The 144,179-nt window shown below is 32.7% G+C and overlaps 7 protein-coding genes and 2 long non-coding RNA genes across 12 annotated transcripts; 5 read left to right on the forward strand and 4 right to left on the reverse strand.

The window, feature by feature from the left end:
* Positions 1–11,121: 11,121 nt before the first annotated feature.
* LOC139504246 (serine-rich adhesin for platelets-like) lies at positions 11,122–33,347 on the forward strand. The gene is made up of 15 exons (XM_071294313.1): positions 11,122–12,813; positions 12,871–14,130; positions 14,236–17,097; positions 17,311–17,634; positions 17,778–18,566; positions 18,633–19,199; positions 19,335–19,742; positions 19,848–20,249; positions 20,472–21,467; positions 21,720–24,245; positions 24,459–25,142; positions 25,395–28,707; positions 29,387–29,502; positions 31,746–31,883; positions 32,136–33,347. The coding sequence occupies exons 1-15, from the start codon at positions 11,122–11,124 to the stop codon at positions 33,345–33,347; spliced, it is 17,289 nt and encodes a 5,762-aa protein (XP_071150414.1).
* Positions 33,348–33,640: 293 nt separating this feature from the next.
* Positions 33,641–41,827, forward strand: LOC139504247 (uncharacterized). Its single transcript, XM_071294314.1, has 7 exons — positions 33,641–33,687; positions 34,670–34,764; positions 36,058–36,223; positions 37,745–37,942; positions 39,773–39,914; positions 40,561–40,650; positions 41,418–41,827. The coding sequence occupies exons 1-7, from the start codon at positions 33,641–33,643 to the stop codon at positions 41,472–41,474; spliced, it is 795 nt and encodes a 264-aa protein (XP_071150415.1). The 3' UTR covers positions 41,475–41,827.
* A 1,347-nt stretch (positions 41,828–43,174) lies between these two features.
* Positions 43,175–103,972, reverse strand: LOC139502893 (uncharacterized). 4 transcript variants are annotated; one of them, XM_071292560.1, is made up of 8 exons: positions 103,869–103,939; positions 103,139–103,214; positions 89,878–89,984; positions 89,355–89,623; positions 87,001–87,172; positions 86,015–86,164; positions 84,347–84,475; positions 43,175–44,108 (listed from the first exon to the last, which is right to left on the reverse strand). In XM_071292560.1, exons 3-8 carry the CDS (start codon positions 89,960–89,962, stop codon positions 44,044–44,046), a joined length of 870 nt encoding a protein of 289 aa, XP_071148661.1. In that variant the 5' UTR covers positions 89,963–89,984; positions 103,139–103,214; positions 103,869–103,939; the 3' UTR covers positions 43,175–44,043. The 4 variants fall into 4 exon arrangements, with proteins under 4 accessions (XP_071148661.1, XP_071148658.1, XP_071148659.1 ...); XM_071292557.1 differs by lacking the exon at positions 43,175–44,108 and adding an exon at positions 83,249–83,600 and having other exon boundaries at positions 103,869–103,972; XM_071292558.1 differs by lacking the exons at positions 43,175–44,108; positions 103,869–103,939 and adding exons at positions 83,249–83,600; positions 103,650–103,811.
* Positions 52,091–56,812, forward strand: LOC139503272 (uncharacterized). The gene is made up of 3 exons (XM_071293033.1): positions 52,091–52,362; positions 53,779–53,966; positions 56,076–56,812. Exons 1-3 carry the CDS (start codon positions 52,091–52,093, stop codon positions 56,555–56,557), a joined length of 942 nt encoding a protein of 313 aa, XP_071149134.1. The 3' UTR covers positions 56,558–56,812.
* Positions 61,300–64,226, reverse strand: LOC139503273 (uncharacterized). The gene is made up of 2 exons (XM_071293034.1): positions 63,582–64,226; positions 61,300–61,348 (listed from the first exon to the last, which is right to left on the reverse strand). The coding sequence occupies exons 1-2, from the start codon at positions 64,193–64,195 to the stop codon at positions 61,300–61,302; spliced, it is 663 nt and encodes a 220-aa protein (XP_071149135.1). The 5' UTR covers positions 64,196–64,226.
* On the forward strand, positions 80,263–81,504 carry LOC139502899 (uncharacterized). Its single transcript, XR_011658967.1, has 2 exons — positions 80,263–80,442; positions 81,142–81,504. It is a non-coding gene; the product is annotated as an uncharacterized lncRNA (long non-coding RNA).
* LOC139502898 (uncharacterized) lies at positions 90,478–97,776 on the reverse strand. The gene is made up of 2 exons (XM_071292567.1): positions 97,597–97,776; positions 90,478–93,736 (listed from the first exon to the last, which is right to left on the reverse strand). The coding sequence occupies exons 1-2, from the start codon at positions 97,723–97,725 to the stop codon at positions 93,314–93,316; spliced, it is 552 nt and encodes a 183-aa protein (XP_071148668.1). The 5' UTR covers positions 97,726–97,776; the 3' UTR covers positions 90,478–93,313.
* Positions 103,973–111,722: 7,750 nt separating the features above from the next.
* Positions 111,723–115,550, reverse strand: LOC139502900 (uncharacterized). Its single transcript, XR_011658968.1, has 3 exons — positions 115,249–115,550; positions 113,834–113,968; positions 111,723–111,879 (listed from the first exon to the last, which is right to left on the reverse strand). It is a non-coding gene; the product is annotated as an uncharacterized lncRNA (long non-coding RNA).
* Positions 115,551–119,077: 3,527 nt separating this feature from the next.
* LOC139502897 (ficolin-1-like) lies at positions 119,078–131,589 on the forward strand. Its single transcript, XM_071292566.1, has 5 exons — positions 119,078–119,455; positions 123,747–123,871; positions 128,295–128,391; positions 128,675–128,839; positions 131,305–131,589. The coding sequence occupies exons 1-5, from the start codon at positions 119,218–119,220 to the stop codon at positions 131,550–131,552; spliced, it is 873 nt and encodes a 290-aa protein (XP_071148667.1). The 5' UTR covers positions 119,078–119,217; the 3' UTR covers positions 131,553–131,589.
* Positions 131,590–144,179: the final 12,590 nt, after the last annotated feature.

The raw sequence follows: 144,179 nt of genomic DNA on the forward strand, positions 1-144,179 counted from the left end.
AGTTTTTTAGTTTTTCTTAATTATTACAAAGAGACAATTTATAACATGAAATAATTTATGCAACACTACGAGATTGAAATAATGCTATTTGTAAATTAAAAAAGTTAAATAAAAATAAAAGTATTGTGTTGTTACACTATTGTTTCAGATATAAGTGAGAAGATTTGGTACCATTACAACTTTAAACCCGCTGCAATTATTTCCACCGGTCCTCAAATAGGAATCTGTGTTTTACATTTATATAGTTTTTGGGAACTTTTTATAGCCTGCTGTTCAATGTAAGCCAAGGCTCCGTGTCGAAGACTGTACTTTGACCTATACATGCTATACTGGTTTACTTTTATAAATTATGACTTGAGTGAAGAGTCTCATTGGCACTCATACCACATATGTTTATATCTATTAATTTATCGGACAACACAATATTCAAATCTCAAACGTTATGTTGCACTTGCTATTACATGTATAAGTTACCATCAAAATGTTCTATGAATAAAGGTTAAATGCATGCTGAAACATGGTGTGTATTCATTTAGATCTGGAGGATGTGGTTGCTGACTTTGAAACAAAAGCAATGAACGAATGTTTTAAATCACTTGATGACAAGCATGGATCAAACGTACCAAGGTATTATGAGCAACTATTAAAATTGCGACAAAACAGTGAATGTCATAAAATTGTGGGATATATTGAATGTATGGATATTGGATTTATTCCAGATGGTCCATGCAGGAACTAGAACGATGTAGAATCTTACAGGTTACATGTACCACTGGTTATAGTCTCCCTTTTAGTCGACTTTTAGGTAGACCTGGGTTAAGGGAAATAACTCTTAAAATCATCAGTACGTTTGTGTTAACCATTTTCAAAAGCATATTCTAAGCTTCTAGGTTACATAGATTTGTTTCAATCTGTTTCAGGTAAATGCTTAAAAAAATCGATGAACTTGACTTTAACTGATTTTAAGAGTTGTCTCCCTGAACCAAGGTCTGTCTACCCCCTTAAGCTACTTGAATATTCTCGTTTATTTATTGATTTTGTGTGTGTTTGCTTTGTTTCGTCGTCTTCCATTGTTTCATTATTGATACCTTGCAGTAATTTGTTAACATCGTGATATGAAGGTAAAGTTGTTTTAAAGGATTCCAACTGACAGGTACATGTATGTTTAGGTTCCTCATTTACACAATTGAAAATATTTACCGGTATGTTTTTTCAGGACAAGAAGTTATTATCATATGAAAAACGATGACATAGAAAGGGATGACAAACTGAATGAAATTGCTGAGTTATGCAATCAAGTGAACCAGAAGTTGGCAGACCTAGTAGAGTCTTCAGCATGAAGTTTATTACTCCTTTCGATATATAGATATTTATCATATACTTGTAGAAAATAATGCTAAAATTGTACTGATTAATTTATACACATATTTATTCATTTTGTTTGAAAAATTGCTTTAGCCGTGTGATATGACTTTTGCTATCAATTGTTTCCGGTTTATGTCAACTGCTTTCGTTTTAGATCGACTTCTTCCGGTTATTATCACATGCTGTAACATTATTGCATGACATCTCGACGTCATTCGGCAATTTTCATAGTAAAGGACCATATCTCTCCTTTAATTTTTCAGGCGACAGAACATGAACAATCTTACATAATTGATAGAAAAAAAACTTTACAATTTAGCATCTTACCAATCGTTATGTGTGTAATGCACATGATACGGAATATGCTGTTGTTGAATACGCATTTAACCAATGAATATTGGAAAATTCCAAGAAAAACCACAACAAAGATCTTCTCAAAACTCCTAGAAATATCTTAATTTATGTCATTTGATTAATTGATATATCAAATAAATCGGGGATCTAGCAATTGCTTTTTTTTCTTTTGGGTTACCGTTGTTGAAGCCCGTATTATCAAAGTAAATGTTTTGTAAAATTTTCATAAGAAATTTGAAAACAAATAGATCCAGGTCAACATACGGTGCTTTTTAATAACAACACAGACATGCTGACTACTGGTCTGTCATTCTCAATTAGTATTTTCTACACGATTCTTTGATCTCATATGCATGCTATAAGTTCAGACATAAATCATATTAAAGAGAACAGACATGAAATATTTCTGTGAATATGATATTGTGCCAAATGATGACGAAGTTCTTTTTTTTTACCAGCTAGAGTCAAAACGAACATTTAAAAGTTAATATGCATATCTAATCAGAAAAAACAAATTCGGATTATAATGATGCATTGCACTTGTAAACAGGCGTATTTGAATATGTGGTTTGATCTGAGTTAAGATAGTATAAAGAATAAACTATAAAAATTACCGATCTCCAAGGACAGTTTAAATCGTGAAGTCCATTATCAGATGGCAAAATCAACAATTCTGAGATTACAACTAAAGCGTTGTTGAGTTAAAATTTAAAGGTGTAATACTTTTTAAATCTCAACAATAAAAACGTATATTTACATCGAGTAACTGTTGTGTCACAACTGTTGAACAGCTGGACATAGAAAAAGCGAAATTTTCATTTGATATTCGGAATCTATTATTATTTAGATACTTAAGAAGGTAATTTATATATTTAACTTTATATCATTAGTGAATGTTCATTATATTTAATTAAGTTTTTACATTCTTTACACATTATTGCACATTATTAACAAAGCTTGTGTGATGACTGTTTCATTTCAGTTTAAACTCAGGGTTGATTTCGGAATGACATGAGATTGCTGTATGACAATCAAGATATAATGAAACATACATGTAATTATTGTTCATTTAAGGTGGTACCCAACACCTTCACTACAATTAATTTGGCTCGTTTAATTTTCATAAAATTTTGACAAAGTATTCACATTGACTCTTTGACAAAAATATAAAATTTTTTAAAAATTTGAACCAACCGTTTTATCAGAAAAATTACATTGGTTATATAGCAGTTTGACAAACAGTTATTTTGATCATTGAGAAGCTTTATATTCCCTTCAAAATACAACGTGATTAAAACGTTTAGCTGATTTTACAGAGTTATCTCCCTGTAATGTTAGGTGCCACCTTAATCGTTGCTAATTGTAAACTCGATGCTAACATTGATTGTAGTCGTATCTATTAGTTATATTGTGCAGTATTTTATTTGATGAATTTTATAGATGTTCGATTCAAAATAATACAACCTTGTCAATCATAATTTCGTTTTATTTGCATGTTTTTATTAGCAAAACAGAACAAATTGTTGGTATATTATATGACAATTTTTCCATTGGCCCAAGTAGTGAGAACTTCGGTGTTGACATGAATATCAATTATATGGTCATTTATATACATTAGTTCTTATAAAATTACCCTTAGCCGTATTTGGCACAATGTTTTCGAATTTAGGGTCCTCAATGCTCTTCAACTTTGTACTTGTTTGGCTTTATAACTTTTTTGATATAAGCGTAAATGATGAGTCTTGTGTAGACGAAACGCGCGTCTGGCATAATAAATTATAATTCTGGTAACTTTGATAACTATTTATTGTATTCATAAGTCAATCAAATATATTGGTTTAATTTAGAAAAAAATGTATGATTGAGCAAACATTACCAAAATGCTAATGAACTAAATAAGAGCATAGACCATAAAAATAAACACGAAATTTAACAGGTTTCAGAATTCTGTAGTCCATAAAATAATGCATTAACGGTCAAATTGTTCAGTGTTCGTTTGTGTCTTTATCTTGAAATCATAGGTATATTTAAATTAAATAAAGGCCACAGTAGTCGACCGATGTTCAAAACTCATAAAACGATAGAAAAAAAAAATCCGGTTCACAAACCAAAACCAAGAGAAACCCATTAAATATAAGAGGAGAATTACGACACAACATTAAAATGTAACACAGACAGAAACAAACAAAGCATTAGACAAAATTCGATGAGAATAACAAATATAAAATCAAAACTTAATGCATGAAGTTGGAATAGAAAAGTACCGTGACACGTCTTATAATAATGGGAATTCACACTCAGTTACAAGAGGAAACAAACGACACAAAAAAAAAACTCAATGTTAAATGTAACACACACAGAAACGAACTATAATAATGTATAATATAACAATGACCATATTCCTGACTTGATACAGAACATTTTTTAAAAGAAAAAATGATGGGTGAGCCTTGTTTTGTGGCATGTCAAACCTCCCACTTTGATTGCAATGTAAAATATAACATTAGAATGACAGCACAACATTACAGGACTACAATACAAATAAATAGGAGTACATATTTGACACAGAAACACAAGAATATTAGCTAACAAACGGCACCAGGTTTAACACATGTCTTGAACACTGAACAATAATTGTGTTAAGTGATTTTCAGATAGTCAGTCATGTTTCAGACTGTTTACTTATGTAATTTGTTCAACAGTTATAGTATCATTTCATTGATAGTCAATTGGAAACTATTAAAGGGGCACTAGCTGTCAAATTCATTGTCTCCGATTTGACCCAAATTCTCATGTTTGATTGATAACAATGTAAAACATTTATCCAAACTATCAAAAGTCTAAAACAAACAGTTTAAAGAACATGGGGTAGATAATATATAGGTTCGTTTCGTGTGTATTTTAGTCTGAACGCAATCTAATTAACTATCGATTTGACCTCAGATGACCATATAAGCGATGTAAACATAATTAAAGATATGAATAGATTAACCAACACTTGCAATTGGATTTTTATAGGTCTGTTTGATTTGATTTTATAGAATAAAAATAGATGTTTCTCATTGCTTTAAACCATATACGAATGATTTTATATGCATCGAATTAGTAATCAAATGATTGACCGTAGTTTCACTTTCATTGTTGACATTCTTTTTCTTTAAATAATCAGTACACGTACAATGCATGCGTTGTCAATATCTAGCTAGGAGTTAAATTGAAGTCCACCTGAATATGGATTTAAAGAGGTCGACTCATTCACTTGCAAGTGAATAACTAATTATCAATGTTTCTTAGCGTAATTTGACAAAATTGAACCTTTTTGGCTGCAAAAAGCGAATTGTTATTTCACGATTTCACTTTCATTATTGATTGAACAGACAAAAATCTAACTTTAGATTTGTTTATATATCTCGTAGCTAGTGCCCCTTTAAGGGTTCGTTTCGATTTGTTATTGTTGTATTTCGTTTTGAATAACACTGGTGTGTATACCATTCAGACATTATTCCTTCAAATCGTTATCGAATTCTACAAAGTACTAATTCAGTTGTTTTTAAAATAAATAGGTGATAATCAATCGCATAACATCTTTTTGGACCTATTTTAAGTAACAATGTTTTTTTTTTTAATGAAAATGCTATTTATTTGTTCATTTCACAGTCATAAAAAGGTCATAAATCACATTTAAGGGCTTATGACTTATTTCACTATGTAACGATTGTGTGTTGCTATTGTATTTTAAAGATTAAAAGACCCACTGGTATAATATTTGCAACTTGCTTCCTTGTATTTTCTTTAGTTTTATGGCTTTAAATCGGTTATAACAATAAATGAGACAAATTAATGACAGCTAATTGCACCTTTATTGCTCAATATATATAAAATCTAAAAAAAAAAGTTAATTTACAAATGACATTGACGATTGTTGTTCAAGTAATGAACTGTGATACAATACAATAAATGACATTTCAATATTTAACATACAGAATTTGCATCATGGAATATGACAGAAAACAAAATTATTTCATATTGTATGTTACTGTTTTAATCTCTTTATCATGATTATACATGATACTTCAAACCGTAAAACATAAAATCGTAGATCTAAACTTCGAATAGAAATGACAAAAAATATAGGATGCACTTACCCACAACACTGCATGAATAAGCTAAGAGATGGGACGTTCCGTTTTTAATTTTCCTAGGAGTAAAGTATGTTTTTGATTTTACTTTTTCCCTAGTCAGTTGTCATTTGGTGGTGTATATCAATTTGATTTTCGTTTATTGTTTCATACATGAGTGAGGCTGTTTTTCTCTCGCTTGAATTGATTAACATATGTCAATCTGAGACCTTTTGTAGCGGACTTTACGCTGTGAATTTTGCTCTTTTTATAAGGCCGTGTGGTCACCTATAGTCAGTCAGGGGCATTACTTAAACAAGTAACAATTAAAATTACCTATACAAGTAATGTTGAAAACGAGGCTAATTTAATTATAACTTATATAAGTTATTTTTCTGAATATTATTTTTATAGGTGTCCAAGAATACAGATTTTACAAGCTTTAAAAATTTTTCACAGTTATCTGGTTATTTTTCCTTTGATATATAAAAACTAATTGTTCAGAAATACTGATTAACTTTCCGACGCACTTATCTTTCATACCGACGCTTCTGGGTCAAAGATTGGTCTCTTGGGACTATTAAATTATCATTTTCCTCTTAAATCTTGAAGGTAGACTGATTTAAATAGATAGATACTTGTGAATTAATTTAGACCTGAAGTTATTTATAATTTGTAACCTAAATCAATTACATATGTGCCTTAGATAAGTGTAATTGCTATTTTTTTTCAAAAATGTTTAAAATAACTTATTCAAGTTATATTTTTGTCATTATTTTCAAAGTAACCCTTAATCTCTATACTCCTTTCAAATCTTATAAATTCTTTATTTTATGATATTAAATGTTGTTTAAAATCATGAAAACTACATTTAGTCTATGATTCTATTGAAAATTAAAATAACTCTATTAAGTAATTTTATTATTTTTAAAATAAAAAATTACTTATATAAGTAATTAAAAAAAAATAACTTGTTTAAGTAACGCCCCTGACTGATAGTTGCTCAACTTCTTTATCATTTAGTCGCTGTCTCATTCGCAGTTGTACCACATCTTCTGTTTTCTTTAAAAGTTCCTACGGTAGACGTTCCTTCGCAGTTAAAGTAATAGTAATTAAGACTTTTCTAATGATTACTTAGTGAACTTGAAATCCTTCTTTTTGTGAAAACATTCAATAACTGACCTACCTGAGATTGTTGAATATATCGAAATATTTTCGTCACACGGATTTCTAAAATTGTTCCTTTCTAGTGTAATATTATTTTTGGTCTATACCTACACTACTCAGTATCAAAATGTTATATAAACCCGATTATGAGTAAGAAACATCGAAATAAGGCCACAGAAATGTAGTACTCAGGAATACCAAAACATGCTGTTTCGAGAAAACTCCTTTTACTGTCCCTATAACTACGATACACGGTGGCAAGATTCGTTGATGATCATTTGTGACCAAAATAATATGAGATGATAGCGTGACACATTTTGATTTGCTAAACTGTTAATCGAGTAGTCAAAAACAATTATAGACAGATTACCGCAATAATTGGTTTGCATTAACTAAAATGCAAATGAATATATTGCAGAAAAAAAAATGTATTGGAATACAGTTTAAACCGTGTAATTGCTGAAACACACTTTAAAGGTAGAAACGGAAGCCAACACAGAAGGAATTATACAGAATTTAGAACATACCTGGCTGACATTTCTGTCAATCATATACGCATTGGTTAGAGTCAGTAAATTCCTTCGGCGGTGCTTTGGTGCATTCCACACGATTTAAACCTTTAATACTATTTCATTCGATTGTAAAACTGTATTTTACACAATAAATTAAAAAAAAATATATATATATATGTTAATACATTTATCTTACAAGAACAACTTATATTATATATAAAGTAAAACTTATAAACAATACAGTAAATAACGGCTGAATCTTTGTCTTGTGATATCAGAAGGGAATAATTCAACTATCAGTAACATGAAATCAGTTGTAAATAAACTCATCGCAAATATCTCATTTTTGTTTACGCCAGACGTATTTTTTGTATACAAAAGCATCGCCAATGACGCTAAAACCAGAAATGTTAAAAGTTTTGATATTAATTAATTGCTGCAAAGCTTTTAGTCACCAGTAATACATGGACAACAACTGTCGTTCTGGCACATGTTAATTAATATGCAAATGAGCAACCTACATTGCAGTTATAGTCGAAACATTATGGTTGATACGACAAAACCATTTGAAGAAAGAAGACATCAAACAAGTTGTCATTGACTTACAGGAGATAGATAAAAGGTAGAATAACAAAAACAAAAATCGCGGAAAGTCCCTAATCAAATGATAAACTCAAAGTCTTTCTTGAACCATCAACGGAAAGGATAACAACTGTCCATTTCCTCACTTGGTATAGCCAACGCTAGTGCAGACAATAATTGATTTAACCTGGTTGAATTACCTTTATAGAAACAACTCAATCATCGAACGCTGCCAGGAGACCACAGGAACGTAAATCGATTTGAACCAGACAAGTGTTATTTGACTATGAAGTGCCACTTAACATTCTAAAAAAAAACATTGATTTACAGCTTCACACAAAGTTCAAATTCTTAATTTCGTTATAATATGTTATCCTTTTCATTCATTGAACAACCAATGCTCGTTAGCAGGAAAGGATGAAACTTTTTAATAATGTGACTTGGTGAGTTGAGGATTTGTTCACCTTTGGCAGTTTATTATTATAGGTAAATGTGTTAAATGTGTATGTTAGAATTCTGTCAAGGTACCTTTTTTTTATTTTATTGGTTTCGTCAAATTCAATACAATAATAAAGCGAAATGGGGACGTTGTCATCCCCAAACCGGTTCTCTTATAGAAATTAGTGCGCATAAGGCATGTCTAAGAACCCAAAAACACCACGATGACGTGAAACGAAAATTTCTAACCGAAGGTATAGTAGTGTATCAAGAATTATTGCAAAACTATAATACAAAATACCGATATGAATGTACAACGGGCAGTTTATCATTGGATAATTTGGATGTTTAGTCGCAAACATTTAATTAGCTTTATGTTTTCAAAAATGCTGAAAACTTTTCGTGTTCGTTTTTAATTGGTCTACGGAACATCTGCATCTTAATGCTACACGAATTTATCGCGGAATCATCTAATAGTTTAAGCGTTAACTTTGCTACCGCTTAGCACAAATAAATAAAATCAATATTATATGTTGATCTATATTTTTAACTATTTAAGTTAATATTTATTTTAGAAACCAATTTGAGAAATGATTCCGTATTGCCTGATTAGCAACTAGTGTATGGACATTAACATAATTCATTAAAAATGACAAACTTACTAAAAGTGTTTAGTATTATTGTTCTACTTTCTAGAGGTAGGTAATTGTATTACACTTATATTTTACTTTCTAAATGATACCAATGTCTACATATAATCCTTTTGATGAAGTGAATATTTGCTTTGATTGATAGTTGTCTCATTGACAACGAAATTTCATCTCATTATTTAATAACATTTCAAATATATATTTTTTTTAAATAACTTACCTTCGTTTTTCTAGTTTGATATTATGTTGTTCTTCAGATAAAAGTTCATTCAAATCTACTTACGAAAACTTATTTTTAACTTATTCTTTTGTAGACACGAATTTTGATATTTTAATGACAGACTATATATTTTAAATCTACAAAAACATATAAAGTTATGTGCAAAAACATATTTCAAGTTAGGAGCTATGACAAAATAACAGGAATAAAAATTTCAAAATGGGGGTATTACTTCCTTACAATGTTTTATTATAGCATGATCAATGATTATAAAATCAAAGTAATAACTAACATTTAAAAAAACCCAATTCTTTTCGTTAAACAGTATACTCTCTTAAGATTGCATATTCTTTTGTAGACACGAATTTTGATATTTTAATGACAGACTATATATTTTAAATCTACAAAAACATATAAAGTTATGTGCAAAAACATATTTCAAGTTAGGAGCTTTGACAAAATAACAGGAACAGAAATTTCAAAATGGGGGTTTTACTTCCTTACAATGTTTTATTATAGCATGATCAATGATTATAAAATCAAAGTAATAACTAACATTTAAAAAAACCCAATTCTTTTCGGAAAACAGTATACTCTCTTAAGATTGCATATGTGATCAAATATATCGGAGGAATTTTGTTTATACAGTGATATAATATGTATTTTATATAAACAAACAGCTAGTATGAACAATGACAGGATAATTGGAATATGTGTGTTAATATAGGAATAACTTGATTTTCACAATTAGGAAAAAGAGAGAAAAGACAATTTTAGCCAAGTCCAAGACAAGTAAAAAAATATGGCCTATACAAAAAATACAACACAGGCAAACATATAAAAAACATCAGTCATAATATAAAAGAGAAACGAAATACTTCCCTTTAATTTTTTACCTACGGTGGTCTCAGAACAATATATCATTCGAATTTCAAGTAGGAAAAACGGTATTTAAACACTGCCATCATTAAACAGGTTGCGGCTCATTCGTTAATTCATATTTCCATTTGAGTATAGTTTCGTATATTTTTTTTTATTTCAATTGAAGGAATATACAAGTCTTTGTATCGTTTTGCAATCGCTTCAAAAAAAAAAATGCACATTATACAGGTTTATCGTAAAACACTAAAATCATTAACAACGATTTGCAAAAGGTTTGCATTTGTTCTAAAATAATATAGGTAGTAGTCAATTTGATCCTAACATCATCTGTTGAGTCACAACAACAAACATTGAGTCATGTTGAGTGTTATAGTCTATGAATATTGTTTAACAAATTATCCTGAAGTCAGCACATGTTCAGTAGATTTTCAGACAATTCAATATAAAGTTGATACGTACAGATAAAACCCAACTATTATAAAGTTCGAAAAGAGACTTACAACATGTACAACATGTGCTGTTTTTATTGAATGCCAGCGAAATTAGCGACGGATCTATCCCAATAGATTAAATAAAATTTACTGCAAGATTACAATTAATTTAGTGAGCGGTCTTTAACTACCTTTTCATTTTACTCCACCGTTAGTATTTTTTTACATTTAGCAATTAGGTCATGAAAAATTAAGTCTCTAAATTTAAGTAATATACCGTATTATTCGATATTTGACATGCATAATTAAATTGAACGTTCTTTCTTCTGAAAATCATATTCATTTATAGATACTGAGCAGACAACTACAGATGCAACATCAGTTCCTACTACTGCACAAACCATGACAGATGCAACATTAGTTTTTACTTTTGACCTAACAACAGAGGCAATTTCAGTTACTTCTACTGAGCAGACAACGACAGATGCAACATCAGTTCAAACAACTGAACAGACAAATACAGATGCAACATCAGATTGTATAACTGAACAGACTACTACAGATGCAACATCAATTCCTACTACTGAACAGACAACTTCAGATCCAACATCAGATTCTACTACTAAACAGACAACGAATGATGCAACATCAGATCTTACTTTTGAACAGACAACTACGTGTGTAACATCAACCCCTACTTATGAACACACACCTACAAATGCTACATCAGATCTTATTACTGAACAGACAGCTACATATGCAATATCAGACCCTACTACTGAACAGACAACGAAAGATGCAACATCAGTTCCTACTTCTGAACAGAAAACGGCAGATGCAACATCAGATCCTACTACTGAACAGTCAACGACAGATACAACATCAGATCCTACTACTGAACAAACAACGACAGATACAACATCAGTTCCTACTACTGAACAGACAACGACAGATGCAACATCAGATCCAACTTCTGAACATACAACGACAGATGCAACATCAGATCCTACTACTAAACAGTCAACGACAGATACAACATCAGATCCTACTACTGAACAAACAACGACAGATACAACATCAGTTCCTATTACTGAACAAACAACGACAAATGCAACATCAGTTCCTACTACTGAACAGACAACGACAGATGCAACATCAGATCCAACTTCTGAACAGACAACGACAGATGCAACATCAGATCCTACTACTGAACAAACAACGACAGATGCAACACCAGTTCCTTCTACTGAACAGACAACTACATATGCAACATTAATTCATAATACTACACAGACAAAGACAGATGCAACATCAGTTCCTTCTAATGAACAGACAACTACAGATACACCATCAGATCTAACTTCCGAACAGACAACGACAGATGCAACATCAGATCCTACTACTGTACAAACAACAACAGATGCAACATCAGTTGCTACTACTGAACAGACATCGACAGATGCAACATTAATTCATACTACTGAACTGACAACGACAGATGCAACATCATTTCATACTACTGAACTGACATCGACAGATGCAACATTAATTCATACTACTGAACTGACAACGACAGATGCAACATCAGTTCCTTCTACTGAGCAGACAACTACAGATACAACATCAGATCCTACTACTCAACTGACAACGACAGATGCAACATCAGATCCTACTACTAAACAGACAACGACAGATACAACATCAGATCCTACTACTGAAGAAACAACGACAGATACAACATCAGTTCCTATTACTGAACAAACAACGACAAATGCAACATCAGTTCCTACTACTGAACAGACAACGACAGATGCAACATCAGATCCAACTTCTGAACAGACAACGACAGATGCAACATCAGATCCTACTACTGAACAAACAACAACAGATGCAACATCAGTTCCTTCTACTGAACAGACAACTACATATGCAACATTAATTTATAATACTACACAGACAAAGACAGATGCAACATCAGTTCCTTCTACTGAACAGACAACTACAGATACACCATCAGATCTAACTTCCGAACAGACAACGACAGATGCAACATCAGATCCTACTACTGAACAAACAACAACAGATGCAACATCAGTTGCTACTACTGAACAGACAACGACAGATGCAACATCAGATCCAACTTCTGAACAGACAACGACAGATGCAACATCAGTTCCTAATACTGAACAAATAACAACAGATGCAACATCATTTCATACTACTGAACTGACATCGACAGATGCAACATTAATTCATACTACTGAACTGACAACGACAAATGCAACATCAGTTCCTTCTACTGAGCAGACAACTACAGATACAACATCAGATCTAACTTCCGAACAGACAACGACAGATGCAACATCAGATCCTACTACTGAAAAAACAACAACAGATGCAACATCAGTTCCTACTACTGAACAGACATCGACAGATGCAACATCAGATCCAACTTCTGAACAGACAGCGACAGATGCAACATCAGATCCTGCTACTGAACAAACAACAACCGTTGGAACATCAGATCCAACCACTGCACAGACAACTACAGATGCAACATCAGATTTAACTTCCGAACAAAAAACGACAGATTCAACATCAGATCCTACTACTGCACAGACAAAGACAGATGCAACATCAGTTTCTACTACTGAACAAACAACAACAGATGCAACATCAGTTCCTACTACTGAACAGATAACAACAGATGCAACATCAGTTCATACTACTCAACTGACAACGACAGATGCAACATCAGATCCCACTTCTGAACAGACAACGACAGATGCATTATCAGAATCTACCACTGCACAGACAACGACAGATGCAACATCAGATTTAACTTCCGAACAGAAAACGACAGATGCAACATCAGATTCTACTACTGCACAGACAAATACAGATGCAACATCAGCGCCTGCTACTAAACAGACAACGACAGATGCAACATTAGATCCTACTACTGAACAGACAACAACAGATGCAACATCTGTTTATACTACTGAACAGACAAAAACAGATGCAACATCAGTTCCTTCTACTGAACAGACAACTACAGATGCAACATCAGATCTATCTTCCGAACAGACAACGACAGATGTAACATCATATCCTACTACTGAACAAACAACTACAGATGCAACATCAGATCTATCTTCCGAACAGACAACGACAGATGCAACATCAGATCCTACTACTAAACAGACAACGACAGATGCAACATCGGCGCCTTCTACTGAACAGACAACTACAGATGCAACATCAGTTTCTACTACTGATCAGACAACGACGGATGCAGCATCAGATCCTACTACTGAACAAACAACGACAGATGCAATATCATTTCCTACTACTGAACAAATAACGACAGATGCAACATCAGTTCCTACTACTGAACAGAGAACGACAGATGCAACATCAGATCCAACTTCCGAACAGACAACGACAGATGCAACATCAGATCCTACTACTGAACAAACAACAACAGATGCAACATCAGTTCCTACTACTGAACAGACAACGACAGATGCAACATTAGATCCAACTTCTGAACAGACAACGACAGATGCAACATCAGTTCCTACTACTGAACAGATAACAACAGATGCAACATCAGTTCATACTACTGAACTGACAATGAGCGATGCAACATCAGATCATACTACTGAACAGACAACTACAGATGCAACATTAATTCATACTACTCAACTGGCAACGACAGATGCAACATCAGTTCCTTATACTGAACAGACAACTACAGATACAACATCAGATCTAACTTCCGAACAGACAACGACAGATGCAACATCAGATCCTACTACTAAACAAACAACTACAGATGCAACATCATATCTATTTTCCGAACAGACAACGACAGATGCAACATCAGTTCCTACTACTGAACAGATAACAACAGATGCAACATCAGTTCATACTACTGAACTGACAATAACAGATGCAACATCAGATCATACTACTGAACAGACAACTACAGATGCAACATTAATTCATACTGCTGAACTGACAACGACAGATGCAACATCAGTTCCTTCTACTGAACAGACAACTACAGATACAACATCAGATATAACTTCCGTACAGACAACGACAGATGCAACCTCAGATCCTACTACTGAACAAACAACAACAGACGCAACATCAATTCCTACTACTGAACAGACAACGACAGATGCAACATTAGATCCAACTTCTGAACAGACATTGACAGATGCATCAGATTCTGCTACTGAACAAACAACGACAGATGGAACATCAGATCCTACCACTGAACAGACAACAGCAGATGCAACATCTGTTCATACTACTGCACAGACAAATACAGATGCAACATCAGCGCCTGCTACCAAACAGACAACGACAGATGCAACATTAGATCCTACTACTGAACAGACAACAACATATGCAACATCTGTTCATACTACTGAACAGACAAAAACAGATGCAACATCAGTTCCTTCTACTGAACAGACAACTACAGATGCAACGTCAGATCTATCTTCCGAACAGACAACGACAGATGCAACATCATATCCTACTACTGAACAAACAACTACAGATGCAACATCAGATCTATCTTCCGAACAGACAACGACAGATGCAACATCAGATCCTACTACTGAACAGACAACTACAGATACAACATTAATTCATACTATTGAACTGGCAACGACAGATGCAACATCAGTTCCTTCTACTGAACAGACAACTACAGATACAACATCAGATCTAACTTCCGAACAGACAACGACAGATGCAACATCAGATCCTACTACTGAACAAACAACAACAGATGCAACATTAGTTCCTACTACTGAACAGACAACGACAGATGCAACATCAGATCCTACTTCTGAACAGACAACGACAGATGAAACATCAGTTTCTACTACTGAACAGATAACAACAGATGCAACATCAGTTCATACTACTGAACTGACAATAACAGACGCAACATCAGATCACACTACTGAACAGACAACTACAGATGCAACATTAATTCATACTGCTGAACTGACAACGACAGATGCAACATCAGTTCCTTCTACTGAACAGACAACTACAGATACAACATCAGATATAACTTCCGTACAGACAACGACAGATGCAACCTCAGATCCTACTACTGAACAAACAACAACAGACGCAACATCAATTCCTACTACTGAACAGACAACGACAGATGCAACATTAGATCCAACTTCTGAACAGACATTGACAGATGCATCAGATTCTGCTACTGAACAAACAACGACAGATGGAACATCAGATCCTACCACTGAACAGACATCAACAGATGCAACATCTGTTCATACTACTGCACAGACAAATACAGATGCAACATCAGCGCCTGCTACCAAACAGACAACGACAGATGCAACATTAGATCCTACTACTGAACAGACAAAAACAGATGCAACATCAGTTCCTTCTACTGAACAGACAACTACAGATGCAACATCAGATCTATCTTCCGAACAGACAACGACAGATGCAACATCATATCCTACTACTGAACAAACAACTACAGATGCAACATCAGATCTATCTTCCGAACAGACAACGACAGATGCAACATCAGATCCTACTACTGAACAGACAACTACAGATACAACATTAATTCATACTATTGAACTGGCAACGACAGATGCAACATCAGTTCCTTCTACTGAACAGACAACTACAGATACAACATTAGATCTAACTTCCGAACAGACAACGACAGATGCAACATCAGATACTACTACTGAACAAACAACAACAGATGCAACATCAGTTCCTACTACTGAACAGACAACGACAGATGCAACATCAGATCCAACTTCTGAACAGACGACGACAGATGCAACATCAGATCCTGCTACTGAACAAACAACGACAGATGGAACATCAGATCCTACCACTGCACAGACAACGACAGATGCAACATCAGATTTAACTTCCGAACAGAAAACGACAGAAGCAACATCAGATCATTCTACTGCCCAGACAAAGACAGATGCAACATCAGTTCCTACTACTGAACAAACAACAACAGATGCAACATCAGTTCCTACTACTGAACAGATAACAACAGATGCAACATCAGTTCATACTACTGAACTTACAACGACAGATGCAACATCAAATCCAACTTCTGAACAGACAACGACAGATGCAATATCAGAGTCTACCACTGCACAGACAACGACAAATGCAACATCAGATTTAACTTCCGAACAGAAAACGACAGATGCAACATCAGATCCTACTACTGCACAGACAAAGACAGATGCAACATCAGCGCCTACTACTAAACAGACAACGGCAGATGCAACATTAGATCCTACTACTGAACAGACAACAACAGATGCAACATCAGTTCATACTACTGAACAAACAACGACAGATGCAACATCAGTTCCTACTACTGAACAAACAACGACAGATGCAACATCAGTTCCTACTACTGAACAGAGAACGACAGATGCAACATCAGATCCAACTTCCGAACAGACAACGACAGATGCAACATCAGATCCTACTACTGAACAAACAACAACAGATGCAACATCAGTTCCTACTACTGAACAGACAACGACAGATGCAACATTAGATCCAACTTCTGAACAGACAACGACAGATGCAACATCAGTTCCTACTACTGAACAGATAACAACAGATGCAACATCAGTTCATACTACTGAACTGACAATGAGCGATGCAACATCAGATCATACTACTGAACAGACAACTACAGATGCAACATTAATTCATACTACTCAACTGGCAACGACAGATGCAACATCAGTTCCTTATACTGAACAGACAACTACAGATACAACATCAGATCTAACTTCCGAACAGACAACGACAGATGCAACATCAGATCCTACTACTAAACAAACAACTACAGATGCAACATCATATCTATCTTCCGAACAGACAACGACAGATGCAACATCAGTTCCTACTACTGAACAGATAAAACAGATGCAACATCAGTTCATACTACTGAACTGACAATAACAGATGCAACATCAGATCATACTACTGAACAGACAACTACAGATGCAACATTAATTCATACTGCTGAACTGACAACGACAGATGCAACATCAGTTCCTTCTACTGAACAGACAACTACAGATACAACATCAGATATAACTTCCATACAGACAACGACAGATGCAACCTCAGATCCTACTACTGAACAAACAACAACAGACGCAACATCAATTCCTACTACTGAACAGACAACGACAGATGCAACATTAGATCCAACTTCTGAACAGACATTGACAGATGCATCAGATTCTGCTACTGAACAAACAACGACAGATGGAACATCAGATCCTACAACTGAACAGACAACAGCAGATGCAACATCTGTTCATACTACTGCACAGACAAATACAGATGCAACATCAGCGCCTGCTACCAAACAGACAACGACAGATGCAACATTAGATCCTACTACTGAACAGACAACAACAGATGCAACATCTGTTCATACTACTGAACAGACAAAAACAGATGCAACATCAGTTCCTTCTACTGAACAGACAACTACAGATGCAACGTCAGATCTATCTTCCGAACAGACAACGACAGATGCAACATCATATCCTACTACTGAACAAACAACTACAGATGCAACATCAGATCTATCTTCCGAACAGACAACGACAGATGCAACATCAGATCCTACTACTGAACAGACAACTACAGATACAACATTAATTCATACTATTGAACTGGCAACGACAGATGCAACATCAGTTCCTTCTACTGAACAGACAACTACAGATACAACATCATATCTAACTTCCGAACAGACAACGACAGATGCAACATCAGATACTACTACTGAACAAACAACAACAGATGCAACATCAGTTCCTACTACTGAACAGACAACGACAGATGCAACATCAGATCCAACTTCTGAACAGACAACGACAGATGCAACATCAGATCCTGCTACTGAACAAACAACGACAGATGGAACATCAGATCATACCACTGCACAGACAACGACAGATGCAACATCAGATTTAACTTCCGAACAGAAAACGGCAGAAGCAACATCAGATCATTCTACTGCCCAGACAAAGACAGATGCAACATCAGTTCCTACTACTGAACAAACAACAACAGATGCAACATCAGTTCCTACTACTGAACAGATAACAACAGATGCAACATCAGTTCATACTACTGAACTTACAACGACAGATGCAACATCAAATCCAACTTCTGAACAGACAACGACAGATGCAATATCAGAGTCTACCACTGCACAGACAACGACAAATGCAACATCAGATTTAACTTCCGAACAGAAAACGACAGATGCAGCATCAGATCCTACTACTGCACAGACAAAGACAGATGCAACATCACCGCCTACTACTAAGCAAACAACGGCAGATGCAATATTAGATCCTACTACTGAACAGACAACAACAGATGCAACATCAGTTCATACTACTGAACAAACAACGACGGATGCAACATCAGTTCCTACTACTGAACAAACAACGACAGATGCAACATCAGTTCCTACTACTGAACAGAGAACGACAGATGCAACATCAGATCCAACTTCCGAACAGACAACGACAGATGCAACATCAGATCCTACTACTGAACAGACAACTACAGATGCAACATTAATTCATACTACTAAACTGGCAACGACAGATGCAACATCAGTTCCTTCTACTGAACAGACAACTACAGATACAACATCAGATCTAACTTCCGAACAGACAACTACAGATACAACATCAGATCTAACTTCCGAACAGACAACTACAGATACAACATCAGATCTAACTTCCGAACAGACGACAGATACAACATCAGATCCTACTACTGAACAAGCAACAACAGATGCAACATCAGTTCCTACTACTGAACAGTCAACGAAAGATACAACATTAATTCATACTACTAAACTGGCAACGACAGATACGACAGATACAACATCAGATCCAATTTCTGCACAGACAACGACAGATGCAACATGATATCCTGCTACTGAACAAACAACGACAGATGGAACATCAGATCCTACCACTGCACAGACAACGACAGATGCAACATCAGATTTAACTTCCGAACAGAAAGCGACAGATGCAACATCAGTTCCTACTACTGAACAAACAACAACAGATGCAACATCAGTTCCTACTACTGAACAGATAACAACAGATGCAACATCAGTTCATATTACTGAACTGACAACGACAGATGCAACATCAAATCCAACTTCTGAACAGACAACGACAGATGCAATATCAGAGTCTACCACTGCACAGACAACGACAAATGCAACATCAGATTTAACTTCCGAACAGAAAACGACAGATGCAGCATCAGATCCTACTACTGCACAGACAAAGACAGATGCAACATCACCGCCTACTACTAAGCAAACAACGGCAGATGCAATATTAGATCCTACTACTGAACAGACAACAACAGATGCAACATCAGTTCCTACTACTGAACAAACAACGACAGATGCAACATCAGTTCCTACTACTGAACAAACAACGACAGATGCAACATCAGTTCCTACTACTGAACAGAGAACGACAGATGCAACATCAGATCCAACTTCCGAACAGACAACGACAGATGCAACATCAGATCCTACTACTGAACAAACAACAACAGATGCAACATCAGTTCCTACTACTGAACAGACAACGACAGATGCAACATCAGATCCAACTTCTGAACAGACAACGACAGATACAACATCAGTTCCTACTACTGAACAGATAACAACAGATGCAACATTAGTTCATACTACTGAACTGACAATGACAGATGCAACATCAGATCATACTACTGAACAGACAACTACAGATGCAACATTAATTCATACTACTGAACTGGCAACGACAGATGCAACATCAGTTCCTTCTACTGAACAGAGAACGACAGATGCAACATCAGATCCAACTTCCGAACAGACAACGACAGATGCAACATCAGATCCTACTACTGAACAAACAACATCAGATGCAACATCAGTTCCTACTACTGAACAGACAACGACAGATGCAACATCAGATCAAACTTCTGAACAGACATCGACAGATGCAACATCAGTTCCTACTACTGAACAGATAACAACAGATGCAACATTAGTTCATACTACTGAACCGACAATGACAGATGCAACATCAGATCATACTACTGAACAGACAACTACAGATGCAACATTAATTCATACTACTGAACTGGCAACGACAGATGCAACATCAGTTCCTTCTACTGAACAGACAACTACAGATACAACATCAGATCTAACTTCCGAACAGACAACTACAGATACAACATCAGATCTAACTTCCGAACAGACAACGACAGATGCAACATCAGATCCTACTACTGAACAAACAACAACAGATGCAACATCAGTTCCTAATACTGAACAGATAACAACAGATGCAACATCAGTTCATATTACTGAACTGACAACGACAGATGCAACATCAAATCCAACTTCTGAACAGACAACGACAGATGCATTATCAGAGTCTACCACTGCACAGACAACGACAAATGCAACATCAGATTTAACTTCCGAACAGAAAACGACAGATGCAGCATCAGATCCTACTACTGCACAGACAAAGACAGATGCAACATCACCGCCTACTACTAAACAAACAACGGCAGATGCAATATTAGATCCTACTACTGAACAGACAACAACAGATGCAACATCAGTTCATACTACTGAACAAACAACGACAGATGCAACATCAGTTGCTACTACTGAACAAACAACGACAGATGCAACATCAGTTCCTACTACTGAACAGAGAACGACAGATGCAACATCAGATCCAACTTCCGAACAGACAACGACAGATGCAACATCAGATCCTACTACTGAACAAACAACAACAGATGCAACATCAGTTCCTACTACTGAACAGACAACGACAGATGCAACATCAGATCCAACTTCTGAACAGACAACGACAGATGCAACATCAGTTCCTACTACTGAACAGATAACAACAGATGCAACATTAGTTCATACTACTGAACTGGCAACGACAGATGCAACATCAGTTCCTTCTACTGAACAGACAACTACAGTTACAACATCAGATCTAACTTCCGAACAGACAACTACAGATACAACATCAGATCTTACTTCCGAACAGACAACTACAGATACAACATCAGATATATCTTCCGAACAGACAACTACAGATACAACATCAGATCTAACTTCCGAACAGACAACTACAGATACAACATCAGATCTAACTTCCGAACAGACAACTACAGATACAACATCAGATCTAACTTCCGAACAGACGACATATACAACATCAGATCCTACTACTGAACAAACAACAACAGATGCAACATCAGTTCCTACTACTGAACAGTCAACGACAGATACAACATCAGATCCAACTGCTGCACAGACAACGACAGATGCAACATCATATCCTGCTACTGAACAAACAACGACAGATGGAACATCAGATCCTACCACTGCACAGACAACGACAGATGCAACATCAGATCCTACTACTGCACAGACAAAGACAGATGCAATATCAATTCCTACTACTGAACAAACAACAACAGATGCAACATCAGTTCCCACCACTGAACAGATAACAACAGATGCAACATCAGATCCAACTTCTGAACAGACAACGACAGATGCAATATCAGAGTCTACCACTGCACAGACAACGACAAATGCAACATCATATTTAATTTCCGAACAGAAAACGACAGATGCAACATCAGATCCGACTACTGCACAGACAAAGACAGATGCAACATCAGCGCCTACTACTAAACAGACAACGGCAGATGCAACATTAGATCCTACTACTGAGCAGACAACAACAGATGCAACATCAGCTCATACTGCTGAACAAACAAAAACAGATGCAACATCAGTTCCTTCTACTGAACAGACAACTACGGATGCAACATCAGATCTACCTTCCGAACAGACAACGACAGATGCAACATCATATCCTACTACTGAACAAACAGCTACAGATGCAACATTAGATCTATCTTCCGAACAGACAACGAGGGATGCAACATCAGATCCTACTACTGAACAAACAACTACAGATGGAACATTAGATCTATCTTTCGAACAGACAACTACGGATGCAACATCAGATCTACCTTCCGAACAGACAACGACAGATGCAACATCATATCCTACTACTGAACAAACAACTACAGATGCAACATTAGATCTATCTTCCGAACAGACAACGACAGATGCAACATCATATCCTACTACTGAACAAACAACTACAGATGCAACATCAGATCTATCTTCCGAAGAAACAAAAACAGATGCAACTTCAGTTCCTACTACTGAACAGACAATGACAGATGCAACATCAGATCCAACTTTTGAACAGACAAAGACAGATGCAACATCAGACCCTACTACTGAACAAACAACTACAGATGCAATATCAGTTTCTACTACTGATCAGACAACGACGGATGCAGCATCAGATCCTACTACTGAACAAACAACGACAGATGCAACATCAGTTCCTACCACTGCACAGACAACGACAAATGCAACATCAGATTTAACTACCAAACAGAAAACGACAGATGCAACATCAGACCCTACTACTGCACAGACAAAGACAGATGCAATATCCGCGCCTACTACTAAACAGACAACGACAGATACAACGTCAGATCCTACTACTGAACAGACTACGACGGATGCAACATTAGTTCATACTATTGAACAGACAAAAACAGATGCAACATCAGTTCCGTCTACTGAACAGACAACAACAGATGCAACATCAGATCCAACTTTTGAACAGACAAAGACAGATGCAACATCAGACCCTACTACTGAACAAACAACTACAGATGCAACATCAGTTTCTACTACTGATCAGACAACGACGGATGCAGCATCAGATCCTACTACTGAACAAACAACGACGGATGCAACATCAGTTCCTACCACTGCACAGACAACGACAGATGCAACATCAGATTTAACTTCCGAACTGAAAACGACAGATGCAACATCATATTTAACTTCAGCGCCTGCTACTAAACAGACAACGACAGATACAACGTCAGATCATACTACTGAACAAACAACGACAGATGCAACATCAGTTCATACTATTGAACAGACAAAAACAGATGCAACATCAGTTCCTTCTACTGAACAGACAACTACAGATGCAACATCAGATCTATCTTCCGAACAGACAACGACAGATGCAACATCATATCCTACTACTGAGCAAACAACTACAGATGCAACATCAGATCTATCTTCCGAACAGACAACAACAGATACAACATCATATTCTACTACTGAACAAACAACTACAGATGCAACATCAGATCTATCTTCCGAACAGACAACGACAGATGCAACATCAGTTCCTGCTACTGAACAGACTACGACAGATGCAACATCAGATCCAACTACTGAACAGACAACAACAGATGCAACATCAGTTCATACTACTGAACAAACAACGACAGATGCAACATCAGTTCCTACTACTGAACAAACAACGACAGATGCAACATCAGTTCCTACTACTGAACAGAGAACGACAGATGCAACATCAGATCCAACTTCCGAACAGACAACGACAGATGCAACATCAGATCCTACTACTGAACAAACAACATCAGATGCAACATCAGTTCCTACTACTGAACAGACAACGACAGATGCAACATCAGATCAAACTTCTGAACAGACATCGACAGATGCAACATCAGTTCCTACTACTGAACAGATAACAACAGATGCAACATTAGTTCATACTACTGAACCGACAATGACAGATGCAACATCAGATCATACTACTGAACAGACAACTACAGATGCAACATTAATTCATACTACTGAACTGGCAACGACAGATGCAACATCAGTTCCTACTACTGAACAGACAACTACAGATACAGCATCAGATCTAACTTCCGAACAGACAACAACAGATACAATATCAGATCTAACTTCCGAACAGACAACGACAGATGCAACATCAGATCCTACTACTGAACAAACAACAACAGATGCAACATCAGTTCCTACTACTGAACAGATAACAACAGATGCAACATCAGTTCATATTACTGAACTGACAACGACAGATGCAACATCAAATCCAACTTCTGAACAGACAACGACAGATGCAATATCAGAGTCTACCACTGCACAGACAACGACAAATGCAGCATCAGATTTAACTTCCGAACAGAAAACGACAGATGCAGCATCAGATCCTACTACTGCACAGACAAAGACAGATGCAACATCACCGCCTACTACTAAACAAACAACGGCAGATGCAATATTAGATCCTACTACTGAACAGACAACAACAGATGCAACATCAGTTCATACTACTGAACAAACAACGACAAATGCAACATCAGTTCCTACTACTGAACAAACAACGACAGATGCAACATCAGTTCCTACTACTGAACAGAGAACGACAGATGCAACATCAGATCCAACTTCCGAACAGACAACGACAGATGCAACATCAGATCCTACTACTGAACAAACAACAACAGATGCAACATCAGTTCCTACTACTGAACAGACAACGACAGATGCAACATCAGATCCAACTTCTGAACAGACAACGACAGATGCAACATCAGTTCCTACTACTGAACAGATAACAACAGATGCAACATTAGTTCATACTACTGAACTGACAATGACAGATGCAACATCAGATCATACTACTGAACAGACAACTACAGATGCAACATTAATTCATACTACTGAACTGGCAACGACAGATGCAACATCAGTTCCTTCTACTGAACAGACAACTACAGATACAACATCAGATCTAACTTCCGAACAGACAACTACAGATACAACATCAGATCTAACTTCCGAACAGACGACAGATACAACATCAGATCCTACTACTGAACAAACAACAACAGATGCAACATCAGTTCCTACTACTGAACAGTCAACGACAGATACAACATCAGATCCAACTTCTGCACAGACAACGACAGATGCAACATCATATCCTGCTACTGAACAAACAACGACAGATGGAACATCAGATCCTACCACTGCACAGACAACGACAGATGCAACATCAGATTTAACTTCCGAACAGAAAGCGACAGATGCAACATCAGATCCTACTACTGCACAGACAAAGACAGATGCAATATCAGCGCCTACTACTAAACAGACAACGACAGATACAACGTCAGATCCTACTACTGAACAGACAACGACGGATGCAACATTAGTTCATACTATTGAACAGACAAAAACAGATGCAACATCAGTTCCGTCTACTGAACAGACAACAACAGATGCAACATCAGATCCAATTTTTGAACAGACAAAGACAGATGCAACATCAGACCCTACTACTGAACAAACAACTACAGATGCAACATCAGTTTCTACTACTGATCAGACAACGACGGATGCAGCATCAGATCCTACTACTGAACAAACAACGACGGATGCAACATCAGTTCCTACCACTGCACAGACAACGACAGATGCAACATCAGATTTAACTTCCGAACAGAAAACGACAGATGCAACATCATATTTAACTTCAGCGCCTACTACTAAACAGACAACGACAGATACAACGTCAGATCACACTACTGAACAAACAACGACAGATGCAACATCAGTTCATACTATTGAACAGACCAAAACAGATGCAACATCAGTTCCTTCTACTGAACAGACAACTACAGATGCAACATCAGATCTATCTTCTGAACAGACAACGACAGATGCAACATCATATCCTACTACTGAGCAAACAACTACAGATGCAACATCAGATCTATCTTCCGAACAGACAACAACAGATGCAACATCATATTCTACTACTGAACAAACAACTACAGATGCAACATCAGATCTATCTTCCGAACAGACAACGACAGAAGCAACATCAGTTCCTGCTACTGAACAGACTACGACAGATGCAACATCAGATCCAACTTTTGAACAGACAAAAACAGATGCAACATCAGACCCTACTACTGAACAAACAACTACGGATGCAACATCAGTTTCTACTACTGATCAGACAACGACGGATGCAGCATCAGATCCTACTACTGAACAAACGACGACAGATGCAACAGCAGTTACTACTACTGAACAGACAACGACAGATCCAACATCAGATCGCAATTCAGAACCGACATCGACAGATGCAACATCAAACCCTACTAGTGAAGAAACAACGAGATATGCAACATCAGATCCTACTACTGAACAGACAACGACAGATGCAACATCAGACCCTACTACTGAACAAACAACGACAGATGCAACATCAGACACTACTTCTAAACAGACAACTACAGATGCAACATTAGACCCTACTACTAAACAAACAACGACAGATGCAACATTAGACCCTACTACTGAACAAACAACGACAGATGCAATACCAGATCCTACTTCTGAACAGACAACAACAGATGCAACATCAAACCCTACTATTAAACTGACAACGACAGATGCAACATTAGATCCTAGTTCTGAACAAACAACAACATATGCTACATCAAAGCCTACTACTGAACAGACAACGACAGGTGCAACATCAGACACTACTACTGAACAAACAGCGACAGATGCAACATCAGATCCTACTACTGAACAAACAACTCCACATGCTATAACAGTCTTAACTACTGTACAGATAACTCCAGATGCTTCATCAGTTTCTGCTACTGAACAAACAGATAAAGCTGCAACATCAGATCCTACTACTGAACAGACAGATAAAGCTGCAACATCAGTCCCTACTACTGAACAAACAACGACAGATGCAACATCAGGTCCTACTACTGAACAAACAACTCCACATGCTATAACAGTCTTAACTACTGTACAGATAACTCCAGATGCTTCATCAGTTTCTGCTACTGAACAGACAGATAAAGCTGCAACATCAGATCCTACTACTGAACAGACAGATAAAGCTGCAACATCAGATCCTACTACTGAACAGACAGTTTCAGATGCTACATCAGTCCCTACTTCTGAACAGACAACGACAGATTCAAGATCAGTACCTACTATTAAACAGACAGCGACAGATGTAATATCAAGGCCAACTACTGAACAAATAACTTCAGATGTAAAATCAACGCCTAGTACTGAACATACAAATACAGATGCAAAAGTGACGGCCACAACTGAACAAACAACTTCGGATGTATCATCAACAGCTGCTAACGAAAAGACAACTGTATCTCTAACATCATTACATACTATTGAACAAACAAATACAGATGTTACATCAAGACCTACTACTGAACAAACCACTAAAGATGTAACATCATTACATACTACTGAACAGATTACAACATATGAAACGTCATTTCATAATACTGAACAGAAAACAACAGATGAAACATCAATGGATACTACTGAACAGACAACTACAGATGTAACATCAAGGCAAACTACTGAACAGACAACTACAGATGTAACAAGTCATACCACTGAACAGACAACAACAGATGTAACATCAACACCTACTACTGAACAGACAACTACAGATGTAACTTCAACGGCTACTACTGAACAGACAACTACAGCTGTAACATCAACACCTACTACTGAACAGAAAATAACAGATGTAACTTCAACGGCTGCTACTGAACAAACAACTACATCTGTAACATCATTCCATACTACTAAACAGACAACAACTACAGATGAAACATCAACACTTACTACAGAACAGACAACTACAGAGGCAACATCAGATCCTACTACAGATCTGACAAATACAGATACAACATCAGTTCTTTCTACTGATCGGCCATCTACTCTTAAATACACAAAGACTTCGACATTGACTACATTTCAATCTACAAGTACTCTTATCACAATAACAGAAGAATCGTTGGAAAAAGAACCTAATACAGGTTAGTATTTTTAACACTAGTTGTGTTCAATATCATTTCTCCAGGGTTGACCATTTATATAATGTTGGTTTGAACCATTCGAATCCAGCAAAACGTGGAAACAACTGTTTTTATAAAACCCCTTTAGAGTCATTTTGACTGATGATTGTTCGTATTTGTGTTGTTTTTTTTTTTCTGAACCCGTTTAGGGTTCTAAATGTACAACTTATTTTTTAAATGAGCTTGCCTGCGTCATATTTTCAAATGATAAATTGTGTATTGTTAATGTATTGAGAACCAACAGTTGAGAAAAGTTTCCACATGTTTGATACAGAAATGAAATATTAATGCATTTTGGGGTGATCAAATAATTTTATTAAAATTGATACATTGCATAGATACATTGGTTGTTTCATGTGTTTAGTGAATTCGGAACATATGAATGGAAAATTGAAATGTATTCATAAAATATGGTGAAGAAACTGTCAACGTCAGGGCAACATTGAATCGATCATTTTGGATACATATTCCAATGAACAACGTACAATTGCACATTTGAACCGGTTTACTACTGATATGAACTTAATTGTAAATTGTTCTATTGCTATTTGTTATTTATTTGTTATTCAACAATACAATGTATCTACAATTGCATACATCGAGAAAAAAAACGTATTATTTCATTCGAGTCTTTTTTCAGACGCAGAATTTCACGTCGATGTCAGACTTTTTTTAGCAAACGAGACGTTTCCTGATGCACTGAATAATCCAAAATCTGAAGAAGCTTTTAAACTAGCGGGAACACTACATCACACGGTATGTATAGTGTTATAAAGTGACCGTCAAAATCTATTTTGGTTTATCCACTAACTATATTATTTTAACTGTGTAGTCCTAGTTATTAAGCACAGTGCCGAAACATTCGTCTGGACGGTACTATATGTAGTTAATATTTATTGTTTACAGATAAACTCATCATAGATACCAGGATTAAATTTAGTATATACGCCATACGCGCGTTTCGTCTACAAAAGACTCATCAGTGACGCTTGAATTTAAAAAGTTAAACACACACAGAGAGAGAGAGAGAGAGAGAGAGAGAGAGAGAGATATTCATCAAAAACTTTCTTACGTTATGAACAAAAACATAGTTATTATAATATTATAAATTATTGTAGCTTATTTGTAAAAAATAATGTTTTCATACTACACTTTTTTGTTATAATTTCTTCTGGTTGCCAGACTAATAACTTGCCATAGCAAGTTAAAGTGATTATAGATTAAGAACTATGCAGTATTTACAAAGAGATGCGAAAGTTACCAGACATTCAAACTCATATTCTAGTATCTATCTAAAAATAGACAACGCCACGGCTAGAAAAAAAGGGGGACAAAGGAATTTGATTGCAATTTCATTACAACCATCAACTCGAAATTTTATTTTGAGCTTATAGACTGAAGCAGATAATAGCAATGCTTTCATAATTTTTCTTTTCAAATTTCCTAATAGATAACAATTTCTTAATTTAGGTAGGAACTTTAACATCAAAATGTATTATGCCAATTTCAAAAACAGGAATAATCTGTGTTATAATGCATCTGTGTTGTGATTTGTTCTAGTTGAAACCGTTGCTAGATTTTTCACATTGTCAGCAAAAGCAAACCAATAAAACATTCAAACGGGTAATTGCCTATGACTGTTAATAAACAAGCATTTTTAAAAGTATAGATTCATGATGTGGAAAAAAATGAAACAACATATACACGATATTTATGAATTATATATATAATTAATAGTTCATTATAATACCATAATTGATATCTATCCTAGACAATTATCATACAAGAAATTAACTCAAGCTACTATTCAGTAAACTGATGCTATATTTGTTTTAGCTTGTCGAGCAGTATAAATCTGTTGCTGGTTTCGAAGATATAGACACCTTTTCATTTCGGTAAGTAATGCGGAGCAAAATATTTTCTTTTCTTAAGCCTTAACATTTGATATCACTTTTTAAAAAAGTTATCAGTATTGAAGTAATATACGGTGAAGGGTTAACTGTCAATCATGTTTTCGCCTGTCCCAAGTCATGAGCATTTGTCCTGTGTTAGTTTTGAATGTTTTTTTTTTTTAATTATAGTTCAAACTACATCTTTTGGAGTTAAATACGACGTCTATTTTAACTTAACTAGTAAAGAATTTTATGTTTGGGTCAACTGAGGTCCACCTCCAGTTGTTGGGTTTTCTTGCTGCGTAGGAGATTTAATAATGGCCTTCCGCTTTCATCTGCTCTTTGGTCGGGTTGTTGTCTCTTTGTCATATTTTCCATCTCCATTCTAAATTTTACCAATGAATATCTTTTTTTCTCATAAAGTTAGTCGGTGTTGAATCAGTCGAAAAATCAAGCTTGTGAACAAATTGAGCAGTAATAAGACTCTTCAGTCATGTCAGTTAGCTATTGACTGTAAAGAAGCTAAATTGAGATGTCATCAGCCTGCAAGTAGAGTTATGTAAATGGATCATAACCCTAACGTACCAATCAATGAGTCAGTTATCTTTGTTTTTTGAAAAAAAACAAGCACTTCCAATCATAATGTCACCTATTTCTACGGAGTTCAAACTATCGTTTACATTAATTTTGTTCTTGTTTCAAGTCTGCTAACTATGATAATTTTATTGATTATTTGGTTAATGGCGCAGCTCCCTATTCAGTTAAATGCATATCAGAATGTCATAGAAGATCGTCTTATTCCAGAATAAGTCGCAAAAAAGGATCGAATTTGCATTAATTTTTGTACACATTTTAACCGTACAATTAGTTTGATTTGTTTTACATTTGTCATGTCGGGGCCTTTTATTGCTGTCTATACGGTATGGGCTTTGCTCATTGTTGAAGGCATACCGTAACCTATAGTTGTTACTTTCTGTGTCATTTGGTCTCTTTTGAAAAGTTGTATCATGGGCAATCATACCACATCTTCTCTTTTTATATCAAAGCTATTCGTACGACTAACACTAATAATGGACAAATGCAGCATCAGATTTAACTTCCGAACAGAAAACGACAGATGCAGCATCAGATCCTACTACTGCACAGACAAAGACAGATGCAACATCACCGCCTACTACTAAACAAACAACGGCAGATGCAATATTAGATCCTACTACTGAACAGACAACAACAGATGCAACATCAGTTCATACTACTGAACAAACAACGACAAATGCAACATCAGTTCCTACTACTGAACAAACAACGACAGATGCAACATCAGTTCCTACTACTGAACAGAGAACGACAGATGCAACATCAGATCCAACTTCCGAACAGACAACGACAGATGCAACATCAGATCCTACTACTGAACAAACAACAACAGATGCAACATCAGTTCCTACTACTGAACAGACAACGACAGATGCAACATCAGATCCAACTTCTGAACAGACAACGACAGATGCAACATCAGTTCCTACTACTGAACAGATAACAACAGATGCAACATTAGTTCATACTACTGAACTGACAATGACAGATGCAACATCAGATCATACTACTGAACAGACAACTACAGATGCAACATTAATTCATACTACTGAACTGGCAACGACAGATGCAACATCAGTTCCTTCTACTGAACAGACAACTACAGATACAACATCAGATCTAACTTCCGAACAGACAACTACAGATACAACATCAGATCTAACTTCCGAACAGACGACAGATACAACATCAGATCCTACTACTGAACAAACAACAACAGATGCAACATCAGTTCCTACTACTGAACAGTCAACGACAGATACAACATCAGATCCAACTTCTGCACAGACAACGACAGATGCAACATCATATCCTGCTACTGAACAAACAACGACAGATGGAACATCAGATCCTACCACTGCACAGACAACGACAGATGCAACATCAGATTTAACTTCCGAACAGAAAGCGACAGATGCAACATCAGATCCTACTACTGCACAGACAAAGACAGATGCAATATCAGCGCCTACTACTAAACAGACAACGACAGATACAACGTCAGATCCTACTACTGAACAGACAACGACGGATGCAACATTAGTTCATACTATTGAACAGACAAAAACAGATGCAACATCAGTTCCGTCTACTGAACAGACAACAACAGATGCAACATCAGATCCAATTTTTGAACAGACAAAGACAGATGCAACATCAGACCCTACTACTGAACAAACAACTACAGATGCAACATCAGTTTCTACTACTGATCAGACAACGACGGATGCAGCATCAGATCCTACTACTGAACAAACAACGACGGATGCAACATCAGTTCCTACCACTGCACAGACAACGACAGATGCAACATCAGATTTAACTTCCGAACAGAAAACGACAGATGCAACATCATATTTAACTTCAGCGCCTACTACTAAACAGACAACGACAGATACAACGTCAGATCACACTACTGAACAAACAACGACAGATGCAACATCAGTTCATACTATTGAACAGACCAAAACAGATGCAACATCAGTTCCTTCTACTGAACAGACAACTACAGATGCAACATCAGATCTATCTTCTGAACAGACAACGACAGATGCAACATCATATCCTACTACTGAGCAAACAACTACAATTTACTCATCGAAATATAAATAAGCGTCTAAAACCACTTGTTCGTATTTGCTCATTCTTTTGAAGAGACATTTATATTTGATGGCTAATATAAGCTTTATGAAACAAAAAATGAACCAGTGCAAAGTTAAAGTTTTGCTCTAATGGAATGTATTTAAACTACTGGTTCGAAAAGCAAAATTATCAAAACACTGCAGATTTTACACCAGAACGTTTTCAAAATCAAGTAATGAATGATTTTCTGTTTTACTTGTGAAAATCGTTTTATCTATTTCAAAAGTATATGTAGAGAGAACAACGAAGATTGTAGCGAGACTATGTCAAGATATAGACGAGACACAGCCGAATTGGAGACGTACACAATGTAAGTCATACAATGTATTTACAAAACGTATAAATTAACCTTGGCATTAAAATCAATTATATTAATTTTACTTATATGTTCATTGATAAAAAAGTGAGAAAATATACAATTTAATCATGTGTGGGTTTTGAATGTCCTGATGAGGGTTCCGATTAGGAATATTTTTCTGATGTTCGGACTCCTTTTTTTTCTTCAATAGAGGGTTGAATATTTGGCGCCTTAACACCCATTTTTCTTTTTATATAAAATTCAAATAGCTCATTGACGGTCATTTGCGACTTTTTACGCAGATTCTATTTTTCTCTAACTTATTTGAGTTCAGTAAAACATGTGATGTTTATTTATAACTGATTCATGGGTTACTGAAGATACATAGTATGCAAAACACAAGAGGTATGTCATACCCATAATAAAGAGTAGCATCAGCTAAACCAGAACATAGCATTCGAGATCAACATCGGTTTTTGGTTTTATTTTGTCTTTATTTTAATTATGGTTGTGGATATATGCATACATCAAGAAACAAATAAAAAGTCTTCTTCGTCGTTATAACAGTTTTGATTTTCAAACATTCATATGTCAGAATTTCATAGAATATTCGATATGCCATGTCTATATTGATTGCATATTATACTAAATATGTTTATATAGATATAGGAAGATGTGGTGTGAGTGCCAATGAGACAACTCTCCATCCAAATAACAATTTTAAAAAAAGTAAACCATAACAGGTCAATGTATGGCCTTCAACACGGAGCCTTGTTTTTTGGTTGCTAGTGTAATTATTTCCCTATTACCTATCTTCAACGACATGTATGTATGTTTTCAATAAAACAAAATGATACAAACTATATCTCCCAAAACACATAACATATAGTGTGTAACTAGTTTTATTGAAAAGTTTACAGGTGGACTACAACATCAGAATATCCATTTTTAAAGCTCTGAACAAAACTAGATTAATTGGTGATGTATTCAATAGTATATCTGATGCTACGCATGCCATTCTGGAAAATTCTACATTTGATGATCTAACAATTACCAGAGAGAACACAACATTGCGTTTGCTAGATGAAGGTACCTGCTTGATTGAGGGTTATTTCAGCCGTTTGTGTTATATACTACTTTCCACCTTATGATCGACATATCCATAATACTTATTTAAAACTTATTTAAAACAAATAAACAAACAATAGTGCGAAAACAAAAAACAAAAAACTAAAGACTGAGCACCACGAATTTTAAAAAAGCTTGAAGTGATCTTATATCATGTAATATATGCTGCTCCGAAAAGAGTTAGCAGATCTTGTTCCACACCTGTACTTTTGCATGTGTTTGTCCCAACACGGTTGTAAGTCTAATTCGGTAGATCATATTCATGGAAAAGGGGGCGGAATGGTAGTAATGATGATTTGGAATATATCCGATTTCATCTGTAAAATTGATATTCCGTAACATTCAATCTAAATGGGCCTATGTAAATCAAAGAATGAATGATTCAACTTTACCACTTGGAACACCTAGTGTTGATAGTATCCTAGTGAGCAGCAACTCTCATTTGAGGTAATCATGGTAATAAATACATGACCTAAAACATCGTATCAACTGTAAAATAGTTTATCCGTATATTCAAGAACTGCTGCAATGTTGCTACACAGACATGATAATTTACAATTGTGAAACTAAAATCATCTGGTAGATTTTGTTTTTAACTGACCCGTATTTTTTCAATTTTAAAACGGTATGAGGCAAATCATCGTTATTTGTTGTATCAATAATTTAATGTTAAACGTGATAGATGGGTTCATCATTCATTGCACCACAATGTGTATTATTAATTGAGAGAACATCATCTATATAGCAGAAAGTAAAGTAAAGAAAACTGCCATGTTATGTTCTTTCTACCTACGAAATTCATGCATGAAGTCGCCAAACATAATAGAACACATTGGTAAGATGAGGGACAAAAGTGGTTTCCTTTGACATTCCCGTTGCTTGTTGACAATCATGTGTTCTAAAACTAACACTTATAGTGTCAAAAAGAAATCAAGCATCTTGATAATGTAAATTTCAGATACTGTTTCCTTTGAACCATTTTTTGCTAAGTAGGATTTAATCCTTCGCTAGAGAAATTATGCTTGTTTCTACATTTTTTTTTATGAAACAACTCTTTCAATTTTTTTTTTTTTAAGTTTTGAATTGGGAATTAAGCAATATACCACGATTTTATGCATACACATTGTACATGTTACAACTATTTTTTTTCAAGTAAAATTATCCTTGCTGTTACTTTTAATCTATTGGTCATATTGCAAAAAAGGTGAGGCTTCGTCTTGGCAATGATAACATTGATTGATTGATATTTTGTAGAAATAAAAGAAAAGAATGAAAGCAACATTTCACAACGACTTTGTACACTAGGATTCTTATTTGACTCCACCATTTTTAAGTGTGTATCAGAATGTAGAGATTTTCAAACTAAATGTAAAAACAAGGGGCGGTGTGTATTGAACATTGATGGAAATCCTGAATGCCGGTAAGTTTTCATTTTAAACCAAACTATTTGACAAAACTTAAATTATAAATCATGGGAAGAATCAGTTGTGGATTATAATTAAAAATAAAATATGCAACTAAACATGCAGTGTGTGAAATGAGGAGGGAAACAGTCAAATGCAACCAATTTGTTATTTGATTACACAAGAATACATGATAAATAATATAAGATATATTAAATCAAGAGACAATTGACCAATATTCGTATTTCTGTAATTGATTAAGGGGAGATAAACCAAAGTTGGTGTTTCTTGTATTCTATCGTGAGTATTTGTGTGTTTAAAGGTATTACATACTATCATTATCAATATACATTTTACCCCAAAAAGATAAGAAATGAAAAGAATACAGCTTGAAGGAATTTTTAGTGAAATCTGAAATATGACGGATATTATTCTCTCATTCACAAACTATTTGTTCGAAACACATAATCAACAAATCAATACACAATTTAGTTAAGAAAAAAACTAAGATATTCACTGAACAGATAAATATTAGTCATGTTAGTGATTCTGTTTATTATAGGATTAAACACATTTTTAATAGAAGTTATTGATGTGTGCAAACCGGGGCGATTTACTCACAAACTGAATAAAAGTCCGCAGGACTTTTATGTTAAGTTTGTGAGTAAGAGCCTCGGTTTACACATCAATAACCTCTAGAAGAAATGTGTTTAATCCTTATAATTCTTCAGCCAAACATTTCCGATGTTTAAGAAACATTTTTTGTTTGATGGCTACGATATTTACCATCAAATGCACACTGACATGTTGTAACTTAGGAGTACGCCGCCATCTTGACTTTCTAAAAACCATAAAGGTCCGATAAATGCAGCAGAATCTAAAATTTTATAGCACCTACCTCAAAAACTTCATTTTATTTAGTTATTTTCCGAATTTGAAGCGTACGAGTAACGAAACAATCTTTCGTTTAAAAATTTTCCTTCGTATGACGTCGTATTTTGCCATGACGTGAATTCGCCAAATCATTCTTGAAATTTCCCGGAATTTTATATGAATTTAAATTTTATGTACATTTTTAAAGTTTAAAGGCATTTTTTTCTTTTATGTTTTATATGCATTAAAATAGAAACAAGTAAACTTTTTTGTTTTTTGGTTTTCAATCTCAATTTGCTGAAAATTCCAGGATCCCTGCATGTATGTGTATTTGGCATGAATATATCACAGTGAAGTTTATGAAAATAGTTTTGGAAACATGGTTTATTGAAGTGTAAACCAAAGGAAAAATATGTAATTGACCAATCCCGTTCAAGTTTTTATAGATACGCAAATCATATAAGAATTATTTAATAGTTTTCAAATTTTTAATGTTTAACAACACATGAATGTATACAGAAATCATTGATATTTGGGCATTATTTTGCAGATGTCAAGTAATATTTTGCACAATGATAAACTTTTTCGTGTATGTTTCTAATAATATAATTACGTAAATTAATGTTACAAAAAAGTTATAACAAACCGCTGATCCCTTTTTGTAGTTGCCGAGAGGATGCAGATTTTGTATTTACTGGACAGTACTGTGATATAAAGATAGAAAAACTAGCATTGGAGTCTAAGTATATTATTGCGATTGCTACTTCGATTGGAAGCATACTAAGTGCAGTCATAATAACCACTTGCTTACTGTATCATATAAAGATAAGGAAGGTGAAGCGTACAAAAACATTGGAACCAGCGTAAGTGAACTCCTGTTATGTCTAAAGTTTTACGTATTGATGTATATATTTTGTATCTTTGTTCGGTGTTTAGTGCATAGCAGATCTATACACACATGAGTTTTTTATATTTATATTTTATTATTTGTCAGCATATATTATTCTACCCTAGACTGCTAGATGTTAGAAATAAAAAAAAAAGAAATGAATACTTGTCTTATGTCTTATAAAAAAACTTTATATTATCACTAGAAAACAAAAGTATATGTTAATTTTATAAATTTCTTACCAACAATTCCAAAATGAGAAACCAGGGGGTACAGAAAAAAACGGATACATGGATCATGATAAAAACAAACATAAAGTTACTATATTTCGGTTTGTTAAATCAAATAGAAATGTTGAAAATACAAATATATTGCAAAGAATTGAAGGTTTCCTAAAACTAGAGGCTCGTAAGAGCCTTTGTCGCTCACCTTGGTCTATGTGCATATTCAACAAAGGACACAGAGATAAATTCATGACAAAATTGTATTTTGGTGATGGTGATGTGTTTGTAGATCTTACTGTACTGAACATTCTTGCTGTTACCATAACCTCTATCTATAATGATTGGCCCAGTAGTTTCAGTGGAAAGTGTTAGTAAAAATTTACAAATTTTATGAAAATTGTTAAAATATTGACTATAAAGGGTAATAATTCCTTAGGGGGGCAATTGACAATTTTGGTCATGGTGACTTATTTTCAGATCTTACTTTGCTGTAAATTTTGCTGTTAATAATATTCAAGATAATAACAAAAAACGGCAAAATTTCCTTAAAATTACCAATTCAGGGGCAGCAACCCAACAACCAATTGTCCAATTCATCTCTAATTTTTTTAAAGCAGATCGGTCTTGCCCTGATTAACAATTTCAACCTGTCAGATTTCCTCTAAATGCTTTGGTTTTTGAGTTATAAGCCAAAAATTGCATTTTACCCCTGTGTTCTATGTTTAGCTATGGCAGCCATCTTGGTTGATTTGCCTGGTCACTGGACACATTTGTTAAACTATATACCCCAATGATGATTGTGGCCAAGTTTGGTTTAATTTGGCCCAGTAGTTTCAGAGAAGAAGATTTTTGTAAAAGATAACTAAGATATACGAAAAACGGTTAAAAATTTACTATAAAGGGCAATAACCATTAAAGGGTCCAACTGACCATTTTTGTCCTGTTGACTTATTTGTAAATCTTACTTTGCTAAACATTCTTGCTGTTTACAGTTTATCTCTATCTATAGTAATATTCAAGATGATAACCAAAAACAGTAAAATTTCCTTAAAATTCCCAATTCAGGGGCAGCAACCCAACAACGGGTTGTCCGATTCATCTGTAGATTTCAGAGCAGATAGATCTTGAACTGATAAACAAATTTACACAATGTCAGATTTGCTCTAAATGCTTTGGTTTTTGAGTTATTAGCCAAAAACTGCATTTTACCCCTTTATTCTATTTTTAGCCATGGCGGCCATCTTGGTTAGTTGATCGGGTCACCGGACACACTTTCTAAACTAGATACCCTAATTATGATTGTGGCCAAGTTTGTGTTAATTTGGCCTAGGAGTTTCAGAGAAGAAGATTTTTGTAAAAGTTAACGACGACGGACGACAGACGACAGACGACAGACGACAGACGACAGACGACGGACGAAGACAGACGACGGACGCCAAGTGATGAGAAAAGCTCACTTGGCCCGTCGGACTATTTGAGCTAAACAATCTACAGCAAAATTATGTGATTGTTTCCTTGCACATGTCATTTACTCAACTATGCATCTTCAATTTTATTGTCTTGTTTATCTATTTCAATAGTGATGATGAGGATAATATCAGTCAGTACCGTCCAAGTAGTGTTCACAGAAGCATGCATGCATCAGCTGATTTATATTCTTCTGATTATAAAATATACGATGATGATTTTACAGAACAAAAACCCGTAGATCTCAGTAGCACAGTACGTTTATTATTTTTTAGGTTGATATAATAGCATCAGCTGTTTGATGCGACCTTACTCTTAGTCTGGTTTTATTTTCGTGTTTTATCAATAATGTTTGTAAATTATTTGAAGTGTGCTTGTCCTCCTCCATGCATTATTACAATAAAATAATATAAACAAGCTATCCCGTCACACTTTGAGACGAGAAAGGTCAGCAGTATAAACATTGATTTTGCACGCATCTAGCACCGTTTTTTTTTTATCCAATTATACAAATAACGACATATTTGGATATTTTTTGTTGTTGATTTAACATGATTGTATTCTCATTTGGTAACAACGATTTTGAAGTAAGCTATAGGGACATTTAACTGATCGACATCTCGTTTGTACTTTATTTATCTGTTTTGACCTGAGCGTCACTACTGAGTCTTATGTAGACGAAAAGCGCGTCTGGCGTATTAAATTATAATCCTTGTACCTTTGATAACTATTGTAGTCTGGTACTTGGCAATTTTGACCTTTTGATGATTCGGCTAAAATATCATCCACTAGATCATCTACTAGATCACCATTACACTTATATACGTCATACTTTTATATAAACAAAGATGTTACTTATAATGTGTTTTACAATAGATGACATTTTCTACTTCTTCTGCAGATGCATACCTATAAACCATGGACGACAACAGAGTGCGATAACAGGTTTTCCCCATGGTATAAAAGTAACGACATTATCAGTGGAAAGGAGGTAAACGTATAAAGAAACCCTTTATACATGTTATATATAATGAAAAGCATTACAAAAAAGATATTTGTGAAAAAGATGTGTGCATTATTTGTAGTCCATAAAATGTTACCTGCTAGTAGTTTCCTTTTTTAAAAAGGAGTAAACTGCCATTATTGCAATTTATAATACGTTTTTGTGGGAAAAATGGCCACATGTATATACGATACACGTACTGTTTTGTTCTTTGACGCGTAGGCAATTTTTTAATTGGCGTCAAACTTGCCATGTATCGTAATTTCCATAATATTTTCATTAACAATAACCCATCTAATACGAATAATATTTGTGAACCGTCCCCTTTTCAATCCTAATGGTCAGAAAGTTTTGTCAGCTTGCATAAGAATTGTAATTTCGACCTTATTTTGGTGTACCTGGACACAGTTTTTTAACAAACCTCCTCCAATTACATGAAGCATGTGTATATCCACTGAAAGCACTATAATTATATTTCTTTTAAAAATATACGTTATATGTTGATCCTATAATAATCTACAACGTCCTCTACTGTATTGTTTGAATGTGCATCATGGAAATCTGTAAGACAATGATACTTAGCCAACTTCTATAAGTATTATGGCTTTAAAGTATTTTAACAAAGAAAGAAACATGTTACGGTTTCCGAAAAAAAACTCCCATAGAAACAACTTTTCCTCACCACAAAATTAGAGGTTGATAAGGTATCACTTTTACACATGTTGTACAGTTTTCCTTTGTTTCTCTCTTTTCAGTTTACAATTAAAAGACCAAAGATCATTCTATACAGAGCATCAATGTATGATTGCTGATTTGTTATTGTGGACGTAACGAATTCGCGAGAAAAAATGCGTCTCAACATCAAAGGACATATGTTTTATCATTTCTCATAATTCATCAATTCATCACCTAGATAATTATTTACGCGTTATACATACTGATTATGTTTGCATACATCGGACTAATGATAAACAGAACATTACATTGTGTGCATTACGCAGCTGTCTGTTGCTATTGATATTTCATTGACTCAACCATATTAAAAACAAGTACATTTTTGTCATGATATCTCAAGTTGGTTTGTTCTCACTTATACAGGATTTGTTATAGGTATGAAGTTTATATCCACCCTGAATAACATAAGACAACAGAAAATAAAAAAAATAAATGAGGTTAAACTCTTAAATGCCCATGATTTGTTTGTGTTCTTTTGAATAAACAAAAGAACAGGTAATTATATATAAAACAATGTTCTTTCTTCTTGATCTTATTAGATTCGTGTATATCATATATTGCATTCATACAAGCCTTACTAAGCTATGAATAGTTGATATATTGTGTATTAAAGTACATAATTTGTTCATAATACTCCTAACATCCCGATTTCCAGCTTTCTCTCCTTCCACACTATATATCTCGATGTAATATTGAAAGTGTAGTTCGTTATCATATGTTTATCATATGTACATGTACAGTAACATTGTAAATCTACCAATATATCAGTATAGGCATAACAGGAAAGACAATGCAGCTGTTATTGATAATCATAAAACAAAAGATGCTGTATGACTGCCAATGAGACAACTCTCCACAAGATACCAAATGACACAGAAATGAACAAGTATAGATCGCCGTGCAGTCATTAACAATGAGCAAAGCCCATATCGCATAGTCAGCTATAAACATATTTTACATTTACATCATGTTTGTATTACACTCTTGAATATACAACAATGAGCAAATGGTCAACATAACGTATTGCAATTTATCTGTTAATCAATGAACTTCGATTTATATATAGTTGTAACAGAAACTATCCAACTGTGATCAATGGAGATCTTTAAAAACATTGGACTTTTGCTGTAATATTATCTATAATAATTGCATCAGTGACGTCAATTTATCATATTTTGATCTAGTCATGCAACAACGTTCGTTTTTATATTCAAAATTGTATTACGGATGACTATACCTTATACAGCGGTTCTTTGTTCGGACTTACACGTCCTTTAAGATCGGCATGAAGAGTATTTAAAAAAAAAACAATAATATTTTCACTTTTTTAGCAAATATGCACGTACTACATTGTCATCGTGAAAATTGAAAGGCAATCAAAGGTGTAGAATTCAAACTTAATCATTTGCAGTAGACATTAATTTGACAATAGTTTATACAAGTTAATCATGTTAATTCTCGTAAATTATAATTAGGGTTTTTATGAAAACAATGTAGATGAAAAAATATATTTATAAACCAAAATATGACTTAACTGACACCATTCAAATACATGATTATATTTAATGCCATCATAATTTGTAACGTTTAAGTGACGGCTTTTTAAAAAAAAAAACAAAAAAAAAACAATTGGCAATCATAATGGTGTCCAGCTTTGCTCTTCTTCTTGCCGATTTTTTTTTTATTAAAAAAGATTAAAAATAAATTAACATATATTTGACTTCACATTCTACTTTATGTATGATGTTCTATTATTGGATAAATCAATGTTCGGAGAATATGTTTAACGCTTTTATTAATTCTAATTTGATATAAATGATATTACAGATTTAAATAATGTTCCCTCATATCTTAACTTTCATCTCGAAATGGACAACAACGGGGGTCAGTGAAGAACAAACAATTACGACAGATAGGTCGAATTGAGTGTCAAAATTGTTAACCCCTTAACATTTCTATGTATAAAGAAGAAGCATTTCGTTACTCTTGCATATAAGATATTGGTTTCCTAATTCAAACAATATCCGAGTGTTGTGTTATCCTATCAAGAGCATAGGATGCTGCTAACAGAACATGATAAAAAGACTATCCAATAAACTCATCTTTATTTACTAGAACTTACATTGTGTACGCAAAGCGCGTTGCATCTACATAGTCGTTGCTAAAGTAAAACTTTTAACCGGTATCAAGTATTATTTATCCCATTGAACAATTTCGAATTCATTGACTATTATGTAATACATTTGTAACAATTAGGCAGAACCCCAGTCTGCTACTCGAAGGTAAATAAGGCAAAACGAGAATTGTTTATTCAAAATAAAGTTAGTCCTTGGTTAATAGTACATGTACTGTTTTTCTTTAAAAAATGCAAAGTATACATATGATTATTCAAACACAGTCTTATCAACAATAAAAACACTTTACCACAGCAGTTATCTTAAATCAATTTAAATTTTAAATTTCTGAGATGTTAATAAGCATTTATAAAGGTGCAATGTACTGTTTTAAAAAATATACAAAATACAGAGCTATAATTATTGATTTCTTATCTAAGCATGTTTTTTTTCTTCTATATATCCTCAAATATCTGCCGTTTTAACTGTCACACAATGGCGCTATGTCTTGATCTTTAAAGCCCGTAACGGTTTACCCCGTGACGGCTTCCCCTTTGTTCTCTGAATCAGTTGAGGTGCAATCAGTTTCCATAGTAACTATTAAGATAAACAAGAAGACAATTTTGCAAAACAACACAGAAAAGTATCACTATGGCCGATACATAAATGTATATAAAAATTTTCGTTGTTGACTAAGTCCCTTTTTAAGGGACGAGAAGGACTTCGAAAACTACGTTTACCACATTGCAGTTGTACGCACAATATTGCAGGAAAAAAAACGTATCGTTTACATTATAACAATGTATTGTCATGTATTGTGTAATCTGCATTCGATTGTGTTCTTATTCTATGTATTATATAGATTACTATTGCTGTATCTGACCAATATGTATTCACAACAAAAGTCAATTTTGGACAACTATAGCTTCCTATGATTTTTGTTTTGCATATTTTTAGAAACATAAATCGACTAGATACATTTTGTAAGTCTCTGTTATGTAATATAACATTGTATAAGTTTATGGAAATAATGAACACAAACATATTTTCATGAACACGCGTTTCTTATAACGTATTATAACAATTATAAACACCTTATGCGTATTACTGCCATTATTTGCTTTTCATAGATACTCGAGGCCAAATCATTTTAAAATCTAAATCCTTGTACATGTACATACACGTAGAACATATCCAACATTCTGGTAAGTTGGTACTTATATCTTTCAACAAACTGAAGCTTGAAAGAATTGTGTGTGATATCAGAGTCAAAATTACGTATCCCCGTCATATCATTATTCATGGTATTCTCTATTCGCTTTGTATAATTCGAATTGTACTTTGTTGGTGTAAATTTCCCGTGAACACTTTTACTCATATATTTTGACGGAATATAACATCATTCAAGGCCTTCGTACCTTTTTCGCACTGATTTTGTTCCTATTGTTTACAATTTTGTCGTCTACAAATTACACAGGAACACAACAATATACCAGCTCCAGCTAATTCTGCTGAGAACCCTTGTGATATTCCCTCTTTCATGGACTCTGAAAATATGATAAAAAATATCAAACCACAAAAATACTAAAATTCGAGGACAATTCATAGCGAAAAGTCCCTAATCAACTTGCAAAATCAAAACTTTAACACATCAAACGAATTAATGACATCTCAATTAGTAAAGCAATATATTTTTATAAGTGTCTGTAAATCTAGTATCATGTTATTGAATTCTCACAATTCGTTTACTGTGGTGGTCCTAGCAATTTATATATATATACAAAACATGAATGAAATACCCGCAAACGGAAATTAGTTTACTTTTCAATAGAACTATTGCATTGATTGATTGGATAATGTTTGTTACCGTTCACTTGCGTTGTCAGAATCCAAATGATATCACGAAACTTACTTGAGCAACTGAGTTCATAGGTGGGACATGTGCAGCAGTAGCTTCCTGTTACTCGTTTCCTGCGGCGACAATTGATACACATATAGATTCCTATTCCGGTGAATATACATATCCCAACAATGCCACCGGATATTCCTCCAATCATTTCATCTAAATAAGGTGTAACATATAGATATAAAATGCATCTGAACAATCAATAACAGTGAAATAACTCAAAACCATCAGCACTCGTACTTGTGCGAATGCAATAAAACATGACAGGGAAACTTTCTTTCAGTGTGAGCTGTTAAACGAAATTATTAAATTCAATGAAGTTATAAGTAGGCAAACTAAAGGGAATGTTCTGTTTTTAATTTGTAGTTAATGTATTATGCAATTGACACATTCTAAATATTCAAAGTGTGCTTAACTTGTCTATGGTATTCTGATATTTATAGTGTCAAATGTTTTATCTTTATTTTCTTCATATTTTCAATTGTTTATGTTGTGTTGTGTTGCCTTAAAGGCAAAGCATACCGAAATACTTGTTTTGCATTGTCCATTTTAATTGAAATAATTTCATTTTATAAACATGTGTGCACCTAAACTTGATTGTATCTACGTTTTTATAATGTCTTGTATTATTGGGTAACAGAAAAGTAATAGTAGTAGTTGTAGCAGTAGTTTTAAAAGTAGTAGGAATAGTAGTAGTAGTACCCGAGGGTATCAACAGTCGAGTAGACAACACCTCGGTGTTGACATGAATACTAATAATGTGGTCATTTTGATAAATTTCCTGTGTACACAACTTTGATTTTTTCGAAACAACTTAGGATTTTCTTATCCCAGGCATAGATAACCTTAAGTTAGCCATAATTGACACATTTTTTTTGGAATTTTGAATACTCAATGTTCTTCATCTTTGTACTTGTTTGGCTTTATAATCATTTTGATATGAACGTCACTGGCGTACTAAATTATAATCCTGGTATCTTTGATAACTGTTCTACAGTCATAGTGTAAACAGACATTTAAAACATAAATCACTCAAGCGATTTTGAAATGTATATTGATGTCATGTATGTATATGGTTTGCTGTATCAGCGATGTTTAGTCTTAATATAGGTTAGATAACCAAATTTCCAGCAATACAATAACTTACAAATGAAATCCCATTTTGTTTCAATTTGAAACTTTAAAGTGTCATTTACATTGTCTGGAACCATTTTGTTTGATTTTCGCAGCTCAAATGAAACAGGAGTACTATCATATTAACACCGTGAGAACATTCTGTTTGTATGATATGAGCAGTCAACTCCTGATATCTTAAAAATAAAAATAAAAGACAGAGTATGCATTGAGTGCAAACACCAGTAATTAAGAAATGCTACAATTTCTATAATGATAAGGTCACAAATCGCATATTCAGTTTATGTCATATACATGTTCAGTAGGTTGTTATGAAAGTGTAATTGTTATTTGCAACGTTTTTGTGTATTTTTCATGAACAATTAGCATGTTCAGACGTGTTATTTATTTCAAAACGAGTACTATTTCAGTGAAAATAAAGGTCCCGTTAAACTGTTAAACATAAAAAGAAGCTAACATTAAAAACAACATGAGAAAAAAAAAAGAAAAAAAAAGTCCAGCGGCAGGAGGCCTTCATAGTTGGCTGACAATGGAAAAGTTTTTTTAAATTTATAGAGTTATTCAATTAAATTTTCATAAAGGATTTTAGAGGATTTAAAAATTAAATTATTAAATTAAAGACCAACAGTAACATCATAAACACTAGAATCACTTAGATTAAAAAGAAGTTGGTGTAATCAAGGACGTTTTGTAGATAAAACTAATATCACGGAAATGATTTTGGAAAATGGGATATCTGGTGATTTAAAGACAAAGAGCAAGAATGTAAGTGTACATGAAAAATGACAAGTACGCCATTCTAATGCACTATCTTAAAGATTCAAAATGTATCATCTTATTTTAAAAATGATGATACTTATAGTCTTTTTTTTTAAAGTGAAGCCCCTCCTCATATTAAGTGACATATTTTGGATATATTAAAGATGATAAGAGGAGGTATTTAGATTAAATAGATTTAGTATCGCCTTTTGTTATTGTGCTATAGGCTTCTTAGTAGTAAAATTGAGAAAGGAAATGGTGAATATGTCAAAGCGACAACCACCCGACCACAGAGCAAACAACAGCCGAAGGCAACCAATGGGTCTTCAATGTAGCGAGAATTCCCGCACCCGTAGGTGTCCTTCAGCTGGCCCCTAAAATATGCATAATAGTACAGTGATAATGGACGTCATACTAAACTCCGAATTATACACAAGAAACTAAAATTTAAAATCATACAAGACTAACAAAGGCCAGAGGCTCCTGACTTGGGACAGGCGCAAAATTGCGGCGGGGTTAAACATGTTTATGAGATCTCAACCCTCCCCCTATACCTCTAGCCAATGTAGAAAAGTAAAACAATAACAATACGCACATTAAAATTCAGTTCAAGAGAAGTCCGAGTCTGATGTCAAAAGATGTAACAAAAGAAAATAAATAAAATGACAATAATACATAAATAACAAAAGACTACTAGCAGTTAACTGACATGCCAGCTCCAGACCTCAATTAAACTGATTGAAAGATTATGTCTTCATCATATGAATATCAGGTACAATCCCGCCCGTTAGGGGTTTAGTATCATACTATCATAAAATATATGAGAAGAACATAACCCGTGTCATGCCAACAACTGTTTTTTTAGAAATAAATGTGTTTAGTTCCGATGCAAAGACCCTATCAGTTAATCAATGTTAAAGCCAAAATATGCAATCTTTAATGACCTGACAACAGTATCGTAACTATATCCCCTTTTAATAAGTCTATTTAAAGGTTTTGTTAGTTTCTGAGGAGAATACTGACATTTTTGTGCTTTATAAAGAATATTTCCATAAAATTTTGGATGTGAAATACCTGAACGTATAAGATGTCTGCATGTTGAGTTATATTTACGAATTATTTCCTTATACCGGTGATAAAATTTAGTAAATGTTTTGACCAGTTTGTGATATCGAAAACCCTGGTGTAATAATTTTTCAGTAATACATAAATTTCTCTCGCTAAAATCTAATACATTGTTACATACACGAGCGAATCGTACAAGTTGAGATATATAAACACCATAAGATGGTGACAAGGGAACGTCACCATCTAAAAATGGATAATTAACAATAGGAAATGAAAAAATCATCTCTTTTATCATAAATTTTTGTATTAAGCTTCCCGTTTATGATATAGATATCAAGATCGAGGAAAGGGCAGTGGTCATTGTTATCATTAGCTTTATTTAAAGTAAGTTCTACAGGATAAATTTATTTAGTATACATACTGAAGTCGTCATTATTTAGAGCCAATATATCATCCAAATATCTAAAAGTATTGTTAAATTTTTGTATCAAATGTTGTTTTGATGGGTCTTTGCTAATTTTAGTCATAAATTGTAACTCATAACAATACAAAAACAGGTCCGCAATAAGTGGTGCACAGTTAGTCCCCATTGGAATTCCAATAACTTGACGATATACGGAATCTCCAAAGCGAACAAAAATGTTATCAAGTAAAAATTCAAGTGCATAAATAGTATCAAAGCATGTCCAATTGACATAGTTCTTTTGTTTATTGCTACTAAAAAATGATCTAAAAGAGTTTGAACATATGTACTCGCATTCCGACTTTTTAAATGCCCAGTTAATTAGGGATGTGAATTTTTTCTTAATAAGAATATGAGGCAAAGTGGTATATAGGGTAGAAAAATCAAAACTTTGAACAGATTCAAAATCACCAATATATGCATGCAATTTATCAAGTACTTCCAACGAGTTTTTGACACTCCAAAAGTAATTAATTCCACTATTTTCAAAGGCCTTATTTGAACAATTTATTATCAGGTTTTTTATTGTACCAAGTGTACTAGTAAGTAAAACAGACAATTTAGTAGTTGAACAATGGCTGGAAGATGAAATAAATCTATATTTGTAAGGTTTTTTGTGCAGCTTCGGAAGCCAGTACATAGTTGGGACTTTCATTGTGTTTGGTTCTGCTTGTAAAGAAGTAGCTAAAAGTTTATGTTTGTTACAGATGTCGTTTTCTGAAAATGAAGTCAGTTGGAATGTTGGTGAATTCGTGATTTCCTTTTGCAGAACCTCTATATAAAATTTACGTCAAACAATAATGATATTATTAGCAGCTTTATCAGCCGGGACAAAAACAAATTCCTTGGCTAGTTCTGTTAGTTTATTTTTGATACGCGAAATAGGGTTTTTATAGTTTTTGTTGAGGGTAAAATGTTCTTTAAAATGTTGTATTCGAATATCAACTATCTTCATTACTGAATTAAAAAAAGAGTCCAAAGATTTTTTGTCAGCTTTTTCCCGTTTTACCCATTTCAAACAGTAGGCGCGGAGTGAGTCGTTGATGATATTACGACACTCATTCCAGTTAACAGTTGACGGGGGACGATATTTAGGTCCTTTACTGAGGAATGATTTTAACTCTCGGTCGCGAACGATGTTAAGGTCTCCTGTTATAACATGGGAAATTGGTCCATAGGTGTATTCTGAATTACTGCAATTACACGACATAGGTGTATTTTCAGTGATATTTACATCTTTACACAATTGGCTATAATTAAACACATATTTTCGGGTAGATTTCTTGTAAATATAACAAATGAGAGGGAGTTCAGTATTATCAAAATATCCAGGAATTTGGTCTTTAACAGAATGGTCGTTAAAAATACCGGCAATATTTACAAAATCAAAACCTTTATTGACATACTTTATTTTAATAAAATGTTTTTTATGATCTTCAGGGCGATCAATTTTTGGAAACAGTTTAGAATAACAATATGCCATTATAATTTGGACAATTTCATACTTAGGACTGTAATATGAAATTGTGTTGCAATCCTCTAAAATTTTATTTAATTTATTTATAGGTAAAGAACAAAGCTTGGTTAACAGATAATGTCTGCCGTTGTTTTTTGAAATGGAAATTAGGTCCGAAATATTTGTATGGTTGGTCCGAAATTTTCTTTGATTGCGATTTTTTCTGCGTCCATGAGAACGATTTTTACGAACAGTTTTAGAAACTATATCCAAAATGTTAACAGAATCGGTTCTTGATATATTGCCAATTCCCATGATATTATCATTAAGACCGAGAGGGTAGACTGTCTGTAATTTTTTAATCCAATTTAATTCATTTATTTTTCGTGATCGTACAAACTTGGAATGAGATTCACCAGGCTGCTTATTTACTACTTCTAAAGGTTGAACTGTTAAATATTTAATAGGATGACTGTGCTTCTTAAGATGTTGATAAATGATACTTTTGAATTTATTGGGTCTTTTAAAACGATACAGGTGTTCTTGCGTGCGTTTAGATAAATATCGCCCAGTTTCACCTACGTACTGAATACCGCATCCCGGTTTGTTTCATGTGAGTAAATAAATAATACTGTTTGTTTTTCAAGTAATATCAGTTTCAAAATTTAGAGAAAATGTGCGACCATTAAATGTGGACCTTACTGTATTGTTGGTGGAAAGACGGGGACACGTAAGTCATTTTTTGGCATGACACTTATCGATAGAAGGGTAACCACGATTTTTATTGTTAAAAACGTTAGCTATTGTAGTATTTTTAGATAAGCGATTCTGAAGATTGAGACGTGTAGATACCCTTTGAACGAGTTTAGTATTTAATATGTTTCCATTTCTAAGCTTCATATTTGTTTTTTGGTATGTAGATTTATTACAAAGGAGCAAAGACTGGCGTCCAGAATATGAACCATCACACAGTAGATTAAATTGTGTAAAAATGATAAAACTGTTCGGCTCAAGACGTCAAATGCTTATAGTCATAAGTTACCCGACAAATTTAACAAAAGATAGGGTATATCAAGGTAGCGACTGACGTCTGACTAAATAGATGAATGGGGCTGAATATTAAAATACTACTTTTTGATAGATATTCCTAAAGTAATGAACATAGAGAAGCTCTCGCTCGGACACACACTCCATAATCTAGTATAATATAAGAGCATAAACCTTAAGCACGGGGAGGCACTCTACTGTCTCCACACGGCACTAAAGACAAACTCTGTAAAAAATAAAATTGAGAAAGGAAATGGTGAATATGTCAAAGCGACAACCACCCGACCACAGAGCAAACAACAGCCGAAGGCAACCAATGGGTCTTCAATGTAGCGAGAATTCCCGCACCCGTAGGTGTCCTTCAGCTGGCCCCTAAAATATGCATAATAGTACAGTGATAATGGACGTCATACTAAACTCCGAATTATACACAAATACACAAATTACATAGTGTCCATCCATTTTCTTATGTGCTTTTTTTCTAAATGTCATTTTGTTTTTCTTTGTTGACATAGTTGTCTGTTTTATAGTGATTAATGTTATAACACTATGTAGGTTCTGTTCCACGATTTGAGTTGTTTTATTAAGCCCTAATTTTGTCAGTTTATTTTCGATAACTACGTTTGAATACGCAAGTTTCGGGTTCCTGTCTGAGTTATCGTTACTGAATGAAATCTCCGGTCTGAGGTTGCGTTCCGTGTATTTCTGTACCGGAAGGTGGGATTACTAAGGACGCCTGCGGGAAAATGGTGGTTTATCATTGTTGTGTTCCAAACTGCACTGCATCAACTAGAAAGTATAAGTATCCTTGGATGCAAGGTGTGACATTTATTTCTCTGCCGAATAAGATAAGGAATGCAAAGGAAAGGCGAGACTGGTTGAGATTGATTAGGCGGCCGAATGATTGGACTCCAACGAAATACACACGTATTTGTTCACTGCACTTAGATGAAAACAACAACAACACTCTACCAACATTGTTTCCTTACAACAATTTCAAGAAGCCGTTGAGTGAAAGGTAATTAACAGATTCCACGGTTCTTGTGTCCTTTCCAACCCCCCCCCCCCCCCGCAAAAAAAAGCAAAGTATCGATCTAACTTGTACAGGTTTATGATGAGTATGATGATGAACCAAAGGAACAGGTTTCTATCAATGGGAAGGTCGACTCTCTATTATAATCGAATCATGGAAAGTCGAACTTCCCATTAATAAACAAGTGCCTGTGCTTACAACAGTTGAACAGGAAAGAAAGGGGATGGTGCAAAAACATTCTTAAAAAAAATATACTACAATGTTGAGTAACCACAAAAAATGTTTTTTTTCAAAGATTGCTTACTAACAATGGTGCAAGGTTTGTAGATTTTCTTTAGTTTCAATACTATACATGTAGTTAAGACTTGAGATGGTGTATGGTTTGATGTCATATAAATAAACCTGCCCAGCACCTCTTGATACAATGTATCTTTCTTGATTTCCTTCTGTATGGTCTGGGGAATAGGGGATGGGTGTGTAACAAAGCATATTTACTAGGACATGTAGGAGAAGTGCTGCCCAAATTGTTTGCAAATCTGGACTTTGCCATTTTCAGCATTATTTTTTGGTGGGCGGGGGCTTTTTCAGAATCATACTTTAATTTTGCATAAAAAATCCTATTTTTTAATATCCGTTGTTTATTATTATTATGCAAAAACTCTAAGATCTGTCAGAATGCAAAAAATGGCATTTAATTTTGTAAAATAATCTATTACCTTTTAAGATGAAGAATTGGTAAACAGCTACATGTTTAAAGCTTGGATTTAAGAGGAGTAGGATGTATTTTTCCCCCATATACTTTAATACAATGTATGACTAAGTCATTATTTATTAAAGCTGCAATATATGAGAGATCTTGGTATTGTTACAGATTATGTATATTTATATCAGTTTTTAGAAAATTTAATCTCAGTGCCCATTCCCTAGCAATTGAAAGGGGGGCGTTATACCAACATTGAAACAAATCAAAACATTTACTTATCCTGTAAAACAGTAATAAACAAGAAATTGAGGATGAATACCAGTTCTTCTCAATCTATCCTTTCTATACATCTTTGATGGATACTTATATACAAAACATTATACCTAATCTTTATTTCAATTTTATTAAATTTCATTCAGCTATAACACTGAGGCATATGACCACAATTTTAGATAGCAGTTTGTCAGTCATTATAAAAATCACCTGAAAGTATATTAATGATTGTTTTTTAATTGAGAACAAATGTTTTATTTATATTTTTTTAATATGTACATGTACATGTATCCTTTTTTTTTTCATCATGAACATTAATAATGTGTTAACTGTCGATACAATAAATACTTTGTATATCATTTATATTTACAAAATATATGTTTTTCTTTTTATTATATAATGATATATTTAATTCATTATTACAGAAAAACTAGCAATTCAACACAAGTTGGAACAGACAATAACCTTGAATCTCCAATGCATGCATGTAACTCTGATCATCATCATGGATCCATCCCTGAGAGCCAAGTTATCTTTTCGGCTATACCTTATATTTGTGGAGAAGTTGAGGTCATTAGCACAGAAAAGTTTGTTACAACTGAATATTTGCCAGGTAAGAACAAACAAGTTTTGTAATGTTTATTTCTGTCTTATTATGAGTAAAAGGATAAATATATTTGGTATTTGCGTACATTTATACCTTGCAAGGTCCTCATGCCCGTCAGACTGTTTTTTAGTCGACTGCTATCTCATTTCATGGATCAATGACGGCAAAAAGCCAAGGTTGGCAAAAAAGTGGTCAATACTAGTATTGACCATGCCAGTGGTAAATAGCGATAAATACCGGGAAATACTGGCATTTACTGGCAAATACTAGTCGATTGAAATTTTGAGTGGTCATTACTATAAAAAACACTCTCTACCTGGTCAATTACATATAAAATGGAATTTAAAAAGTGTTTAAATAACTGTTTATGCTTTCATTTCTATTTATCATGATTATTTTGTAAATTCTTTTAATAAACAGTGATCCACATTGAATAATTAGTACGAAGTATTATAATGAAAAGATAAAAAAATATAAGCATTTATAGCTTTTTAAATATTGATGCATAAATGGCATCCTGACTTTCTATCTGACAGGTTTAAATGTGTCAATATTTGTGTTTCTATGCCTTTATATAGTTCATTTACTTATATATGAACTCTGAATCTACAGAAAAGAAGATTATCTCAAACAATATGTGCAAAATGAATTGTATGAATGACCCTTGTCTAACGCCCTGTTTGGATGAAGTAAAAAGTGGGGAGCTTGGTACATAAAATTTGCAGTCCATAATAAAGACCTCACTAAATTTGTATCAAAAGCACTTTACAATGTCTATTGTACCTGTTCCATTTCACATAATATCTTTCTTTTCTTCTGTAGGATAGCAAGTGGGTTAAATATAAGCCTGTTGAGAAAAAATTGCATGCAAGTTTTTCCCTAAAAAGGCAAAAATCTTTGTATCAGACCATACTGTTTGTAAGAAACGTTAATTGCAAGAGTCTTTTTGTGCTCAAATTTGTTGTATCATGTCACATGAGTATAGAAATGATAAAAAAGACACAACTTTTTATTTCTTATAGCCTCAATATGCATTTTTTAATGTAAATATGTGGTACGGCCTAAATAGACCCTAATTTTTTTCCATTCTTACTTGGCCTAAGACCCTTTTATACTAATATGATAGGTTATTTGTAACTTTTCTTTCCATTTAAAGTATTTTCAATATATATGTAAGGATTATTTATAACCAAAAAGCTTCACAAATTTAAAATTGCTGGAAAATATTACATCTTCATGTAAGGCCCCCTCATTGAAAAACCTCAATTTTTAGGTTCAGGCTCATATAAATTTGACTTTTAAATAATTATGCCAAGTCTGATAAATCAAATGAGTACTCAATTGCTTTTAGTACATGATAAGTTATATATTAAGGCATTTTAAAAGTATTTTTTTGCAATGTTTTAATTTTAAAAGCCCCAAATGTTGATAGTTGAAATTTTTCAATTTTAACGTCAAAATTTTACACGCAAATATGAGTATAGAACTTAACTTATTGTCTTTAATATACATCCTATTGTCATGAAACTTTGTAAGCAGTGTTATAATTTATTAAGCTATGGTCAAAAGATTTCAATACGCCCTAAACATAAAATTGTCCATATTTTGAGTTAGAGCTGATGAAGTTTTCTATAATTTTGATATAATTTGTCCCAAAAGTAGTACAACACACTGTAAAAGTTTCTTTGAGAAAGCGCAGGTTGGATTTGTTTTATTTTCATTTATGTTCTAAAAGAAATGCACTACAAAATAATTGTGGTCTCGGACCTATTGACCACTTGGGGAGTATTGTCCAGGGCGGTAAATACCGGTAAATTTCTTGGCTTCTATGAATGGGGATGGTTTAATGTAATCAATTTTTTTCTGAGAGAAAAGGTTGAAATTTAAATATTAATTGTTTGAAGAATTTTTTCCCCTGCTTATTTTCACAACACATAAATGCATCTTCATATCATTTACCAGCTAGGGCATACATGTCACATGAACACATGTACATTCACCATTTATCTCAAATGTCATACAATAACTCAAACTTGAGTTATATAATTTTATTAAATTTTAAAATGCTCAAAACACTTGGTGCTGCTGTTTATTTAATCTTAATTTTATTTTCAGGTCAAAGATATGTATCAAAATTAAACCATCCCACACTTAAGGCAACTAAAGAGCATGACTATAGTTATCACAGAGATGATAAAGTGCTTTTAGATTCGTCTACTCAAACAGAAATTACAGCTAATGATATCAGGCTACTGGAACAGGAAAATGACAGACTCAAGCATACCCTGGAAGATAAAGAGAGCTTGTCCAGAGAAATTTTTGTTAAACATGTTACCAAAGATGACAAACATGTGAAGTTTTACACCGGTGTTCAAAATTTCGCTATTTTAATGGGTATTTTCCAGCTTCTTATTACCAAATGTTCCAAATTAAAGTATTGGTCTGGCAAGGGAAGTGTTAATGACAAAAACTACCAACTTGGAAATACATTAAAGCCTGGACCACAAAGGAAATTGACAGATTTTCAGGAATTTATACTTACGTTAGTACGTCTTCGTCTTGGTCTAATAGATTATCACTTAGCTGATATTTTTTGAATCTCAAAGACCCGTGTTTCACAGATATTTACAACATGGATAACATTTATGTCAGGTTTATTTGGAAAACTAATAAAATGGCCATCGAAGCAACAAGTAAGAAAACATATGCCCCATTCCTTCAAAATGTTATACCCGAAAACAAGATGTATAATTGACTGTACAGAATTTTTTTTTCAACATCCAAGATCTTCTACAGCACAGGCCTCAACATACAGCACTTATAAATAAAAAAATACTGGGAAATGTCTTTTAGGGATCTCACCTCTGGAACCTTCACTTTTGTTTCAGATGTTTATGGCGGCAATGTATCCGATCGTTTTATTACTGAAAAGTCTGGTTTTATGGATTATATTGAAGAGGGAGATGACATTATGGCAGATAGAGGCTTCACAATAAGAGATTTATTAACAGAAAAAAAGCAACATTAAATATGCCACCATTTACCCGCAAGTGTGTGTGGGGAAAAAAGAAAAGACTTAATGTGAATGAAATTAAACAAACTCACTCTATAGCTAAGTTGAGAATTCATGTTGAAAGAGCCATTCAAAGACTAAAGCTATTTAAACTTATAGGAAATACTATAGCATGGTCTCTGAAACCATTGACTAATCAAATGGTCAAAGTTTCAGCATTTTTATGCAATTTAATGCCAAAATTAGTTAGGCGGTAAAATGTCCATAGAGATCTAGAAAAGGCACAGTTACAGATATTACCTGAAAAAGTAAATTTACACATTAATCTAGTTTTAAAACTCATACTTTAAAAAAAAATGCCATGAATGCAGGCCTGCTACTGTTGAAATTTGAAATAACTTTCTTAAAGTGTCTGATATATATACATTTATATCAATGAAATTTAGTCTTGGACAAAGAGTTGTCTCATTTGACAATCATAGCATATCATTTTTTTAATAGGTTGAAAACAGTATCATAGTATGCTTAACTGAAAAATTAAACTTTTAAAATTTGCACCAACGTAATGTCTTGCTTTTAGTGTTAATCAATGTACCAATTTTGTGTTTATTGCAGAAATACTGAATCTTTGACCTTTATTACCTCTGATTTTGTTAAGAAAAATGAATATGATGTCTTTTCAATATATGACCATTAGCATGATTAGATTGGAATTTTTGTTACAATTAACTGCTTTTAGTTAAATGCAATTATAGTTTATGATATCAGGCTACTGGAACCGAGACCATGCTATAGTATTTCCTGCTGATTTCATTAAAATTCTGTAACATTTGCATTATTTCATGTTTTTGATTTATGACCTTTGAATGTCTTGCAGAATTCTTCTTACTTGTTATTAGATCTGAACATTTTCATGCATAATGATTATATTATTAGAAGTTCAAAATATTCAAGTTAAAGGTTTAAATATATATATCAGTTGGTATTTTTTTCATGATATGTAACAGCATTACCGCATTACCAGTGTTGAATGCTAGTCTAATAACTGGTTCATTTTTTTTTTGGTCAAAAAGGGGGGGGGGGGGGGGGTTATCTAATTTTCTTCTTAGATTCTTAGAGGGGGTCATGATAATTTTAAGCTTCTTAGCAATACAAAAGGATTGAGGGTCCCCTACCTAAATTGCACTGCTTTACGATCAGTAGATTCTAAAAGATTGTGAATTTAGGCCGCAACTAAAAGAATATCTGTTTGCCCTCCCTGAGACTATCCTTTGTAAACAGACCAGGAAGGCAGGTTAACTTTTTTTTTAACTGGATGTCACAGCATGATTACATGGGGGGAGAGCGAAAACAGACATTTTACATTTTAGTCATTTTGGTGGGGAACTAGAGAAAACACCTGGAAGTTAAGGCTAATTTGCAACAATATTGTTGATCACTGTTGAATATTTATATTGTTGAATATTTATATTGTTAAATATTTATATTGTTGATCACTGTTGAATATTTAAATTATTGAATATTTATATTGTTGATCACTGTTGAATATTTATATTGTTGATCACTGTTGAATATTTATATTGTTGATCACTGTTGAATATTTATATTGTTTACCACTGTAGAACATTTTATGAATTGTTTTCCAATAAATAAGCTGACACAAATGAATGACTTCATATTGCCATTTAAAGTAATTTTTAAAGTATGTATAACAATTTCAATGTGTTTTGTTCAAGCCTAGTAGTAACTTCGTCAGAACAGTGTAAATTGAAATGTGAAGAAAACAAGAATGTGTCCATCATGTCCATAGAACGTACATGCATACACTGAAAAGCCCTAAAGTGGGACATAAAAAATTTGACCATTTAAGTAAAATATGCTTCCTCTGTGTTCAAGGCCGTTCTTTGACCATTCATTCTTAACTTTGAATACATTGCGACTTGGATGGAGAGTTGTCTCATTGTCACTAATACCACATCTTCTTATTTATATGATGATGCAGTAACCCGGTTATCCTTCAATCAAAATTAGGAAGTAATGACGGAGATTATGGTCTAGCTTTATATGTTTTTACTATTATTTCAAACTTTACATTAGACAATCAGTTTACATGTACAATGTAGGTGGTTGAGTGGTCTATGGTGCTACATGTAGTTACCGTGTTTGCAGTGTTTCCATGATATCACAGGAGCATGAATTAAAATCCTTGTGAGGGAAAAAAATGCAGGTGTGACATTGTTATGCTGTTATTTAGAGTAATTATATATAAATTAAAACAGTCAGACTAAAGTTAATAAAATAAGAGAGAAACCAGTGAATTTTCAACATTACATAATTCCAACCTCCAGTAAATAAGTAAACAAGAGTGCACACACTGAAATGTCTCCCCTTCTATACTAATCATTGATATTATGTTGATAGTTGTACAGCTAACAATGCTTCTATACAACATATATAGTTGACCTATTACTTATAGTTTAAGAAAAATAGACCAAAACACACAAACTGAACACTGTGCAAAGAACCGTGAAAATGAGGTCACGGTCAAATAAAACCTGTGCGACTGACATAAAGATCATAAAATATTTCCATACACCAAATATAGTATTAGATAAAAAGACCAAAACTCAAAAACTTAACTTTGACCACTGAACCATGAAAATGAGGTCAAGGTCACATGACATCTGCCCGCTAGACATGTACACCTTACAATCATTCCATACAACAAATATAGTAGACCTACATGTATTGCATATAGTATGAGAACAACAGACCAAAACACAATAATTTAACGTTAACCACTGAACCATGAAAATGAGGTCAAGGTCAGATGACACCTGCCAGTTGGACATGTACACCTTACAGTCCTTCCATACACCGAATATATAGTTTCTGAGATATGGACTTGACCACCAAAACTTAACCTTGTTCACTGATCCATGAAATGAGGTCGAGGTCACTATCCCTATGTCGAGCTTTCTGCAACAAAAGTTGCAGGCTCGACAAAAAACCACAATCATTGTACACCCTTGTGACATTTGTTGGCATATTATCTTTTGCTACATTTATATACATCAGTAACCCCTCATTTGTCTTTGTCAGATAATGATTTTTCCAGAAAGAATTTCTTGTTAGTGGCTTTTTTTATTCTTAAGATGTCAATTTTTTGTTGTTGGGTTGTTGCCTCAATCATTGGATATCCCAAATGTGTTATTCATAATGACATGTTACTTTCTCAATATTGAAACAGTCATTTATTAAAAAGATTTATGCATGGTTTCTTGATGTCCAGTGGCAAGTTTATAGTTCAAGTTGTACCAAATTTATTACACCAGATGTGCATTTTTACAATGTATGTCTTTTCAGTGCATGATGCCTATCAAAAGTGTAAACAAATTTAATGAAGGATAATTAAAATTCATATTCAGGTGGAGAACATGTTATTGAGATAGGAATAATTCAAAGATTGATCCTTATTTATACTTGAATGACGCCAACCGCCAGATTCTTCACATAGTTAACAAGGAAAAAGTCTATGAGGAGGATATGTCACCCTACCAAGACACATTTTTCTGACTCCAGGTACTTCTTTATACATTACATCCTTATTGAAGAATCAGCAAATAATAAGTGTTAGACTCGGCCGCCATGAAAAAAATGTAAAAAAGAAAAATGCTGCAAAACTGAACCAGGAGTACAAAAAAGGGTGTTGTACATTTGTATATATAAGAACTTGTAGTAAAACTTTTGGTAAGTCCTCAGTTTAAAGCTTATCCTAGTGAAAATAAATATGACACAGTAGGTTTAGAAATTTATTTTTCAATATGATTGATTTTGATTTCCTTTTGAAATGTTTTTGAGGGGATGTGGTCAATTGTTAGTATATTCCTATATCTACATGTATCATCTATAAGGTCATAAGGTGACAAAAAATTGTTGTTTTATTGTCCTTTGAGTTTGATCTCTGCTGGATAGCTGTCTCAACAGCAATAATACTTAATCTTCTTTTACATGTACTCCAGTATAAAATACATGTAGCAGTACATGTTCATGTACCAATACATGTAGTTTAAATATATGATAAAACAAAAGATATGAATTTGAAAACAGTACTTAAGTTAACTGCAATTTAATATCACTTTTTTTTATGATTTTTAACATCAATAAAACAATAATATAAAAACAATAATTTTAAAAGACCCATATATTATTAGAGTAGTCACAGTTACAAATTGTACATGCACATTGACGCTATGGTTTTTTTTCTGGACAAATCTATTTCTCTTTGCGACAAGTCGAAACCATTTATTTCTTTCAATTTTAGCATTACATATAGTCAATAATAGTGGCAGCATGCTTACATCCTCCATCATCCCTGAAAAAATATATACAGGATTGTGAACAAGTTATTACAACTAAAATAAATCCATTTTTATTTTTTGTTGTTCAGTTGCTGTCTCACTGATGTATACTTTTTATCCATATACCATTTATAAATACATATATACATATAATGTTTAAACAAATAATGAGTCTGTAAGTTCATACAAAGTGAAAGAAAAAAAATGGATCATATATACACTATATATACATCTTATACCACAAAATTTCATAGGCATTGTTAAATAAATTGTTTTCTTTGTTAGTAAATAAGATAAATAAAAAAAGGCAACAGTAGTATACCGCTGTTCAAAACTCATAAATCCATGGACAAAAAACAAAATCGGGATAACAAACTAAAACCGAGGGAAACGCATTAAATATAAGAGGAGAACAACGACATAACACTAAAATGTAACACACATAGACAAAATCCCACGAGAATAACAAATATAACATATATATATAACATCAAAACCAAATACATGAATTTGGGATAGACAAGTACCGTGACACGTCTTATCGCAATGTGAATTTACACTCAAAAATAAGAGAAAGCAAACGACACAACGTTTTAATGTAATACACACAGAAACGAACTATAATATAACAATGACCATATTCCTGACTTGGTACAGGGCATTTTTAAAGGAAAAAAATGGTGGGTTGAACCTGGTTTTGTGGCATGCCAAACCTCGCACTTTTATGGCCATGTGAAATATAACATCAAAATGACAACACAGGACTACAATATAAATAAATTGGAGAACACAATTGACAAAGAATCACACGAACAACAGCCAACAATTTCAAAATTTTAATACGCCAGAAGTGTATTTTGTCCACACAAGACCAATGTGTGACGCACAGATACAAAAGTTTGAAAGCCGAAACGAGTACAAAGTTGAACAGCATCGAGGACCAAAAGATCAAAAAGGTTGTGCCAAAAACGGCAAGGGTTTTCTGTTAAGTAACCAGAAAATCCCTATAATTTAGAGTAATTTATACTTTAGCAAACAGTAAATTTAATAAAATGAATATTCAAAAAATGTACATGATAAAGCTGAAGTATTAACTAATTACAGGAAACAACTGAAATACATTTACATAACCAGACATTTGTAACACAAAAGTAGACACATCTGAATACGTTTAAACCTCTACGCCAAGTGACGTCCTATTTGAAACTGAAAAATGACGAAAAAATGACTGGTCATGTAGAAGATATAAATAAGTGTACTAGAAAATTATAGATGGAAAAACCTTTTTTAACACACTTGTTAAGAAAATTTAAGGATAGAATATTAAAGAAGTATGCATACATTAGTTTTGTCTAAATAAATAGAAGAATGCATATGGGCATCAGACTTTAATAAATAAATGATTATAACTTTAAAGACATTTTTGATTGAAATAAAAAGAATATGTAACACAGTGTGAATCATTTTGAGGACGAAAAAAGTAAATTTATTATTTAAAGTATTACAATATACCATGTATACATTTGTACATTGTACATTTCATAAAGAATGAACTGTATATTGACCTACAGAAATGTTTCAGTATCAAATGAGGAAAAAGCAATATTTGAATTAGTTTAAACTTTTTCAGATATCATAGACTAAATATCTAAATTACTGAGATTGATAATTAACTCTCAATTAATTTCTTAACTGAACTGAAGATAAGAGATTTAACAAGGACTTTGAATAAACTATGAATTTGTTAATATATAACATCCAACTATAGTAGTTTTTTCTGCATTTTTACATACATGAACACAGCTGCATGAACATGTCACATATACAAAAAAATAAGTTAAAAAATATTGAAACAAGTACATGTATGCTTATCCCCCTTAAATTAAAAAAAAAGTTTAATTTTGGACACCTTAAGAAATCAGGTTTTTTTTCTTCATAATTTTTTAGAAAGAAAATATATTTGTTGGGGCCAATGCTGTGACAGAACATTTATATTTCATGCATCAGAGATAACATACTCTTAACAATCTTCTATACTTACAATGTATCCCCCTCCCCTCCCAGATATTTTAAAATCACTATTTAATTCATGAGAAAACTTTGGTTGATTATAAAGGGAATCACTGAAGCATGACTGAAGGGGACCCCTCTTATGTCAGTCAGTGGGCCCCTTTAATGGCATTATATAAAAAGTTCTGGATCCGCCACTGTTCCATGATTGATCATGATTACTTATTTACTACTTACGCTGTGCAATGACATCCTGCTGATATGCACACACCTTCAGAATTAACCAAACACCAAGTCATGTAGGGATCAGCTTTCTGTGATGTTTCTCTGATGCAACTAGCTTTTATATAAAAGTGTTCATGTGGTAAGTTGAAGCTTTCAGCAGAAGAAATATGATTTGACTTTGAAAGTCGGAAGCCCCTTTCATTCTTGTAAGTTCTAAGTCGTGATGGTGTCCATTTAGCATACGAAACAAGATAAGCAAAAACGTCTGCCATAGAAAATGCTGGAATATTCTTCAAATCATCTGTCCACCCCTTTTGGTCACACTGAAAGACAGTCGGAAAAGTTACTTTTTCTCCATTTACTACAACAGTACTCCTAAATTGAAGAAACGAGTCTGTGTCATCTGGTGTTGAAATAACTGGTAAATCCAATTCAACAGCTTTAAAAGCAAGTTCTCTCAACTGTTGAACACTATAATCAGATACCGTCATTCCTCGTTCCATTAAAAATGAGCGTAAAGCTGGTTTTAGCATTCTATTTAATTCCGCCGCCATCGTTAACTTTGTTGTTTGTTGTGGATACGTGTCCCACCTTCCGGTTAGTAACGCGACGTTTTGCGTCTTCATCACTGGAGAGTGACTATCTCGGAACTTGCGTATTTCCTTTTCGTATCTTCTGCCTCTCTTCTTTTATAAAATATATTGGCACTTTACCATGATTATACATGTATATAAAGACTTCCATAACGTCAATAAACGAACATATCATGTTTTCCGTCTCATAGACACAAACACAAAAGATGTATGTCACCTGTTTAACAAAAGAGGTGCACATTGGCTTATCATTAGAATATGTCAATGTGATAATAAAAGTCAGAATTCTTCAAAAAAAATTTAGATTGGTAAGTCTCAAACATATAAGTTCAGTTATGTATAGCTATGCTGTTTGTTTAATTGTTCTGTTTCTTGTTTTCTTCTACATTTCCCGTATCTGTATACCATACAATATAAATACATGGCATATTACCTCTTTGCAATTATAATCATAACTGTCGACGTCGTAGTAGAGATTTCCAATAAAATGACTTTACTCGACATAACCGACCTAACTCAACGTAGTTCGTCCTACTGCAATGAAGCATGACGGAGGGAAGCATACACTGCATGCATGTTTTGCTCTTTGAACACGCATTGTTGCTGGAATATGCCTTCAGTAAAAATCAACCACAACTATTTTTTTTTACTCTTTAAATATTTTGTCATTAAACTTTGAATGATTTTATTAATATAAATACTATAATGGAACAAGTACATTACCAACTTGTAATCAAACACACCCATCATTTCTTGTCATTTCACTTGACCCATATCTTAGTTCTTCTCACACTATGAATTTTAAAAACTACCAAGACGACATTGAGCATACAAATACCAAAATAACGAATTCCGAAGCGAGAAGGTTGCCTTTTTGTTGTTTTAAAAAGATTTAACGTTTAAAGTAAATTCCAACACACCCGAATGTAAAAGGTGTTCTCGACTTGTAAAACCAAATAATATTTTTCTATAATTTAATTGAAGATATTTTCATGTGGGCAGAAATTCATATCAATGATATATTTTTCAAAAGTACATTTTCGTCTTTAACTATACCAAATTATGGGGGGAGGTTTTTGTTTAAGTATACCTAAACTTGCATCCGAGGATACAGGGGTAGAGGGCGTACTCCCCCTTTTCGATCGATAAAAAAGAAATTAAATATTATAAAACATTAAGAATCGAAAAGAAGAATCTATCTGATAACGACACACAAAATCAAAACAGATATCAAATAATAAGTTCATTAAATTTTGCAATTATATCTGAAAATCAAAGTCATTGTCAAAACCATAAAAGACAACTTCAATGAATCGTATGATAGATAAAGGTACTTATATATACGTGGTCTTATGACAGTGAAGTTTAGGCAGGAATCTTACGAATCACGTGATATATAAAAATCATGATTTCTTTCGTTTTTCATCATCTTAGAAATATTTCATATTAATTAAATTTATTATCAATGGGTTTCCTAGTTTAGGAATACTTAGTTAAAACTTGAGTAACGCATTTTGCAAAATTAATTAGTTAGCAATAACTGGTCCCGTTACGTGCGTACGTCGAATTAGGTACGTATGTCATTTTATTGAAATGTCTAGTAAGACCAGTACCAACGAAAGTAAACTTTACTCTGACATTTTGGGCTACTGTAGTAAAGTTCTTTCATACACATTGTATATGAAAAGAATACAGATTTTGGAGTTGTGAACGAAATTTGTCTACATTTTTGGCCGCCTATATCGCCTTCAAACTTCAAAATGACCATGGTGTCTTCAACAAGATACGGATCAGAGACACAAGCATCATTTGGAAAAGCATCTAATTAAATATAAAAAGGTTTATTTTGGAAATATTAATTTTCTTTGTTCTCATTTGTTTATATCATAAGCAATCATCTTTGAAAAATTAGTATGTTCACGGCGAGCTAAGTATAAGTTTTGAAACAACCCCATTTTAATTAGCTTAACATTTTCCAAAGTAACGTCAATGACGTGGTGTTTTTATGTCATGCAAATTTCGTTTTTTTTTTTTTTTTTCATATCGGTGTAATTTTCTGCTTTTTATATTTTTAGAGGGTTTTCTTATAGTAAATCACCTTAGTAGCAATATACAAACTTCACCTACATATGGGATAAATATTTCTCATTTATTCGATATTCAAGAGCCGGCAGCTCCCACTCAGACATTGTAGAACATCATCAGTGTCTGAGTAGAAAGTCGATGAACCGGGGGTATGTCAACACATGGTCAAAGAACGTCTCGTTTTTTTTTTTTTTTCTAAAAAAGTTCATCGGAAGGTACAAAGACCTGATCATTTGTGCTTATTGATAAATATTCCGTATCAATTTCACAAATAATACCTGATGGTGTTGATGTATAGTTTCTGCGTACTGATGTTGTTTATCATCTTAACAACGTGCTTCATTGCTCCTTCATTTGTCTTTGTTCTACTATTAATATTACTGTTACTGTTGGATCTTTCTATGTGATATTCATTTTGCGTGGTTTTGTACTTAAACGTCCCATCAATGTGTTCGTATTGTTTTTCATTTTTTGGCTGATGTGTTTTGTATATATGCGACTTTTTGTATTTCTTTGGTTCTTTGACTCTGCACGTTAAAAGATCCCGTCAGTATGATATTGTTCTATTTTATGTTATTACGATATATTTATATTATGAATTACAAAATACGTTGAACCACAAACGTCAAAATTATTCAATCGCGTAGTGGAATGAATTATTTGTGGATTATTATAAACAATGAATTAACAAACTTTACTAAAATTGTCCGTTTATAAATTTATAAATTATTAAGAAACTAAGGTTTCAACTCCCTCAGGCGAAGTTGGCTTTAGATGAATTTGGCTATTTATTTTAGGTATTTTTTGACATACAGCTCCTCAACGGTTTCGGTACTTTTACATCTTAGGATTTCAAATGTTTGGCTTTGAGCGTTCCAGATGAAGGTAAATCCAGAAAAGCGCTTTGGCCGCAAGAAATTAATAACGTGTTGTTTTAAATATTTGTATTTCTTTGGTTCTTTGACTCTGCACGTTAAAAGATCCCGTCAGTATGATATTGTTCTATTTTATGTTATTGCGATATATTTATATTATGAATTACAAAATACGTTAAACCACAAACGTCAAAATTATTCAATCGCGTAGTGGAATAAATTATTTGTGGATTATTATAAACTCTATACAATTGTTGTACTATTTTAAATCTCGGTCTATTTCTGAAATTAATTCTTACATACTTTTGATTTGTGTATGCTAATATTACGTAGACGAAATTTTGGAATTGTTTGTATATACATTGAATGTAAAATATATGTCACGTATACAATTTTCTGAGGTCAGAGACGCGAATCAATAAATGTGTTTATAGATAGATGTGTTTGTGTTCTGTTAAATTTTTCCTTCTTTTATTGTTACACGATGATGACTGCTGTATCCATATTTTGACTTTTTTTTACTATGTCTGTCTAGGTCACGCATCATTGTATATATAACGGAATTTGATGATACTGTCATGAAAGTGAGAGGGTTTAGAGCTATGAAACCAAGTGTAATGCACCATTTTCTACATTTGAAACTGCCTGTACTAAGTCAGGAATATGACAGTGTTTGTCCATTCGTTTTTTATGTGTTTTGTTATTTGATTTTGCCCTGTGATTATGGACTTTCCTCGATGTTCAGTATTTTGGTGATTTAACTTATTATTGAATGTTCAAAATTTTCCACAGCAGATGATATATTTAATAAAAAAAAATAAGGACCAGTTAAAAATGTAGTTAGTATCTCAGAAAATACTGTTGAAAAGTACATTATTGAAGGATAAAAATCATATACTGAGCATAATAACACGATTGTTTACTTTTGATTTCAATTGATACTATGATTTATCATTTAAATGGTAATCTTTCTAATTAATTTAAAGTATTAGGATTATAATAAAGAACGTCAGACGCGCGTTTCGTCTACATACAACTCACTAAAATACTAAGATTTTTCGAATCCTGGGCATAGACAACCGTAGCGGTGTTAGGCACCACTTTTTGGAATTTTGTGTCCTCAATGCTCTTTAACTTTGAACTTGTTGGCTTTATAACTTTTCTAAACTGAGCGTCACTGATGATTCTTATGCAGACGAAACGCGCTGCTGGCGTATCAAAATATAAACACGGTATTTTTTATATACAAGAGATATGACATTCTTCTCGGTCGTTGGCCTCACTAAATGCCATATATCTTTAGTTAAAAAATCATTGTATAAACCTCATTAAAAGCCAATAATTGTATAATTTTGAAATACAATATACGTATTGTAGGACAACGGGCACATTTTTGAAGAGGGAACACAAATGAATTTCAAAGTGGCAAGTTTGTTTTATTAACACGACTTTCTAGTTTAACATACATATTTGCGGTTATTTTTCGTTAACTTCAAGATTACGCTACAAGATTTCATTCACAGAATATATTGTGGGGTCTATACTAGTTTGATTTCTACGAGTATGATACGACTAGAAGCAAAATTGTCACCAGTTTATTTGTTTATTCCTAATGGCTGTTGAAATAAATACGAGCGATATTTTGTACCCCGGCGACCGCTTCTGCCAGAGGCTAAACGTTACAAAAACACAGTTGCAGACTAACACACTATAGACCCGTGATACTAGAACTTCTGATTGCAGTCTGATTATTTCTTTGAAATTCCATAGAAATACTTGTTTGGGTTCATGATAGAATCTCAATGAAATGATGATTTCTCCCCGATTTCTCTTTAATGTGCCCATTTCCCTTTCGTGCAGTAAGGTAAATAACTTGCATAACTAATGACTCACGTTTTGTCTCCCGCTTTTCGCTAGACGTGCATTTACGTGTACATTGCCTTAAATAATATTACGCTTAATATACTATCCTTACAAATAACAAGTAAAATACATATATACATACAGGTTATTGAGATCTTTCCGTGGCAAATATGGACTGATACCATAAGCATCATGGCCAATGCAGCAGCTGACATTTTCAATACCATCTTATCTATAAGAAGACGAAACCGCACACAAATATTTATTAATAAAATAACCAAAAAAAAACAGACGTGTACATCATAACCCCTCCTACTTTGCGTGTGTAATCATGTAAACGTTTCAGTTCCATATTTAGGCACTGCCATTACCTTTTACTATTCATTTTAGTTTAATACCTATAAATAGTATATTCGGTTGATAAATGACTGTATTGAGTGGCCGTGTGAAACGACATATTTTTTTGATAGGCATTTAAATTTTACTGATTTAAGGCAGTGACAACAACGTTATGTTTGTTTATCATTTTTGATTTTAACTTTTAGTTGTAGAGAATGGGTATCGCATCACCGGTGATACGACAGTTACATATGTTTTGATATACTGCACTTATATATAATTAGTTTTTCATTTTCAATAATCTACAGAATAATATATTCTATACATGCATATATATGGGCATTGGGTACAGTCGCCTTATATCGTGACATCAACGTGTGTATCCAGACGAATGCTATAACATGTACGAAGTAATTGAATTTTTATCATCAGAGAACTTCAATAACTACAGTCTTCGTTTACGTACATAATTCATCTGGTAACATTATAGAAGCAAACAATACAGGTTTCTTACTTAATCGTCCAAAATCATATCCAACGGCATCTGCGAATTATAATTGTCTTTTTATGCACACACTTTTTCTTTATACTTTTTTTTATATGCACCTACTTTTTCTTCAAACTTTTTCTAAATATGCACATACTTTTTCTTTATATTTTTCCTTAAATGCACATATTTTTTCTATTAATGCACATACTTTTTCTTTATGCTTTGTTCTATATATAGACTCTTTTTCTTAAATAATCACAAACCCTCCCCAGGCAGGTAATGATCGCAACTTTGACTGTACATTGTGTTTTATATTACATTTTTTTTGTAGAAAAAGTAAGTGCATAGTTATATTGAAATAAGTACATATAAGGCGTTCTATATGGACTTCTTTAGAAAAATATATGAACGGAACCTGTTTATTTATAGGCTAACCTCACATTCATGCACGTTCAACAGAGAAAAGTAAAAACATATACACCATGTAAAAAGTATAATAAATCATTACAACATATAATATGCAGACAATACAACGGACACAACGTAAATAGTCTTATTTAAGTTACCAGGATTATAATACGCAAGGCACGTTTATTGTCAGAAACGAACAAATCGACAAATTACATACTGTGGGTGTTTGGAGGGAGAGGGCTGATCACTTATACATTCACAATTAGTTTCATATTTGGAAAATTTTATTGAGGTGAAATAATATAAACATTTCAAATAAAAATAACTCATGATCACATTTGTTGTATGGTATGTTTTTTGTGTAGCAATTGTATAAAATATGAGTGTTTACACTTCTGAGGAAAATTATCAATTATGACAATAAAACACAAATAACAAATTACTCAAGCTCTCTTACCTGTTACTGTATTTAAAATCTAATTCTTCACTTCTGTATGTACCCTTAGAATAATAATGCGTAATATTTCTACCTGTAAAATTCAAAATTTCAAAACATAAATACCGAATAACGAATCAGCTGCTGCTATTTGATAGTACCCGAAAAGTTGTTTATTGGAAGTTATAAAATAAATATCATAAAAGGTAACAGTCACTGAAAGGACCAATATTCAATATGATTACAATGGTTCGTCTATATTTCTGCGGACACGAAAATTTTAAAAGGATATGATAAACAAGAGAATAATTGTGTGCAATATTTAAATAAAACTTATTTCATATCCATTTTCATTTGTTTACTGTTATACTATCCTTAAAGAAAAGCATATCGTGTAACATTTTATTTGTCTTTCCATGTCTGTTATCAAATTTTGTTTTAAAATATTTTACGAGTTGTCTATTTTCAAACATGTAATGTGATATTTCTTTTGACTCGTGATTTTACAAGAACACATTGTATTACTGCTGTCGTGTAAATTGTATTGTAAAATCTCCTAAACTACAGGTTTGCTGACAATCTTAGAATGATTACTTACATATATAGAGAGTTTTATTTCGATTATCAAAACATGTTTAATGATTCAGAAATTAGTGCATACAATTATCATTACGATCATTAGACATTTACAGAAACTGTTATACACCTAGGATTAGGACTACATTTACAATTACACTTACAGGTAGCATTTAAATCTTTGACATTTCAAAGTGTAATTATAAACCGTCGGTACAAAACAGAGACTAACTGCTGATGTTTTTTTTTCTATAATTAACAACGGGATTTCAACCAAATATCGGTAAACAATGGCTTCTTGGCAGCTTGATGTGGAATCTCGGGCAAATTTAAATACAGCGCCGGCTAGTTTGAAAGACAACTCGACCAAGTTTGAGACACTTGTCAGACCAGTCACTCTTCCAGGTTAATAGAGTTAATATGATTTTGTTTGTTTTTGACTAGATTTTTCTCTTCTCAGTTTCCCTAACTAATCAACTTAGCTTGCTTTGTTAACTTGTCAGTTTGACGAATTTCAATAAGTTCTATAAATTGTTTTACGACGGCCCAACGATATCAACTAGAAATATAAAACAACAATATCTTTCAATGCAATGAAAATATAAAGCATATATATATATATTCGTCTTTACAAATATGGGCCCGTGTTGTAATAAGTGATTCTAGAATTTTTTCAAGATGGTTGAAATGACTAATACCGTCATGCGCAAAAAGATAATTTTCGACTCAGTATCGTTAGCGTCATTTGATTTGAATTTATATTATTTATATTAAGCTGTCAGAGATGTCAATTACTTAAACGTTATCGTTATAATTGGAAAACATATATCATGATTCGACAACATCAGTTGATTTTTGTAATTGTCATCAAAAAATGAACACTATGACCCTGTTTACATTTGCTGAAAAAACAATAAGTCTAATGTTAACGAGAACAATCAATCTTCAGATTTACATCCCAGCTCATTTGTTCTAACAGGGGTGATCTGAGCCGGATCAACCCTACCAGATCATCTCAGTTTGGGTGTCTTTGTTATGCATGCTTTCCTTTGTAACATTTCGGCAGGCATGTCAAATCCCCTATTAAAATTATAATTAATAATACGGAAAAGACTATCTATCAAAGTGTGCCTATGCTGGGATTCAAATTCAAGACCTTAAGCATATCAAGCCACGACTTTTTTCTCTTGATAACATTTATTTAAATATGTACAATGAAACATTCACCAGACAGTGCCTGGTGTCACAAATAGACAGTTATATATAGTCAGTAAAAAACAAATAGAGATTCAATGTAAGTTCAGATACTAGACGTATGTTTAAAATTAATATAACATTGTGCATGGTTACCTGTTACTTTGATAACGGGATTGTCCAATATAAAATAGTTTTTTTATTAAGAAATATTCTTTTCTCTGATTCAAAAGATAAAAATAGTGAGAGATGTATTTTCTAATAATGTAGTCTACTAAAATGGGTTTAGCTTGGTGATTCAACAATATGACATTTCTTCTTTTATAGATACTAAATCTTACTATACTCATCAAAAATAGCGAAATAAAAATTAAACCCGTTTCTTTTCTTCAAGAAACCGACAAGCATGGTCAAAATCAAGCGTATTTACACGACTCATACCAATACAGCAGAAAGACTGGATACGCACTTTCAATAATTTAACATACTTAAAGAAAGCAAGATATTTTATAAGTGAAGCGAGTTTGACGACCTTTATTCAGTAGGGTTTAAACCCTTTTCGTTAATTTGTGAAATTTTATCCTTTTTTTTTTTCGTTAATTTGTGAGATTTCACACTTTTTGAAAAGTTGGGCGAGTCGGTAAACAAGAGTGGGGCGATGTTTATATAAAGTGGCGATATAGTGTGTGCCGATTGGCCAGTGGGGCGAGTTAATATTGTTTGATATCTAACCATCGTGTTCGGGGGTTATTAAGGGTATACACCATAAAGTTTTATATAACGTATATTATAATGGTTGTGTGGCGTTCTAAACTCGATTTCAAGAATTGTTAATGGTTTTTCGTCTAATCTAGAACAACTGGGCTGTAAGATAGTTATCCCATTCGGACTTGGTATGTCAGGGTTAGATCACCCTCTGGTCTCCGGTCATCGGGGTGATTTTACACTTACACACTGCTTCTTTGTGAGATAACTATTACGGACTTAATGGTGGTTTTAAAAACATAGAACTGTTCGATTTAAGTTGCAGTGTAAACGCAATATATCAAATAAGATCTATCTCGATCGGTCTTGCTTGAGGGTTTGTAAACGAGAACTGGTCTTTTTAAGATCGATTCAAATGAATATCGGTTTAATTTTGTATTGTAAACGGGGTCAGTTTCTTTGTGGATTTATATTTGTAATTTCGTCATTTTCATTTTTACCATGATTGAATCTTTTTTTCGACTTATGTGTTCTAAATGTTCCTTTTCATCTTTTCACCCTTGCAAAAGAATAAAAGTAACTTAAGTTGCATTAACAAAATACATGCATTACATATTAATTTTCATCCAACATTTAAAAGAATTATATTACATCAGTTTGGACTTAAGGATGTTTGCGTGTCATGTTTTGAATTTGTTTTTAAGGTTTTCGGTTTTCTCTGGTTTTATCCGTTTTAATGTCCGGAAGAAATTTTCCCATGGACCTCTATATATCTTGTTATGAACCTTTTACATGTATACTTAAAAGCGATTTGTAAAACAAATACTGTCTTATATAGTTTTAATAGTTTTTGAGAACTTTAACTGATAAATGATAAAGCAACAAGAAATTTCAAGAGAGAACATTTTCCCGCAAAAATTCAAATGGCTAATATCTCGAAAACTGGCACATTGACCCCTACATTTTTTTCGCTTTTTTGATTCTTCAATTAAACCCTTATGAATTTAAACTGGTTTTAATGAAAGTTTAATGAAAGTTATTAGTTCTGAAGCTGAGCAGCGAACTTCCTTGAATTCTCGTTGCTTGTATAGATATTAGAGTGCACACAAATGTTAAGTTGGTCCGAATCTGAATGAAACACATGACACATCATTTATAACGAGATATTTTCATATAATAAGTAACGGCTGATATTTAAACAAAATCGTCAACTCGATATTTATACATGTACATTTAACGTCAAAAGCAGTGGAAAAATACCGTTTATATTTTTTGGCAAGATTTAAACGTTATAACTGTTTATAAACACACACTTTAAGTCGTTTAGGGGGCAGTTGTTGTGGATACAAAAACGTAATCGTATAAAAGATGAACGATTCCTATTTACATTATACCGCCCGCAATTGAGTGAAACTATAATTTGTTGTTTTATAGTAATATTAAGATGATAACACAATATTGACTGCTGTACATCTATTTTTGACATTTTTACGCTTTGAGTATGTTTGTTTTGTTCATGCATCGTTGACAATAAAATGAAATTAAATGCGACTGTCATACAAGTGAGAGGTTTAGCTAGCTATAAAACCAGATTCAATCCACCATTTTCTACATTAGAAAATGCCTGTTCCAAGTCAGGAATATGACAGTTTTTATCTTTTCGTTATATGTGTTTGGACTTTTGATTTTGCCTTTTGATTTTGGATTTCCCTTTTTGAATTATTCTCGGAGTTCAGTATTTTTGTGTTTTTACTTTTTATAAACAGAAAGACAAATTAATGATAAGTGTATTTTCCTTGTTCTAAAGAACACTGATTAACCATGTCAGCACAACCTTGAAAATTTGCAGTATAACTGTCCATAAAACTGCTTACCGTGTAAGATCAAACGTTAACAATGTACACAATAATGGGTACGAAATTTTCATCTATATAACATGTTACAAGCTCTAATATTACCCAAAACGAAAAACAAATTGTGAATGCAATATTTGCTACAATTCAGAGCCTTAGCACACACAACATTACACAAACATGCATGACAACATCATAACATTTTGTTTTTACTTATACGGTTTTTATTAGTTTATAAATAGAGGACATTCACTGTATTTAAAAAGTCAATCAACAGTGATCAGGAACTAAATAACCCTATAATTATAATAAAAAAAAAATTTTGTTAAGTTCTTCAGGGCATGTGCTTTTCAGAGAGAAGTTAAAATAACACATTTATTATTCTGTTTAAGTACACACCTCTACATTTAAGTTTTGCATTACTTTTTGTTTTTTTACAAACGACAAGATCTATCGGACCATATCAAATTATCGGATGTTCTGCTTATTATCTCCTTATTGTGGTTAAGGAGACTGAAATGGTCATAATGCGAACAGAACATTGTATTCTTGTTACAGATAATGATCTCTTATGAATAGCACTTGACAAGGGATTTTATCCTATTTTATAAAACCAAAGAGCGATATTATTTAAAATGAAACATCCTCTTTGTAAAACTATTGAAATATGTGATTTTTAGTGAAGGGTTACCATCATCCGTGTTCGTAGTTTTAAGAATGTTTTGAACATACTGTGACTTTATATACATTAATGTGTCTGTTATAAGCACGCGTGGACATAATTGAAAACTCTTTAAAATATTCAATATTGTTAAAAAAAAGAACATTTAGACATAAACCAAATGTCGGACTTGAATTTTGTAAATCAACTAACAATACAAAATATCTGTTTAATCAATGCTATTGACAGTTTAATATCAGGTCTTATACCAGAAAAGAAATTGAGGTTTATTAACTAACGGTGTCACTTTTAGCAGTTGATTATCTGTGTTATCTTGGATTCTTTCAAGTTTTTTTATATAGACAATGCAACTTCCCGGTTGAAGTTTATTTGCGGTTTAAACTGTGCCATTTCTTCTAAGACTTTTTTCATCATAAACTGAAGGCTATCTGCACTGCTATTTTATTTTAAGGTCAAAACATAGGACTGTGCATTTATATTCCGAGAGTTTTATCTTGTCGTTTGATGATAACTTATACTAAATATATGTACTACTCTATTTGTCGACTTCAATATTAAATTGACCGCCACAATATTTGTTTATACTGGTATCAGTTCCAAGTTATGTCCATATAAGATGAATATAGAGATCATAATTGGGAACCAGTATGTAAACAAATCAATTTATCTATGATTTTTACATATCTCCAAATTAGGAGGTGTGGTTTGAAAAACAGCTGTATTTACAAAGTGCAACATAGGAATTTCCCCTTTAAACATATTGCAAGATTCATTATTGCAAGTGTCGCTCTTTATGTTATTCCTCTGGTTATACATATTGATGGTTTAATCAATATCTGATTGTTTGAGCCTTTCCCACGTGTTATTGGACAAATCTTCATATTCCATTCAAAGGATCATATTCCTCTCTGAAATTTCGGAATTAAGTCGTGTTGTGTGACAATACGTGCGGTTAATGATGTACATAATGTGAGCTTCTTATTCTTCTAAACATAGTGATAGCAATAGTCATTATCATGTTCAAAGTTATTTCAGACGATAAAACAAAAAGACATATATTTAAATTTTGATCTGTACTTTTTTATCAATAGCTATGTCGTTATTAGTTTAGCTTTTAAAAGCAAGCGGATACGAAAACAAAATTTATGCAAACTAATATTCATTGTACTGATAGTAAACAGTCATTTGTGTTATACATGTTATACTTTCATACATAATAACATTTAAGAACCAAATGCATGTTCAACTCAAACATTTAACATGGTATATATTCATGCAGTGACTTCGATTTAATGCCAGTTGTAAAGGAAGTTTATACACAGTAGATTTTTGGAAACATCTGACTTTTTCCAATATTATCTGTATCAATTTCATCAGTTTGCACTATTTTTTTCTTTCAAAAAGGTGATCTTTTCATGCAATTATTTGTTTTGTTTTAATAAGATTTAATCATTAAGCATTAAATCAATTTAATAAATTGAGATTATTGTCTGCTAAACTAGAATTAACTATTCTTTGATTTTGAAGGACTTGGGCGTCTTTCATGTACCTACATAACTACATATTAAGCGGTTTTCCCGCTTTTTTGGGGGGTATTAAATTGCATGTTTTTCGTGATTTGTTTATTGCCTGATTTGAACTGAAGGAACTCAAAAAAGGAAAGGCTATGTGTTATTGATAAATAAATATAGTTATTGCAGTTGTATTTTCCGAATAATTTTATTTCTGTATTTTGTAGAAGAACGATTTTATGTTATTTGAAAATAATTTCTTGCAATTAGTTGATTAAATAATTCAATGTATCGCTTACTTGGATAGCAAATTAAATTGAATCAACTATTATTTAATAGTTAAATTACATTGGTGCACACATATATTAACCATTGATAAGCATTAAATTTAAATGCTTCACTGAAGATGATTAGTTTGTTTTGATTGTTATATATGTATGTGCAATACCCTTTAAACATTTAATAACAATGTTTGTAGTGTGAGCCATGTAAACATGTGAATGCCCGCTGATGTTTAATTTTATAACACGTTACATCTTTTAAAAGTTTTAAATTTGCGGATAATTGAATTAGCTTGGTGATAGAAGTAACTACACCGTTTATAACGATAATTTATTTTGTTAAAACACATTGTAATTGTTTTCAATTATGTTTTGTAACCTACGTCAGTGGTTTAATGCATCTACATGTATTAACAAGAAATTAAGACAACGAAGTGTGTTAATATGTCGGTATTGTAATTTATCTACATGTATAATGGAATTAAAAGTTGAATTTATATTTTGAATTATTAATAGGGCTTTTAAGACTTGATCTATGTATATACTCTGTCTTTATGATTATAATAGTTTATAACAATGCCAAGAGGACCTTGACCAAGGAGGTCGGGAACTACGGCTTAGGGGGCTCCTAGTGAACAACAGCCTCAACAAGTTGTTAGGAATGTTAGAAGGCGTCCTCAAGCTGATGTTGATGAAGAACCCCCTTTAGAGAGAAGACGGAGGGATGATGAACCCCAATAAGTTGCCATGCACCCAGATGTAGGTATGCAAGTGAATGAGCCACACATAGCTGCCTTCGATTAGGTTAATGATTTTTTTATGAACCTCTAATGTTGCCTGGTTTTAATGAGGTTAACATATTTTTAAGCCAAAAACTTACGGTTAAAATTTAGTATTTTAGTATATTGATTTGCCCCTTATGCATCGCAACAATTTCAACAGCCAAATAAATAATGAAAACGCCATTGGCATAAATGACGGTATGCTAGTTATTCAAAACAAAGTAAAAAAAACATACTGTTAGTTCTGTTGTAGATTGGACTGATTCATGTATTGCCCATGCCTAGGTCCTGTTCGAAAGGTATCATGAAATGGCAAGTGAACTTTATTCGTATATGTCCATAATAAGGGGTGCAGCAGCTGATCATCCTTTTGAAAACTGGTATTGTTATGACCAACAATTTCGTTTAAGGGTATCAAGGGATCATATAAAAAATGGTCATCCATAGATGGTTTTTGTGGTAACGTATTTTAACTGTCAATACTCAAAAACACTACAACAAGCTAATGTTAGTAATACAAGCTACGATTTTATGTTAAAGGTTTTTTTCAATAAACGCAATTGCCAATACAGACATGCGTGTCTCAGATGTAGTTTTGATCATTCTGCTTTAAGAAGTCGTCGACGTATGCACAATGAATTTGATACTGGTCCATCTAGGTTTAATATCAATGACATTGCACCTTTGCTAAACAACTCGGCTAATAAAGAAAGCACATTTGTAAGTTTTAACAAAAGATAATTTGCATATTTTCTGAACTACATCTAGACAAGTTTAATACTAAGGCTCGAGAAAAATCTTCGATTAATGTAAATGAACTCTTTTCAAATGATGATTTACATTTGTATACTGTTAGTGCAGATGGTTTTTCATAGGTTGTGCAGTTTATGTAAATGGATCATGGGCTTTTTAACAATACCCATATAATTGGGATAAAGTTTTGTTCAGTGACATCACCTATTTGAAATTATTTTACCTATGCATTGGCCATCTATTTAAAATGATTTTCATTGTGATAATATGGCTGTTGTTGCAATTTAAAATACAAAGTTTTCTAAAAATTACAGGGTTTGTGGACATTGATTATGTTAATATTCAATTTTCAGTTTAAACTTATATTACGTTTTACCTGTTGCATAATACAGTTGATATACTCCGTTTTAACTGTTGTATAGTATAGTTGATATACTCTGTTGAACTGTTTTATAATATGGTTGATATACTACGTTGAACTTTTGTATAGTATGATGGTTGAAATACTACGTTGAACTGTTGTATAGTATTGATGATATACTTCGTTGAACTGTTGTATAATATTGTTGAAATACTACGTTGAACTGTTGTATAGTATGGTTAAAATACTACGTAGAACGGTTGTAAATAAGGTTGATATACAACATTGAACTAGATGTCTACTAGTATGTAATTTCAGAATTTGTTTTGGGTGTTGAAATTTGTTGTCACGGATTGATAAATGTTTTTTGGCGATGCTTACAAACGGGGTTTGCTAGCATTTGGCTGATTTTATCCTAGATGGCGTCTGATAGCCCAGTTGCCATTTGGAGAAAACATATGATGGTTGCTCTTCAATGTTTTTTTTATCTTGGACATTAATGAGACATTGTCGATGAATTAAATTCATAGGCCGGTTGATATATAGTTGAACTGTCCTAATAAATCAATGACAAAACAAATTTCTAAATTCAAACTAACTTTTTTTTTATAGTTTGTCTCACAATTTATCTACCTTTGTATAACGAAGGTAATCTGAAGTCATTAAAGAAACTAGCACATATTCTAACTTTTTATTCCTCTTTATTTATAATGTTGTTTAATTGAATAAAGCATTGTTCGGTGAATATAGTGAACGCTTTTATAAATTCTAGTTTGATTTAAAAGATATTACAGATTCAATTGATATTGCCTCATATCTTGACTTCAATTTAGAAATGGACAAAAAGTGTCAATTACGACACATAGGATGATTACAGTTTCAGAATTGTTAAATCCTTATTCATATATACAGTGCGTGAACCGGTGACAAAATATTATCGCCCCTGTAAACAGTGGGCTCTTCTGACTAGAGGTAATCGGTAAAGAACAGCGGAAAATGGTGTACATTGTTTACGAGCTTGAAATGAGCTAACACAGACGAACTGAGACGTGTCAACGTAATGTGAATATGATAATGCACCAGGTAAATTATTAATTGTTAAGTTTATCACATCATCGTATCTTCATATGATAGGTAAATAAGTGAATTTTCGATTTTAAGTGTCGTCAGGGTTCAAACCTAGAATCATGCCAACCTTTCATTATTTTTTTTTTAATACTAACCTATAGTCGGAACATCTTGATTTTCTCCCAATTTGTAAAGTTAATTATGCTGCTTGACATATATTTTTTTTGGGAAAAAAAATTGATATGCAGTCAAATGTGGCAGTTTTTAATATTTGTTGCTATGTGAAATAAAGGGAAGTAAATTAAAGTAAAAGAAGGCGCGCTTTTTCAAATAGTAAACAATTTAATTCAGATGCATAGTATTTTGTCAAATGATAAAGAATATCGTAGAAACTTGCTAGAAATTCATCTAACTTATAAAAGATATACAACATGACATACTGAAATCTGAAAAGGGGTAAAACCACCATACCTTGAACAAATTCAGTTAAAAAAAGGGGGGGTGGTAAAATGCTACGAAATTTAGATTTTATTTATTTTTTGTCGACAGCCAAAAGATGATTTGACATGTAACTAACTACTTTTTCAATTTCATTGTAAAGTAAAATTGGCTTTTTTGGGGTCTCTGTTTATTGTGGTCTGATGTTTTCAGGTTCTCTTTGGATTGCCAAATAATATTATAATCATCTAATTGAATGTTCAAATTATTTTGCAGCGATGGTGTGTATGGAAGGAAGACTGTCATAAAACCCAACAGTTCCGGATGGCCCTTTAAATAATTGCTTAACATCAATAGCGATGTAAGATTCAAGTGTTTGATTTAGCACAAGTTTAGCCAGGTTTTCATTGTAATTGTGGCAGAAAAACCACTAGACAGTGTCATGCATTGAAAGGATATCAAACGGATATTTTATGGAATGATTCTCGTACATATAAAATCATATGCATAGGAATGTGGAGCTAGTGTCTTTCATGCAGCAATTTTTAATTTCCAATATAAACTCTGAAAAGACAAGAGCATAGAAATGTATACCAATGAGAAACATTCTTTGTGAATAAAATCATTCCAAAACTTAAATGTGTCATTAGTGTTGCATTATTTATCAGTAGAGATAATCAGATTCCAGTAAGATTGTCCAACTGATGGTTTTTTTTTGTAATCGTTTTTTGTAAATCTTAGTTGTTTTGACAATCCGGGCTGTGCATGTTGCCCGGCTGACCCTTTCAGTGTGAGACAATATTTTGTTTATGATAAACAAAATCACTGATTCAAGACTGGAGCGGACCCCTTTTAGGCAGTTAGTGCGAATCCTTTAGGTTTAAACCATTACATGCAATACGGGGGGAGGGGGAAGATTTTTTTTTACCGAGTCAAACATTTTTCCTAATTATAATACATTGAGATTTAATATATACTTTGCTATATGTAGTGTGTATATTAAAGTATTGCCAACAAAATTCATCAAATTTGGGATCATAATATTGTTTAAGAAAAACCCTTACCCCCTGTACATCATAAAAGTTCATAATTTTCTGTAGCACACGTGCATGGTTAATTCGGATCACATATTTTCTATTCCGATGTTATAAGAATTCGAAGGTTCATATCATTTACAATATCATTCAAAAAATTTCTGGGATTTTTTTTTACTATCAACGTTGAACCTCGAGGTTACATTGTAGTAAAAAAAAATCCAATAAAAACGTTGAATGTAAATGATATGCACCTTTAAATCTTATATTGTAGGACTCATGTTGTTCAAACATAATGTGTTGATCAATTATGTTATGATGATTTTGATAAACTTCACATTAGGTAATCTTTCACGTATATTGATTACATTATATCGAGTTGTCCCAACGATATACTTGTCGGTGTGCTCGATCATACGAATTTACCGACATTCATATAGACAAAATGACACAACTTTGAAAAATTCTTGTTACGAAACTACATTTCGGAACACGTTTAAAATTGGATACCCAGAAAGCTACATTATTAAGGTTTGATATATATTTTTTTTTTTTAAAAAGAAAAATATGCAGTCAAATCTGGCAGTTTTTTACACACCCCTATGTTGAACAATAGGTTGTTCAATTAACAGCATGTTTGGCAATTAAAAAATCATATATTAACACATTTAGCTTTAACATATACTTTATTTATAGTGGTTGTATAAAAGTTATATAATGGTTTTGTGTTTTAAGAGATATTCATCCCTATGCATATCGAGTTTTATGCGTAAATTGTCTCTCCTGTTCTTAGACCTTTTCTATCTCTTTCATAAGAAGAGTGACTTTTCTATTGTTCTAGTGTCACTGGAAATCCCACTGTATATATTTCAGTAGCATTCAATTACTCTTGCATTTACAATATTTATGTTCTACATGGAAAAGTATGAGTTTTTTAATCAAGAGTATAGTAGCATCAATTACTCTTGCATATACATTTACAATACTTATTTCATACATGGCAAAATATTCGAGAGTTTTTTAATCAAGAGTATAGGATGTTGTTTAATGAACATACCGAAAAGACTATTCAATAGCATCATCTGTTTTCACAAGTTCTCAAATTGTGTACGCGAGGCGTGTTGCATCTACAGAAAAACTTGTCATCGATGCTTAAGTCAAGACAGTTAACGGGTGCCGAACTAAGTTAAGTATAATTCATCCCTTTTAAAAAAAATCCAATTAATTGAAAGGCACGTAATATATTTTTAAAAGATAGCAGAATCCCACTCTTTTCTCCATGAAGGTGGATCAGGCAAAGTAAGACTGCCATTTTAGTATTATATTCGAAAGAAAGTTAGCCCTTAGTAAATTGTACTGCTTGTTTTTATAACAATATAAAGTATACATACGTTAATTCAAACACAGTAATATAAATGATAAAAACACTTAACCACAGCAGTTGTCGTAAATCAAATCAAAATTAAATTTCTCTAAATTTAATAAGCATATATATAGGCGTAATGTACTGTTTAAAAAAATATACAAAATACAGTGTTAAATTATTGATTTTTTATCTAAGCATGTTTTTTTTTCTATATATCCTCAAATGTCTGACGTTTTAGCTGTCACACAATGGAGCTGTGTCTTTATCTTTTAAGTCCGTGACAGGTTCCCATTTTTTCTCTGAATCAGCTGAGGTGCAATCAGTTTCGACAGTAACTATTTAGATAAATAAGAAAACAATTTTGCAAATTAACACAGAACAGTATCACTATGGCAGATATACAAATGCTTTTAAACACGTTTTTTCTGTTGACTAAGTCCCTTTTACAAGGATGAAAAGGATTTCGTAAATTACATTCACCCGTTGCAGTTGTAGGCACAACATTGCAGAAAAAACTTATCGTTTACAGTATAACTATGTATTGTCATGTACTGTGTATTCTGCATTTGATTATGTTCTGATGTATGTTTTACTGAAATTACAAGACCTTTTTATTGCTGTATACAAAACAGAAGTCACTTTTGGAAGATTGTAGGTTGTTTTGTATATTTTCAGAAATGCAAGTCGACTAGATAAGTCTCTGCTTGTGGATATAGCATGCGCATGTTATAAGATTAGTGAAATGATGAAGAAAAACATATCTTGGTAAAAACAATAATAATATCGTATTATAACAACTATAAACACCGTATGCGTATTACGACCATTATTTGCTTTTCGTAGATACTTGATGACGATACATTTCAGAACAGATCTGTATTGTACGTTTGTACTATTTCAGTCAATCAAAGTTTGCAAGAATTGTGTTTGTTACATGATTCAAAATGACGTATCCCCGTCGTATAATTATTCTTTATTTGCTTTTGTATAATCTGCATGGTACTTAAATTGTGTCAATTTCAGTTTAACACTTTTACTCATATATTTTAAAGGGTTATTACACAAATCAAGGGTTGTATACCTTTTTCGCACTGATCTTGTTCATGTTGTTTACAATTTTGTCGTCTACAAATTACGCATGAACACAACAATATACCAGCTGCAGCTAATTCTGCCGAGAAACCTTGTGCTATTCCCTCTTTCATAAACTCTGAAAATATGATTAAAAATATAAAATCCAAAAATACTGAACTCCGAGGAAAATTCAAAACGGAATCAAATTCAATCAAATTGCAAAATTAAAACCTCAGACACATCAAATGAATAAATAGCATCTGTCATATTGGTACAGACATGTTCATATGGAGAAAATGGTGGACTAAATTTGGTTATATAGCTTGCTCAAAATGCAAAGACAGTAGGGTGGTATATTTTTAAAGATAATTAAGAACTTTTTTAGTTCAAGCTGACAATAAACAGAAATGCAAGAATCCACGGGTGTCAATCAATGTTTTATTACTACGCTTTTCAATGTTGAACACCATATTTGCGATTCAAGTATTTACTTTGCACAGTGTGAATTCTCTTCCAATTTTAATTTGTTTTTTAATTACGAAAAAGAAAAAATGCTACGTTTGTTGGGAAAGTAATAGGATAAATTATAATCTGAGCGCAATTATTCGATTTTGATTCAGCAGTTTTTCAGTCTTGATATACATGTATATAGCGCATTATGATGCATTTTTCAAGGGGATCACGCCTTCAACCAACAGTTACTTTTGCATTCAACTGATCATTATACCCTAGTTTTAAATAAAACAGGTGAATTTGACAATGCCAGTCGGATATTATTGTCAGTACATTTCTGTATGGACAGATGTCTTCTTTTTTAATGGTCAAGAAATATATTTTATAAAGTCGATGCTCTTTGTTTAAGTTCGTTAGATGACTTAAAGTTACTTAAATACCGCCATTCGGTCTCCTGATGTAGTCAATTATTCAACGTCTCCTTAATTATATAATTGTACAAATGTTACAAGATGCGATCAGTAAAACTAGGTGATTATAGCAAAACACTCTTATATATGTCTATAAATCTATATAAAAAGAAGATGTGGTATGATTACCAATTATACAGCTCTCCACAAGAGACCAAACTGACACAGAAAGTAACGACTTTATGTCATTCCAATGCAATCTTTGTGTAACAACTTTTTTCATTGGCTAAAAGTTGCCGTCAAATCTAATTTTTTTTTTGTAATGCATTATAATCGGAATAACAAAACTATAGTTGAAGAGTTGAAACCTTTAATTTTGATTTGACGGTCGCAGATTTCCGTTTTACCGTCTCCGCTACGCATCGCCAGTAAATCTGTATTTGCAACCGTCAATTGACAGTGGCAACTCTTCAACTACAGTACCGTAATTCCTTAACTGAACAGCCTTCAACCATGAGCAAAGCCCATACCGCAAAGTCAGCTATAATTGGCACGGAAATGACAATTTAAACGAGAAAACTAACGGCTTTATTATTTTTTTTTAAACGAACGATAAACTAATATGTAACACATAAATAAACGACACCCACTGAATTACAGGCTCCTGACTTGGAACAGGCACGTAATACTAGTTTTTTTTTGTTATTGAATTCTATCAGTTCGATTGAATGTTTGTCCTCCACAATTTGTGTATATAAAAACAAATATAATGAAATATCCGAAAGAACAATGAGGAATATAACAAAACTTACTCGAGCAACTTGGTATGTATGTAGGACACGTGCCGCAGTATTTTCCTGTTACTCGTTTCCTGCGGCGACAATTAATACACAAATAGATTCCTACTCCAGTTAAAATACACATCCCGACAATGCCACCGGATATTCCTCCAATCATAACATCTGAATAAGGTGTAAATGATTATAACATTCATCTAAACAATTAATGACATTGTAGTAATTTGCGTAAGGTAGTCTGATATCTATAGCATCTCATGTACTATCTTATGTTTTTTTTTATTTCTTTGCATTACTTTGATGTGGTTTGTTGTCTTGAAGACAAAACACAACCGTTACGGAAGATTTCAATTTGTCGCATTATGTAGTGTAATTGGAATGTTTTGACAACTATAGACATAAGGAGTTCTGAATGTTGCCGTTGTTTATAATGTCTGTTATTGGTGTGTAGCCCTACAGTTGCCATATAACTAAAATTATTGATAATATTAATAATAATTATTTATATTATTATCAGTATAATAATAATTATTATTGTTATTTTCAGTAGTAGTAGTAGTAGTAGTAGTAGTAGTAGTAGTAGTAGTAGTAGTAGTAGTAGTAGTAGTAGTAGTAGTAGTAGTAGTAGTAGTAGTAGTTGTTGTTGTAGTAGTAGTAGTAGTAGTAGTAGTAGTAGTAGTTGTTGTAGTAGTAGTAGTAGTATTAGTAGCAATAGTAGTAGTGGTAAAAGTAGTATTAGTTATAGTAGTTGTAAAGATAGAGGGAATGAGCAGGAGGAGGAGTAGAAGAAGAGGTAGAAATAATGTTATTCCACATCGTCTACAGTTTCTGTGTAATTTTATGCATTTTACTATTGTTTATTTACAGCATGACATTTAGAAAATAATAACTCTGATATTGGGTGATGAAAAAAACCTCTGGATGTTGATTGCGTTCATTTTAATTGTACCTTTTATATAGTCTTAATACCAAAAAAACACAATCAGAATTTCAATACTCACAATTGTAGTCCCATTTCGTTTCAATTTGAAATTTGAAAGTGTCATTTAGATTGTCTGGAACCATTTTCCCTGATTTTCTTATTTCAAATGAAACTTGACTGCCATCATGTAAACACCGTGCGAACATTTTGTTTGAATCATACGAGTGGTCTGGGCAGCCTTCACCTGATATCTTGAAAGAAAGAAAATTGTTATTGACAGTTTGTTCATTGAGGACAAATAACTCTTTATAGCAGAAAGCTATTATAAGTGGATTATAAATCGCATATTTATTTTATTTTCTACTTAAGTTTATAATGATGTGTAATCGTTATTTCCGGTTTACTTTTGCGTTGTGAATTATTGAAGAAAATTAAATTTTTAGGACTTGTAAAAATGAGTTCAAACTTAAGAACTAAATGGTTATGACTGCTTTGTGTTGTCATTTTAGCGATATAGTTTTTAACATTGTGATAAACATGATAAAGGGGAAGGTCTTGATAGCTAGTGTAAATCCACCATTTTCTTAAAATGTCATGTACCAAGTCATAAACAATTCATTGCTATGTATATTGGTGTTTGGTTTTGTTGCACTAAAGTGTTCCTGTTGTTCCTTTGTTTTCCTCTCGTTTTTTTTTCTAAATCTATTGATGACTTCTGACGTAAGAGTTCTTTAAATAATAAATAAGATTGGTAAGTCTTGAGATGCGGCATATTTCTAAACATTGTTATACACATGATAAAGGGAGAGGTTTTTCTAGCAATTAAACCAGATTCAACCAACCTTTTTTCTTAAAATGTCATGTACCAAGTCAGGAATAATTCGTTTATACAGATATATAGGGTGTCAGATGTCTGATTCGAACCCACGCACACAAATGTATGTTGGTGTTTTGACGTGAGACTTCTTTGAATAATAAATAACAGTGGTAAGTTGCGGCAAAACAATAAAAGTGTTATTTCCTAGCTGTTTTATTTCTTAAATTGTTTAGGTTTTTCTTCTTCATTTTCCGTTCTTTGAAAACAGTATTTTACATCCTAAATGTTACGGTAATATTGTACTATAAGCGTGGAAATCATTATGTGATCCTTTAACTCATCAACCATTCAACTAACTTATAAGTTAAGGTTATCTTACCAATGTTGTAGTTAGATTTTTGAGTATATTTCACATTGGCACTAATATCGATTTTGTCATCAGCAAATTAAAACATAACTGAATTGATATTCTTTTCAAACGGAATGTATAAATACACACCAACCTTCATTGTTATCCATAAAGAGGTTAACTCCTACCTTTTCTACTGACTGTCGATACATTTATGTTTGGCATTGCACAAGTCATGTTTTCTTTGACTGTCCATGACGGTCAAATACTAAATCATTGGGATGTATTTTAGCTGATTTTAGTCTCTGATGCATGATTTTTTTATTATTAATTATTTTTGGCTTCTAACTAGCAGTCAGTAATTGCGAGTACTCTCAAGTCGTACTTTCCTGTTTAATTGACCTGTTGATACTATTTGTAATACTTTCTTGTTACTTAATGTTTACGTATTCAGGATAATATTTGGTATATATACCAGCTTTGATACGGTTTTGGTATTTTTATAAGTTTTCACTTCTTTGTACTTTGAACATTATAATTATCGATTTTGTAAAAATCTTTCCTTGCTCTATTTGAACTGTACATGTATACCTAACAACAACAGTATTTACATTTACTTGTACATTATATTACTGCAAATGGCGGATTTTTGGGCAAGCTTATTTTCTGTTTTCATGAAATTGTTTCACATTTCACAGCGATATAATAATGTTACTTTAATAGTATACACACCTTAGTCTATGGATTTTGTATTTATACTGTATCATATATCTTATTTAAACGTTCAGTGTATATTCACCTGGGTTAATATATCATTTGATTGAGTTAAGCCATTTTATTGATATTGTATAGTGTGTCTTTCTATGTTGTGATGTAACACTATTACATTATTTTTTTTCAGATAAGGGTGAAGGTTTGGTATCTTTTAAACGTTTAAACCCGATGCAATTGTTTGCACCTGTCCCAAGGCAGGGATCTGATGTTTAGTTGTTAAAACGTTTGCTGATGTAGTTCATAAGTGTTTCTCTTTCTTTTTTTTATATAGATTAGACTGTTGGTTTTCCCGTTTGCATGGTTTTACACAAGTAATTTTTATAGCCCTTTCTAGCTTGCTGTTCGGTGTGAGCCAAGGCTTCGGGTTGAAGACTGTACTTTTGACCTATAATGGTTTACTTATATAAATTGTGACTTAGATGGAGATTCGTCTCATTAGTACTCATACCACATCTTCTTATATCCATTTCACACTATAAATAATATATATAACCTTTTCGCTATTATAATCATAACTGCTGTCGTAGTCGTAGTCGTAGTAAGACCAATACCACCGATAGTAAACTTTACTCTGACATTGTGGGCTACTGAAGTACAGTTCTTTCATACACATTGTATATGAATAAAAAGCAGATTTTGGAGTTGTGAACGACAATTGTCTACAGTCCGGGCTACCAAAATCACCTTCAAACGTCATGATAACAATGGTATCTTCATCAACAAGATACGGAGCAGAGACACACGAATCAGTTGGAAAAGAATCTGCAAAAAGGATTATATTCAGATACAAACTATTATTTTAATTTAAACAAAGAAAAACAAATGACTTCAATATGGTACTTGTTATATGTAAGTGTGTATTTCAGAGGTATAAACGAGTTATTTAACGTCAAACCACACTATGTCTTGTGTTGCTGAATTAACATGTATCACATTTCTGAAGATTCTTTGAATCATATTGAGCTGAATATAAAAGCATTACAAATAACCAGTAAGTAGAATATCTATAAACATACATGTCACTGAGATCTTTCCGTGGCAGATATGGAGTGATGCCAACAGCATCATGGTAATTCCTTTAGCTGACATTGTCAATACCATGTCTATTTAAGTACAGGTCTTCCTAAGAATCAAGCAAATGATGATATAATTAAGTTTTAATATTTAGTAAGAAATGTGGTTGTTATATCTATTTAAGTTTAAAATTATGATTTATCATTAAAAAAAAATCTGCAAATAAATCGTTGCCATGGTAACGGTGTTTAAACCATAAATCCAAAAAATTGCTGTTTTTCATTGAAAAATCTTGTTTTTCATCACTTTTTAAACATAAAAAAATCAATTTATATCTCAAATATTAATCTGATTTGGGATATAATATCATTTAACAACTTAAAAGAATGAAATTCCAGTAAACAGATGATATCTAAAGATTTGCCTTTATATCTCTTTGGTGATTTTAATATCTGTTGATTTTCAAAAAGCCATATGGCTATATTTTCATGAAATTCACCGTCTTAAAAAAAATTGATGGAGCCAGTACATCTACAATTCTTTGAATATTATACAGTTCATATATTGGTTTGTAAGAAAACATAACAAAAACCGTGTGACTTTTATCATAAAGTAATTTATTTTGTAGATAAAAAATCGATATTTCAGAAAAAAAATCAAAATTACAATTCCTCTGAAGAGGTTAACTGTGAATTGTATTCATTACACTATACATCATGTACAATCAAATATGAAAATAGTAGTGATCAGACAATGCTAAGAAGGTTATTATATATCATGTTTCCCACTTTTAATAACATTTAAGGATGTTGCTGATAAATTTTTGGTTGGATTTTTGGAAATCCTTTGGTTATATCGATCACTAAACCAGATTTTTTTTTACATTAATTTCAAAATTTCTCAGTTAAATTTATATATCTGAATAAATCATTTACCAAATAACACAACTCTGTTTTCCATCCTCTATGGAAAGACTGAAATTATCAATACAATGGCAATGAAAATGCAGATAAATCTAATTTCCCGCCAAATTTGTATGTCTTTACTTGGAAATGAGCACACTAATAATATACTTATATATATTTGTGTTGAAGTAAATCATTTTTAATTTCTTATTAGACAATTCCTTAAATGGTCCCAAATTCATGAATTTATATCTATTTCTATACATTGTAATTACTAGCTTTACTGGGGAAAAGTTGTCTTCAGAATGCTTTTTCGTGTAATAATGAAACTTTTCCACTATTCAATTGTTTTATTTGGACAACAAAAACTACTTTTGCAATAAGTCACAGAAAGCTAATTCAATATACATAATTTTTGTAACAAATCATCAAATTTGGCAAAACCTGTTCTATGGCTTCAAAGAAGTTGCTCTGTCAAACTGTTTGTGGAATATCTTTTTTTACTTTTAAAGAGCTATATATCTTCAAAGAATTTCATTGGATCAAAATTTTCAGATAATATGCACAGCTGTGTCCTAACTAACTACTAAGTTTCATGAAATTCTGCTGAGTTGTTTCAGGAGTTGAGGAGAGTTTCAGGATTTGAGCTCACAAGTTGTTTCAGTGGAAGAATTATGGAATTTTCAAAAAGCTTAAACCCCGAACAAAATTCAGGGGTTTGAAATTACCCTATTATATGCACATATCTTTATTGTGTTCTTATTACTTATTACTTATTAATTAAGTTTCATGAAATTCTGTTACATAGTTTCAGAGGGGATTTATTTTTTATTTTATCTTTATTGAAAACCATGCATGACGTCCATTATCACTGTCCTATTATGCATATTTTTAGGGGCCAGCTGAAGGACACCTACGGGTGCGGGAATTCTCGCTACATTGAAGACCCATTGGTTGCCTTCGGCTGTTGTTTGCTCTATGGTTGGGTGGTTGTCGCTTTGACATATTCACCATTCCCTTTCTCAATTTTATAATTGGGATGAACAAAAGACAACTATTTAATCTTATCCAAAACTTCATTCAAAAGGGATAATGATTGATTTTTAAACCCTTTTCATGTTTTTGTTCAGTATAACCCGCTCCCCCCCCCCCCCCCCCCCCCCAACCCATTAACTCAAAACAAAAGTCCATACAACTTATACAAGAGTGCACACACAGAAATGTCTCGCCTTCTTTACTAATTATTGATATTATGTTGATAGTCCTAAGTATAAAGCTTTATTAAAAACTGTCACATAAACTAAACATTAACCAAAATAACCAAACAAAGACCAACGCACCATGAAAATGAGGTCACAGTCAGATGAACCATGCCAGGGTGACATGTACAGCTAACAATGCTTCCATACAACAAATATAGTTGACCTATTACTTATAGTTTATGAAAATAGACCAAAACACAAAAACTTGACACTGAGCAATGAACCGTGAAATTCAGGTCAAGGTCAAATTAAACCTGCACGACTGACATATGGATCATAAAATATGTCCATACACCAAATATAGTTGAGCTATGGCATATAGTATTAGATAAAAAGACCAAAACTCAAAAACTTAACTTTGACCACTCAACCATGAAAATGAGGTCAAGGTCAGATGACATTTGCCTGCTAGACATGTACACATTACAATCATTCCATACAACAAATAAAGTAGATCTATTGCATAAAGTATGAGAAAAACAGACCAAAAACACAAAAACTTAACTTTAACCACTGAACCATGAAAATGAGGTCAAGGTCAGATGACATCTGCCTGCTAGACATGTACACCTTACAATCATTCCATACAACAAATATAGTAGATCTAATGCATAAAGTATGAGAAAAACAGACCAAAACACAAAAACTTAACTATAACCACTGAACCATGAAAATTAGGTCAAGGTGAGATGACACCTGCCAGTTGGGCATGTACACCTTACAGTCCTTCCATACACTGAATATACTAGCCCTATTGCTTATAGTATCTGATATATGGACTTGACCACCAAAACTTAACCTTGTTCACTGATACATGAAATGAGGTCGAGGTCAAGTGAAAACTGTCTAACGGACATGAGGACCTTGCAAGGTACTCACATATCAAATATTGTTATCCTATTACTTATAATAAAAGAGAATTCAACATTACAAAAAATCTGAACTTTTTTTTCAAGTGGTGACTGGACCATGAAAATGAGGTCAAGGACATTTGACATGTGACTGACGGAAACTTCGTAACATGAGGCATCTATATACAAAGTATGAAGCATCCAGGTGTTCCACCATTTAAAATATAAAGCTTTTAAAAAGTTAGCTAACGCCGCCACCGTAGCATCCGCTGCCGCCGGATCACTATCCCTATGTCGAGCTTTCTGCAACAAAAGTTGCAGGCTTGACAATAAAAATACATTAAAATAAGAAATGTGTCAATGTGTTTGAAGAATGTTTTGGCGAACTTCATTTTCCTCAATGGATGACAACACAGAAGCCTAGTCTTCATCATTCAAATTGTCCTGTTCTTTTCTTGAAAGCTGATTCTGCCTGGATAATAAAGCCAGTCTAGAAAAGTATGAGGCCACCTGTGATGTAAGGAGGTATTCTTCTGGTTGAAACATTTTTCTTCCTTTCTCATCCCGACTATCTCTAATCAACAAGGCTGCTTCAGATTGTGCAATTGAATCTAACAACACATCAAATGATTCTGTTGCTTTCCTCTTGATATATCGGAGTGTACTCTCCTTAACATCATCTAAAGGTTTTGACAGCTGAAATTTTAGTGGACTAATAGATCCTCTTCCAATAGTACTCAGAGCTTGATTAATTTCACTAAGCGGTGTCTGGATATTGTCACTCCAGTTGGAAGTCTGAGAGTTGGTTGCTTGGGTACACTCTGATGTACATTCCAGTATGTCCTAAAAATAAAGTATTATTACACTATAGCTTGCAAAGTATCTTTTAAGAAGACAAAACAGGGAGCAATTATAGATAAACTTTTATTTAAACATTTCCACACACTGGAGACAACTCATAACTGCAATGTCCCCGAGAGTGAACTCCAAGCTTAGCAAGAAGTTGTTCTAGAACAAACTCTTTGTTCTTCATTTTTTAATGAAATCAAAGAAGTTTGCCTGTTGAAAGGAAATAAAACAAAAAGTAATTGTAACAGGTTGCTGTTATTAAGTCAGGGTTCTCGCTAAGGATTTTTGAAGGTGAGTCCAGGGACTCGCCATTTTTAGTCATGATGAGCCCAACACCAGGAAGAAAGTATCTTATTGCAATATAATGAAATATTTTAGTCTCCATGGCCTAACACAGAAATGAAATGACATTGAATTCAGATTACTTTTACACTTTTGCTACAAAATGATGATACACATGTATATGTGTTTAACTGTGTTCAGTTTATGCAAAATATTTCAATCTTGATGCATCTGTGGACTCATCACTTTTGAAAATGGCGAGTCCAGACAGATTTTGATGAGCCCAGGACTCATGGACTCGCCTTAATGAGAACCCTGGAAGTCTCCCAAACAAAGCTCCCATAATTCACTATTCATTATCCTTTGATTTGCTTTATTGTCTTATACAAGAATAAATATGGTTTAGGGGTAGGAATCTTGACCATTTTCAATTTATCAAACTTGAGGGTTGGGGGTGACCCCCATGGACTTGGCCTATATTTCATTTGATTTGTTTTATTGTCCCATACACGATTATATATGGTTTAGGGGTGGGGATCTCAACCGTTTACAATTTTTACAAACAAGAGGGTGACCCCCCAGGTACTTCCCTTCTATTTTTTTTTAAATTGTTTTATTGTTCCATACTTGAATATATATGGTTTAGGGGTGGGGATCTCAATCGTTTACAATTTTTCAAACAAGAGGGGGAGGGTGACCCCCAGGTACTTCCCTTTTATTTCATTTAAATTGTTCTATTGTCCCATACACAAATATATATGGTTTAGGGGTGAGGATCCCGACTGTTTACAATTTTTACAAACGAGATGGGGTGGGGTGACCCTCAGGTATTTCCATTCTATTTTATTTAAATTGTTTTATTGTCCCATACAGGAATATATATGGTTTAAGGGTGGGGATCTCAACCGTTTACAATTTTTCAAACAAGAGGGGGAGTGGTGACCCCCAGGTACTTTCCTATTATTTTATTTAAATTGTTTTATTGTCCCATACATGAATATATATGGTTTAGGGGTGGGGATCTGGACCGTTTACAAGATAATAGTATATCCTAAATCGAAGGGGTAGGGGAACCTGTCCTTTGATCATTTCTGGAGACTAGGTGTGTCTATCACTTACAGTTTTCATGTTATAGTCATTTGAAAATAAAAAAATCAAATCCCATAGGGTTCTATAGCAAACCTCTCCCTTTTGTATGCCCCCCCAATACCTCTTTATAAACCCCAATGCACAAAAGAAAGATTGATGGCTCCCCTAGACATACTAGTCTAACATTTTAAAAATTCTAAGAAAATCTGACAAGCGGTTTTACAGAACTGCTGGGGACAATTTCATTTTTAAAGTGGAGGAGGAGGAAGAAGAATATTAAAAAAAACTGAGCAAAAACAATAGGTATCCAAACTTTGCTTGGAAGACTTATTTAAAATGTTTAATGGTGTACATTCAGTAATTCTTTAATATAGAAGTATTCATAATCTCAGTAAATCTTGGTCATAATTATAAGTGATTCTTAATTAATATAAGTACCCGGCCACGTCCACTTTTATTTTTGTCTATCTGATGAGTTAAGCCTTTTTCAACTGATTTTTATAGTTCATTCTTATGTTGTACTGTTATACCACTGTCCCAGGTTATGGGAGGGTTGGGATCCTGCTAACATGTTTAACCCCGCCACATTATTTGTGACCCGCCATGACATTTGCAGGCTTATGGAGGTAGAACGTCATTGTTAGAAAAATTATAAACATGATAAATATCGAGATTCAATGAAATACGTATTTGTGAAGAAGAGATAAACACCTTCCTTTGCTTCTCTTTTGCGGACGCCGAACTATACATCATACATAAGTTTTTAAGAAGTTTTACTTTATCGTTTGAAGTGAAACATATTTGAATCTACATTTTAAACTGATACAAAAAAAAATCTAATTTTTGCTCTATAGATTTCCTTTCATAAATGAAGTCTGAAATATATCCATAATAAATGTACCGTATCAAATGAATATAAGAAAACACCTACTTATAAACTGTTACGCGTCGCATACTATGTATAGAGACATCTTTTGCATAGTAAATTTAAATTAAAAAAAGGAATTCTTAAAGCTTACATTGACAAATTTTAAACTAATTTTATTTCAACAAGTTTAAATTACATGTTCTATAATAGAGCTACAAACAAACAAATAATGCTCTGCTCTATAGATTTTCTTTCATAAATGAAGTCTGAAATATATTTATGATAAATGCACCGTATCAAATTAATATATGAGAACACTTACTTATAAACTGTTACGCGTCGCATACTATGTTTTGAGACATGCATAATAAATTCTTAAAGCTTACTTTGACAAATTTTAAACTAATTTTATTCCAATTACATGTTCTAAAATAGAGATAAGAATTGTTTGAATTGTAGTAAATTTAAGTCTTTGAAATTTTATTCAAAAACGCTTTTAAAAATCACTAAGAGCCAATAAATACAATAATTTTGTGTTTTATAAATTAGTGCCTTCAATAAGTAAAAGTCGTCATAGAACAGTCTCATTTTCATACCGGTATTCGAAATGTCTCGTTTCATTGCTATTACAACAAATATGTCATAATAACATGACAGAGAGTTTTGTTTCGGAATATTCTAGATAAATATACAAAAATCAAATTTAAGACAATGTACCCTACTAAGACTGGAAATGCCTAGTCACATATAGTTAACGGCGTTTTTCTCACAATGACGTTCTACCTCCATAAGCCTGGATATGTCGTGGCTGGTCACATTTATGCATGTGCCTGTCCCAAGTCAGGAGCCTGTAATTCAGTGGTTGTCGTTTGTTTATGTGTTACATATTTGTTTTTCTTTCATTTTTTACATAAGGCCGTTAGTTTTCTCGCTTGAATTGTTTTACATTGTCTTATCGGGGCCTTTTATAGCTGACTATATGCGGTATGGGCTTTGCTCATGATTGTTGAAGGCCGTACGGTGACCTATAAGTGTTAATGTCATTTTGGTCTTTTGTGGATAGTTGTCTCATTGGCAATCATACCACATCTTCTTTTTTATACATAATTATTTTTTAATTTTGATACATGTATGCTTACTAAATATAAATAAAAAAAACAATGGCTAACGCCTTGACTGTGATAACCTTAACCTAAATGTACATGTTAGTTTTCTCGTTTGAACTGTTTTACATTGTCTTTTATACATTGTAGCTGACTATGTGGTATGGGTTTTGCTCATTGTTAAAGGCAGTACGGTGTTAAAGGCAGTACGGTTACCTATAGATGTTAATTTCTGTGTCACTTTGGTCTTTTGTAGAGAGTAGTTTCATTTGCAATCCTACCACAGTCTTAAGATTATTCCCCTATGACTTGTACATGTTGTAGTTGCTGAGATATGGACTTTAACCAAAATCATTTTATGTGGGCAATATACCTGTAGGTCAATGTGACCTGTTTATGTTACAGATGGACGTAATTACTATTCATGCTAATTGACACTTTGATTAGATCATTCAGAGTTCATATTATCTATTAACCAAATTTATAATTTTCTTGAAAAAAGTTTCACTCACATCAAACTCATTGTGGTATGATACATTTGTTCTCTGTCTCAAATAGTAAAAATTGTTGGAACTGTAAGTAAAAACTATATTCTTCATCTGCCTCTTCTTTCTATAAATATACATTAAGCATAGAATCATTGTAACAAATTTTAATTGTTTTAAATTTGCCTTGAAAAGAAAATGGCATATATGTATCTAGAATATAATAAATAATTACAGTAACAAGGACATATACTTATTCAGGTTAAACTTTTCATTAAGGACCAAATTGAAATGAGTTTTAAAAAATATTGTATTGTACGGAATTTTAATACAATATCACATAAATATACATTTACATGGTCCGAGTTATTTGCAATTAAAAAGGCTTAAAAAATCAAAATATTGCAAAAAAATACTTTTTAAATGCCTAAATATATAAAATATCATGTATTCAAAGCAATAGAATATTTATTTGATTTATCAGACTTATCAGAATTATTCAAAGGTCAAATTTATATGAGTCAGTGCTAAAAAATGAAGGTTTTCCAATGAAAGTGTACATGTACTTTAAGATGTAATATTTTTCAGCAATTCTAACTTTGTAAAGTTTAATTCTTAAATGTGTATTGAATGTACTTTCAATGGGAAAAAAATACAAATAGTATAACATATAAGTATAAAAGGCATATATATGTACATGCATATCTCCTTTTTATTGCATAAAACGCTCTAGAGGATCCTAAGGATACTTGAATAACATTTTTTTAAACAAGTTTGATGAACAAAACATTCATAAATCATCAGACTGACTTATACAAAAAAATGTCATGAAAAGTTGTAAATCAAGGATTAGACTTCAGGTTTGGACATCAAATAAAAAAAAATACATGTTCTGCTCCTTGTGGGCACTTTGATTAGCAATAAAATATATTTGAATTTGAATTTGTATCTGATAAAATGTAAACATAAGGTATAATCATATTAATTGTAAACATTGCAGTTTTATGTTGTGGGACCCTCAACCCCCAAATTTATGTCCACCTGGATGTCTCATGTTTGAACTAGCACTTTACCAAATTTCATACCTGATCCTGCATGAACAAGCTGTGTCTGTGTACACCATATTCCATAACTCATAGGACTTGTTTCTGTTCGAAATGGTTTTCCTTCCCAATATGACCTGGGAACTGGCAAGTTGTTCTGGGCCTCCAATAGATCCCCAAATCATACCTATGTTCTGGACATACATGTATGCTTAGATTTCTATTCTAATCAAATACACCTGCCCTTCTTGAAATCAGCTGACCCTCTGTTTGGGTGTCACATTTTGTCTGATTTTCGCCAGTTGGTAGTCTCAGGGAATGCAAATGACCTGATATATCCCGATTTCAATCAAACAGTTTTACAAGGGACAACTCATTTTGGTAATGAGAGGAAGTTCCACACTGAGTTTTTACAAATATCTCGACATTACAACGGGGAAACATATCTTCTGCTGTCAGCTTGTTGATTTTCTAAATTGCCGCCATGATTGCTAATGTAAACAAATAATCTCTAACCAAACAATATGTACCTGCTACATATTTGTTGTCAGGTCCTATACTTTAATAAATTCTTTGGCTTTATCATAAAATACTTTATCATGACTGATTAGTCTATAAAATAGTTCTGAAAATCAGTTTAGATAAGAAATTGGTGTTTGATTTTCGTTTTTGATAAAGGGAGGTAACTGGAGGAAATTTGTTTGGAGGGAAATTCAAATTTCAAAACGGTCATTTACAAAAAAGAACTTTTAGACATTATCACACGGTTTTCTCTTCATAAATTATGAAAATGATTAATTTTAGATGTATTCAACTAAAATATGAATTATATGGTTGTCCATCAACTGCAATATTTAAGTTCAAATTTCACTGTACAATCCTATGGGAAAATGGCTGAAATACCATGAAGGAATCTCATGTAAAAAAGTAGGTGTTGTGCATTTTTATTGCAGTACAATTTTTAATATATTAATTTTTATATTTCTTCTTCAAAAAAATGTATACATATAATGAAATTACAGAACATCTTGTATCATATTTTTTTTAATTTGCATGGTCCTTAGGAAGAACTGTACTTAAGGTTAAAAAAAAGACTGTACACAAATGGTTGACAATATTAACAAACTTGAACCTTATAACATTAAAACATTTCATAAGTAATTGTGAAATCCTTTTAGTTCTGTGTTTATGAATTGCCTTCCATTTGCACTATTCAATTCAGTTGTCTATCTAAATACAAAAATCATTCAGTCTATAAACGACTGTATTGAGCGATCGCGATAAACGATATGTTATTGCTAGATGTATACAATGTAATATCTTACAAGCAATGGCTACAAAGGTCTTTTAATAAATTTTGTTTTAAAATTTCAGTTGTTTAGAAAACCTATGAGAGTTAAATCTGATTTTTTTGCACACATGCCTGATTTTTTTTTTCATTTTCAATAATCTTCAGAAAAAACCCTCTCTATGTATGTATATTAATTGTTATTTGGATGGACAGTTGTCTCATTGGCACTCATACCACATCTTCCTATATCGATATGTGTGGCATTTGTGCACGGTCGCTTTTTATCGTGACATCAACATGTCTTTCTAGAGGGAAGCAATTAAGAAAGTTTACGTCGTAATAGAATGTGATCATCAAACCTGATATAAAACGAACAACACGTTAGGATACGAAAAAAATCTGGTTACACTATAGACGCGAAAATAAACAATGACATCTGCGAATCATAATAAAGATTTTTAAAACAGATGCACTTAATAATTGTATTTTATCTTTCTTTGTGTTTGCCATATAATCTTGTGTGAATATAAACTACTTAAAACATATCCTATCAGTATCTAAAGGAAAGAACATAAACATGGGTAATGACTATGGTTATTTGTTTTGTTATTGATTTTAAAAGACGTCATTGAAATAAAAGTAAAACGTAAATTTACAAAGGAGGAAGTTCATAACACATGACAAAATCAAACTTTTTATTTTATCGACCAACAAAATAAAACGAATGAAAAACATCCCTGATATTAAACTGGTGGGTTCAATCTTTGTTATCGTGTTTATATAGCGAGATCCATTTATATAACTATTTACTGAAGGTTCGTTTTAACGAAAAACAAATGTTGAACATCAACGTAGACATGCTTGAAATCATAACACTTATTGCGATCCAAAAGCGGACACAATGTTAACATCACTACAAATGTCAAAAAGTCTGAAAAAAAACAATTTTGGTCTGAATTTGCATGAATTTTTACTCGGCATTCTTTATCTGAATTATTTTCAAATATTCTTAATACACTATGTATTTGTCTAATAAGGTTCTTGTTTTTTTCTTGACAAGTGTCTTGACAGAAGTACCCTTGTCTTAACATTTCTAGACCTTTTCAGTATTATCTGATAAGTTTATTGATTAGTATCTACCAATTCTTGATTGTCTTAAATTATCTCGATTTGTTTGACATATTCTTGACATTCATAATAATACCTGAATATGTCTTCACAAATTCCTGACAGTCTTAAAGCTGTTTGAATATATATTGACACGTTCTGGAGGTCTTAAAGATGTCTTGACGTTATCTCAACAGTAACAAAATTCTCCTGAATTGTTTATAGACACATTCGGCATCGTTTTGAGAAACACATTCTTTTGCTGTTATATACTCATTTGTATCATCAATAAACTGAACTAAGAACAATCAAAGATTTGTATATAAATATAACCTGTTGGTGCCCCTGGGTGGGAGTACCCGAAGGACCCCCATGTAGTATTATTTTGATTTAGTTTTTATTAAACGTTTTATTAATTTGTTTTCACTTGGAATATATGTCGTAGTAACTTACACGCAGCATTTGAGATTTTTGCCTGTCGAAAAACAGTCAAATTTTCTTTACTAAAATGGACGACCTGAGACAATTTTAAAATGTTTTTCTTTTGAACCTTACCATTTCTCTTTTACGTGTGTGTGGCTAAACCTTGATTTTTCTTTTATTTGAGACAAAGACTTTGTCAACCTTCTGCTAAGATACTAGTGACTGTTTACAAAGTCCAAGGAGCATATGCAAAATTTAATATGAATATCGAATCAGTTGAGAAATGTGTATCACATATACAGGAGAAGTTGGTATATTGCTACTAAGGTAGGTAAAAACTTATAATTTAAAAATTAAAAACCTCTAGTTTGTCATAGATTCAGAGACATGTGAAATGACCGCTCATGTAAATTCGAGGTAAAGGTCTAACAATAAGGCAGAGGAAGCTGTTTCTCTTGTTCTTTTAATTTCTAGTTCTGCATGTTCTCGGGAATATATTAATATAATCTAATCAGAACATTCTAGAGTCTAGTGTTAATGAAAAGAACAATACATATGAAAGTGAAATTAAATTATCTTCTTTGATCTTCTTGTTTTTTACATATGTCTGAAGGAACTTCGACTCTTATGAATATATGAAAAGTTGCTGCCGCACTGTTCACTCCCATAGAAATGACGAAAATTTGGGGCCAAATTCTACCTCCAAATGTCCCTCCTAAATTGCGACCTAAATTTTCTTGCTTCATTCTGAAAACACATGTTGATGTCACGATAAAAGGCGACTGTGCACAAATGCCACACATATAGATATAGGAAGATATGGTATGATTGACAATGAGACAACTGTCCATCCAAATAACATCCCTCTGTGTGGCTTTTTTTTGTACTTTTAACAAAATATACCGTATTGTATTCAATAAAAATACATGTATGACGTGCGGTACCATTTTTATGTTGAAAACCATTGTTGAAATACATTATGTCTTTTAGACGATTTTTTAATTACACATGGGGTATGGAGGTATAAAGGATTGACACGTTAAAATTTTGATATAATTAATTTCAGAGAAATATCGAGATTTTTATTTATTAAGAAGCTCTTTAAGGGTATTTTAAAATTCATATATAGTTTATACCACTACGCGAGTTTACAGTTCTCAATATTTATGAAATCCTCTTTCATTGCGGAAAGAATCTTTGTCAGTATAACTGACAATTCTATGGTCGAACATGCAGATGAGCTGGCGATCTGATCCTTGTCAAATGATGTTTTGTATGTGGAATTAGAGGCGTGCCCACTTATTCCTAATGCATTTACAAGACATTTATCAATCTAAAAATTAAAACGAACGAAAACCAACCCTCATATTTCTGAATTGATATAGGTATTTTCTTATTCAACTGGTGATTTTTATCTGGTTTATCGTGTTTCTAGTGCCTAAGCACATTTCTATAACAGTTCTTACGATTTCACTCGACAAAACAAAATATATTGCAGAAAGGCAGAATTAAACCTAGTTTTAACTGATCTACGAAACCCTAAAAGGTTATTCCACGGAAAACAGACGCTCGAGGTTTTTAACATTAACATTAAATGGAACAAGTTGTCTCATTGACAAATCAACTAATCAGTGTTTACAACTCTGAGGATAATTATCAATTCTGACATTAAATCACTAATAACAAATTACTAAAGCCCCCTTACCTTCAACTGTATTCAAAATCTAATTCTTCATTTCTGTATGTACCTTTATTATAGTTATACTGCTTGAAATCTCTACCTGTAACGAATCAATACATCAAAATTTAAATACTGGATAACGAATCAGCTAATATTATTTTATAGTACTCGCATAGTTGTTTATTGGAAGTTAAAAATAGAATATCATAAAAGGTAACAGTCACTAAAAGGAAGTCATATTCAATTTTTATCTAGAATAAAAGGTAATGATGATTTTTATGATTCGTTTATCTATCTATGTCATGTCCGTGTTCGTATCAGGTACATATGCTGGTGTACAATGCTTAGAAATATATAACAATTTAAAACATTGTTTCATTCTCATTTCGTCATGTTTGTATTCTTTTTGCCAAAACAATAATTTCATACAAGAACTTTGTTATTATTATTTGCACATATTCATAGAATGATTCTTTGATAATTACATATCGTGGTATGTATTATATTGAATATGTAAAGCCGTAATAAAACTGACCATCAAATAGCTATCTACAAACGATCAAACGGAGAGGTGTCAACAATACAGGTTACGAACCATATCGTAAGCTCTATTCGGACCTCACATACACACCACGTCTTAATTGAAGTACTCGATATAGGTAAGAACATTGGCAACATAACCTGTATACAATATGTTTGAGAAAATCATATCAAGCACATAATATTTTAAAACATTTATAAAATTTGATCTTACCTCAATGCAATAAACATTTATTTATTGCCACTGTTTTGGGGGGTTTATATACGTACGACATACACTTTATTTATTTAAGCCAATCAACACCGATCAGGAACAAAATAAATGTACAAATATAAAAATAATTTATTTTGTTTATTTCGTCATGTCATGTGATCTTCAGGAAGAAGTTATGCGTATCAAGTACATACTGCGGTCATATTCTTAATGTTGTCTAATTAAACTAATTGAAATTAAAGAAATAGGTAAACAGTAACTTAAGACCTGGTTAATTAGAAATACTTATATCTGAATATTGAATTGTCAGTTTATTTGTGACAAGCGTTTACCAACGATAGTATTTTCAACAATAATATTATTGTAATGAAGTTAGTAATAATACGTTTAACTACATTAAAAAATATGCTATAAAAGGAAAAATTAAAATCACAAAAATACTGAACTCAGAGGAAAATCAATTCGGAAAGTCCATAATCACATGACAAAATCAAATAACAAAACGCATCAAAAACGAATGGACAAGAACTGTTATATTCCTGACTTGGTACAGGCATTTTCAAATGTAGAAAATGGTGGATTAAACCTGGTTTTATAGCTAGCTAAACCTTTCACTTGTGTGACAGTCGCATCAAATTCCATTATATTGTCACCGATATACATTTTCAAGTTTGCTTTTAAAGTTACAATTAAGGTGGTACCTAACACTCCAGGGAAATAACTTTGTAAACTCATCTACACAATTTAACTATGTTGTGTTATTAAAGGGATATTTAGATTCTCATAAATCAAAATTAGTGTTTGTCAAACTGCTATATAACCAGTGTAATTAATCTGATAAAATGGTGGTTCAAAATTCTGGAAATTTTTATATTTTTGTCATAGGGTCAAAGAAAATCGCCGTTAATTATATGTGACTAGTCACTTCCAGGCTTAGGAGGGTACATTGTCTAAAATTTGCTTTTTGTATATTTATCTAGAATATTCCGAAAATAAAACTCTCTGTCGTGTTATAATGACATATTTGTTGTAATAGCAATGACACGAGTCATTTCGAAGATCGGTATGAAAATGAGACTGTTCTATGACAGCTTGTATTTATTGAAGGCACTAATTTATAAAATACAAAATTATTGTATTTACTGGCTCTAAGTAATGTTCAATAGCGTATTTGAATAAGATTTCAAAGACTTAAATTTACTACAATACAAACAATTCTTAGCTCTATTTTAGAACATGTAATTTAAACTTGTTGAAATGAAGTTAGTTAAACAAATTACAAAGTAAGCTTTAAGAATTCCTTTTTTTAATTCGTCTTTTAATTTAAATTTATCATGCATGTCTCTAAACATAGTATGCGACGCGTAACAGTTTATAAGTAGGTGTTCTCATATATGCATTTGATACGGTACATGTATTATGTATATATTTTAGACTCCATTTATGAAAGAAAATTTATAAAGCAGAGCATTATTTTTTTTTGTAGCTCTATTTTAGAACATGTAATTTAAACTTGTTGAAATGAAGTTCGTTAAAAATTTGTCAAAGTAAGCTTTAAGAATTCCTTTTTTTAATTTAGATTTATTATGCATGTCTCTATACTTAGTATGCGACGCGTAACAGTTTATAAGTGGGTGTTCTCTTATATTCATTTTATACGGTGCATTTGTTAGGGATATATTTCAGATTTCATTTATGAAAGGAAATCTATAGAGCAGAAATTTGATTTTTTTTTTGTATCAATTTAAAATGTAGATTCAAATATTTTTCATTTCAAACGATAAAGTAAAACTTCTTCAAAACTTATATATATAATGTATAGTTCGGAGTCAGCAAAAAAAGAAGCCAAGGAAAGTGTTTATCTCTTCTTCACAAATACATTGAATCATTGAATCTCGATATTTATCATGTTTATAATTTTTCTAACAATGACGTTCTACCTCCATAAGCCTGCAAATGTCATGGCGGGTCACACACATATATATATATATATATATATATACAACTCGTCTAAACATCAACCCAACAATGTTAGATCTGTAAATTTGCTTTCGCAAATTTTTGGTTCTTCCCTCGTCGGGATTCGAACCCATGCTACTGTGATATCGTGACACCAAATCGCCTGCACTGCAGCCATCCCGCTAGACCACACGACCACCTGGGCTCTCAAAAAAAGAGCTTTCGGTGGGCATGTGTTACCTTTCCACGTCAGTTTTAATCTAGCCGCGTACTACAGTACATGATATATAAGGCATGAAGATGTTATTGTTACAGATCAGCTAAATTATCTAGGGTAAAGGATCCTACAAATTAATGTAAGATACAGTCACAGAAAATAATTATATGCATAAGTACGTCTGAGTCAGTGACATATGATATATATATATGTATCATACTAACATTGCAAAAACGAAAGAACGACAGCAGTTGTCGACAAAACACACTGCATGAAAAATCATCTTTTGATTGACTTTTGGATATAATGAAATACAATCAAAAGACTACCTTCTTCTACAGATACTATTTCGTCGCCTTTTTATTGACAAAATACCATCTTTGACATTTTGATATGTTGAAATGTATACAAAAGACCATCTTTGACATTTCGTGAACCTTGAAATGTAATCGACAGAAAACCTTTGACATTTTGTGCATATCAAAAGGTATAGAACAGACAACCTTTGACATTTTGTGCTTATCAAAAGGTATAAAACAGACAAAATTTGACATTTTGTGCAAGTCAAAGGGTATAGAACAGACAACCTTTGACATTTTGTGCAAGTCAAAAGGTAAAGAACAGACAACCTTTGACATTTTGTGCATATCAAAGGTATAGAACTGACAACCTCTGACATTTTGTGCAAGTCAAAAGGTATAGGACAGACAAACTTTGACATTTTGTGCATATCATAAGGTATAGGACAGACAACCTTTGACATTTTGTGCATATCAAAAGGTATAGAACAGACAACCTTTGACATTTTATGCAAGTCAAAAGGTATAGGACAGATAACCTTTGACATTTTGTGGTATGTCAAAATGTGTAGGAAAGACTTTCTGTGACATTTTACGCATGTTAAAAGGTATAGAACAGACAACCTTTCACATTGTGCGTCAACTTCCAAGCAAGGACCGAAGCTCATAAACTCGGCAATCAATCCTTGCCGTCACCGGTATTTTGTATTTTCTGCGTCACTGATCGTTTATGCGCACTTGCTATTTGTATTGTGACGTTACGATATGCCAGTTTCTTTTGTAATCTACAAGCGTTCAAAGGGAAACTACTCTTTGTGGTCGGAACTACTTTTTTGGGGTTTACACCAAAGACCCAAACAGGAAATAGAAATGAATTGCCGCTGATAATATACGATTCGATTTATTGAAATTTCAGTTACCTTTTGTAACTTTTCGATAGGCTTTCTTCAAGTTTGCATTTTATTAAATGTAGAGTTAAATGAATGATTAAAATGAAAAGAAAAACATTTACTTTATAAAGTCGAAACTGCAAGTGGAAACGAAAAGACTGCTTGAAAAAAAATCTACCATAAGACTTATTTAAATTATTTAATTGCTTTTTCCCTCAGGTTACGATATTGGTAATTTATTATCAATATTTGCCAGAATAGAAATTTGCGTATTTTTATCGTTTACTTTTCTACATTGGCTACAGGTATAGGGGGAGGGTTCAACCGTTGAGATCTCATAAACATATTAACCCCGCTGCATATTTGCACCTGTCCGAAGTCAGGAGCTTCTGGCCTTTGTTAGTCTTGTATCATTTTTGATTTTAGTATTTCTTGTGTATAATTTGGAGTTAAGTATGGCGTTCATTATCACCGAACTAGTATATATAATTATCATTTGTATGGGGGCCAGCTGAGGGACGCCTCCGGGTGTGGGAATTTCTCGCTGCATTGAAGACCTGCTGCATTGAAGACCTGCTGCATGTTGTCTGTTCTATGGTCGAGTTGTTGTTTCTTTGACACATTCCCCATTTCTCTTCTCAATTTCACTTTTATTTCAAAGCTTTACATATGGGTCATTTAAAAAAAAAAGTGGAATTTTGAAATTGAAAAATTCATATAAAGTTACTTTACATGAGTGGGGCGCTCATATTTGCCGTGGACACAATTTCGCCGTTTTATGATTTTAAGGTGTAAAAACGTCAAAGGATGGTTGAAATGTAAGAATTATGCCGGTAAGTTATATTTTTATAACAAGTATGATTATTTTTGGCAATGAGACCAAATTTCGGCACTTACCGTAAAGGACCGAAAAACGGACAACGATTTTCAGCAAATTTTCTGAATGACAAAAACGATTTCAAAGAAGTATTTCTTAAAAATTCTTTGACTGATTGCCCTGAATTTCAGTTTTTTACACCTTTCAAATGTCTGCTATTCATCTATTATATGGAATTTATTTGATAAATATTGTTTAAAGCTGCAGTTATTTGGTTTTAAAATAGATGTGTAAAAACGGCGAATATGTGTCCGCCATTGACAAAACATCAGGAAATTTCAAACACCCTTAATCTAACTTTTCAGATGATTTTTCTCAAAACAAACACGTTTTAAAGCTAAGAATATTTTGCATTTGTAGTTATCTTCATATAGAAATATCAGTATACTTCAAAACTTCGGACCTGAACATAAACTGAAGAAAACATGGAAAGTTATGGCGAAAATGAGCACCCCACTAACATTCAAACAACCCTTTACATAAGCAAATCAAAACAAACAGTACTTATAGAACAACATATTAAAAGATGCAATCTTAATAATGCCATACAAGAAAATCTTGAAACTGCTTATTTTTATTCAATTAATCTTTTATCATTATTATATAATAAAATGACCTTTGATACCATCTTTTATAATGACATGACAACTAAAATGTTATACCTTATGAAGATTTTAAAAGTATTTACTGTAAAGTTGTTGATGATCCCGACTATATGAGTATATAACCACACGGGCATGACCATACTCGTATTAGTATATAACCATATATACGGTCATGACCATACTCGTATGAGTATATAACCATACGGTCATGACCATACTCGTATGGCCCGGAACATATTTATATATACATAGATATATATGTGTAATATTCATCGCTGGACGTTAAACACTTATTATCAATCAATCAAAACTAGTTCAACCAAAAAATCTCAAATTATCTGTCTCAAATGACAGTTCTCGTCCCATATGTTTTGTTCAATTGTTCATTATGATAAAAAAAAAATATGGTTACTCAACGTCCAACATTCAAGACGAGAACATAATAATGTGAAATGATTATTTACCTTGATTTGTACTAAACACTTATACTGATGCTAATTATCAACGTGCTAGTACACAATCAATCTGACTCCAAGCAGAACAGTCTTTGCTCTTTTCCCTTAATGCTACGTGCTTAGTTGAGAAGCCTCAAACACCTTTTTTACAGTCTTTGGTTTGACCCAGACAGCCATGATTTGAACACACGACCCCTAGACAAACACGCTACCAAGTGACCACCGATACGGTGTTCCATTATCATGAAATAAGTGTCTACATATGGTGAATTTATGTACATATGGCAAAGATGATTGTTCATATCTTACGGCAATATTGCTTAGTAGGAAGATGTTGTATGATTGCCACTTTGTCAACTCTTAAAGAGACCAAATGACACAGAAAGTAACAGCTATTTGTCACAATACGGCCTTCAACAATCACCAAAACCCATACCGCATAAGTAGCTATTAAAGCACCAAAATGTCAAATTTAAACTATATAGTTAGCCAGTTGCTTATAGCATCTAAACAAAATACTCTAACGAGCCTGTGTCGCTCACCGTGGTCTATGTGCATATTAAACAAGGTACACAAATGGATTCATGACAAAAATTGTGTTTTGGTGATGTGTTTGTAGATCTAACGTTACTGAAAATTCCTGCTGCTTACAATTATCTCTATCTATAATGAACATTGTCCTTAAAGCGGGTTGTTTGGCATGCCACAAAACCAGGTTCAACCCTACATTTTTTTTCTTAAATTGTCCTGTACCAAGTCAGGAAAATGGCCATTGTTATATTATAGTTCGTTTCTGTGTGTGTTACACAATGTGTATGTTGTGTTTCTGTTATGTGTTCTCTTATATTTGATGGGTTTCCCTCAGTTTTAGTTTGTGACCAGGATTTGTTTACTTTCTCAGTCAATTTGTGAGTTTCGAACAGCGATATACTACTGTTGCCTTTATTTGGCCCAGAAGAGAAAATTGTTAAAGATTTACTATAAAGAGCAATAACTCCTTAATAAGGGGTCACTTGACCATTTTGGTCATGTTGACTTATTTGTAGTATTTGTATTATCTATAATAACATTCAAGATAATAACCGAAAGCTGCAAACATTTCTTAAAATTATCTATTCAGAAGCAGCAATCCAACAACAAATTGCATGATTGGCCTAAAAAAAATCAGGACAAATAGATCTGGGTCTAATAAACATTTGTATCCTCGTCAGATTTGCTTTAAATGGTTTCAGAGATATGAGCCGAAAAACTGCATTCTACCTTAAGTACTAATTTTAGCCATGTCAGCCATTTTAGTTCACCGGCAGGGTCATCGGACACATTTAAAAAAAATAAATACCCTATTGATGATTGTGGACAAGGTTGGCTCAATTTGTCTCATTGTTGAAGGCCATACGGTTACCTCTTATTGTTAATTTCTGTCTCATTTTGGTCTCTTGTGAATAGTTGTCTCATTGGCAATTATACCACATCGTCTTTTTTTATATAGCAGTAGTTATAGAGGAGAAGATTTTTGCAAAAGTTTTAAAAAAATTGACTATAAAGGTCAATAACTCCTTAAGGGGTCAACTGACCATTTCTGTCATCTTGACATATTTGTGTATCTTAATTTTCTGAACATAACTGCTGTTAACAGATTATCTCTATCTATAACAATATTCAAGACAATAACCAAAAACGGCAAAATTTCCATCAAATTACCAATTATGGAGCAGCAACCCAATAATGGGTTGTCCCATTCATCAGAAAATTTCAGAACAAATGCATCTTGACCTGATTAACAATATGATCCGGTGTCAGATTTACTCTACACTTTTCAGAGTTGTAAGCCAAAATCTACATTTTACCCCTATGTTCAATTTTTAGCCATGGCCGCCATCTTTGTTGGTTGGCCTGGTCACTTGATACATTCTTTTAAGTTAGATACACAAATGATGATTGTGGCCAAGTTTGGTTAAATTGGCCCAGTAGTTTCAGAGGAGAAGATTTTTTGTAAAAGTTGATGGACGACAGATGACGGAAGACTAAGGATGCCAAGTGATGAGAAAAGCTCACTTGGTCCTGTGGGCCAGGTGAGCTAAAAAATGACTCAACTCTTTATCATCGTAATTATAAATTAATGGCACATCATCAAAAATAGATTGACCATGCAATTTCATAATCTGTTCATGTTTGACCTTAACACCTGAAACTCAGTAGAGATTTCCATGTATTCCAGTGGTGGATCAAGAACTTTTCCTCAGGAGGGGGGGGGGGGGGCTCTGACTGACCTAAGGGAGGGGGGCCACTCCAGTCAAGTTTCAATGATTCCCTATATAATCAACCAAATTTTTCCCACGAAAGGGGGGGGGGGGGGCCCGGGCCCCCCCAGGTCCCCCCCTGGATCCGCCTATGTATTCTTAAAATGTATTCTGGTGCATTAACATATGTTAAGCTTAGAACTATTTCTCATTAGTAAAGGCCATATGGATGTATGTAATGGCTTACATCAAAATTTACTAGTTTTTGACTATGACCCTTCTCCATAGATTGACTTTAAAAAAAAAAACAAGTAAAAATTATATATGTTTATTTCCTGTGTGTATGATAATTGTTTGAATTACAACATTAATAAAAGTCTGTGACTCTCATTCTCTATCAGCATACAAAATACTAAGTATATTTCTTTCAAGTCAGCTTCTCCGTGTTACAGTTCCATACATGTCAATTCTAGAAGAAAAAATCATTAATTAATAGATTTATAGTATATGTACAGCATTGCATATCATTTTTTATCATAGTTTGGTATTGTCTATTTGACTTGATGAATGATCAGAATAATTCATACAAAAATAAGAAAAAAACCAATTCATAATAATACATGAACAATAAAAAAAAATACCTACATGTATGATCAAATTCAGAACATATCAGCAGATGTGCAAAAATCTAGTAAAATATAACATATATTTTTTCATATCTTTGAAGCTATTACATATTGATCTTATCTCCCTTTGCAACTACAATGTACTACAGAATGTAATTTAAAAGCTAAAATTATATTTGTTTAAAGAAAACTAGTTTGTAGAATGCATAGAAAAACACCATTCTAGAAGAAATAATTCAAAATCTGATATAATATATATATATTTATATGTTTAGTAAAATAAAACATGCGTCTGTCTAAGTCTTTGATAAGTGCAATTTATAGCTAGAAACAAGTATGAGAGGAGGCCACAAAAGAGCAAATTTTCCGCAAATATTTAATTTTGACATTGAAATGTAGCTTTCAATAATTTTTCTTCAACCCATTCTTTTTTTCTGCTTGAAAAAATCTTTTGATAAAGGAAATGTAATATATATATACAGTCTGCACCAAAATATTTTCTCAACTACTTGTACAAAGACCAATATTCTGACATTTTTCTTATTGGTTCAAACAAAGTTTTGCAAAAACTTACTAGTCCAAAAGAAATATACTAGTCTGGGGCTTCAGATATGCAGAGATATATTTTATACATAAAATTAAGAAAGGAAATGGGGAATGTGTCAAAGCCACAACAACCAGACCATAGAGCAGACAACAGCTGAAGGCCACCAATGGGTCTTCAATGTAGCGAGAAACTCCCGCACCAGGAGGCAGTGTCCAGCTGGCCCCTTAAAAAACATGTACACTAGTACAGTGATATTATACATGTATGTTTATAGTGGCTCAAATCTCCAGTTCTCTCCAACTTCAAATCAAGAAAAGAAAAATCACAAATTTATAGATATATGAAGAATACACATGATTAGTGACAGATTTCAATATTTACATGATGATGAAAACCTTATGAAACAGTGTATTGAACTAATTTACAATATGATCAAAATTTTGGTGAGTTGCTACAAATTTGCTATAGTTTGTCATTTTTTGCCAAAATTGAATGTAATATTATATGAATGAAAGAGTAAGATCAGCAAGTCTTAGAAAAACTGTTTATTTTCATACTTAGAATATGTTTTTTTGGAACTCCGAACACACTCTCTAAATATTGACTATTTTGATAAAAATAATCAAAATTTATAGCTGATTTCTCATTTACAGTCATATAAAATTGCACATTAGTTTACTATCAAACCGACATTCAAGTACAAAAGTAGAGTTATTTGACCCTAACTATATTTCTAGCATATTACAGAAATAATCAGTTTTAATGAGGACTATATTTCATGGTGTAAAATTGCCATTTGACATTATTTTATCTGTTTTAAAAGATTGCAGTATTTTACATTTATATATGACCTTAGTTTTTTCATTAAATGTTATTTTTTTAAACCAGAAACTTAATTTACACTTTAAACATGAATTCACATGTCCTATTTTTGAGAGAAAAAAAATTATGTTCTATATGTACATGTATGTATGTATGAGGGTCTGGATTTTTTTTTTGGGGGGGGGGGTTATTCTGTAAACATTTAATTTTCACCCTTTTTTTCTCTAATCTTTAAAAAATTAACCCCTTTTTTCTCTAATCTTAAAAAATTAACCCTTTTTTTCTCTTATAATTTTCATTTTTTTGCCCGTTATTCTCTAATCTTCATTTTTTAAGGGCATTTTTCTTTAATCATTTAACCCCATCCAACCCTCATGTATACATTCAAAATTCTAATTATTTAATATATAAGACTATCTAATACTTACCAAAAGATAAAATACTATTGAAATTAACATTTCCCGCAATAAAATTTTAAAACTGCTACTTCTCACATCTCCTGTCTGTCCTGGCACCTCATGTTATGACAGTGTCATGATAATCAGTTACTTAGTATAAGAAACCTAAAAAAATATCTATCATCAGAATCAGCATTATATATATTAAAATATATACAGCTAGTCAACAAAAGAGGGGTACTGATCATGAATTCCTCCTGCACTCTTCTGTGTCTTTACCTTCAGCCTAAACATGCAAGTTTAAAGGGGGGAAATTGAAGACAAGGACACCAATGCAAAATAGCATAAATTCAACAAAAACACAAAAATTAAAAATATATAATCATATAATATATGGTTAGTGGAATATAAAAGTATTATATATGCCTGGTTTTCTGTAAACTAGCCATTAGTAGCTAGATGATCCAACTGATAAATGGAATGTACATGTACATTTTGTGTACATAGTAAAAAAAAATGGGTGATTATGCATTGTACTTGTACATTTTTGTAAATTAAAATACATGATTCCGGCATTTGAACATAACTATTAGTATTTGCAGCCTATTATCTATCTATCTATCTTCCTTTCAAGCAGTGGACACATTCTTGAGTGTTACTGATATACTCCAGCTTATAAATGTTTTAATTGTTTAGAAATTATAGACACAGAGAAAAATATATAATTAGTTTTCAAAACCTGTGAAGTAGATTTTTTCTTTTCATGACATACATGTACAAATAAATAATGACACCATAATTTCATAGGTAACCTTTGATTGCTAGCTCATTTGATTACTAATCATGCATGCGGCTTCCAATAGCAGATACAGGTATATGCTATTGTTTAGAGCTAATTTTTGGTGCTGCTTTTTATAATTTATTTTGCATGCCGCATGCCTTGTTTTATTTTTTATTGCATATGTTTTTATATTCGGTGAAAAGCTCATTAGAGCATATGTTTGTACTGTTTGTCAATATGCTGAATCCAAATAAATTTTTACTTACTTAATTACTGATTTACTTACTTATTTACATACTAAGGATTTGTACTATGCTAATGCCACACGATAATGATAATGCAGTGGGTTTTTTTTTTGGGGGGGAGGGGGTGATCCTACTGTAATCCTACTATCTTTAATATCCAGCAAACACTATTTTCTGTCTATGAGAATAAATTTATGCATGCCACAGTAAGGTACGACACAGCTAAAATAAAGTGTGATACCTTTTTTTTTTTAAGTACTCCCTCCCCCTTTTTTAAATTTCTGTTATTTCTCCTTCCAAGAAACGGCAATTTTGTTTAATGTCCACCAGCGATCAGACCTGACACCTATGCAATTGAATTCTGTCATATATATTGATTTAAAATAGTTATATCGTTTAATATAAGTAAAAAATCATACCTGTATGGTTTGTACGCTGGCGGCCGCCAACTTGGAAAACGTAAACAAAGTAGTTCGCATGTACGCACTTTCCACAGAATGGTCAAACGGCTACAAATTGTCGTATGTTTAAAAATGAACCGTTAAAGTTAATACAAAAACATGTTTTAAATATATGTTTATGCAATTAACGAAAAAATGTATGCATGCGCTGCGGATGCTTAATCTCTGCAAGATCTTGCACGGTGTGAGTACGGCTGAAGGCAAGGGTGTTAAACGCAGGACTTCGGGAATGTCCGGAGAGCCGACAACCTTGCTTCGGAAGTTGATTGTGCGTGTCAAAAGATATATAACAGATAATCTTGGATATTTTTTGAATGTCAAAATGTATAGGACAGACTATCTGTGACATTTAATGCACGTCAAAAGGTATAGGTAAACTATGTAGGCACCCCTGCACCCCCTTCCCCCAAACTGTAAACTGAATGTAAAACCTGAGCGAGAAGTAATCGGTAACTTTTTGTACATGTTAATACAGAGGACAAGAACATTATACCCCACATTTTGTTTTCATTTATATGGGATGACATACAAACGTGGCACTGTGTGCATGTTGAAATATATAACAAGGAACATGACTGATTCACTCTGTATTCCTTTTGTAAATAGTCCTGTCTATAAACCAATCTCAGCAGAACTCACTACTACTATTGTCTACATGATGTTTCGCTGAAAGAGTATATATCTACTTCACTGTCTTAAACTGTTGAGAAAACATTTGACCTTTTTGCGATACTTTGTTTTGTGATACAATTTACACATCTTTATATATTTGAAAGATTTTCGCTAAGGAATGATCTGCAGTGACCAAATAGTTTATGAAAATTTTGTATGATTCGATGATACATGTACATGTATAACACCTGGTTAAAAGAACCATAAATGAATAAATGAACTCAACCTTTTTTGCAATTTGTTAAGCCAACATAAATAATTAGCAGTGGTATATAAATAACAACAATAATTGTAACGAAATTGTTTATTTTATAATACACTTAATGTTTAATGTGTTTACATTTTACTGTTTCAAAGCAAGTACTGGCATGTAAGTTTAGTATAACACACTACATTAAGACACATCTTAATACCAAATACAAAAAGAATACTCATAACATCATAAATATCTACAATAATCAAATACACTCCATAGGAAGTACTTCCTTTAAAAAACACATACAAAGTCATGACACATTCATGAAATTAAATAAAGGAATCATGACAAGAAAATATTGTAATTTTGACGTTGTCAAATAATCAATTTTTTAATAGTTGTATTTTTTTGTACGAAGTAAAACAATATGATTACAGATTGTATCCTTATAACTGGATCCAGATTTATAAAATATGACGCTCTCTTGGTGCAACAATTATTACATCTCTGCAGTAAAATTTTGCTTTCGAATGAACAAACCTACATTTAATTCTGTGGACTGGTATAAATAATGCAGGCCCATCTTGAACAAATAAGTCTGAAGACCGTATTTCAATCGGTTTACCATAATAATGCTGTACAGAAGCAGGTAAATTCTTGTACTAATTGACTTTTGCTAAAAAATGTGTCTGTGTTTTTCCATTTACAATAATACTATGGATATACATTTGTACAATTTGTCCTGGATGAGGAGATACATCGAAATTGTCAGTGTCAATTGTCCCTTCGTTATTACACCAATAAGCTGTAATATAGGATGATCTAACACTTCTGCTCATTTTGCAACCAAGCATTGTTCGATTTAAATACAAGCTTTTGCACACTTTGACTTTGACTCTTCATAAGAAACCAGTTTACTCAGAAGTAAACAACTACAGGTCACTGTACTGTCTTCAATAATTAGCAAAGACCCTACCGCATACTCAGCAATAAAAGGCCTTGAACACGTTGAACAAACAACAAGGCGTTTAAAGTAAAATTAATCACCATATTCAAGGAGACCCCAGTTAAGATTATTCAGATGTAACAATATATTAAAAACTTGCCATTGGACAGGTGATTACGCAAAAGAAACTTAATTCAAATGCTTCATTGAGGGTTAATTCCTGAACACATTAAAACAGGTAAACAAAAACAGTACACACATTTTAATACAGGATAGACCACTGAAGAGGATATAGGAGAATATTGAAGCAGGGAACATTATTATTTGACTAAGATATTAGGTTTGCATTTATGATATGACTTGACCCCTTAAGACGTGCAGAAGTACAAAACGGCTGCATTCTGGTGACTTTCTTAAAATTCAACACTCTAGAAAGCTAAAAATTAAGGTCTCTTTTATGTCAAGAATTGCTTTGAACTTGCTGTGTTACCCAAACATAGTTTCTCCCTGCATATTTCATCAACAAAAAAGAGGTGCCATGCATATGGAAATCTTGCCTACCATGCAATTCTTTTGTTCAAATTTTATCAATATTTTGTTTCTAAATATAAAATTGTTATTTTTTTTTTATGAAAAAGGTACTCTTTTGAGGATCAAATTTAATCAAAAGTCCAACTTCTGTTTTGATATGGTCACATTTGGAATAACTAAAAGTCCATCTTTGATATAACTATTGTCTTCCTTTTTAAATACTAAAAGTTGCTCTTTTATACACCTTATGACAAAAAAAGTCCTTCTTTGATATAACTATTGTCTTCCTTTTTGAAAACTAAAAGTTGCCCTTTTATACACCTTTTGACAAAAATAAAGTGGGCCATTTCAACTGCCTTTTGAATCATCAAAAGATATACAAAATGTCTACCTTTTGTAACTTTTGATTTTTTTTTAAATGTGAACAAAATTGGATAAAAAGTAATCGAAAGAGGGCCTTTTCTTTATCTTTTAGTCACATCGAAAGCCAAGTTTTGGTGCAGTGACAAAAGTTTATAGTTCATCAACACGAATAATACAATACGTTGTATCTAATTTTCAATTCGCTTCCCTTTGTTGTAGATCAGAAAAGTTTTAAGTTCTGTAAATTGACAAATCATTTCCTATAATTTCCTCTTTCTGGTGGTGTTTATCTTATCAAGTGTTAAATCGGAGAGATTAGTATGCGTGCTTGACAGGAGAATGTTATCAAGGAGACACATCCAGTCGTGGTATTTGGAGATCAGATGTTTTAAAACAGTGAATTATTGATTTTTGTGCAAAACAATATCAATATTTTTTGTCATTATCAAAGTTTTGGTCTGGTGAACCATCTTATTTTCATACAATTTTTTTTTTTCATTTATTCATTTCTATTCTATTTTGCAGAAACCCAAGAGGATTTATATTTGTTTTACCGTTCTAATCACGAAATTCGCATAAACAACATTCAAAAATCGTCGCGAAATCAGTTGGTTTAAAATATATATTATGCGCATAATCTTGTAAACTAAGCATTCTAAGCGATGTTGACAGTTCACACACTTCCCTTTACTGTACTTAATAATGACTTTCATTTCTTAAATAATGCAAAATATTTTTTTAAGTTTTCTAACTTTTAAAGAATAGTGACAACAGAATTTTTGTTTGTCTGATACTCCGTAAATACGTTGATTATATTGTAAACAGGTTCAGGGTGTATCTTAAAAAAACACTCTGTGCTGGCAATTAACGTGTTAAGGAAAACAATCATTTGATACTGCAAGCCAGATGAAAATGGAAAGCGTCAGACTATCTAATTAAATAATTAACTTTTGTTCTGGTCATGGCAATGGTTTCTAGAGATAACCGATAATCTTTTATTTTGATACGATGTTGTTATTGCCAAACTGAGTGATAAACTTTATTGTATAAAACAACCTGCATTTTAATTACAATTCTCGTTAAAATGTTGTGTATGCGTGTGCTAATGGTTCTCTACAAATGGTTCTAACTATGTTGTGAATTAGTATGTTCTGACATTTCTGTTTAATTATTGTACTTATGTACATAAGAGTTCTGTAGTTGTACAGTAATTTACATTATGATTGCATTAATACTTTGTTTTGGACTACTTGGGCATGGATTAGCTTTAAATAAAAATCCAGATACGGAAGTTGAGATGCCACTTATTAGTAACGATGATGTTCCATTGGTTGCTAAGCTGGATACCAAAAACCTGAATAAGGCAATAAAGACCTACATAAATAAAACTTTGGAAAGGGTAGTTATGGAGAAATTTTCCAAACTAAAATCGGATATATCGTCTAAAATTATGACAGGTAATTTTTAATAGATTTAGTATTTCAGTATGCGAAAAGTTTAGAACTTCAATGAAGTTTATTTTATTAAAGAATTGAATCATCAATGTCATCAATATGTTATCAAGTGAATATAAATGTCACCATTATTTGCAATGAAAACAATATTGTAATTATCTTAATCTTGTTAATTTATCGCAATTACGTCTTTACCTGAGCCTCACTTTTGCTTTTACTTTTTTGGGGGAATTTTTATGACCTTTCTCAACAAATTGTTGCATATGTGAACGGATCTTAAGGCAGCAAATATTTGTATTCCCTTAGTTCATCAAAATTCAGAAATTTGCATGAAATTTGGCAATGTGAAAGAATGAATTAAACACATTTCGATTTTTTTACGGTTTGTATTACATATCTATTTCTTCAAAATGTTATATAGAGCTATTTATTGTTCTTGAGAATAATTTTTGTTAGAACTTCACAATGTGTACCTGTTTTTGCACAATGTGTAATAAGAGGTATCTTACTAACATTAATAACGACCATGCGCGTCGGACCATATGAGTATAATACTCGTTTGGTTATGAACGGGCTGGACCATATGAGTGTTTGGACCATATAGATTATTTTTTAAATTACATTATAAAAGTTTCAATAATACAAAAACTTTATCTAAAAAAAGTAATATGGCTAATTACAAAAAAAAAATATCCACATAAATTTATTTTGAAACATTTACCAGGCATGCGCCGAAAGTAAACATCAGTACGTTGATGGTTTTCTGTAACAAAAGACGAAAAAGAAGACATGACAATGAATTATTTTCATAATTCAAATACTACGTATACAAATCAAACATTGATGCCATAGTTAGTTTTGTATCGCTAATTACATTCTTACATGTATGCTTGAGTTGACATTTACTTCTACATGGTATCATATAGTTTTTGCATTTCAAAGTCTTGGTTGTCCACGATCCTTTTCATTTACATCTTTTGTATGCGTTTGAAAAGATAGCTTTTTTGTAGCTGCGTACAGTGATACCGAGGTTTTGGGCCATTCCGATATGTCAACGGTGTTTTAAAAAACTCTATAATTCTCAAATATCGTAACATGATTGCAATACACCATATTTAAAAGACTACTTAGATAACTATGTTAGTTTCCAGTGACGTTTTTGGTAGCAGTTCATTAAGAAATTTTTGGAATTTATTTATCTAAGTCGACATATGGCCATTCACTCGTAATAACAAATCGGTAATGACCATCGATCTAAAATATTTTTATTATAGTTTTGACAAGTAAGAACAATTAACTATGTGAAACTTCTAATCTTTATTGAGCTAATCTTTTTATAATTAAATAATAATACAATTACCTAAATGATAGCGTATTTTTAATGAACGTTCATACCATATGAAGACTTTCGAAGTATTAAAAGGAAACTGTAACATATTGTTAATCACCCCGACCATATCAGTATAAACCCAGATGAACATGACCATACGCGTATGGTCATGTCCATATGGTTCCGGAACATATACAAATTGGTTTTTTTTTTAGCTGCACTTGTAATATACATTATTTTTTTTAAATGATCCTTTTGTAAATAGTTTTGTTCTGAATAATGACAGTTATAAATGTTTCTTGTCAACGAGTTTAAAGGCGACTATGCGATATGATTTTTCCTCAGTATTGAAGGTCTCACGATTGCGTATCATTTTTAACTTCGTCTTCATTTGGGGGATAAAAACTGCTTACAATTTGTATTTTCAAAATGTCAAAGGTGCGAATCTTCTTCTTTTTGTTTGAGTGGTATTAAAAACTGGAATGAATTGCCAGATTACGTTGAAGGTATTAAATGTGAATTCAAAAATATTTTTTTGAATATGAAGTAAAAAAACAAAAACACCTAATAACTGAATAAGTAAACTCAGGTCAACATGGTCAATGTTGGATTCAAATTTTATATTTTACTAGATTATTTGTATAAGAAAAGTTTAAGCTGTGATTCATGTATACTATTTATTGCTGTACAATTAATTGCTAAATTAATTAATTTATCATCAAGATTATACTGACCATATCAGTAGCAGCATTATTATTATTATTATTATTATTATTATTATTATTATTATTATTATTATTATTATTATTATTATTATTATTATTATTATTATTATTATTATTATTATTATTATTATTATTATTTTTATTATTATTATTAATTGTCTCTTTGACAATCACGTCAAATCCCTTTTTCAATATATTTCTTCTCTTTTGTAATAGAATAATTATTGATTTTTGTGATATATAACCTTCTATTGCATGTTTAGCCATCTTAAATAACAAAAAAGTGTATATTCAGAATGACGTCGTTCCAATGAAAAATAAACAAGTAAACAATAAAATTGCCATATTGATAAGTCAAGCAACATCAATAAATCAATGATTTATTTCTGATATTTTACGACGAGCCTAACTATTTTCAATTGATATAAAAGATATATCTAATCGATAACAGACCTGAATCAATGAATATACGATATAAGAACTTTGATTTGATATTCGTAATATTCATACACGTTAATAAATATTGATTTAACAGAACAAGATACAAAGTCCAAATTCCATAGTTGACCATAGCAAATAATATCACAGTTTAGATCTCCATTTTTAATATTTGTTGACACCGCTTCTTTTTAAAATTCATTGTTGAAACAAGTTAAGAAAAATTGAATAGAGATACATTTAGTTAACTTATATAGCAAGTAATATTTGAACTCATAGTACATATTTTTTTAGAACTAATGGGAAAAGAGTACTGTAATTTCATAATTTATTGAGAGGTCCTCATAAATGCGAATAATTCGACTATTATGATATCTACCCGTATGTATGAAGGTAGTTTTCACGAAATTCCAATACCTAATCTCGCATTTTGATAATTCTTCAAAAAATAGCAGTAATAAATGCCATAAACAAAAATTGTTTTTACTATATCAAGGCAATACGAAATCTAGTCGTGTACTGATTTCGCCTACAAAATTCAAAAACCCGACTTAACTATTGAATGTGAGAACCCTGTTTGGGTTAATAAAATAGTAGATTTGATGTTAGTTGACTATATATTAATGATTTATAATGATCATATGTATTTCATTCCTTGAAAAGTTAACGAACACTATGAATAAATTGTAGACTGTAATTTAACATATCTTGTGTATTTCTGTGCAGATTATCCCAACTAAGTCAAAGTAATAAATTTACAATTCCATCATTCTTATACGAGTTTTATATACTGTGGATTCATTATTATTCGTTGGATACCAATTGTCGTGCGTGTCGTGGGTACAGGTGAACCACGAATTCAAATGTTCATCGAATACACTTATTAAATAGGTTTTGTATACATGGATTGGCAAAACCACGAAATTAAATATCCACGAATATGCAATTTTTCAGCAATTCACGAAAATTGATTCCCACGAAAATAAATGAATCCACTGTAATGAGTATCATTTATTACCGGGATTGTACTTGCATGAACAACGACATATGTATGAGAATGTTAAGTGGCGACGGGTGCCACATGTAGAGCAGGATCTGCTTACCCTTCCGGAGCTCCTGAGATCACCCCTAGTTTTTTAGTGGGGTTCGTGTTGTTTATTCTTTAGTTTTCTATGTTGTGTCATGTGTGCTGTTGTTTGTTTGTCTTTTTAATTTTTAGACATGGCGTTGTCAGTTTGTTTTAAATTTATGAGTTTGACTGTCCCTTTCGTATCTTTCGTCCCTCTTTTAAGCTTTTCAGAGAAATTAGTTACTTTATTTAAATATCTGTAAGTATATCGGGAATATTGTTAGTGTTGTTTGTTATTCTGTTTAAATTTGGTACCAGCGGTTTTGTAAAGTTTTTTATTTCTCTTTTCTGAAATGAGTACTCTCTGTCGATCTACTACTAATAGTTTCATTTGCTAGTATCTGTTATTAAAGATACGAGTATTTGTTGATTAAAATACGGTTATTGATTGATGGACTGATTAACGAGTGTTGACGCAGCTTTCATCACTTATGTCTTTCCGGTTGTTACCAAATGTTATAGTTGGAGGCAGTTGACGTGATCAGAAAGACCTAGAACTGGAAAACTTTGTCAGTCGAATGCACCTGACAAACAACTCAGTTTGAAGAGGGTGATTATAATGTTGATGAGCCACTCAAAACACCAAACACAAAATAAATGTTCCAAGCACAAATACTTATACGTAAATTTGAGATATATGAAGTAACACTAATTGTAAAATTTCATCTACAGATACATATCCAAGGGATTGCGAAGATATCACAGAGTCAAAAAGTGGGATATACCGGATATATCCCTCAGATATAAGGGGATTTGAAACATACTGTGAAAAGAACATCGAAGAAGGTGGTTGGTTGGTAAGTTATTTAAGCTGTTTTTACACCACAGGTTCGATGCAACTGCTGTTTGACGTTTCATCCTAGAGAGTATCACCGGCCAAGTAGTCAGCACTTAGGTGTTGACATGAATATCAATTATATGGACATTTTGATTTTTTTTTTGAAAGACTAAAGATTTTCCTATCCCATGAAAAGAATGCTTTATAAGTGATCTGAACGTCACTGATGAGTCTTATATAGACGAAACGAGCGTCTGGCGTATCAAACTTTAATCCTGGTACTTTTGATACTATTTTTTTTTCGACTGAAGTGACATATGTTTCACGCATTTCCAAATGTGTTTACTTTTTTCTGATTTTCCTATTATAACAAAACAGACGTCCATGCCTATTGAAGTAACATTTTTCTAGTCAAAGACCTTATAGGCAACTATAGGTTATGCACACATCTAATTGCTTATCCTTCAAAAACAATTTCGCGTTACTGTTTGAAATCAAAGGTTGTGATAAGAAAATAACACTATGTAAATATTAGACCAATCTAGGAAGTATTTAGCTTGTTACTGTGTATGCAATTTCGTTATATTTGGATCATGATTTATCTTGTATCTCTTAATCGAGTGTGCCTGCATATCGATAAAAAGATATTAGAGAAACATCTCACCACCAAATATTGTGCAATACGATATTCAACCACTCTTGACAATAACATTTTAAATATTGAAGTTTTAAATTTTGAGTTTGAAAAGTTGACCGTCACGAGTGGATGAATATCCTATAACTTTACACTTGATTTAGTGGTGGAATCTAAATATATATATATATATATATATATACAACTCGTCTAAACATCAACCCAACAATGTTAGATCTGTAAATTTGCTTTCGCAAATTTTTGGTTCTTCCCTCGCCGGGATTCGAACCCATGCTACTGTGATATCGTGACACCAAATCGCCTGCACTGCAGCCGTCCCACTAGACCACACGACCACCTGGGCTCTCAAAAAAAGAGCTTTCGGTGGCCATATGTTACCTTTCCACGTCAGTTTTAATCTAGCGGCGTACTACAGTACATGATATATAAGGCATGAAGATGTTATTGTTACAGATCAGCTAAATTATCTATAGTAAAGGATCCTACAAATTAATGTAAGATACAGTCACAGAAAATAATTATATTCATAAGTACGTCTGAGTCAGTGACAACCCTACAACAGATGTATCCATCGGATCGCCATCAATGATGGTGATACATGGCTGTGTACATAATGTATATACAACTCGTCTAAACATCAACCCAACAATGTTAGATCTGTAAATTTGCTTTCGCAAATTTTTGGTTCTTCCCTCGCCGGGATTCGAACCCATGCTACTGTGATATCGTGACACCAAATCGCCTGCACTGCAGCCGTCCCACTAGACCACACGACCACCTGGGCTCTCAAAAAAAGAGCTTTCGGTGGCCATATGTTACCTTTCCACGTCAGTTTTAATCTAGCGGCGTACTACAGTACATGATATATAAGGCATGAAGATGTTATTGTTACAGATCAGCTAAATTATCTATAGTAAAGGATCCTACAAATTAATGTAAGATACAGTCACAGAAAATAATTATATTCATAAGTACGTCTGAGTCAGTGACAACCCTACAACAGATGTATCCATCGGATCGCCATCAATGATGGTGATACATGGCTGTGTACATAATGTATATACAACTCGTCTAAACATCAACCCAACAATGTTAGATCTGTAAATTTGCTTTCGCAAATTTTTGGTTCTTCCCTCGCCGGGATTCGAACCCATGCTACTGTGATATCGTGACACCAAATCGCCTGCACTGCAGCCGTCCCACTAGACCACACGACCACCTGGGCTCTCAAAAAAAGAGCTTTCGGTGGCCATATGTTACCTTTCCACGTCAGTTTTAATCTAGCGGCGTACTACAGTACATGATATATAAGGCATGAAGATGTTATTGTTACAGATCAGCTAAATTATCTATAGTAAAGGATCCTACAAATTAATGTAAGATACAGTCACAGAAAATAATTATATTCATAAGTACGTCTGAGTCAGTGACAACCCTACAACAGATGTATCCATCGGATCGCCATCAATGATGGTGATACATGGCTGTGTACATAATGTATATACAACTCGTCTAAACATCAACCCAACAATGTTAGATCTGTAAATTTGCTTTCGCAAATTTTTGGTTCTTCCCTCGCCGGGATTCGAACCCATGCTACTGTGATATCGTGACACCAAATCGCCTGCACTGCAGCCGTCCCACTAGACCACACGACCACCTGGGCTCTCAAAAAAAGAGCTTTCGGTGGCCATATGTTACCTTTCCACGTCAGTTTTAATCTAGCGGCGTACTACAGTACATGATATATAAGGCATGAAGATGTTATTGTTACAGATCAGCTAAATTATCTATAGTAAAGGATCCTACAAATTAATGTAAGATACAGTCACAGAAAATAATTATATTCATAAGTACGTCTGAGTCAGTGACAACCCTACAACAGATGTATCCATCGTATACGATTTATCTCCCTTTATATACTCAACGACAACTATGACGTTACATACCTACCGTTACATAGTTACGTTAATCATGTATAGTTTCACCTGAAGATTGTTATTTAAACATGAAAGTACTAGTGAATTAAAACTATTCATACCGGAAATGTTGGATTTTTTAGTAATCTATATATATATATATATATACAACTCGTCTAAACATCAACCCAACAATGTTAGATCTGTAAATTTGCTTTCGCAAATTTTTGGTTCTTCCCTCGCCGGGATTCGAACCCATGCTACTGTGATATCGTGACACCAAATCGCCTGCACTGCAGCCGTCCCGCTAGACCACCCGACCACCTGGGCTCTCAAATAAAAGAGCTTTCGGTGGGCATGTGTTACCTTTCCACGTCAGTTTTAATCTAGCGGCGTACTACAGTACATGATATATAAGGCATGAAGATGTTATTGTTACAGATCAGCTAAATTATCTATAGTAAAGGATCCTACAAATTAATGTAAGATACAGTCACAGAAAATAATTATATTCATAAGTACGTCTGAGTCAGTGACAACCCTACAACAGATGTATCCATCGGATCGCCATCAATGATGGTGATACATGGCTGTGTACATAATGTATATACAACTCGTCTAAACATCAACCCAACAATGTTAGATCTGTAAATTTGCTTTCGCAAATTTTTGGTTCTTCCCTCGCCGGGATTCGAACCCATGCTACTGTGATATCGTGACACCAAATCGCCTGCACTGCAGCCGTCCCGCTAGACCACCCGACCACCTGGGCTCTCAAATAAAAGAGCTTTCGGTGGGCATGTGTTACCTTTCCACGTCAGTTTTAATCTAGCGGCGTACTACAGTACATGATATATAAGGCATGAAGATGTTATTGTTACAGATCAGCTAAATTATCTATAGTAAAGGATCCTACAAATTAATGTAAGATACAGTCACAGAAAATAATTATATTCATAAGTACGTCTGAGTCAGTGACAACCCTACAACAGATGTATCGGATATATATATATATATGTGAGAGATCTCACAAACATGTTTAACCCCGCCGCATTTTTGCGCCTGTCCCAAGTCAGGAGCCTCTGGCCTTTGTTAGTCTTGTATTATTTTAATTTTAGTTTATTGTGTACAATTTGGAAATTAGTATGGCGTACATTATCACTGAACTAGTATATATTTGTTTAGGGGCCAGTTGAAGGACGCCTCCGGGTGCGGGAATTTCTCGCTACATTGAAGACCTGTTGGTGACCTTCTGCTGTTGTTTTTTTCTATGGTCGGGTTGTTGTCTCTTTGGCACATTCCCCATTTCCATTCTCAATTTCATATATATGTAAATCACTGGTTTGACAATTCAACAATATAGCGTCACTTAATTTTGGCAAAGGCGAATCCCGTCCTCCATGTATTCCAAAAAATGGATGATTACATAGGGAATCACTAAATTATGACTGGAATGGGCATCCACTTAGAGTAAAAGGTAGGTCCCCTTATTAGTATTTCTGAATTCTGTTATTTTTCTTATTAAACCACCTATACAATTCAGCACGTTGCTTTTCTGCTTGTTATTCATATTCTATGTCAATCCTTTAAATAAAAAAAAAATGTATCCGTGTCTTGCCAATCACAAAGTTTAAAACAAATGTTCAAAATAATCTTAAAAGGTTATGTTTAGGTTCGTGAATCCAGAACAAACCGATAGAAACATATTTCCAAGGAGCGAGAATATTGACAATTCACTTGTTAGTTCTTTCCAGAAAAAATGACATAATGTCATTAGAATGTTAAAAGTTAAGAAAGATACAATATGATCGGGCTATTTTTAAAAACCTAACTAAAATTATTCAACTGCTATCTAATATGATTTGCAGGTTTTTCAGCGGAGGCAAGATGGCAGTGTTGACTTCTATCGGAACTGGGCGGATTACAAGAACGGATTCGGTGACCTGACAGGAGAGTTCTGGTTAGGTAAGCCATCTTATTATCTGACTTCACATGCTTTACATGAAATAGGCTTTATTGTTTTATAGGTTATATGCCATCTTAGTCAATCAATTTTGGCTTTGCGCATTCCGCATTAGTAATGTAAAATTGGTCATAGAGAATATGCAAAGCGAAAACTTGACTTAAACAAATTTCAACTTCAGACAACTTAAAATATGTGATTTCACAAGTAAAATGGTATTTATATGAAACGTAATTACTATACTTATTGTTGTTTAAATTATGACAATCTAACACTTACCTTAAGGTAATTCCAAAATCCATGAAATCACATCAAAAGATGAATATGAACTGTACATACTTATGGAGGATCTTGAAGGAGAACAGAGATATGCAAGGTACAAGACGTTTTATGTCGGAGACGTACATTCAAAATTTACCCTACAAGTTGGAGGATACAGCGGGAATGCAGGTCAGTACCTTTTGTGTTCTATTTTTTAAATATTAAAACACAAAAAGTACACAAAAAAAAACAATATATGAATAAATCAGTATGCCTTTTTCTGACATGCATCCAACTATGACCGTGACTATATAATCATTGTACTTAATAAATTGATGAGTTGTCTGCATAACAGTTTTTTCGTTTTATCAGTTCTGTTAGTTATAAAGGGAAAAATCTATGTCATTAAGCAAACTATCTTACCTTAAATAGTAGAAAACCAAGGAGTGCGAACATACAACAAACAATTTATAAATCTGAAACATTCTTGACATTTGCCTTGAATTATCTTCTCCATGTACATTGGAGGTAAAACAAATTAAATTCCAGATTTTATCATTTGCATATATCATGTATGTACATCATTGTTTCAACTCGATCTGATTGTAATGGTGGGAAAACAACAAATCTCACATTTTCCACTGTGAAAGAAATTATATTAGAAATAAATAATATCAAAGCAATAAAAAAACATTTCTAATATAAAATACAACCAAAATCTTAAACTGATAATACTTTTTAACAATTCGGATAACTGGATTCTGCATAAATTGTTAAAAAAAATCCAATATCATTATGACAACATTCTGAAAGCAAAAATTAAGTTAAACTTTTGAATATTTTATCGTGATTGTTTTTACACTTGCCTTTGAAGTAGTTTCTGAGGAAAATTCCGGACCAAAATATTGCATGAAAAGATGTAACTCAAATTTTGAATTTATTGAATTTAACTGAAAATAAACAAAAAGATAAATCTGTGCTTAAATATTACACGATTAACATTCATTCTCACAATTGGTACATTGTATACATTTTCCACCATTTCACTGATATGTTGTGACATCTAAATTTTATAACACAATTCATCATAATTTAAATTGGGATGTAACGCGTCTTCTGATTGACTGACGTCGTTTTGTCTATCATCCCATAGACATTATGATCAATGTTTTGATCATAACTTACTCAGGTTTAAAATGGATTTATGAATTAAAAAAAAATATATTTAAGAAATGAATGTACTATTTTTTTTTGCCTATTCGTAATAACATAAAAAATGTGGTACACACTTTGAATAACCCGCTACACGGATTATTCAGTGTGCACAACTTTATTGATGCTATTTCATCATAGACAGAAAATTATTATAATCATTTCTTAAATATTTTTTTTCAAAATCATAACAAAGTCCTAACAACTCTTAAACTAATCCATAAATGAATATGTCTAAAAAGGAAGCAATCATGCTATAGTTACAAACATTGCACTGACAATGACAATTATTCTTGAAAACAACCAGTCAAGAGATCATTAGAGCCATCAACAATTTACAATATTCAAGTTAATGGTTATCCCTTTATTTATGATAAATACTCGCTACTGCTCGGACGTGTTATGAAAAAGGGATTATCATTCTCTTTCATGAACCATTGAAAACACACTGACAATGTCAGGACAGAGAGCAAAAAGATGAAAAGACAAACGACAGTGTATAAAACTATACATTATAAACATAATACATATAGGAAGATGTGGTATTAGTGTCAATGAAACAACTCTCCATCCACATAACAGTTTGTAAATGTAAACCGTTATAGGTCAATGAACGGCCTTCAGTAGGGAGCCTTGTAAAACCATTTAAACGGGAAAACCAACGGTATAATCTATATTAAAAACGAGAAACGAGAAACACGTATAAATAACATAAACAAACGACAAACAGCGGAATTAAATGTTTTAATGGTATCAAACCTACTCCCTTTTTCAAAAACAATAGCATAACATAACAACATAGCAAACCACACGATAAATTATCAATTTGAAGGCTTAATTCCATCAAAAAAAGTAAATTATCACACTATGAACGAATGAATTTGATCTGAGATAAAACTCAATGACACATATTCCTTTGCTAATAATCCCAGTTGCATCAACAGGGTTGTTATATCATGCCCTAGAAGTAGCATCTGTCGATTTGTTTATATATTGATGAATATTTGTAATATACAATGAATGACTTTTGATGAGGTTGATCTATGATTTATCAAGCCTAGAGATGTGATATTTACCGACGTCAATGGTCTAATGTGAATATCACATTTCTGGCGTTGACAAATCTTTGTACAAACTGAAATCAAAAGATAACAATTTTTTTATTTTATAACTTTATCTTTTTGATACTTGCCAAGGATATTTTTAAAACTGCTCCCTGTTTTTATATTAAACATAGCATAATTATGCTCTTGCACTTGTTTTGTTAAAGTACTCATTGAAGTAAACTTAAAACAAATACACAAAAAAGAAGGAAAGAGAAAAAAACACCAAAAATATACGTATGAAAACATAGACACATAGTTTTGAAACATGTATTCTATAATCATTTATGAAAATTACGTATTAGTGTAAAGTTTTATACTTTGTTTTCTTTTTTATAGGAAATTCGTTGGACACTGGCGCGCACAATGGTCAGCCTTTTTCAACACTAGATAGAGACAGTTCTAGTAATTGTCCAAAACAATTTAAAGGTGCTTGGTGGTATAAAAACTGTCATAACTCTAATCTAAATGGCTTGTACCTTAATGGTTCACACAAGTCTTTTGCAGATGGTATTGAATGGCAGCATTGGAAAGGTTATAACTATTCCCTCAAAAAGACACAAATGATGATTCGACGTCGTCGTTGATATGATATAATATGGCATACATTGTAACTGACGCAGATTACGCAGATAACGAATTGCCTAGAAAAATGATTATTCTAGTTATTTTTGTCTCTTGTTTCAAATAAAAAATAGAATAATAAATCATTAGAGTACTATATATCCCTCTTAATCTTATTTTACAAAAACATTTAGCAGTTCCTAGACGAGAGTACATGTATACTATACATTTTTTTATTGTTTAGAGAAATATCGAGTCTTCATGTTTTTTCCTTGTTGGGGTAAATGAGATCTCGATTTATTTTGATTCATTCTCATCACCGTCAGTGTTATAGTTCGTCGCTTGTGCTACTTTGGTTTATCAAACAGATAAATGTATCCTTTTTTCCAATAGTGATACTACATGTACACCCTTTAATTTAGGGGTACTGTTTGTACAAACATAAATTGTGTGCTTTATTTTTAATTAACATTCAGATAATAGGACTTTGTTTACTGTGTATTCTTAGAGGCAAATCAGTTAAATCTGTAGAAGATCAGACCTTTGGAAAAACATGTTGTTATTAATATCAACTACACACTGTTTTCTGTTTACATCTCTATTGGACTTGCTTGTATGTTTTGTTTTGTTATTTATTTTGGTAAAGCTGTATCATGTGTATATCGGAGTTTTTTATAGCAAAATTTGATCAATTCGGTAGCTTGTTTTCTGTTTTGAATGGTTCATTCTTAAAGACCCCACGATCTCCTTGACTAGTGTTACTTTGTACGTAGTTACTACAGTGAATAGTTGTCCCATTTTCTACTATAAATGTACATGTACCACATCGCCCTTGTATATAAGATATAATTCCCGCGGTTCTATTATAATATCCTCCAATCATTAAAATTATGCATAAACATATAAATGAATTACAGCTTTCAAGTATTTATCTGTACAAAGAGTTTCAATCAAAAAATATTCGGTGTAATTAAACAGATACATCATATTATGGAGGGGTATTTTTGAAAAATACCAGTCGTTGGACCGAATTTCTCTCGCCCAGCGGCTCGGGAAATTTCACAGTCACTTGACTGGTATTTTTTTCAAATACCCCTCCATAACATGATATATATGTTCAAAAACCGTATTTAGAAATGACTGGTATTTTTTTCTGTATATCAAAAAAAAATTTCGAAATATGTGGTACCCTCTGAAAAATGATATTTATCTACTCAAGACAGTTAAATTTTCAAATTTAAAACGCAAGGCGTGCCGAGCGATTTAAATATTCATATATCTAACCTACGATAGTGGATGAATATCGTATTCTACGATATTTGATGGTAAAATATGTTTCTATAATGATTTTAAAACAAGACGTAGGCAAACTTATTCCTTATTATCGAATGATCTGCAAACAGATGTGTTCTTTCTATGTTACGTCATCAGACATGGTCGCCTTTTTTCATGCAATTTTAGAGGAAATAAAAAAATTTCGACGTCACAATCGGATTTAACCAATGAAGAACTGAGATCAAACAACCGACACGTTGATTAAATTTTTTTAGACAATGAGTAGAAGAATTTTCGAAGAATAACAGATAATCATGTATACTATTAAATGTATCAAATAGTGTCTGATTCTTTTAGCGAGTTAGTTTTAAAAAGTATAAAGTAAAACAACAACAATTCCAAGAAAAATTCAGCCTGGAAAGTTCATGATCAAATGACAAAATTTAAGCTATATAAAAACTATTGAACAAGTTCGGTTGAGCGAAGAATTTTAATATACATAATTGAAATTTCCTTTACATTACAATGTGTAATCTCCGTAAACTCATTTATCATGATTTGAACACAAAATCAAAAAGGGAAAACGTTTATTTAAACCGCAGTTTAACATTTCATGTTACGAAACAAGTAAAATATAATCGACTTACAGTATTCGCATGACTGACAGTTTACTTATTTTGTTTTGATTCCATTTTATCTCAACTATAAACTTTAAGAAATCAAACTTAGCAAGCAAAGGATAATCAAAGTACGTGCGATTTTTACCATTATAAAACTTATAAAGGTCAGTTATGATCTAAAGTTATCAAACATTTAAGCCGTTTAATCGACTTGATTAAGCTAGTGAACATATGTAAAAAGTAGTGCGTTGGATGTATTACAGAGGTTTTGAAAAATAAAATTAAAAACATATATTCAAATTCAGCAGTATGGCACTAGATAATAATATTAACGAAAGTATGTACTTTCAATATATGACGTCAACTAATAAGATGTCAAGTCAAGTTCAAATCACATGCACATAGTTACATACTGAATGAAATATTTGAACAAATTGAAAACAAACTTCTTTCGTCATTCCCTCCTTGACAATTAAACCACCGCAGTATGTAAACCTTGATTCCAATGTCAATCAATTATGTATCGTTTTCAATTCTATTATTTGTTCCAGTGCACTTGTATTCTAATGGAATCCACTCTGAAAATGTGAGTGAATTTGATTTTACAAGGTACTATCGCAGTTTGATTTACCTATATTTTCCATACTTTTTACGAAAAAATATGTTAGATTTTTTTAATTTTAAGCATGGGGGTCACTTGAAAATGCCCCTTTTTAAAACTTGAATTTGGTATTGAAAAGTTATGTTATAAAATAAAAGAATGCACCGAGTGATTTATAACTGCGGCTGTTGTCTGCTCTTTGTTTGGGTTGCTGTCTCATTCTAAATTTTATTTAAACGTACTATAAGTAATCTTATCTTTACCAGAAGATGTATCAGACGAATCAAAAATAGCATAATCTCTTCAATAAGTATAAATGCCCCATATAACTTTTGGAGTTTTCAAAATGAAGTTGTTCATATTTTAAGCTTATCAGAATTATGATGTTGTTTATCATGTCTATGTGTTTTTCGCGTCGCATATTTTATGTAACAGCTTATGTTTGTCAAAATGCACTTCCTTAATATGTCATCAAAAATAAAATGTCTTTGTCCACATTAATTCTTTTTCTCCAGTTTCTTTATTTTTAATAGTTTTGTACTTGTTACATCATATATTGAACTCTATAAGTAATAACTGTTAAATCAATAAGCTGTTTTATATAACATCTGTTAGTGATTTAGATTTGTACAATTAGTTGTCAAACACTAGCTATGAAGTCTGTGTTAGCAGTATTGATTCTCACTTGCACAATTCAAGCTTGCAATCCTTACCATAACAGAAAAAGCAAGGTAAGTGTATTAACTTATTGTCTGATTTTTAATTAAAACCTTATTTAGGAATTACTGTAATTTTTTTTCTCTGTATATCAAGAAATAACATCAAAATATGTGGTGCCCTCTGAAAAACCCGTGAATGCTTTTTTTTCAAAAAGACAGAACAAATAATACTTTTATTCTTAAACATATTATTTTAAACATCATTTTAATAGGAAAATCATAAAAACGTTGACGGCTTCACGGTCACATGAAATAAGTATGTCTATGAGCTGAAAAAAGCGCTAAGCAAATCAGAAAATGGTTTTGTCTAAACTTAAATCATATGCAATCATTTGTTTACTTTTACATTCAACTATCTGTTAATAGAACAAATATTGACAATAACAAACATCTGATGCCGATATACAATTATCTTATAATTCCAGAAAGTCTACAATAATAATAAACTCATATATTCCAATAAATGTACCAATATGTGCATTACCATTGTTTCTAGACATACGAACACAAAATATAGTTTGCACATGAATCTGACAAAGACGACAACAACGTAAAAACACATGTCAGTGAAATGTTGTTTAAGTGGTTCTCGTTTCTCATTTTTAGCTCACCTTGCCGAAAGGCCAAGTAAGCTTTTCTCATCACTTGGAGTCCGGCGTACGGCGTCCGTCGTCGTCGTCCGTCGTCGTCCTGCGTTAACTTTTACAAAAATCTTCTTCTCTGAAACTACTTGGCCAAATTTAACCAAACTTGGCCACAATCATCATTGGGGTATCTAGTTAAAAAAAATGTGTCCCGTGACCCGGCCAACCAACCAAGATGGCCGCCATGGCTAAAAATAGAACATAGGGGTAAAATGCAGTTTTTGGCTTATAACTCAAAAACCAAAGCATTTAGAGCAAATCTGACAGAGGTAATATCGTTCATCAGGTCAAGATCTATCAGCCCTGAAATTTTCAGATGAATCGGACATTCCGTTGTTGGGTTGCTGCCCCTGAAATGGAAATTTTAAGGAAATTTTGCTGTTTTTTGTTATTATCTTGAATATTATTATAAATAGAGATAAACTGTAAAAAGCAATAATGTTCAGCAAGGTAAGATCTACAAATAAGTCAACATGACCAAAATGGTCAGTTGACCACTTTAGGAGTTATTGTCCTTTATAGTCAATTTTTAACCATTTTTCGTAAATCTTAGTAATCTTTTAGAAAAATCTTCTCCTCTGAAACTACTGGGCCAAATTTAACCAAACTTGGCCATAATCATCATTGTGGTATTTAGTTTTAAAAATTTGTCCTGTGACCCGGTCAACCAACCAAGATGGCCGCCATGGCTAAAAATAGAACATGGGGGTAAAATGCAGTTTTTGGCTTATAACTCAAAACCAAAGCATTAAGAGCAAATCTGACAGGACGTAAAATTGTTGATCAGGTCACGATCTATCTGCCCTGGAATTTTCAGATGAATCGGATAATCGGTTGTTAGGTTGCTGCCCCTTAATTGGTAACTTTGAGGAAATTTTGCTGTTTTTTTGTTATTATCTTGAATATTATTATAGATAGAGATAAACTGTAAACAGCAATAATGTACAGCAAAGTAAGAACTAAAAATAAGTCAGTATGACCAAAATAGTCAATTGACCCCCTAAAAGTACTGTTATAGATAGAAATAATTGTAAACAGCAAGAATGTTTAGTAAAGTAAGATCTACAAACACATCAACATCACCAAAACACAATTTTGTCATGAATCCATCTGTGTCCATTGTTTAATATTCACATAGACCAAGGTGAGCGACACAGGCTCTTTAGAGCCTCTAGTTTTTATAAAGATTAGATCGTTGGTTTTCCTGTTGGAATGGTTTTAAACTAGTAATGTTGTGTGGCCCTTTATAGCTTGCTGTTCGATTTGAGCTAAGGCTCCGTGTTGGTGATCGTACTTTGACCTATACTGGTTGAACGTTTGAATTTTTTGACATTTCATTTTAAAAGGATCATGTACCAGTCCGGCATACCCAAGTCGTCGCCACACTTTCGCATTTTTTTTTATGCTGGTCGGAAGAACACATATGGACGACAAATTTCCTCAATAAACCTTTGAGGTTTCAAATAACTATTTTAAGTAGTCGAATAACTATTATTATCCCGTTAAGATAGCAAATGACTATGCTTTTATCAGGATAACAGTAAAACTTAACTATTGTATGAACTAATAAGTTTTTTTTTAAACAACTCTTATGAAAACGATCAATTCTGACATTAAAACAATAATAACAAAAATAACTAAAGCTGCCTTACCTTATACCGTATCTAAACTATAGTTCTCTACGTTTTGCTTGTATTGTAAGTTTGATTATAATGTTTAAAATGTTTACACGTAAAAAGTCAATTCATCGAAATGTAAATAGTAGATAACAAACCAGCTATATACTGCTATTTTATAGTACTCGTAAAGTTTTTTATTGGAAGTTCAAGTTAAATATCATAATAAATCAACCGTCATCGTCACATTCAATATTTATTGAGTACCCAAGGTATTGATGACGACATTTAGTTCTTTCATGCATTTGATGGTAAGAAAGTTTTTTGAAATTTTATAAAAAAGAGAAGACATATTGCAATATTTTGCATGGTTATTTTATGTCCATTATCCTGTTGTCTCCGTATACTGTCATACAATATTTAAAAAAAAAAAGAATAACAGTTGATAACTTTTTTTCAACCTCATTAATTATCTTTTTAAAAAAGATTAGATTATGATACTGTTTTAATTTCATTATGACATGTCTATTTCTAATGACTCAATCGTGATAATTCAATTTTACCGACCTTAGTTTTGTGATTTGTTTTAAAAAATCACCAAAAACTAATTGTTTTGCCAAAAAAAATAAAAGATTCACATAATCTTGTTATGATTATTTGTACATATTCATAGATTTTTTCTTTGATAATTACATCTCGTGGTATGTATAAGATTAAATATGCAAAGGTGTATTATAACTGTCCATGAACCAGCTATCCATCAAAATGACCAATAAACAATACAGTGTACGCAACTGTCATCATTGAGGAAACAAATGTAACAACCAATACCATATTGCAAGCTCTATTTGCACTTCTTTATTTCAAAATTAGTTTTAACTCGCTACACAAAAAGTGTTTTTTCTCTGTACCTTGGAATTCTTTCCAAATTCGTCCATCGTAAACATCTGCAAAAAAACCTTCTTCTTGTCGTCTTGATCTCCATTTTTCACAGTTCTTTTCAAATTCAGGAAGGTGGACAAGACTTGAAACTGAAGATGCCAAAGACTTATAACAAAATGTTTTATAAGGATACAGCTTTCTGTTCCTTTGCAGCTGAACAACTTTCAAAAGAAGTTCTCCACATACTTTTCTCCTTCCGATCTGTGGATGATTTGGGAAGCGAATATTCTGACAGGTTTTTGAGACTTGTTGGCCCTCGATAATGTGCATACAGTCTTCGTAATCATATAATTTGTAACACTTCTTGCATATGACATATTTAGTAAAATTATCTTTCTTGAAACCGATATCTCTATATAATTTGTATACAGAAGCAGGAAAAGCAGCTGATATTGTTACAATTGCAACATTTTCTGCAGACAAAGCATTGAATTAATCGCTTAAAAATGAGACCAAACGCTGGATTGCTATATCTGGAATAATGTGACAGGCCTGCCATATATCACCGGATATAGTCTGAAATTGACGAGCATCGTCTCCTGTGATGAAATCAGAATCAATGTCTGCGATCGTTACATTGTCCCAAATTTCTTCTTCTTCGCTGTCGGCTTCATCTGAGTCGTGGTTAAGCGCCTGCAAGTTACTTTTTAATTTTGCCTTTATAATAGAAATTAATGGTCGGTCATTTTCATCAGCTGATGATGCCAAATCGGAGCTTGCTGTTTCTTGGTTGTCATCTATCGACGTTTCCTGACTTTTCAATGTCTTACTACTACAGTGCCATATACTGTTATTATAATATTTAAGCCGATGATTTTTGAATATGTCATTACAACCAGGACATTCCTTCTTTCCTCGTTTCCTCTGAAATTCCAAATGAGCCGTTGACACAGGCTGGTCTCTTTTTGACATTCTCGCTGAAAAAATAAAGACAGCTTTACATATACTATTTTTCAGTGTAAATGTTAAGAAACAGAGTGATGTTATTTTAAATGTACATTGGTTCTTTGTAAAATAATAAATAGGGAAATACACTTTTTATCAAAGCATTTTCAAATATTATTGAATTCAGATGAAATCACTGCAAAAATTTAAAAGAAATGGAAAACTAAAGTCTCATATTTTCATTTATTCAAAGGTTTATGTACCCTTCAATCGAGAATATAATGTTATAGTACTTAAGTTGCTAAAGTACCCAGATCACCCATCCCGTTTTGTTTTGTCATAGTGTTATGATATTGTAAGTATTGTATTTATTTATGTTGGCCTGATTTGTGTTGTGTGGCCTGATAGTTGTTTACAGAATAATCTTAGAACTGTGCAGTTTAGAAATCACTGGAACAATTACAGAATGATTGGAACTTTCCAGAATGATCCTAATAAAAGAAGTGTTATATAAACTTCGACATTTTACTAGAAACTTCTATTGTAACTTTCTAGGATGTTCCATTATAGACTGTTCTAGAATCTTCCATGACAACTATATATATACAGATACTAAATTTAAACACTCACTCTTGGACTTAGACTTAGACATCGATAGACATTAATATTCATAGCATTTGGATTGACACTTTAATTCTACAAACAACATCAAACTGGATTGTGACCGTAGTAGTGAACGTAATATTCAGATTGGATTCCGAGAGATATCCGGATACAGACAAAGATAAAAGATTGGACTCATATTTTGACAGTTAAGTTGACAGTAATATTTGTGTAATACTTCTTGTAAACTTTTGTATAATAAATATTGTTAAATTTTATTATTGATTTGTGTCTTTTGTTGGCTACAATTTAAAGGCGATTTCTGGCCGTAACAATAGTAAATGTTGAACTAGAAGCCTTGGTAACCCTGTTTGACCCTAAGTAAGATGAGAAAAAAAAAACATCCAATTTGAGCTTAAACTGATTTTTTATTATCTCTATCACCATGGATATTAACCCATATACAAGGCCATTTGTGTCAATGTCGAGAAAAGTGGTGAGGCTTGCTAGTGTTATTTTCATGTCGTATGTTTGCTTATGCTGTTCATAAGACAACTGATAAGTTGTATGTTTAAAGATACAACACAGAAAACGAACTTATGTTAATTGTTATGTTACATCATTGTTCCAGGTTAGGGGAGGGTTTATCCGCTAACATGTTTAACCCGCCGCATTCTGTATGAATGCGCCTGTTCCACGTCAGGAGCCTGTAATTCAGTGGTTGTCGTTTGTTGATGTGTTATATATTTGTTTTTCAATCATTTTTTGTACAAAAATAAGGTCGTTAGTTTTCCCGTTTGAATTGTATTGCATTTGTAATGTCGGGGCCTTTTATAGCTGATGGTATAGGCTTTTCTCATTGTTGAAGGCCGTATGGTGACCCATAGCTCTTCATTTCTGTGTCATTTGGTCTCTTGTGGAAATTTTCCTCAATGGCAATCATATCCGTATTTTTTTTGCATGAACCCCTGAGGGGTTCATGCTTATATATTGGCGAGTTTTTAATGGGTCTATGGGCAACTCGATATATCTCGGCCGGAAGTCAGAATAAAATTCTCGGAACGTCTCGAAAGTTTTCGGTCATTTATACAGGTCTTAACAGGTTGTTATCTACGTCTTTGATATGGTCCCTTGATGGCCCTTGACGACGCAATTATATTTGTTTTAAAACGACCACTGTACACTGTGTGTATCTGGGTCAATTATAACGTGGTATTTTCTGTTGTTTTGATAACATGTAAACTAATTATTTTTGAAGATTTAACCAGAGACATATTTACATATATACTAGTCAACAAAAGAAACGATACACGACTTTGAAATAAAATTCATCAAAAAGTATTAAATATAAAACAAAATGAGATACACAATTTTAAAAAGTTTTCATTTGCAATGTATGCACATGTGTTAATGAAAATCAAAACTTGTCGGAAAGTTGAAGAAAAATCGACACGTAATTTTCTAAGTACTAAATAAAATTTGAAATTTGAATTTTACGATCGCCATTATGAGGTGATTGGCCATTATGACAAAAGTGTGTCAGAAATCATATTCTACACGTCTTGATTAATTCACATTATAGATCACATTTCAAAAGCACACTTGTCTATCGGTTTGCGTTCTCAAAAATTCCGAATAAAATGTCAATGAATCCGGAGTCAAAACATTTAATATACATGTAGGCCGTTTGACAACTATTAGATTAAGATATGTGATGACGCAAATGCGTATTCTTTTCTTGAGTATCAGTGAGATGCTTTCTATTTACCATTTCGTGTGCTAAAATACTACTTGCATTCCATAACACACGTGAAAGCTTATTTTCGTTTTTGTTATCTAAATTCAGGACACCGCAGAATGAGCTTTACATGTGACTTTCAAGCACGGTCATCATTACTCACGGTATTCTGACTTCGAGTTGTTTCTCTTTTGTTTCTGTTTTAAGTCACTATCCTTTATAAACTTTGACCTTTTCGAAAAGCTAAGGATTGTCTACCCAAAGAATAGATTCCTTATTTTTGTAATGTATTCAGCCTTTTAACTTTTTTCATTCGAGCGTCACTGATGCTATTTTTGTAGACTTAACTCTTATCTGGCGTACATCATTTTAATTCTGGTATCTTTTTACATCTACATGTTTTTTATATACATTGGTTATTTTGAAAGTGTGTACAGGTATTCACAAACTTCTGAATTAAGAAATTCTTCGGCAAAACTAAGTTTTCCTGTAGAATGTTTGAATGGCTTTAAGTAAAATCAGGAAATCTATGTTTTATGGGTCCCAATCAATTGCATGCCACAGGTTTCACCGCATACAACATCTACCATGAGTAAAGACAGCTTCAAATACGAGTTGAGAATATAAAGGCATTCATGTAGGAAACAAAATATAAAGATATGATAGATAAAAATTAATGCATCCAGAATTCCAGATTACAAAGCAAACTGAGTGCATAAATTTATTTTGCGATAGGTTTGTGCAATTTGCATAAGTCATCAGGTTAGTAGAAATTATGATTTGCCAAATGGTTATAATCGGAAAAATTATGTACATTCCCAAGTAATAAATGAAATGGTCGAGCTTTAATATAACTATTCAAATAGAAGCTGTAAATATATACTTTCAACTGGCTTCTTCTAGTCACAGTCAATAATTTCAATTCAAAAGCAAACACAAATCCAGCAACAATCTTTTTGTGACCCGGCAGTCAGCGGTCTTAGGTTCATGTATTGCTTTTCTTTTCTTTTTTTTAAAAAAGCAACTTGTTTTATAATTACAAATAAATATGTAGTGCCATGAATTTTAGTATCGATATATGGGATATATGGGATATGTCTTCATAACAAAATCCTTACATTACCAATTATTGTGATTTTTCTTCTCTTTTTAGAAACTCTCTTTTTTGTGAATTTATACAACAACAAATTTTTTTTCATATACAAGATTTCTTTTAAAAAAATAGGTTGTATCTTCTTTTCCCTCTTATTTTCAAAGGGAAACACACAGAAAATGGATTGGCATTGTCTAATATACATGTAATTATTAATACAATGCTATTGTATTTTTCTGAGACTTATTTTATTACACAATCTGAGACTAATATATTTATCTATGTCGACAGTATATTTTTTCTCTTTCTATTACCATGTTCATGTATGAGGCTATCTATCGGTCACCATGTATAAGGACATGAATGGGGTTTACAAAGAAGAGAATAATGAGACCAAAAAATTATAAATGTAACAGAATAAAGATGTGATGAAATATAAAAATAGATTGATTGATTGTTGGGTGCTTAACGTCCAGTAGCAAATATGTCATGCATGTTTAGGACGAATATTATAGAGACCAATTGAAATGCTAACAATATCAGATATTGAACTTTAGAAACGATGATCTGACCCCCTTCCATCATTACCACCTACACTCACATATATACATCTTTAAATAAATATTCCAATTTGGTTTCATGGTGCCCCAATTTTCCCGTCAGAACTCAAGGTTCTGGATCCGCGCCTTGACTACTGATGCAAAATTTTATTGAACGATAGTAATATGAATAGAAATTGTATGTTTGTATTTTTGCTATTAATAAGAAATAAAAGTATCTATACATTTTTTTTTTTTTTTGGGGGGGGAGTAAATTTTAATGTCTATATAAAGGGGTCTTGAATTAATTTTCATTCTTCAAAAATAGGGACATGACGAAAAATCAGAAATATTCCCCTGTTGCCTCCCATCCACCCAATCCAAGAAAATGACCGTTCCGTTAGATTGTAGAAAGTTGTTCCTAAAATTTCACCCTGAATTCAACATGTAAAGAAGATTTTCATTGGACAATGCGATCATTTTTGCCATACCGTTAATGTAATTATGCGATTAAATAAACATTTTTGGGATTGCATTTATAAAATTGCGATCGCATAAATAATTAACGTCAGTATTTCTGTTAAACCTTAACAGAATTTATTTAACTAACAGACATACATGTATCTTCTATACAATGCGGCGCAGGACATTTGCGCTTTTTCATAAGAAATTTGACCTTTTTTTATAAGACATTTGCGAGTTTTATAAAGGACAAATGTACTTTTATAATTTTTGCTTCTTATGACTTCCCCGTTCTATTTTAATTGGGCTTAAGGTCCGGTAATTTAATTTATCAATTTTCATTATTGCTTATAATTTAATAAAATTGAGAATCTAAATGGTTGATGTGTCAAAGAGACAACAACCCGACCATAGAGCAGACACCAGCAGAAGGTCACCAACCGGCGTTTTGCATTTGGGCCGATCTGCATTTCATTTGCGCCGATTTTTTACAGGTAAATTACTGGTGAATAGATATAAGAAGATGTGGTAAGGGTGCCAATGAGAGAACTCTCCATCCAAGTCATGTTATTTTTCATTTATCATTATAGACCTCTTCCATTAACAACTTGTACAAATTTAATGAATCACCATGGGGAGGTGGAAGAAGGCCTACAAGATACTTCTCTAGACTTATTTCTTGACCGTACCCATAGTTCTTTAGCCTCTGTCTTTCGAACATCTGCCACATGATTATGCTCGTTCTGTGGTTTGACAATAGAATCCGTGGTGACTCTGGCTTTACACGATTTTATGGTACATTTGTAGGATATGTTGTTATGTTTCAGGACACTAACCTTTCAATATGTATGGCCCTCTTTGGCTTGTTTCAGTGTGCAATATGTCCATCGTGTTGCAACGAAGTTCCAGAACA

The sequence above is a fragment of the Mytilus edulis genome, chromosome 14 (genome assembly GCF_963676685.1).
Source record: "Mytilus edulis chromosome 14, xbMytEdul2.2, whole genome shotgun sequence".
NCBI classification, from domain to species: domain Eukaryota; kingdom Metazoa; phylum Mollusca; class Bivalvia; order Mytilida; family Mytilidae; genus Mytilus; species Mytilus edulis.

What these genes read in the sequence shown, in the direction of transcription:
- LOC139503273 (XM_071293034.1), bottom strand. Translation starts at nt 64,195, where the DNA reads ATGAAGACGCAAAACGTCGCGTTACTAACCGGAAGGTGGGACACGTAT. An exon ending in GCAGGATGTCATTGCACAGC is followed by an intron (nt 61,349 to 63,581) that starts GTAAGTAGTAAA and finishes ATATTTTTTCAG; the next exon opens with GGATGATGGAGGATGTAAGC.
- LOC139504246 (XM_071294313.1), top strand. Translation starts at nt 11,122, where the DNA reads ATGACAGATGCAACATTAGTTTTTACTTTTGACCTAACAACAGAGGCA. An exon ending in CAACAACAGATGCAACATCA is followed by an intron (nt 19,200 to 19,334) that starts GTTCATACTACT and finishes ACTTCCGAACAG; the next exon opens with ACAACGACAGATGCAACATC. An exon ending in CTGAACAAACAACGACAGAT is followed by an intron (nt 20,250 to 20,471) that starts GCAACATCAGTT and finishes ACTTCTGAACAG; the next exon opens with ACAACGACAGATACAACATC.
- LOC139502898 (XM_071292567.1), bottom strand. Translation starts at nt 97,725, where the DNA reads ATGATTCTATGCTTAATGTATATTTATAGAAAGAAGAGGCAGATGAAG. An exon ending in CATACCACAATGAGTTTGAT is followed by an intron (nt 93,737 to 97,596) that starts GTGAGTGAAACT and finishes CTTTATTTTTAG; the next exon opens with GACATACTGGAATGTACATC.
- LOC139504247 (XM_071294314.1), top strand. Translation starts at nt 33,641, where the DNA reads ATGTCAAGATATAGACGAGACACAGCCGAATTGGAGACGTACACAAT. An exon ending in ATTGCGTTTGCTAGATGAAG is followed by an intron (nt 34,765 to 36,057) that starts GTACCTGCTTGA and finishes GATATTTTGTAG; the next exon opens with AAATAAAAGAAAAGAATGAA. An exon ending in ACATTATCAGTGGAAAGGAG is followed by an intron (nt 40,651 to 41,417) that starts GTAAACGTATAA and finishes CTCTCTTTTCAG; the next exon opens with TTTACAATTAAAAGACCAAA.
- LOC139502897 (XM_071292566.1), top strand. Translation starts at nt 119,218, where the DNA reads ATGATTGCATTAATACTTTGTTTTGGACTACTTGGGCATGGATTAGCT. An exon ending in TCGAAGAAGGTGGTTGGTTG is followed by an intron (nt 123,872 to 128,294) that starts GTAAGTTATTTA and finishes TATGATTTGCAG; the next exon opens with GTTTTTCAGCGGAGGCAAGA. An exon ending in GACAGGAGAGTTCTGGTTAG is followed by an intron (nt 128,392 to 128,674) that starts GTAAGCCATCTT and finishes ACTTACCTTAAG; the next exon opens with GTAATTCCAAAATCCATGAA.
- LOC139502893 (XM_071292557.1), bottom strand. Translation starts at nt 89,962, where the DNA reads ATGGTATTGACAATGTCAGCTAAAGGAATTACCATGATGCTGTTGGCA. An exon ending in ATGATTATAATAGCGAAAAG is followed by an intron (nt 87,173 to 89,354) that starts GTTATATATATT and finishes CTTTCTTTCAAG; the next exon opens with ATATCAGGTGAAGGCTGCCC. An exon ending in AACGAAATGGGACTACAATT is followed by an intron (nt 86,165 to 87,000) that starts GTGAGTATTGAA and finishes CACCTTATTCAG; the next exon opens with ATGTTATGATTGGAGGAATA.
- LOC139503272 (XM_071293033.1), top strand. Translation starts at nt 52,091, where the DNA reads ATGGTGGTTTATCATTGTTGTGTTCCAAACTGCACTGCATCAACTAGA. An exon ending in AAGAAGCCGTTGAGTGAAAG is followed by an intron (nt 52,363 to 53,778) that starts GTAATTAACAGA and finishes TCATTATTACAG; the next exon opens with AAAAACTAGCAATTCAACAC. An exon ending in TACAACTGAATATTTGCCAG is followed by an intron (nt 53,967 to 56,075) that starts GTAAGAACAAAC and finishes TTTTATTTTCAG; the next exon opens with GTCAAAGATATGTATCAAAA.